This window comes from Oncorhynchus gorbuscha, linkage group LG18 (genome assembly GCF_021184085.1).
Source record: "Oncorhynchus gorbuscha isolate QuinsamMale2020 ecotype Even-year linkage group LG18, OgorEven_v1.0, whole genome shotgun sequence".
In the NCBI taxonomy this organism is placed as follows: domain Eukaryota; kingdom Metazoa; phylum Chordata; class Actinopteri; order Salmoniformes; family Salmonidae; genus Oncorhynchus; species Oncorhynchus gorbuscha.
Genome location: NC_060190.1, coordinates 62097353 through 62238706, shown reverse-complemented (window position 1 = coordinate 62238706; position 141354 = coordinate 62097353). Strand labels below are relative to the sequence as shown.

Genomic DNA, 141354 nt, shown 5'->3' with positions numbered 1-141354 from the left:
AAAGCTCTAATGTGTGCCATGTCAGCCACTGTGACTTTGTTGTAGTCTCAGGTCCAAAACACATTTCACATTAAGTAGCCTACACTTCAATGAAAGCTAAATTGTGCATACTCACCTGCTTGATGTATGCCTGACATAGATATATGATATATGATAACCAGCTGTCACAGTGATAACAAGCCAACTGATGGGGAAGATCACAATAATTATGAATGACACACAATCACATAGCTTAGTCTTAGTGAAATACTAATAGTTACAATCATGTTATACGTTAGTATACTTAAAGATAATTTAAATTACACATCTGTGTGTGTGTGTGTTTAAAACATGAGAAAAGTTCTCCTCAGGAGTCCTATTTAGGCCTACCATTTGAACAAGGCATTATGGGAACCACGTAGGCAAATACTCTTGCATCTTAATTTTTCAATTAGCATGCCTCTTGTGCTCTAAACCAATGCAAACACAGCAGGGCATAATTTTAAATGCAACTTTAATGGTGAGTCTAATTAGTGTAAATTGGTATGGCTTGTAAACTCTGAGAAATGTTAATGCAGCTCGATTTCAATCTATCCTTGCATGGATGGTGTATCAATACACCCAGTCACCACAAAGATACAGCCTTCCTTCCAGACTCGGTTGCCAGAGAGAAAGGAAACCGCTCAAGAATTTCACCATGAGCCCAATGGTGACTTTAAAATAGTTACTACATCTTGGCTCCCGAGTGGCAAAGCGGTCTAAGGCACTGCATTTCAGTGCTATAGCGTCACTACAGACCCTGGTTCGATTCCAGGCTGTATCACAACCGGCCATGATTGGGAGTCCCATGGGGCGGCATACAATTGGCCCAGTGTTGTCCGGTTTAGGGTTTGGCCAGGGTAGGCCGTAAATAAGAATTTGTTCTTAACTGACTTACCTAGTTAAATAAAGGTTAAATACATGTTTTTTGATAATAATAATGGCTGTGGTAGGAGAAAACTCAGGATGGATTAACAACATTGTAATTACTCTACGATACAAACCTAAATGACAAAATAAAAAATATTCCAAAATGTGCGTCCTATTTGCAAAAAGGCACTAAAATAAAATTGCAAAAACTACAAAGTGTTACAGTATGTTTGGGGCAAATCCAACACATCAGAGAGTACCACTCTTCATATTTTTAAGAATGGTCGTGGCTGCATCATGTTATGGGTATGTTTGTCATCGGCAAGGTTTTTTTTAGGATAAAAAGAAATGGAATAGAGCTAAGTACAGGAACAATCCTAGAGGGAAACCTGGTTCAGTCTTCTTTCCAACAGACACTGGGAAACAAATTCACCTTCAGCAGGACAATAACCTTAAACACAAGACCAAATATACACTAGAGTTGCTTACCAAGACATGGAATATTCCTGAGTGGCATAGTTACAGTTTTGACTTAAATCTTCTTGAAAATGGCTGTCTAGCAAGAACCATCAACCAACTTGACAGAGCTTGAAGAATTTAAAAAATAATAACGGGCAAATATTGCACAATCAAGGTGTACAAAGCACTTAGAGACTTACCCAGAAAGACTCATAGCTTTAATCGCTGCCAAATGTAATTCTAACATGTACTGGCTCAGGGGGTTGAAAACAAGATAAAGCACATTAATGTTTAATTTTTCATTATTTGTATTTTTTTATGGTTGAATTTTTCTTCCACTTTGACATTACAGAGTATCTTCTGTAGATCGTTGACAAAAAATCCCACTTTGTCACAACAAGATGTGGAAAAAGTAAAGGGGTGTGAACACTTTCTGAAGGTATTGTATCTTCATTTACTCCCGCGTACACAAACTTGCAGGTGCAGCGAAATGCTTGTGCTTCTAGCTCCAGCAGTGCAGTAATACCTAACATTACAAAACAATACACACACACATGTATGTATGTGTGTCTTTCAGAGGGGTTGGGTTAAAAGGGGAAGTCAAATTTCGCAATTGACCAATAACGTAATCTTGCAAGATAGTTCTCGCTTTTTTTTTCTGCATCCATCTGTATATTCAAGTCAACTGCCAACCACTGATTGCCTTGCTGTAAATCAGTGTGGTTCAATTCCGGTAGGAATTAGGAACTTACTATTGAGAGTAAGAATAGTAGAATTACACAAGGCACAATTTTTAAGTCCTGTTGTGCATCAGCAGTTATTCTCTTGCTATGTCAGTCACTGACAGTCACTCAATTAACCATACATTTTTAGATTGGTAGTTAGTGTAGCCAGCTATCTAAACTTGTAGTAATCATGGCCGAATACCGACCAGGCAGGCAGGGTCTAAACTTGTAGTAATCATGGCCGAATACCGACCAGGCAGGCAGGGTCTAAACTTGTAGTAATCATGGCCGAATACCGACCAGGCAGGCAGGGTCTAAACTTGTAGTAATCATGGCCGAATACCGACCAGGCAGGCAGGGTCTAAACTTGTAGTAATCATGGCCGAATACCGACCAGGCAGGCAGGGTCTAAACTTGTAGTAATCATGGCCGAATACCGATCGGGCAGGCAGGGTCTAAACTTGTAGTAATCATGGCCGAATACCGATCGGGCAGGCAGGGTCTAAACTTGTAGTAATCATGGCCGAATACCGATCGGGCAGGCAGGGTCTAAACTTGTAGTAATCATGGCCGAATACCGATCGGGCACGCAGGGCACATGCCCAGGGGCCCCGACCTCCAGGGGGCCCCATTGATTGTGTTAGTCTTTCTCACTCAGATATCATATAAACATTGCACAAGTCATTGCAAAATGTTCAGAATTGCAGGAAATTAGCTCTTAGAACTACAAAAAACTCTCCACCCCATAGCAAAATGTGTAGAATTGCAGAAAACTCCAATGCAACCTTTTTTATCTCATTCTCAACTAATTTCTAGGTAACAATTAAGTACCTTACTGTGATAGTTTTTATTTTGCTAGGACTGTCTGGGAGTGGTCTGAGTGGGAGGAGGAACACTGAAAATTAGCTGCTATTGGCAGAAAGCCATGAGACTGAAAAATAGGCTGACATTTCTGGCAAGCTTTTCAAACAGCTCTTACACTAAAAGGGCATTATCATCATGTTCACAATTTCACAGTAGTATTCCAACCTAAGAGTATGGATATATATATATATACTGATCAAAAATATAAGCGCAACATGTAAAGTGTTGGACCCATGTTTCATGAGCTGAAATAAAAGATCCCAGAAATGTTTAATACACACAAAGCTTATTACTCTCAGATTTTAGGCACAAATTTGATTACATCCCTGTAAGTGAGCATTTATCCTTTGTAAAGATAGTCCATCCACCTGACAAGTGTGACATATCAAGAAGCTGATTGAAAAGCATGATCATTACACAGGTACACCTTGTGCTGGGGACAATAAAAGGCCACAATTACAAAAGTAATGTGCAGTTTTGTCACACAACAATGTGACAAATGTCTCATGCCAAAGATGAAACATGTCTTGAGGCAGCTTGCAATTGTCATGATGACTGCAGGAATGTCCACCAGAGCTGTTGCCAGAGAAATTAATGCTCATTTCTCAAAAAAAGTTGTTTTAGAGAATTTGGCAATACATTCCACAGGCATCACAACCGCAGAACACGTTTAACCACGCCAGCCCAGGACCTCCACATCTGGCTTCTTAACCTGCGGGACCATCTGAGACCAGCCACCCGGAGAGCTGATGAAACTGTGTGTTTGCACAATCAAAGAATGTCTGCACAGTCAGAAACCATCTCAGGAAATTCGTCTGCGTGTTCACCATCCTCACCAGGGTCTTGACCTGACTGCAGTTCGGTGTCGTAACTGACTTCAGGGGGGAAATGCTCACCTTCGATGGCCACTGGCAAGCTGGAAAAGTGTGCTCTTCACGGATGAATCCCAGTTTCAACTGTACCGGGCAGAAGTCAGATGTGTGGGCAAGTTGTGTGGGCAAGTGGTTTTCTGATGTCAACCTTGTGAACACAGTGCCCCATGGCGGCGGTGTGGTTATGGTATGGGCAGGCATAAGCTACAGACAACAAACATACAGTTGAAGTCGGAAGTTTACATACACCTTAGCCAAATACATTTAAACTCAATTTATCACAATTCCTGACATTTAGTCCTAGTAAAAATGTCCCCTGTCTTAGGTCAGTTAGGATCACCAATTTATTTTATAAATGTGAAATGTCAGAATAATAGTAGAGAGAAGGATTTATTTAAGCTATTATATATTTTATTACATTCCCAGTGGGTCAGAAGTTTACATGCACTCAATTACTATTTGGTAGCATTGCCTTTAAATTGCGCAACTTGGGTCAAATGTTTCAGGTAGCCTTCCACAAACTTCCCACAATAAATGAATGAATTTTGTCCCGTTCCTACTGACAGAGCTGGTGGAACGGAGTCAGGTTTGTAGGATCCTTGCTCACACATGCTTTTTCAAGTCTGCCCACAAATGTTCTATATGATTGAGGTCAGGGCTTTGTTATGGCCACTCCAATACCTTGACTTTGTTGTCCTTAAGACATTTTGCCACAACTTTGGAAGTATGCTTGGGGTCATTGTCCATTTGGAAGACCCATTTGTGACCAAACTTTAACTTCCTTACAGATGTTTTGAGATTTTGCTTCAATATATCCACATCATTTTCCTGCCTCATGATGCCAGCAATTTTGTGAAGTGCACCAGTCTCTCCTGGAGCAAAGCACGCCCACAACATGATGCTGCCACCCCTGTGCTTCACGATTGGGATGGTGTTCTTCGGCCTGCAAGCCTCCCCCTTTTCCTCCAAACATAACGATGGTCATTATGGCCAAACAGTTCTATTTTTGCTTCATCAGACCAGAGGACATTTCTCCAAAAAGTACGATATTTGTCCCCATGTGCAGTTGCAAACCATAGGTTTTGGTGCAGTGGCTTCTTCTTTGCTCAGCAGCATTTCAGGTAATGTTGATATAGGACTCATTTTACTGTGGATATAGATACCTTTGTACCTGTTTCCTCCAGCATCTTCACAAGGTCCTCTGCTGTTGTTCTGGGATTGATTTGCACTTTTCGCACCAAAGTACGTTCATCTCTAGGAGATAGAAGGCGTCTCCTTCCTGAGCATTATGACAGCTGCATGGTCCCATGGTGTTTACACTTACGTAATATTGTTTGTACAGATAAACGTGGGTCCTTCAGGCATTTGGAAATTGCTCCCAAGGATGAACCAGACTTGTGGAGGTCTACAAAAATAAATTGAGGTCTTGGCTGATATCTTTTGATTTTGTCAAGCAAAGATGCACTGAGTTTGAAGGTAGGCCTTGAAAAACATCCACAGGTACACCCAATTGACTGAAATTCTGTCAATCAGAAGCTTCTAAAGCCATGACATAATTTTCTGGAATTTTCCAAGCTGTTTAAAGGGACAGTCAACTTAGTGTATGTAAACTTCTGACCCACTGGAATTGTAATACAGTGAATGATAAGTGAAATAACCTGTCTGTAAACAATTGTTGGAAAATTGCTTGCGTCATGCACAAAGTAGATGTCCTACCCGACTTGCCAAAACTATAGTTTGTTAACAAGAAATTTGTGGAGTGGTTGAAAAAAAGAGTTTTAATGGCACCAACCTAAGTGTATGTAAACTTCCGACTTCAACTGTAATTGCATTTTATTGATGGGAATTTGAACACAGAGATACCGTGATGCCATTCATACACTGCCATCACCTCATGATTCAGCATGATAATGCATGGCCCCATGTCACAAGGATCTGAACACAATCTCTGGAAGCTGAAAATGTCCCACTTCTTCCATGCATACTCACTTGACATGTCAACCATTGAGCATGTTTGGGACGGTCTTTATCAACATATATATCCAATAACTCTGCACCGCCATTGAAGAGGAGTGGGACAACATTCCACAGGCCACAATCAACAGCCTAATCAATTCTATGTGAAGGAGATTTGTCACGCTGCATGAGGCAAATAGTGGTCACACCAGATACTGACTGGTTTTCTTATCCACACCCCTAACTTTTTCTTAAGTATCTGTGACAAACAGTCATGTGAAATCCATATTTTTTTATTTTTTATTTAACCTTTATTTAACTAGGCATGTCAGTGAAGAACAAATTCTTATTTACAATGACGGCCTACACCGGTGAAACCCAGACAACGCTGGACCAATTGTGTGTTGCCCTATGGGACTCCCAATCACTTGTGATGCAGCCTGGATTCGAACCAGGGTGTCTGTAGTGACGCCTCTAGGACAGAGATGCAGTGCCTTAGACCACTGCACCACTCAGGAGCTAAGGGCCTAATGAATTTATTTCAATTGACTAATTTCCTTATGTGAACTGTAACTCAGTAAAACGTTGAAATTGTTGCACGTTATGTTTATATTTTTGTTCAGTGTAGAAAACACAGGCAAATGATGTTTTGACTGCACTGGGCCTTTAAAATGGACATATTGTCTCTATGCCCATGGTAAAATGTGTAGAATTGCAGGAAATTAACTTTGAAATACATTATTTTCTCTCCGTCATCAAGAGGAGGACCACAGGAGGACCACAAACATCTTTTGCGCAAGGTGTTTTTGGACCCCCCCCCCTCCCCAACCCAAATCTCGCTAAGGGCCTTCAAAAGGCTAGAGCTGGCCCTAGAAGTAGAGGATGAAAAACAGAAGTGTTTTGGCCATTCAGGACCGGAAATGAACAGCCCTGCTGTAAATGAAACACCAAACTTCGTCTGAAATAAGACTGTTGTCCATCTTGCCATCTCCTGCAGCCGTGAGACACGTTCATTTCTCACACACTGGTAGGCTACTCACAGTCTGGTTTCAGAAAGTATTTCTTCAGTTAGCTGTATACGCAGAGAGGTTGCTATAAGCCTTTTGCAAACGTCATCATAATGATAGGGTGGGTCTGGGTCATGCCAAATGGAACTTGCGCGAGAGATTGCAGGAGTGCATGATGTGTGTATGACGATCCCTGCGAATTCGGTCCACAAGGAGCCTGACCATCTGCTGACAGTTTCCACAGGTACGGTACACTGCAATTATTTTCATTCACACAACGAATTGGTTTGATGCAGAAAACTATTGATTGACATTTGATGCTTGCTTGCCTTCATATTCTACCTGTTATCTCGAGGATGAGCAGATGGTTTGTGATCCTAGAGACAGACAGTGCTGGAACAGTTTCATTAACTTGTAGATATGTTTGCAATATGCCTTTGAACTCTTGACTGTTTCACTGCATGAATGTTTATCCAAAACTGTAATTTGAAGTTTTTGACCGATGTTCAATCAATTCTGTGTTATTAATACAGCCTATATGTGATTTATGCAGCAATGGATCTGATGGCAGATCAGAAAACCAGAACAGAGGAAGAACGTGGAAAAGAAATGGAAAGGAAAGGGGGAAATAAATGCTCTTTGGTAAGAGATGGTAAGTTTTTTAAAACTAATTAACTTTACCGTATTGAAGCAAATATCTAAAAGCAATGTTCTCAATGTCAAATATCTGACATTGTTTATTATTTACATATATAACTATTATGGTAGGCTTGATACAATACAGCCAAGTGAACACACTAATCAACCTAGTCTCAGAGCATTTTGTATTATTCTGTATGTAAATCTGAAACACTCATTTAGCATGATATGTTACGTTTCATATGGTATGTATGAATTTGTGGATATCCATCTGGTTAGCAGATGTGAATGTGAGTGTAGCGAAATGCTTGTGCTTCTAGTTCCGACAATGCAGTAATAACCAACAAGTAATCTAGCTGACAATTCCAAAACTACTACCTTATAGACACAAGTGTAAGGGGATAAAGAATATGTACATAAAGATATATGAATGAGTGATGGTACAGAGCGGCATAGGCAAGATACAGTAGATGGTATTGAGTACAGTATATACATATGAGATGAGTATGTAAACAAAGTGGCATAGTTAAAGTGGCTTGTGATACATGTATTACATAAAGATGCAGTAGATGATATAGAGTACAGTATATACGTATACATATGAGATGAATAATGTAGGGTATGTAAACATTATATTAGGTAGCATTGTTTAAAGTGGCTAGTGATATATTTTACATCATTTCCCATCAATTCCCATTATTAAAGTGGCTGGAGTTGAGTCAGTGTGTTGGCAGCAGCCACTCAATGTTAGTGGTGGCTGTTTAACAGTCTGATGGCCTTGAGATAGAAGCTGTTTTTCAGTCTCTCGGTCCCAGCTTTGATGCACCTGTACTGACCTCGCCTTCTGGATGATAGCGGGGTGAACAGGCAGTGGCTCGGGTGGTTGTTGTCCTTGATGATCTTTATGGCCTTCCTGTGACATCGGGTGGTGTAGGTGTCCTGGAGGGCAGGTAGTTTGCCCCCGGTGATGCGTTGTGCAGACCTCACTACCCTCTGGAGAGCCTTACGGTTGTGGGCGGAGCAGTTGCCGTACCAGGCGGTGATACAGCCCGCCAGGATGCTCTCGATTGTGCATCTGTAGAAGTTTGTGAGTGCTTTTGGTGACAAGCCGAATTTCTTCAGCCTCCTGAGGTTGAAGAGGCGCTGCTGCGCCTTCTTCACGATGCTGTCTGTGTGGGTGGACCAATTCAGTTTGTCTGTGATGTGTACGCCGAGGAACTTAAAACTTACTACCCTCTCCACTACTGTCCCATCGATGTGGATAGGGGGGTGTTCCCTCTGCTGTTTCCTGAAGTCCACAATCATCTCCTTAGTTTTGTTGACGTTGAGTGTGAGGTTATTTTCCTGACACCACACTCCGAGGGCCTTCACCTCCTCCCTGTAGGCCGTCTCGTCATTGTTGGTAATCAAGCCTACCACTGTTGTGTCGTCCGCAAGGTTAGCGCTAAGATAAGGAGTTAGGTTAAAGGGTTAAGGTTAGGTTAGGTTTAGTTAGGTTTCGTTGAAGGGTTAGCTAAAAGGGTTAAAGCTAGCTAACATGCTAAGTAAACGCAGCAAAAAAGAAACGTCCTCTCACTGTCAACTGTGTTTATTTTCAGCAAACTTAACATGCGTGAATGAACATAAGAGAAACCAAGTCAACCTGAGACCGGTGTGAAAGAAAGTACTGTCTTCAATGTAAAACTATATTTATGTCTCAATTCAACAATTGAGACATAAACTGAACAAGTTCCGTAGACATGTGATTAACAGAAATGGAATAATGTGTCCCTGAACAAAGGGGGTGGGGAGGTCAAAATCAAAAGTAAGAGTCAGTATCTGGTGTGGCCACCAGCTGCATTAAGTAGTGCAGTACATCTCCTCCTCATGGACTGCACCAGATTTGAAGATTCTTGCTGTGAGATATTACCCCACTCTTCCACCAAGGCACATGCAAGTTCCCGGACATTTCTGGGGGAATGGCCCTAGACCTCACCCTCCGATCCAACAGGTCCCAGACATGCTCATTGGGATTGAGATCCGGGCTCACTTCTCTGTTATTGCACTATGTTCAGCTGTGCGCCTGGTGATTGAACGGGCTACCAGGTGCAGATTTTTTAAATGTTTTTTAATGCCTTCATGGGTCCATTAACCCCCCCACCCCCACCCCCCTCCCCAGTAGCGCTGTCTTAGGCGTCTCACAGTACGGACAATTTATTGCCCTTGCCACATCTGCAGTCTTCATGCCTCCTTGCATTATGCCTAAGGCACGTTCACGCAGATGAGCAGGGACACTGGACATCATTCTTTTGGTGTTTTTCAGAGTCAGTAGAAAGGCCTCTTTGGTGTCCTAAGTTTTCATAACTGTGACCTTAATTGCCTACCGTCTGTAAGTTGTTAGTGTCTTAGTGACCATTCCACAGGTGCATGTTCATGAATTGTTTATGGTTCATTGAAAAAGCATGGGAAACAGTGTTAAACCCTTTACATTGAAGATCTGTGAAGTTATTTGGATTTTTACGAATTATCTTTGAAAGACAGGGTCCTGAAAAAGGGAGTTTAGTTGGAAAGTAGCTAAAAAGTAGTTGAAAAGTTGCTAATTAGCTAAAATGCTAAAGTTGTCCATGATGAGATTCAAACTCGCAACTTTGATGAAATTCGACCAACCCCCCCAAAAAATAACTTTAATTTTTGTCTTATGTAATCATCTGTCTTATCTAACCGAACCAAATGTAAGATATCATACTCATTAGAAATTCCCGGATTTACCTTTATTATGTTCCGTCTAGTCTACGAGACCAGGCTGCACTACTACATACACTATATATACAAATGTATGTGGACACCCCTTCAAATTAGTGGATTTGGCTATTTCAGCCAAACCCGTTGCTGACAGGTGTATAAAATCGAGCACACAGTCATGCAATCTCCATAGACAAACATTGGCAGTAGAATGGCCTTACTGAAGAGCTCAGTGACTTTCAATGTGGCACCATCATAGGATGCCACCTTTCTAACAAGTCCGTTTGTAAAATTTCTGCCCTGCTAGAGCCCGAAGTGGTAGGCCACACAAGTTCACAGAATGGGACCGCAGCGTGTTGACGCGCGTAGTGCATGAAAATAATTTGTCCTCGGTTGCAACACTCACTCCCGAGTTCCAAACTGCCTCTGGAAGCAACGTCAACACAATAGATGTTTGTCGGGAACTTCATGAAATGGGTTTCCATGGCCGAGCAGTCTCAAACAAGCCTAAGATCACCATGCGCAATGCCAAGCGTCGGCTGGAGTGGTGCAAAGCTCGACGCCATTGGACTATGGAGCATGGAAATGAATTCTTTGGAGTGATGAATCACACGTCACTATCTGGCAGTACAACAGACTAATCTGGGTTTGGGGGATGCCAGGAGAACGCTACCTGCCCCCATGCATAATGCCAACAGTTTGTTGGAGGAGGAATAATGGACTGGGGCTGTTTTTCATGGTTCGGGCTAGGCCCCTTAGTTCCAGTGAAGGGAAATCTTAACACTACAGCATACAATAACATTGTAGATGATTCTGTGCTTCCAACTTTGTGGCAACAGTTTGGGGAAGGCAGTGTCCTGTTTCAGCATGATAATGCCCACGAGCACAAAACGAGGTCCATAAAGAAATGGTTTGTCGAGATCGGTGTGGAAGAACTTGACTGACCTGCAAAGAGCCCTGACCTCAAACCTATCGACCATCTTTGGGATGAATTGGAATGCTGACTGAGAGCCTAATATCCCAACCTCAGCAGCCGACCTCACTAATGCTCTTGTGGCTGAATGGAAGCAAATCTCCGCAGCAATGTTCCAACATCTAGTGGAAAGCCTTCCCAGAAGAGTGGAGGCTGTTAAGAGGTGTCCACATACTTTGGTCATGTAGTGCAGCTAGTTCCATCCCAACTTTCCATGAAAAAAGCTTCTGAAAGAGGCATTGTAGAAAGTGTAGCATGGAGGCAACAGTTAAAAAATGTATCTCATGCCTGCAGGCCTTATTTCTCTATTAGCTAATGGGCACAGACCAGCTGCAGTAGTTACCTCATTTATTAGCTTACCCAGGGGCATCTCAATGATTTTCAGCTCTGGTACACGGCAGACTTCATTGATTCTGTAACTCCATGTATTTTCCTACTATATCTCCTTTTGACTACTGAGTATAGAAAAAATAACGTGTATTCATGTTTGGAAAATGTGTCCAATATGTTAATAAATCATAGGACATTAAATGTTAAATAAAAGGGAGACAAAAGTTATGGTAAAGAATCAATTTAGAATAGGTGGTAGAAAAATAAACAGGGAAGAGCAGCCAAAGCAATACTTCATTAATAAGCATTGAAATCGGTCTGTGAAAAGCAGATTGATCAACTATTCTGTTCCCTGTAAAACTGGAGATACAACTGATGAGATCATCAGAATCAAAGTGAAATATACCAAAACTGGGATATACAGTACATCACTGCGGCTTAGCTTTCAGAATAAATAAGTTGTGCACATTGAACAAGTTACAAAATAAACACTTCCTACCACTTCTCAGTGATTAGCATTGCTGGAAAATATAGACATACAGCAAAGTTCTAAGTAATGTTAGCACTAATAGTGTTCAACCCCATAATGGGAAAGGGAGATACCTAGTCAGTTGTACAACTGAATGCCTTCAAGTGAAATGTGTCTCCGCATTTAACCCAACCCCTCTGAATCAGAGGTCGGGGGCTGCCATAATCGACATCCACGTCGAACGGCACCTGGGGAACAATGAGTTAACTGCCTTGCTCAGGGGCAGAACGGCAGATTTTTGCCTTGTCAGCTTGGAGATTCATGAAGGTGATCCTAGTTTGCACACTACAAGGTACTGAAATTATACTGAATTACCTAGACCACCACACATCTCTATCACAAGATAGAGTGGAACCAAACTGTAGAGTGGTACCTGCTAAAGCCCCTAACAGCTGGACGTGCATGTCTGGTTTCATCACTGTGTAGATTGATGCTGTGGAAACTATGCTGCAATAGAGGATAGTTTCAAACCAAGCCTAGATGTTATTCTGTGCTGGGGACAGTTGTCAAGTTCAAGGGAGCTTATTCAATCTAAACTCTTTATAAGAGTTTTCAATCAATCATTTCCCCCACTGGATTAGCTACATTGTTTTTCAGTTTATCCTGCTTCCCTGTTAAGTATTTTGTGAATGACAGTTTATTTGAATGGAAACGGACAGGGGCGCAACTTTCACTGAGGACGGGAGGGACATGTCCCCCCCACATTCTGAAATTGAAAAATAACATTATATTATGTCCCTCCCACAGAGTTGTGTGTGTGCGTGCGCATGGGTGGAATTAATACTCAATTGTGTGGATACTCAGAATATATTATTTCCTGTTTGATAGGGGAGGTTCTTAGCGAGGCCCCAGTCAGTGTCCGGAAGCTGAGCGTCATTCCAGAGAACGAGCCAGATCCAGGGAAGGCTGACACAGACCAGGCCTCCCATGATCCTCAGCTGCCCATGGAAAAGGAGAGCTACACTTCTCTTTTCACTGTGAACAAGTACAGCAGGAACTCCTCCTCATCAGACTCTCTCTCCACCTCCTCTCATCAGACTGACACGGGAGGTAAGTCACACAAGTTGCATTCACACCAGCCTCATGATTGAACAATTCAAATGTTATAATACACACCACAGTCCAAGTGACAAAGACAAAGTTCCCATAACACTGGTCTCTGTTTCATGGCAATTGTCTTCTAGAAACAGGTAGTCAGGACATTATCAGTAGGATGTGCAGCAGCTCAAGACAAAGCTGTATACTTAATTCACATCCTGTATGGTCAAGCCACAGACTACTGGTTGATGTCTGTAGCCCACTACTTAGTAAGAATGTAAAATGCGACCTATTACTAGCTTAATATTTTACTCTGCTGTAAGCATGTTTAAATGCATTTTTATTATACATTATTAAAATGTGTGAATAATTCAGATACAGAAGTGACAGTAGAAGAAAATCCTATAATGTAAAGATGTGTCACTTAATGAAGCAACACAATTTATTGCATATGTACTTGAATTATTTAAAACATTGAAAAAAATGTTTGCGATGCACTGATTAGATACATATTTATTAAGCAATTGATTCAAAATGATGTTTCACTACATGGTTGAAGAGATGTTGGTGTATGGGATAGAAAGTTCGCCTTTTTTTTGTTTGTTTATAGAATGTATTTGGACACTTATCCAAATAGCCTGGCATATGTTGCATAGCTAGTTATACTGCACTTGTGTGTTGCAAAGCTGTTTATATTATAGCATTATCTCCTAATTCTAACTGATAAACAGTCATAAAGACCAATTCCCAATGCATTTCTCAACAACAACCCACATTATTGCTGTCACTTCATGGTCATCATTTTAGCCCAGTGACCTCATGTTAAATGGCACCCAGGGGGTAGCATTTTTGCCAAGGGTGCTGGGAAGACCCACAGCACGTTGTTTCAGAGCAGCCACGGTGCAACTTTAGAATGTTCCTAGTGGAAGACCCATAGAGGCTGATGGTAATTGATTACGTCTCCAAACAGCTTCCTCAGTTGTCTCCCTGTAAGGGAGTGAGAGGTGATTTGCTAAATTATGCATGTGTAAAGGAAAGCCCAGGGAGAGCGTGGAAGCTTTTAAAATGTTCAAAACAATAAGTGAGGACTGACAGCATGCAGGTCTTTTAGGAGCACAGTCGATCTATGTCCTGAAGACAAATCCCAAGGTATAGGGGCTGGCTGTTGGAAGCATTTATTACAGCACAGACTTTTAAATGGGTCACAGTTATGGATTGTCTAGGCTGCACTTTTTTTTTTAGGAGATAACATTTTCCTGTCACATTTTTGGGAATATAATGTCCTTAAATAGACATATTAATACATTCATAGTATGTCCTAATTTCAGTTATTAATTATATAAAAATGAACAACTTATAAAGTTAAAGGGCTCAGCATTATCTATGTATAGTTTAATGTTGTACTAGAATCTGATCGCTCTTAATGTTCTTCCATGTTTTTCCCTCTTCCTCTCAGCTGACTGTGCAGGGATTGTCCTCAACTGCCTCTTCTGTAGGTTCTACGATCTGTTCCTCATGTTGCCAAACTCCTGTGATGAAGTCACCTATTGCTGCTGCCCTTCCTACAGACAGTACTCCTCCTCAGTGGAGGCCATACCTAGCAATGACTGCAACTGTAACTTTGACTTTGACTGTGGCCTGTTTGACACCTGTCAAGAGACAGGGGAGTTTCTGGAGCTGGCTATGGAGCTTTCTGAGATCTGTTATCGCTAGCTATCCTTAACGTTATGGGCTGAAGAAGAAGGAGGTTAAGCTAGGGCGAACCTGCAGTCATGGCACAGCATATGTTCAACAAATACGCCTAAGAATATGCTGCTAACATGGGGACCTGGACTGATGTTGAACTGGGAATTTACAATGCTTTTAACAGTCAGCCACACCTTGCAGTTAAGAGAGAATGGCTGCTCTTCAACCTCTATTGAACAAAATAAATAATAATTTTCATCATGGACTTGCATTCACTGAAGGATGGTAGACGGGTCAAACCATGACCTTTACTAGTTACCTTGTATCAGCACGACATTGACCTAGCTTGTTGCATGTGTAGTATTGTATGTGTTAGCATATCTAAGCCTGTGGTCCTAACTGCAGAGAACAGTGGACAATGCTTGCTCTGAGGGTTGTGGTTTCCACCCCTGAAGTGTTGTACACCAACAGACACCTCAGCTTCTGCATGTCAGTTCCTTTCTCTTTTTTTCTGAAATGCAACAAAAATCTTAAAGCCTTTCGTGTTCACAGGTCTATTTCAATGTAGTGTCATTGTTACCACAGAAACAGTTGGAGATGGCATGTCTAGGACATGTCTAGGACACTCGTCCGTGTAGTTCCCATCAAACTCTGTTCGTGAAGATGGTCCTCTCAAGTGGCGGCTGACTGTGTGGATCACTTCAATCTGAAATGGGTCCTTGTCATATAATAGTACATGGACACTGGAGTATTGGTGGGTATCTCACTCTCTCCAGGTAAAGTACACAGCAAGAGCAGCATGAAGTAATGCATCATCTGTTTCTCTGGGAGGTCAAGCAGACAGGGCCCATCTACTCTTCATCACCATGGACACAGAGGGTTATTATGTTTCTCTGGGAGGTCAGGCAGACAGGTCCCATCTACTCTTCATCACCATGGACACAGAGGGTTATTATTTTCTCTGGGAGGTCAGGCAGATAGGTCCAGTCTACTCTTCATCACCATGGACACAGAGGTTATTATTTTCATGGACACAGAGGGTTATTATTTTCTCTGGGAGGTCAGGCAGATAGGTCCCGTCTACTCTTCACCACCATGCACACCGAGGGTTATTATGTTTCTCTGGGAGGTCAGGCAGATAGGTCCCGTCTACTCTTCACCACCATGCACACCGAGGGTTATTATGTTTCTCTGGGAGGTCAGGCAGATAGGTCCCGTCTACTCTTCACCACCATGCACACCGAGGGTTATTATTTTCTCTGGGAGGTCAGGCAGATAGGTCCCGTCTAGCACACCGAGGGTTATTATTTTCTCTGGGAGGTCAGGCAGATAGGTCCCGTCTACTCTTCACCACCATGCACACCGAGGGTTATTATGTTTCTCTGGGAGGTCAGGCAGATAGGTCCCGTATGTTTCTCTGGGAGGTCAGGCAGATAGGTCCATCTTCACCACCATGCACACCGAGGGTTATTATTTTCTCTGGGAGGTCAGGCAGATAGGTCCCGTCTACTCTTCACCACCATGCACACCGAGGGTTATTATGTTTCTCTGGGAGGTCAGGCAGATAGGTCCCGTCTACTCTTCACCACCATGCACACCGAGGGTTATTATGTTTCTCTGGGAGGTCAGGCAGATAGGTCCCGTCTACTCTTCACCACCATGCACACCGAGGGTTATTATGTTTCTCTGGGAGGTCAGGCAGATAGGTCCCGTCTACTCTTCACCACCATGCACACCGAGGGTTATTATTTTCTCTGGGAGGTCAGGCAGATAGGTCCCGTCTACTCTTCACCACCATGCACACCGAGGGTTATTATGTTTCTCTGGGAGGTCAGGCAGATAGGTCCCGTCTACTCTTCACCACCATGCACACCGAGGGTTATTATGTTTCTCTGGGAGGTCAGGCAGATAGGTCCCGTCTACTCTTCACCACCATGCACACCGAGGGTTATTATTTTCTCTGGGAGGTCAGGCAGATAGGTCCCGTCTACTCTTCACCACCATGCACACCGAGGGTTATTATGTTTCTCTTCACCACCATGGACACCATGAGGGTTATTATGTTTCTCTGGGAGGTCAGGCAGATAGGTCCCGTCTACTCTTCACCACCATGCACACCGAGGGTTATTATTTTCTCTGGGAGGTCAGGCAGATAAGTCCCGTCTACTCTTCACCACCATGCACACCGAGGGTTATTATGTTTCTCTACTCGCTAAACATTTATTTTCTGTTATCAGATGTGAGGACCAACAGTGTAATCCTGCTGTACAAACGAGAAGAAAGTCACAGCCCAGTTGTCTGAGACACTGAGCTCATGTAATACTGTTGTATTGTTTGCTGAGAGTTACGAAGTCATACTGGTTTATATGAAAATGCATATGGAGAGTATTTGTGAAAAAACACGAAAGCTTTTGATTTTGAACCTTAGGCTAAACTATTGTATGAAAACTGGATCTTGACGTTTTAAAAGAACTTAACCACGGTATGCTAAAATTAAATTGGTGACACTCCTGCCTAGACCACAGTACAGTAGAACAAATAGTAACACTGTATGCAGACACCTAATGACCATGTATAGTAAGCATTTTGTGCAGAATGAGAACGCTGCTTGTGACCAATTTGCTTATTAACTGCAGCGGCACAATTGCAAAGCTGACTACTCCAACTAATACTGCACCATAAAATCTATTGAAGGTCCTTTGTGGGTTTTTTAAACATGAAGTGTGTCTGCATAAACAGATGCTTGGCTTAAACTGAAAACATCTGCCCGTCTTAAACTCACTGGAACTCTTTCAAATGACCTGATAGCTTGGGGAGCAGCATGGGTTTTAGGATCTGTAATACATTTTAATCACATCCAAATGGCCTGTCTTTTAGAGCCCCGATTCACAGGATGTCCCAGCTAGATGTCCCAGCTCAGTCCAGGAGGAGGTCAAGTGGCTGTCATTGCTTTGTACTGTACCACATGCATGCGGTTAAATGGCTGCTCACAGAATAGTGTTAACCCATTATATTGCACGTCTCACCACTGTTCACAGCTGAACTCACATCACGTGTGCAAAGAGTCTAATCTTTTAACATCGGCTTTGTTATTGTGGTTGTATAATGTATAATGTGCTGGGATAATTTTCCATTATTGTGTTTGGTGATGCAAGACTTGCATTAAACAAAGTTTATCTTATTATCTGCTGTGTTAGCTGGCATGTTGACATGCATCTCTGCTCTCTAATCGGATGTGAGTTTTTCTTTGGAGTTTGAGGCCCCAATCGCTTTATTCTTGTGATGCAGGCTCTTCCTCCAGAGCACACAGCCCTAATACAGCCTCCCCTCAGACCCTCTCACACAGCCCTAATACAACCTCCCCTCAGACACTCTCACACAGCCCTAATACAACCTACTCTGAGACCCTCTCACACAGCCCTAATACAACCTTCCCTCAGACACTCTCACACAGCCCTAATACAACCCCCCCTCAGACCCTCTCACACAGCCCTAATACAACCTATTCGGAGACCCTCTCACACAGCCCTAATACAAACTCCCCTCAGACCCTCTCACACAGCCCTAATACTACCTCCCCTCAGACCCTCTCATACAGCCCTAATACAACCTATTCTGAGACCCTCTCACACAGCCCTAATACAAACTCCCCTCAGACACTCTCACACAGCCCTAATAACCCCCCCCCCTCAGACCCTCTCACACAGCCCTAATACAAACTCCCCTCAGACCCTCTCACACAGCCCTAATACAACCTCCCCTCAGACCCTCTCACACAGCCCTAATACAACCTCCCCTCAGACCCTCTCACACAGCCCTAATACAACCTCCCCTCAGACCCTCTCACATAGCCCTAATACAGCCTCCCCTCAGACCCTCTCACACAGCCCTAATACAAACTCCCCTCAGACCCTCTCACACAGCCCTAATACAACCCCCCTCAGACCCTCTCACATAGCCCTAATACAACCTCCCCTCAGACCCTCTCACACAGCCCTAATACAACCTCCCCTCAGACACTCTCACACAGCCCTAATACAACCTCCCCTCAGACACTCTCACACAGCCCTAATACAACCTCCCCTCAGACACTCTCACACAGCCCTAATAACCCCCCCCCCTCAGACCCTCTCACACAGCCCTAATACAACCTATTCCGAGACCCTCTCACACAGCCCTAATACAACCTCCCCTCAGACACTCTCACACAGCCCTAATACAACCTCCCCTCAGACACTCTCACACAGCCCTAATACAACCTCCCCTCAGACCCTCTCACACAGCCCTAATACAACCTCCCCTCAGACACTCTCACACAGCCCTAATACAACCTCCCCTCAGACACTCTCACACAGCCCTAATACAACCTCCCCTCAGACACTCTCACACAGCCCTAATACAACCCCCCTCAGACCCTCTCACACAGCCCTAATACAACCCCCCTCAGACCCTCTCACACAGCCCTAATACAACCTACTCTGAGACCCTCTCACACAGCACTAATACAACCTCCCCTCAGACCCTCTCACACAGCCCTAATACAACCTCCCCTCAGACACTCTCACACAGCCCTAATACAACCTCCCCTCAGACCCTCTCACACAGCCCTAATACAACCTCCCCCCCTCAGACCCTCTCACACAGCCCTAATACAACCTCCCCTCAGACCCTCTCACACAGCCCTAATACAACCTCCCCTCAGACCCTCTCACACAGCCCTAATACAACCTCCCCTCAGACACTCTCACACAGCCCTAATACAACCTCCCCTCAGACCCTCTCACACAGCCCTAATACAACCTCCCCTCAGACCCTCTCACACAGCCCTAATACAACCTCCCCTCAGACACTCTCACACAGCCCTAATACAACCTCCCCTCAGACCCTCTCACACAGCCCTAATACAACCTATTCTGAGACCCTCTCACACAGCCCTAATACAACCTCCCCTCAGACACTCTCACACAGCCCTAATACAACCTCCCCTCAGACACTCTCACACAGCCCTAATGCAACTCAGAGTGGCCTCCTGAGGAACAGCAACATTAAATATTAACATAATGTGTTTAGTCGTTTTTTTATTTCAAACTGCGGGTTTGTCAGCATCTTGTGTACTCTTTCTCAAGATTCAGTCCGTGTGGAGATGTCTTCCCTGGAGATGTGTTCCTTTCAAAGGCTTTATGTAGCACTGTGCCATTGGAATCATTTAGGTATGTTTTTCTTATGTTCTTTCTGTGTTAATATTGACAACATTTTCACTGTGATTTTAAAAAACAAATGGAGCATTAAGTGCATTTAGGTACTGCTTACTGTACCTTGAAGTGCAAAATGTATCCATCGGAGAAGTGAAGATTGGTTGGGTGTGTTGGTTGGGTATACGTCATTGCTGACACAAATGTTGATGCATGTGTTTCTCATTAGGCCCTGTATTTCCTCTGTCAAAATCTTTCCTTTTTATCTCAAATTACACCCATATTAAAGAATGCACAATCCTTATTTTCGATAACTGCTGTGCTTCAGAGAACGGTCATTGTAGATGATTACAGGAACATGTAAAAGCATTTTGTGGATTGTACTTTTGCTATTGTCTCAGTTTAGTTTACATGTCTGATTTCACTATTACTCCTTTAAATGAACTTGACCTTACTCTTTGAGGAATGGCATGTGTGTGCTATGTGCATCCTACCCAATTAGGCCAGAGGCACTGGAGCAGTAGAAACTAACACTCCCACAGCATCCTCCAGGAATTGAGCCTGACACTACTGCCTTTCTTGAATCTATATTTGGGCCATGTGTGTGGATCTGTGTCACTCAAGAGCACAGGCCCAATCTACAGTAGAGAAAGTAGAGTGAGCTCTGGGCCTGTGGGCTGCGTGTGCCAAGGCACAAAAGGAGCTCCCTCCCAGCAGGCACAGCCGTACCAACCAGGCCCTGGGCAGACTTTTATGATACCTTTCAATCAGCAGCTGATTCCCATCTGAAATGACAGGTGATTTGACTCAGCCTCCAATTAATGGCCTCATTTTAACAATTAAGAGCAGGAGGAGGAAGGGAAAATCTCATGTACTGACTACTGAATGAAGGCTGGAGGCGTAGTGATGATCGCCTGATAGCAGTGTTTTTCTACTATCTCATCATCACAGTCCCCCTCACCGAACGTAACTGATGCCCATGGTATCTTCCCAGGTTGGGGGGCCCTAACACTCCACTAGGTGTTGTCCCATACTGTAGTTGGGTCCCAGACCTCTGTAAGGGGTGGGTAAGGGAAATGGAGGAGGGGTAGGGAGGGAAGTTGAATTTAGTTTGCGGTCGGCTACATGGCAGGGGATGATGGACGACATCAAACTCGCCTTGGCCCCCATCCCCTCCCCTCCTGTCTTCACAGCGTAGAGGATATTAAAGAGCTGTGTAGCAGAAGAGGAGGGGGGAGGAGAGGGTGATTTAGAGTGTGGCGCAGGGGGATGGGGACCTGGCGCATTGGAGTTAATTACTGAATAATGAGGAACAATTTATTGTGTTCTTGTTAGAGACATCAAAACGCTGGATGCTGCCTACAGAAAAAAGAGCCTCTCTCTTTATACGTCCCACTAAATGCAGTATTTAACTTGGAGTCGTTAAAGAGGCACTGCCTTGCCTCGTTCCAGTCAGCAGTGGAGAGCAGCTTCCCAGGGCTTATGAAGGAACAGCTAACACTGTCCTAACGCCAGGTACCTCCTAAGTGCCTCTCCTCTGGAGAATGTGTTCAAAGAAATAATGAGAATTGCATTAGCTGCAGATCGATCTCTCCCGTATCTTCCATTATTCTGCTGATGAGCATGGCATAACTACTCCTATTCACCTTTCAACCCCTGCAAATATACACAGACCTACTGTAAAAGGGCTTGTGTTTCCCCTCAGGGAATGCGCTTGTTGTCATGTTCATGACTGTTACGGAATCCAGATGCATTTGGTTTTAAGTTTAAATGTCATGGAGCAGTTTAGACATACTGTCATCCAGTTCGGAAAGAACAAATGTATCATAAAAAACAGCCGAGTATAGCTGCTACTGTACATTGAAATCACATCTTCCACCATATCTTGAGTACAGTGTATCATACTCATTAGAAGACAAGCTAGCTGTTAAATGGTTATCCAATTTGCACAGAGCATAATACATGCACCTTGATGATGTATTCTATAGAGCAGTGGTTCCTAACTCCGGTTCTCCAGTACCCCCAAGAGTACACATTTTGGTTGAAGCCCCAGACAAACACACTAAATTCAACTTGTCACGGGGTTGATGATTAGTTGACAAGTAGAATCAGCTGTGCTTGTCCGTGGTGTCAGATGTGGTGTTAGATGTGGTGTGTGAAGCAGACACACTCTTTGATGTGTTAAATATGAGATCTGACCACAGAACAAAGCAGCTGTCAGACACAGACTGTTGTCAGAGGCAGTCCACGCCAATTATTATTGAGTATCTGTCATGCATGATTCAGAGGCTCCAAAGATACTGAGGAATGCCTAAGGCAGGATTTCCCAAACTCGGTCCTAGCCCCCCCCCCACACAGCACACATTTTGGTTTTTGCCCTAGCACTCAACAGTTGATTCAAATAATCAAAGCTTGATGATGAGTTGATTATTTTAATCAGTTGTGTAGAACTAGGGCAAAAAACTAAATGTGCACCCAGGGGTAACCCCGGGACCGAGTATAGGAAATCCTAGTCTAAAGAGATTATGATACTACTGACATTCAAAAACTCTTTACAAATAAACATAAGACTGGTCAAATTGTAGTGGAGGCAATTGTTTCGTGTGATCATATGTGAACATATTACATGCAAGATACACCTACAATCAAATAAATGGTTATTCATTTAACACTCAGATCTTTGAGTTCCTGTGTTACACCATAATATAACCACTAATTTAGTCAATTGTTTTCCATCACAGCACACAATCATTATATCATATTCTCATACAACTTTGATAGTTACATGTTCAATGTCTCAAATGCAGTGAGAGAGAGAGAGAGAGAGAGAGAGAGAGAGAGAGAGAGAGAGAGAGAGAGAGAGAGAGAGAGAGAGAGAGAGAGAGAGAGAGAGAGAGAGAGAGAGAGAGAGAGAGAGAGAGAGAGAGAGAGAGAGAGAGAGAGAGAGAGAGAGAGAGAGAGAGAGAGAGAGAGAGAGAGAGAGAGAGAGGTTACTGAATGTGATGTAACCATGTTGTGTAGCCAGAATAAACATGAGGCCTACGGAACGATCCCGCCACACAGATGAGTGCTCCTCGAATGTTAATGAGGTCTCCTTTAGACATGCATAAGTTAAATGTCTGCAATCATGCAAGGATTTGAGGTGCCCCTACTTATGGCATTTGAAATGTAGCCGGCTTTATTTACGACGTGTCTCCCTTCACAGGCATCGCCACCTGAGCAGCCCAACGCTTTCAGAAGATACACTTTTCTTTTAATGACCTGCAAATGAATCACTATGGCAGAACCATAAAGAAGCGGAATCCCTTTTGAAAATGAACAAAACAAAATATGAATAATAATCTGCCAATAGATCATAGAAACCAACCAAAGCAGTGCCAAAGCAGAGGTATAGGAAGCAAGTATGTATGTATGTAAAAAGGCCTTTCAGATATGTTGCGAATTATAATCACTACTCCAGTGTCATCCACCGAGGGGTCCAATTTCCTCCTCGTAGGGTGTTCCTCTGGTTCCAGAGAAGCAACACACCTGTAAACACCACAGCAGCTAACATTATTGTGACTTCATGATGTCATAATGACGGCATAATTCATCTCTTCAGGCCCCAGTGGTGTGGTCCCTGTGGACAAAAGGTCTCGATCTCAACCAGGGATAAACACACGGTACAAAAGGCAGAGGTAGGAACTCATTCATCAAAAATAACAAATCTAACTAAAAGCTTTCAGTTTGATACTGTAGTGTCAGCCAAGGAAGTCACCGAATCAACTGCAGCAAAATAAAATTAACCTCATTTTATTCTAATAAAGCATTTCGAGGACGTATTGCTCATTAATGTAATAATCAACCAACCAGGGTGCTTAAAAGATGCAGTCGTGTGTATCCAAATACCCCAGCAAGCTGAATGCCTTATGATGGAGAGGTGCTAAGTGATTGCTTTTCTATTGAATCACCAGGCCTTTAAAAAAAAGATGTCTTAGGGTCTTGAGAACACCCTTGGGTGCACAGGCAGCAATAATGAGAAGTGCATAAGTTTGAATCCTCCACTCAAGCCAGATTCAGGGCTTTTTGTGGGGAAGATAAATGTATCTTAAGATTCTCCATCCCTCATTTCTTTCTATTTATTAGGATAATGAATTTCTGAGTGCTGTGCCAGTTCCACTGAGCCTGCTCCTCGGCCTAATTCTCTGTAACATTTCCACATAGCCGCTGGGGAACATTATATGAAGGCAGGGCTTACAATACCATCAATATGCCGAAGACGACAATCGGACGTTTCATAGATATTAATGGAAGTGCAAATTAAATCTAAGTTGGAGTGGAGCTATCGGGGTTATGATCAATGCCTTTTGCGCAGTCAGATTTAATAGAGGGTTTGTAATTTGAGTATCCAAACAGAATGTGTATCTTAAATGGGGAAGATGAAAGTAATCCCACGTGGGGAGGAAATAACACGTTAGCAGCATTATAATTAGAGAACTCGCAGTACAATGTTTCCCTCACACTGTATTGATGTTGAATAAAAACCTTTCTACATCTGTAATGCAGACACGGGACATGGATGTTGGAAGGGGTTTTTAGACACCTGTTATTAAGATGTCGTAAAAGATATTTGTCTAAAGCAAAAGTGTCAATAGTGTATTGTATTAGATGCATAACATATTCTGCCCAAATCATTTAGCTAATCCAGTGGGTAGCTGAATCAAAACAGAACAGCTTTGGAAATGGACACACTCATTTTACTGTTATGTTGATGGAACAAGAGCTATTGTTAGGGACCAATATACTGTAACCACCTTAGCTATGGTCATAGCAATAATGACAGAAAACAATAAAGGCACAGTAGTTGAATTATTAAAAATGTGAATAATTTTAGGAAGTAAATTTCAAACGGACTTGACAGCAATTTGCTGGGTCAGCAAAGCATTGGCTCAGTTGATGCACCATTGGTAATGAAAATCATGAATTCAAAAAGAGATAAGCAAATCACAAGAGAAACGAGCAGAAAGGTACCTCCCCAGAAAACTGTATTTTAATAAAGCATGTGTATGCATCTAGTTTGCTACCTCTGTCTGGTCAAATATAATACAAAATTATAACACAGGTTGACAAAATGTTCACCTTTTTATTATTTCTTGGAAACCCATCTCACAATACACAGCACAGCAGCCACCTAAAATGAAATTGTGGAAGTCACCAGGTGAGCATGATACCAGCCAACAGCACAACTAGACTCCAATGAATAACACATGAGCTGACCATCAAGGCCACACAGAGCTCTACATACCAACTATACAGCTTGTGACACACACACACACACACACACACACACACACACACACACACACACACACACACACACACACACACACACACACACACACACACACACACACACACACACTAAAGCAAGAGACGAGCAGGTGAGCTGATGCAACCCTCACCATCAGAGAAAACACAACTGTGGTGGTATAATGAAAATGAAATGTACTTGAAGGAGCTTTAAAAAAATGAATTAAACAGTCTTGACGGCCATTTCCATCCCCTGGGCTTATGCAACTAGGTTGTATCAATAATTGCTCATTTAAACATGCATATAATTAAAACCACTATTATTCCCAAGTTTGAATCAAGGTCCCTAAAATGTCAAGCAGTCTGCCGTTTGGAAAGGTTACTTGGCGTCTGTGTGTCTTTCCCTTCATGTGTTGCCACTGTTTTATCTTACTGGCGTGGGGTTGATCAATTTTGAAGGACAGTGGTTAACTCATGTTAAAGGCCCAGTGCAGTTAAAAACACCATTTTCTGGTATTTTATATTTCCACACTATGAGGTTGGAATAATACTGTGAAAATGATGGTTATGCTGTTTTAGTGTAAAAGCTGTTTGAAAAGACCGCCTGAAAGGTCAAGTTGCTTTACAAGACGTGAATAGGCCAATAACAAAGAGTTTCAAACCTCTCTGCCAATAACAGCTCGTTTTTAGGTTAGATATCCCTCTCATTAGGTTTCTCCAATAAGGCCCCTCACTTAGGCCACTCCCAGACAGTCCAAGCTAAATTCTTGCCAGAGAAATAGCTTTCTGCCAAGACACTTTATTTGTTTCCAATAAAAGTGGTCAAAAATAAACAGTAATTGGACCTTTTACCTACTAGAGTTCTGACGCTGTTAAAATTGACAGAGGCTTTTATTGTGTAAATTGTCTTTCAACACTATCAAGGTACTTGGTCCCCCATTTTCTACTCACTACCCTTCCTAATTTTGATAAACGTATGGTATGACCACAATAAAGGATGAATGAGGTGATTTAATTGTATTTACATCAGTGAAATAGTCTTTATTGACCTGTTTAAAGTAAAAAGGAAAATTATTTTAAATAATCGATTTTGTCCACACTTCATTGACACAATGGGTCATGTAGACCTACTGTTGTAAGAACCTTAGTTCCATTAATAAAGGCTATACATTTCATTTTCAAATATCTCACTCACTACACTAGGGCTGATGCATGATAAAATACATCAATAAAAGGCTATTGATGTTGTCAAATGTTAATATGCCATCTATAAACCCTGACGTACTCTCTCACCCAGATACAGGCTGTGCTCCGCTCTGTGTCGTCTCCTCCTGTTGTCGCATCGACCCAGGGCTACTCACGATTTCCTTCTGCTGTAAAATGTTGCATTCCAGGACAAACATGGACATTAATCAAAGTTGATTTGAAGTTTCGAGGGCACAAGTGCTTTTGTGCTGAAGAACTCTTTAGCACAACACCGGCATTTTCGCGGGCCTCGCTACTGAGCGTAATTGCAGCACAAGGAGGTCATAAATAATGTATTCAAGATCACTTACACCTCATGAAGCAAGCCATAGGTTTGGAGAGATCACATTTTCAGCTCAAAATACAGAATTTGGATCGTGGCTGCGCTTTCCAGGGAAAACAAGATCTTCAAAAAGGGCTTTGAAACCGTTTAGAGCAATAGAAAACATAATAACATCAAAACAGTTGAGACTGAATTATGCTGTGAATAAACTCCTGACTAAAGTGTGGTGTTGTAGGCAGCAGTACAGAGGATGGAGTTTAACATCTTGCTGTGAATGCTACAATAGTTATGCCTTAAAAACTATAGGCTACACTTTAATGAATTGACAAAATGATACACCTACTGTATGCATGACCCCAGTCGACCTGTGTTTAGGTACAACTAATGGAAAACCACAACTTAAGTTGTTAACTGACATATAAATGTTTGTCTTTAGTTAAGATTAAGACAGTAGATTACAATCAGAACAGTTATTCCCAACATAAACTGTGTAGATACCTGCATAACAATTACTATGAACCTCGACAATTACTCACCTCATCTCTTGGCAAGCAGTAGCAACAGATGAATATACAGTAATGACATGTTTCATACATTGGAAATGTAACTATTTGTTTCATTTTAATTGAAAGTACTGTACATTGCATTTTCTCAACATTTCACCACAGATTCATTCCCATGTCCAGCTGTTTGCACACTAGAATTGCGGATGTCATTTCAATCATAATTTCCTCACATAAACATATAGCAGACCCTTTGTTGCTACCCTCGGATAATGGCAAATAATGTTCTTGATAACCCCACATTCAAACAGTGATTATCCTGTATACTGAAAGGTAGAAAACAGCACATATCTGTAGCTCCCCATCTCTAGACTGCCCCTTGGTGGCCATCTGACAAAATGCCTAACTAATATTCTACTCTCGTTATATTAAGATGTTTATTAGGTCATTCTGGATAAATTCTTACATTCACTGTTTACAGAAATCACAGTTCTGATATTGTCCTGTGAGGAAGTTGTGTCTATCTAACATGCAGGTTTAATATGTCTTCTACATTAAATCCAACTGAAATGCAGAGATCGTCAGATCTTTCCATATCTAAACGGGATCCTCTCACTCACTAGCCCGGTTAATAAGGGACCCCATTATGTAAATCTGAGTATGGCCACTGATAGTGAGAAGTTTCTCACACAAACAAGCACCGTCTCATTGCATGGATGGTGCTAATTGGACACTCCTTTGGTATAATTGCAGTGACTAAGGCCGTGCCCTCAGCTAACCTCCTTTAAGCATTGTTTTGCAGTACAAAAACAGTACAGGGAGCAATTAAGATGTGGATTGTAAGCACCACTTGGGGGACCAATCAGCAAAACCATGAGAGAAGAGCTGAAGGAGGGGGGTACACTATGGTACCCGGAGAAACACAACCATCCCAGGACTGTCAAACAGGGAGTTATTACACATTTATATGCATAGAATGTCTAGTTAGCTTTGAAACCATATGTGTTCAGTATGTAGTCCCCATAAGGAAAGGATTAGTTACAATATTAAGTTTGATATTGTTTATTTTATAAACAGACTGTATTTCGTACAGTATCTTGTCATACACATCTCAGTACTTTCTACTATGCCCAACCCATCTTTCACAATCTAATATCCAGTACGTACTGCACTTGCACAGTAGAAAGCAGCATGCATTCAGTGTATTAAAATCTTGAACTATGAACCCGTTTCAAGTACTCTTCACTTACGAAACAAATACCTCTGATGGGGCAAATGGTGTCAAAACCTGTTTATAAGAGTCACTCACAGATTCCAGCGTGAAAAATGTTTCTGTATAAAAACACAGATGTCCAAAGGATAGCACCATGTAGAAGGCATAAAGAGGATTTGCGACAAAGTGTGCATTTCTGTCAAGAAAATGATAGGGATATGAAAGCACAACTGTGTGGAAATGTCCCTTTTATGTGAAGACTACTATATGAAACTGTAAAATAATCTCCAATCTGACATAATGGTAAACCAGGGAGGTAATCACTCTGACCTAATCTCTGTTACTCTAGTCTTCCCTGTGGAGATCAGTCACAGTGGTCGCCACAGGAGGCTGATGAGGGGAGGACGGCTCATAATAATGGCTGGAATGGAGTGAAATCAAACACATGGAAGCCAAGTGTTCCATATCATTCCATTCCAGCCATTACTATGAGTCAGTCTCCCTAATTAATGTGCCACCAGCCACCTGCGGTGGGTGTCTATTCCCAAGAGTGAACCAAGAGTGGGAAAAATTAAGCTTCTCCCTCTCTCTACCACAGACTTTGCCCACCCTCTATGACTAAGTTATGCCCTGTCATGTAGTCGGAGGCGTCAGATGCCAAGTAGACCACTGCAGCTTGCAGGTCTGTCACTAGAGCCAGTCGTCCAGCAGGGATATCTGACAGCCAGCGCTGCACCAGAAGCCTCAAACTCTCCGAGTGGATGAGAGGGGTGTCAACAATCCCCCTGAAAAGAAAAAGGGAGACAGAGATGGAGGGAAAGAGAATTCGGAGACATCAGACTTCAAAGCCAGGAGTGACAGCAGTGTGGCGTTTCAGAGCCACGACTTTAGTAACCAAAATAAAATAATAAATAAACCCAATTACCCTTCAGAAAAAGGGTACATCTCTGATGATATTTACAGTGGGACGCGTGGTGTTAAAGGGTACATCTCTGATGATATTTACAGTGTGACGCGTGGTGTTAAAGGGTACATCTCTGATGATATTTACAGTGGGACACGTGGGGTTAAAGGGTACATCTCTGATGATATTTACAGTGGGACACGTGGGGTTAAAGGGTACATCTCTGATGATATTTACAGTGGGACACGTGGGGTTAAAGGGTACATCTCTGATGATATTTACAGTGTGACGCGTGGTGTTAAAAAAGGGTACATCTCTGATGATATTTACAGTGGGACATGTGGTGTTAAAAAAGGGTACATCTCTGATGATATTTACAGTGTGACGCGTGGTGTTAAAGGGTACATCTCTGATGATATTTACAGTGGGACATGTGGTGTTAAAGGGTACATCTCTGATGATATTTACAGTGGGACATGTGGTGTTAAAAAAGGGTACATCTCTGATGATATTTACAGTGTGACGCGTGGTGTTAAAGGGTACATCTCTGATGATATTTACAGTGGGACGCGTAGTGTTAAAAAAGGGTACATCTCTGATGATATTTACAGTGGGACACGTGGGGTTAAAGGGTACATCTCTGATGATATTTACAGTGGGACGCGTAGTGTTAAAGGGTACATCTCTGATGATATTTACAGTGGGACGCGTAGTGTTAAAAAAGGGTACATCTCTGATGATATTTACAGTGGGACGCGTGGTGTTAAAGGGTACATCTCTGATGATATTTACAGTGTGACGCGTGGTGTTAAAGGGTACATCTCTGATGATATTTACAGTGGGACATGTGGTGTTAAAAAAGGGTACATCTCTGATGATATTTACAGTGTGACGCGTGGTGTTAAAGGGTACATCTCTGATGATATTTACAGTGGGACGCGTAGTGTTAAAAAAGGGTACATCTCTGATGATATTTACAGTGGGACACGTGGGGTTAAAGGGTACATCTCTGATGATATTTACAGTGGGACGCGTAGTGTTAAAGGGTACATCTCTGATGATATTTACAGTGGGACGCGTAGTGTTAAAAAAGGGTACATCTCTGATGATATTTACAGTGGGACACGTGGGGTTAAAGGGTACATCTCTGATGATATTTACAGTGGGACGCGTAGTGGGACGCGTGGTGTTAAAAAAGGGTACATCTCTGATGATATTTACAGTGGGACGCGTAGTGTTAAAGGGTACATCTCTGATGATATTTACAGTGGGACGCGTAGTGTTAAAGGGTACATCTCTGATGATATTTACAGTGGGACGCGTAGTGTTAAAAAAGGGTTAATCTCTGATGATATTTACAGTGGGACGCGTAGTGTTAAAGGGTACATCTCTGATGATATTTACAGTGGGACGCGTAGTGTTAAAAAAGGGTACATCTCTGATGATATTTACAGTGGGACGCGTGGTGTTAAAAAAGGGTACATCTCTGATGATATTTACAGTGGGACGCGTAGTGTTAAAGGGTACATCTCTGATGATATTTACAGTGGGACGCGTGGTGTTAAAAAAGGGTTCATCTCTGATGATATTTACAGTGGGACGCGTGGTGTTAAAAAAGGGTACATCTCTGATGATATTTACAGTGGGACGCGTAGTGTTAAAGGGTACATCTCTGATGATATTTACAGTGGGACGCATAGTGTTAAAGGGTACATCTCTGATGATATTTACAGTGGGACGCGTAGTGTTAAAAAAGGGTACATCTCTGATGATATTTACAGTGGGACACGTGGGGTTAAAGGGTACATCTCTGATGATATTTACAGTGGGACGCGTAGTGGGACGCGTGGTGTTAAAAAAGGGTACATCTCTGATGATATTTACAGTGGGACGCGTAGTGTTAAAGGGTACATCTCTGATGATATTTACAGTGGGACGCGTAGTGTTAAAGGGTACATCTCTGATGATATTTACAGTGGGACGCGTAGTGTTAAAAAAGGGTACATCTCTGATGATATTTACAGTGGGATGCGTGGTGTTGAAAAAGGGTACATCTCTAATGATATTTACAGTGGGAGGCGTGGTGTTAAAAAAGGGTACATCTCTGATGATATTTACAGTGGGATGCGTGGTGTTAAAAAAGGGTACATCTCTGATGATATTTACAGTGGGATGCGTGGTGTTAAAAAAGGGTACATCTCTGATGATATTTACAGTGGGACGCGTAGTGTTAAAGGGTACATCTCTGATGATATTTACAGTGGGACGCGTGGTGTTAAAAAAGGGTACATCTCTGATGATATTTACAGTGGGACGCGTAGTGTTAAAAAAGGGTACATCTCTGATGATATTTACAGTGGGACGCGTGGTGTTAAAAAAGGGTACATCTCTGAAAATATTTACAGTGGGACGCGTAGTGTTAAAGGGTACATCTCTGATGATATTTACAGTGGGACGCGTGGTGTTAAAAAAGGGTACATCACTGATGATATTTACAGTGGGACGTGTAGTGTTAAAAAAGGGTTCATCTCTGATGATATTTACAGTGGGACGCGTGGTGTTAAAAAAGGGTACATCTCTGATGATATTTACAGTGGGACGCGTAGTGTTAAAAAAGGGTACATCTCTGATGATATTTACAGTGGGACGCGTGGTGTTAAAGGGTACATCTCTGATGATATTTACAGTGGGACGCGTGGTGTTAAAAAAGGGTACATCTCTGATGATATTTACAGTGGGACGCATGGTGTTAAATGACTGGCACGTCGCAGGAAGCACCACCGGGTACGACAGGACCCTAGGTATAATTTGCCTTCAGGAGCCTGTACATTATCACTTTCTCTGCGTCTCCTTGCCTGATATGTGCTTTAGCTGGTTTGATTCTCAGGCATTGTGCTTGAGTGGCATTTAAAAGAAACAGGTATGTTGGTACTATAGTGATTAGTACTATAGTACTATAGTGATTAGTACTATAGTACTATAATGATTAGTACTATAGTGATTGGTACTATAGTGATTGGTACTATAGTGATTAGTACTATAGTACTATAGTGATTAGTACTATAGTACTATAGTGATTAGTACTATAGTACTATAGTGATTAGTACTATAGTACTATAGTGATTAGTACTATAGTACTATAGTGATTAGTACTATAGTACTATAGTGATTAGTACTATAGTACTATAGTGATTAGTACTATAGTGATTAGTACTATAGTACTATAGTGATTAGTACTATAGTGATTAGTACTATAGTACTATAGTGATTAGTACTATAGTGATTAGTACTATAGTACTATAGTGATTTCCTCCTCTGAGACTTAGGTACTTTCATGTTTAGACAATGCTTGTGTCAGCATTAATCTATCATGAGCAATGATTTTCTCTCCACCTATTGAAATATATCATTTGGATAAACGTGTCAACACAGCTGTGTCTAATGTGAGACGACTTCAGGCTTTTCACACAATCATTATGAAAGTAACTAAAAGCTTCACGGTCAACTCATCTTTAGCCCGTCCCCGACATGTTAGGCATGCAGTATTCCTGGCTGTGCCTTGATACAAATTCCAACATTTGGATAAATTAGCGGCTCCAAGAAGCATGTGACACCTTGGTTAACATATTCCACCTCAATTATATTTCTCTTCAGCGCCCTGTTATCTGGAACCTTTCCTGGCAATCAGAGGTGCTGTTTTCCCTCAACCAATTTTCTAGATAATGCAGCTTATCACCGGCGCGGCTAAAGTTGCCAATGAAATCAGGCTGCAGTCAACCTCGCACTCGCTAATTGTGTCCCTTTTTTATGCATATTTACTGACTGTCACTTCTATGAAATCAGCGCCCCATTGAGACAGCCAGTTAGAAGGGGGAAAGAATTGCTTCTTTGCAAATTCAAATGAGCAAACAAGCTGTCGATAAATAAAGCAGAGTGGGCCCTTTGTTCTGGGTGTGGTGACGGGCCCCGTATGCCGAGCCACCGGACGGATTCGCTGGGGCTAAGGGATGCTCGACTTAACACACACACACACACAGCGCAGCGAAGAGTGTTCCTCTGTTCTCTTCTTCACCGCCGCACAGCTTCACAGACAACTAGATACAAACAATGTGCTATTGTTGTGGAGACACTTGGAGTGAGGATGCTCATTTGATTTCCTAATTGAATATAACAATTAGAGCAAGTGTTTGTTTGATTCCTCCCTAAAGACGCCATCTAATTAAGCCTGAGCACATTGTTTGAGGGCTTAAATGGAACTTTTACAATGGAGGAAAACACTCAATCGCTTCTCATCATTACTGTTCTTGGCAGCTCAACAAATAGCAATACATACTGAACAAAAATGTAAAGTTTCATGTTTCATGAGGTGAAATAAAAGATCCCAGAAATGTTCCATATGCACAGAAAGCTTTTCTCTTTTGGTTACATCCCTATTAGTGAGCATTTCTTCTTTGCCAAGATAATCCATCCACCTGACAGGTGTGGCATATCAAGAAGCTGATTAAACAGCATGATCATTACACAGGTGCACCTGGTACTGGGGAAAAAAGGCAACTCTAAAATGTGCAGTTTGGTCACACAACACAATGCCACAGATATATCAAGTTTTGAGGGAATGTGCAATTGGCATGCTGACTGCAGGAATGTCCACCAGAGACTTTGCTAGAAAAGTTCATGTTCATTTATCTACCATATGCTGCCTCCAAAGTCGTTTTAGAGAATTTGGCAGTATGTCCAACCGGCTTCACAACCGCAGACCATGTGTAACCACGCCAGCCAAGACCGGCTTATTCACCTGTCTGGGACCAGCTACCCCGACAGCTGATGAAACTGAGGTGTATTTCTGTCTGTAATAAAGCCCTTTTGTAGGGAAAAACTCATTCTGATTGGCCAGGCCTTGCTCCCCAGTGGGTGGGCCTTGCTCCCCATGTTTGCACCCCTGTCCAGTCATGTGAAATCCATAGATTAGGGCCTAATGATTTTCTTATATGAACTCTAACTCAGTAAAATCATTTAAATTGTTTAATGTTGCATTTATATTTTTGTTCAGAATAGATGGGCTTGAAGTCCATGGACAGTTTGTATGTGTACATTCTTAAATCAAAGTTAGGATTGAAATTTTAAAAAGTATTTGTGATGTGTGAACTGTTGTGGCATGGCGATACAGATAACATCTGACATTGACACTATAGGCCTATTCTGAAGCTAGGCCATTTAATAAAACTAACATTTGGGACACAAACTTACGGTGAGATGCAGTTAACTCGGACCCCTCTGTCAATCCACTCTGTGCCAAGTGTCTGTGTCAGTTTGACCACTCCTGCCTTTGAGGTGTTGTAGGCAAGCTGCTTCTGTGGATGGGGCACTGCAGAGGGGACAAATCAAGTCAAGTAGTATTGGTCCAACTACACACTGCATAGGTTTATGTATATATTTGATCTGTATTTTTGTCCATCACTTGTTTTAAACTAAACTTGAACTAATTAAAACACATACAGTTAATTCCTGAGAGTTTTTATACACCTTGACTTATTCCACATTTCATTGTGTTACAGGCTGAATAAAAAATGGATTAAATAATAAAAATTACCCTCACCCATCGACACACAATGTCCAATAATGAAAAAGTAAAAACATGTTTTTAGAAATGTTAGCAAATGTATTGAAAATGAAATACAAAAATATCTCATTTACATAAGTATTCACACCCTTTTGCTATGACACTCCACATTTTGCTCAGGTGCATCCAATTTCCTTTGATCATCTTTGAGATGTCACTACAACTTGATTGGAGTCCACCGGTGGCCAATTAAATTGTTTGGACATGATTTAGAAAGGAACACACCTATATAAGGTCCCACAGTTGGCAGTGTACAATATATATATATATACAAAAGTATGTGACCATACCTTCAAATGAGTGGATTCGGCTATTTCAGCCACACCCATTGCTGACAGGTGTATAAAATCAAGCACACATCCATGCAATCTCCATAGACAAACATTGGTAGTAGATAAGCCTTACTGAAGAGCTCAATGACTTTCAACGTGGCACCATCATAGGATGCCACCTTTCCAACAAGTCAGCTCGTTAAATTTCTTCCTTACTAGAGCTGCCCTGGCTGGTCAACTGTAAGTGCTGTTTTTGCTAAGTGTAAACGACGGAGCAACAATAGCTCAGCCGTGAAGTGGTCGGCCATAGAAGCTCAAGGAACGGGACCACCGAGTGCTTAAGCATGTAAAAATGGTCTCACTACCATGCTCCAAACTGCCCCTGAAAGCAACATCAGCACCAGCACTGTTTGCCGGGAGCTTCATGAAATGGGTTTCCATGGCCGAGCAGCCGCACAGAAGCCTAAGATCACCATGAGAAATGCCAAGCGTCGGCTAGAGTGGTGTAAAGCTCACCGCCATTGGACTTTGGAGCAGTGGAAACGCATTCCCAGGAGTGATTAATCACGCTTCACCATCTGGCAGTCCGACGGACAAATCTTTGTCAGAGCAGAAACTATACCATGAATTGTGTTGAGGCATATATCTGGGGAAGAGTATATAACAAATACTAGTGTTGAAAGTTTCCAAAAGCACAGTGGTCTCCATCATTGGGAAATAAAAAAAATATGGAACTACGCATACTCTGCCTAGAGCTGGCCGTCCTGAGCAACTGGGCAAGAAGGACCTTGGGAGGTATTCAAGAACCCAATGACCACTCTGACAGAACTACAGAGTTTGTTGGCTGAGATGGGAGAGCCTGTCAGAAGGACAACTTCTGAGAAAAATATACGACAGCAGCGCCTGGAGTTTGCAAAAATGCATGTGAAAGACAGAGCACAAGGCAAAAGATTCTGTGGCCTGATGAGACAAAAATGTAACTCTTTGGCCTGAATTCAAAGCACTGGAGAAAACCAGGCACAACAGACAAATCCTTGATAAGAAGCTGCTTCAGAGTGAAACGACCTTAGACTCGGGAGAAGATTTACGTTCCAATAGGACAATGACCCAAAGCATACAGCAAAAGCAATGCTGGAATAGCTTCAGAACAAGAAAGTGAAAGTCCTTGAACGGCCCAGCCAATGCCCAGACTTGAATCCTAAGACTTGAAGATTGCTGTTCACCGCCTCTCCCCATCTAACTTAACAGAGCTTGTGAAAATCTGCAAGAAAGAACGGGAGAAAATCCCCAAACCAGATGTGTAGAGTTTATACAGACATACCTGAGACGACTCAACGTGTTATCACCATCAAAGTTGCTTCTACAAAGTATTGACTCAGGGGTGTGAATAATTATGTAAATGTTTTCATTTTCAATTAAATTTGCTAACATTTCTAAAAACATGTTTTCACTTTGTCATTATAGGTTATTGTGTGTAGATGGGTGGGGAAAAATCAATTTCATCCATTTTGAATTCAGGCTGTAACACAACAAAATGTGGAATAACCATATAAACTGCACTCAAAGTCCACATTTACATTTAAGTCATTTAGCAGACGCTCTTATCCAGAGCGACTTAAAAGACAAACCTTACCCCTCTAATAACCATGAAACACACACTACAATGTAGACTTTCTCTGAGAGTAATTATTTTTCTTAACCTTTATTTAACTAGGCAAGTCCGTTAAGAACAAATTCTTATTTACAATGACGGCCTACCCCGGACGACGCTGGGCCAATTGTGCACCTCCCTATGCTACTACCAATCACGGCTGGATGTGATACAGCCTGGATACGAACCAGAGATTGTAGTGACGCCTCTTGCACTAAGATGCAGTACATTAGACCGCTGCGCCACTCGAGTACCCCTGCATAGGATTTATTTCTTCATTTCAATCATAACTCAGCACCCTGGTTTCTATTGCATGCTACATGAAAACACCTCCATTAGGTACTTGGGACCCTGTGGATAAAGCCATGTCAAAATAATTGCTTGTAATGTCCAGTTACGCACCATCTTCAGCAACAAAGGCAACACACCATTAGTTTGCCTTGACCATCACAGATGCTGCACACTGCATGGGATGCTTGGACAGCGGCTAATTTCCCTCTGGTTGATTAATCATCACAGGGAAGCCTCCAAGTTACATACAACTTTAGTAGTTAACCTCGTCGCCCCTTGATCTCACTGCCAAATTGCTTCGGTCGGAACAGAGATGATAAATATGACACAGCTGCAGAGAGGCAGGGGCTGGTCCTGGGGAGACAGAGTGGACAGGAGATTCACGGTCCCTCGTTTGTTTAGAAAGGAACAGAGCTGATGTGAGGAGAGAAGAGGGTGGAGGATGCTTCCATGATGGAGTGAGGAGGAGGTGCAGGCCCTTGGGTAGGACCCCGGCCTTGGAGGAGAGGAGGAGCACGTGAGGAGGAGCAAAGCCCAGGGCTTACACCCAGACTGAAGGTGAAAGCCGATTTATCAGGACAGGAAACACAGCTAAAAAAGCCTAACAGTGCTAATCCTCACTGAAGACCTGATGATACAGCTTCAAAATACTGTTCAAAACAGGCCTTCATCCTTCAAATAAACCTGCATTGATGTTTTCCGTCTTTAAGAGCAGTAATCCTTAGAGAGGGAGAAAGAGAGCACTGTCTAAAATCCTCTAACATCCCCCCTGCTACATATTGCCCATTCTAAGTGGGGGGAAACGAGCCCTTTTCATCACAGGCCTACACATACTCAAGTCCTCAGGACAGATAGGAAGTAAAGATGGTACACAGGCTGAATGAGCGTGCCGCTGACATGATTCTCTCTATCCTCCTTAGTCAGGTCAAATACTTTACATCTACTCTCCAATACAGCTTTGTTAGCATGCCAAAAATGCTCTTCCTTTGTGTGGCCTAACATCATTCTCTTCAAATGTACAGGGGAGGGGAAAAACACATTTTATTCAGCAGATGGACAAAAAGCTGTCATTGTTCAATTAAAATACACATTCACGGCTGCTTGTTGGTACCCTACTTGGCTAAAACAGGTCCCCTCTGATTATTCATTATGACAATACTGTAACAGATGTCCAGACCAATAAAGTCAATTCCTGCAGGACTGTGCGGAACTGAGTAATTGATCACTTTTTTTTGTAGCCATCCTCTATTTACCAGCATGGCCCTGTTTTACAGATTGCCCCTGCAGTTGGTACTCAGGCCCATATGTCACAGCAGTTTATTGGCGATGACTATACTGCTGATGAAGTGTTACTGTTTCTCTGGAGGAACCTGTAGGATTTACACTGGGCTGGGAATAACTCCCATTTCACAATGCACTTAGTCAAATGTAAAAGCATCTGCTGCTTAAACACAGCCCTTTACAGAGGCAGGCAGGGTTGTTGCACAGGAAATCTTTTACATGCTGGACCTCAGGTTTCCTTACTAACACATCCTCCCTAGAGCTCAGGAGATGGATGTTTATTATGATGCAAAAGTGCCTTGATGAGCAGCAATCACAACTAACTGTGTTTGCAGCGGGAGAATAATGTGGGTGGATAAATCACAATAGCATTGTCCTGAATAAACAGTTATATGGTGAAGATTAGCAGTATTAGCAATTATACTTTAAAAAATAAAAATAGATTGCATTTGTGAAATGGGTCACCATGTTTCCTCCTCTGTCACTTTAAGTTCACTAAAGTACACTGAAATGGCAAGACTGTAGAATACCAAGCCCATTGAAGTCGTTTCGCAACGCTACAGAAACAAACCGTATCCAATTATGTTCAGGTGCACAAAATCACTGTGATGAGTATTACATTACTGTACTTCTCAGTGTACTATAGGAGACATATCAATGCAGCAACAAAGCTCAGGTCATTATTCTTCATTTGACTCACCATTCCTCATTGACTCACCATTCCTCATTGACTCACCATACATGGAGATGAAAGGAAGACATTCTCCCTCTAAAACTTTGATGAAATCTAAAGGGAACATACAGGATAGAATATTCACTCACCTATTAGACTGGCCATGGACGCTGTGTTAATAATATTCCCATATCCTTGCTTCAGCATCACACGACCTACAGCCTGAGGCAAGAATTCAGGGAGAATGGACACATATTAGAAACATTCATCACACTTTTAGTATTGACACCCTGTGTGTACACTTTTCATTATTATTCATACTTACTCATAGACCCTAACTCAAACTCTCATATATTCCATGTGTAATTTACACGTCATTCCCCCCCAAAACAATTAGACGTGTAAACTCAAATGCAAACAACTGTACATGTTTCCCATTTTCCAGACACTTCTGCCACTGGTATGACCCTCTGAGTAATGAAATAGATCACACAGGCCTACAGTAGCATACTAGCCTAGGCTGCCAATAGTGGGCTCTAGATCTGCACTATCGTCTTGGATTGATGTGCCCAACCGTTAATACACTTGTGTCCCCCGTGGACCGGCTCGTACATAAAGCATCCTGCAGTCAGGCTGCAAAGGCATTATTTTCCTCTTTAACAAGCTTTAATGACGGGCAGTTGGGGGAGAATTTGAAAAATATGTTTTAATTTTTAAAAATCCAACACCATTTCACACTGCATTCAGCCGGTCCACTGGGGACACAAGTGTATTACCAGCTGGGCACATCAATCCTAGATGATAGTGCAGATCAGGCATCCCCTATAAGTGGCCTAGGCTTACAACAGAATACAGTAGAGGAATCACACACCTGACAACACATGAAGGTCCCCCTCAAGTTGACATCAAAGGTTTGGTCCCACTCTTCCAGACTGGTGTCTTCACTGGCTGAGTTCATGTTGATCCCTGCGTTGTTGCATGCTATTTGGATCACTCCCCATTTGGACACAATGCTGTCAATCATCCTCTCAACATCTAACGATTTGCTGACGTCAGCAGTAATCGCAATGCAATTTATCCCTGGATTAAAAAGCAGTGGCAATTTAAAATGCAATAATAGGCAAGGTCGAAATTATTGATATTATTACTATTTTGTGTCTTCATATGCAAAATATGGTGCCATGTGGTGCAGATTAAAGTTTTGTCTGAAAATATAATATAATCAGATTACAATATACAACAGGGATAATGAACTAGATTCAGCCGATGGTTTCTTGACCGGAAGGTCAGGGGGTCGGAACATAATTACAAATCATTTGTAGACTACAAAGTGACCGCAAGAAGCCAAATATACAGATATAATATTTCACTAAAACAATAATTCAAACCTGGCTTACAATCACATACACTGAGTGCACAAAACATTAGCAACACCTGCTCTTTCCATGATAGACTGACCAGGTGAAAGAAATGATCCCTTATTGATGTCATGTGTTAAATCCACTTCAATCAGTGTAGAGGAGGGAAGGAGACAGGTTAAAGAAGTATTTTTAAACCTTGCTACAATTGAGAAATGGATTGTGTGCGTGTGCCATTCAGAGGGTGAATGGGAAAGACAAAGATTTAAGTGCCTTTGAATGGTGTATGGTAGTAGGTGCCAGGCGCACCGGTTTGTGTTAAGAACTGCAACGCTGCTGGGTTTCAGCCAACTTGACACAACAGTGGGAGTCAGTATGGGTCAGCAACCCCGTGGAACGCTTTCGACACCTTGTAGAGTCCATGCCCTGATGAATTGAGGCTGTTCTGAGGGCAAAAGCGAGGGGTGCAAATTCAATATTAGGAAGGTGTTCCTAATGTTTTGTACACTCAGTGTAGCGTATATCTCTCTATTATGCGTGGGGGTATTTTTACATAATGTCCAACAATAATAAAATAAAACAATTCAAATCTTGGGCCGCTTGTAGGGGAACAATGATGTACAGTATTTCCTTGACTTTTCCCTGACAGTAGAGCACCATCTGCTGGTAATACATGGAAGGTTAATATGAAAATCCAACATTGTGACAATCATAGTGGTGTGTGCTAATGCCAAAGCCTTACCTTTCAGTGTGAGCTCCTCTGCCACGCCCTCTGCCTTCCCTTGGTCCAGGTCTACCACAGCCACTTTGGCACCAGCCTCTCCTAGGGCATGTGCGAACGCCCTGCCTATACCTTGGCCTGCCCCCGTCACATAGGCCACCCTGCCGTCCAGACGCATCCGGTCCAGGATCGACCTCCCGTTCAAGCCCCGGAATACCTCATCGTCTGTTACCTTGCTCTGAGACAGGTCACACACAAGTGAGTTATAAGTGTGGAGGGAAAAGTCTGTATGAGCTTTTAAGTACTGTAAAGTCACCATTTGACTCATGGTAGTAACTACAGCTGTCAACAATGATAGTCATTTTCTTTTCTGTTTAGCATGGGCACTAAGTGTGGTTCTGACTGAGGATGTGTCACATGTTACCTGTGTGCCTTCACATGCTGTTGCCATGGGTACTCTGCGGATGATACTGATGCCATCTCTGAGGGGGACAATGACCTTACAAAAAGAAAAACCTTCTTTACTAACACAGGAGTAAACACCCAGTAATAATTAGACAGATTACAAGCCATGTCTCTCCACTCACCTGCTCCACACGAAGATCACTCTTCACAAACTGGTTAAAATCTCGAAGCGCCAGCCCGTTGACATCAGCGGTGTCCTTTAGGTAGACCTTAGCCTTGAACAGAGAGTTATCCACACATATCACACCACTCAGCCGTAGGAGGTTGTGGTCCAGGATGAACTTGTAGTAGTTGATGTAGTTGTTCTTGTCTGCGTCGATAAAGACCATGTCAAACTGCTCGCCTGCTGCAGCCAGATCCTTTAAAAGAGACAATATTATCAGAGAACCGGACCATTCACTGTCAATGAGCTAGATACACTGTATCAGTGTATAGCCTTTTACTTAGGTATAATGGTTGTTATATATATATATATAATTGGCTATTTATTGTACTCATATTTATTACACTTACAAATAGTTTTGTTACTTTAAGTGATTTGGTTTGCATTGTATATGCATGTAACTATATAACGTGGTTATTATGCAAGTAGACTAACATGTGTAATCACTGCAGCCTAAACTTAATCAATGTAGTTACACAACACGTAGTTAGTCACCTTCAAGCTATCCATGGCAGAACCAATCTTCACTGTTATCTTCTTGCCATGTGGAGACCTGTCAAATATGGGCTTAGCAAATTCTTTAAGATATTGCTCAATCTCACAGGCAACCAGTGACCCATCCTCGGGCAGTCCTTCAGCCATTGAGAGAGCACCATACCCTGTGAACATGCCTATCTCTAGGATCCTCTTGGCTTTACTCATGTGAACCAGCATTTTCAGAGTCTGGCCTGCCAATGAAACATCAAGACAAATATTTAGCACTACTTAAATATGTATCTCTAACCAAGCATCTACACAACTGTACCCAATAGAGATGTCTCACCTTCCACATGCCCAGTGATGCACTCTTTTGGAAGCCGAAACTGAGTCTTGCCGTCCTCGAATACTTTATCCCAGTCGTGTTCCATCGTTTTCCTACACATCCGCATGGGATTAAGTAAGAATGTGCATCAGAAAGCATCCATGTGAACTGTGTCTGTGGGACGGACAAGAGAATTACTCACTGATACAGCTCAGCGAGAGGTGCACTTTCCTGGCTGCTCATTTTCTCCAGGTAGCCGTCCAGACCACACGCTATGTCCAGGGCCTTCTGTAGGTTGACCCTCAGTTCCTCTGGAATGTTGGCATTGCTATCTGCTATCTCCTTGGCTTTGTTTAAGAAATCCACCATGAACTCCATCGGGGTGTCAGAGACTGCAGAGAACACAAGACCAAAACTGTACACAAGCCTATACAGTATAGGCCTAATGAGTACAGTAGGCTATTATACTAATGAACAATTCGAGACAGTGATACAGATAATGAGTGACATTATAATAATATGGAATTCCAATGGTATAAAGTACTTAAGTAAAAAATACATTAAAGTACTGCTTAAATAATTTTGGGGGGGTATCTGTACTTTAATATATATTTGAGAACTTTTACTCCATTACATTCATAAGAAAATTATGTACTTTTTACTCCATACATTTTCTCTGACACCCAAAAGTAATTGTTAAATATGGAATGTTACATATGATACGCACTTATCAAGAGAACATCCCTGGTCCTCCCTACTGCCTCTGATCTGGCGGACTCACTAAACACAAAAGTTTTGTCTGTAAATGATGTTGGAGTGTTGGGAGCGTGCCCATGGCTATCCGTGAATAAAAAAATATATTTGTGCCGTCTGGTTTGCTTCATGTAAAGAATGTAAAAGTATTTATACTTTTACTTTTGATACTTAAGAATATTTTAGCAATTACATTTACTTTTTATACTTAAGTATATTTAAAACCAAATACTTTTATACTTTTACTCAAGTAGTATTTTGCTGTGTGACTTTTTACTCAAGTGACAGTTGGGTACTTTTCCCACTGGACAATTCAGACTACTCTGTCATTACATAACTATACCACTAGATGGACATACAGCTCTAGGAAGTACGGATGAGCCCAATAAATAACTGCAACAGACGGGGTTATAAGTGTATGTTCCTAGAGATGCGGTAAAGATGTCAATGGAACTCGACCAAAACCATGGATATGCCATCGAAACGCGTGGGTGAAAGATGCCTTATGGTACCTCATACATTTAGGCTATTGTTTATGTGTATTTCACAATATGTTAATGTAAAAAATCGGAGTAAACTGCTTGTATAGATGTGAACCCCAATACATGTTAATGCCATCGTCACCAATCAACTACAATACAGTTCAAAACTAGACTTACCACCACCGATTTCTGTATGCTAGCGATACTACAAACGGGAGTTAGGAAACTAGCATTAATCATTCACTTATTCTAAACCTGAAAAGGGACCAATTCTAAATGTTATGCAGCGAAAACAACCACATACGTTCAAATCGGATGTTAGTAACTACATTGTGGGAATGTTACAATACATCAATCTTGACGAATCTCCACTTTGTTATATCAGATTTGTTCAATATGCGCCAATCCGGGGTCCCCACGGCTGCGTCCATGCATTGACCTCTTAACCACATCTAGCTAGTCCTATATGTAGGTTATTTAATTTAATTACAATTAATATAAATAAGGTTTAGTTTTATAATGCACAAATAGTGGATTATTACGAATATACTATTTAAGTGTCCTATGATCTTTCCAGTTGATGTTCCCCGCGACATTCTCCTGCAACTAACAAGCCCAACCACATTCATTCTTTCGAGCTTCTGCAATCATAGCTAGTTCTGTGAAAAAGACCCGACATACCTTTGGCGGCCTGCATGGTGACTTTCCACGGCGTTCGTAATACAAAATACACAACAAGTTGTCAAATCACAAAGGGCGACTGGCAAAGCAGCTGTCTGTCTATCTATATAGCTTAACCCCGTTTCAGTTGTGTAAATGTATCTTTACTGATGGCTTACGAAACTCCCCAAAATAAACTCCTAGTTTCCCACACAGTAGTTCCGCCCACGTGTCCGTTGACCTGTAAGATCTGTCTATCGATGTCAAACTTTTTGTGTAAACCTTTCGCGACAACGTTTTTTCGGGTCGTTTTACTGTCTTCACATCACGTGGGCGCAAACCGTATAACACAGCTATGTCTAATGGAGCTGACCTTCAGCCAAGTCAAGCGCCACGATATCTGTCCAGCTCAGGCATCCAGACGTTAAAAAGGCCACTTGTGTAATGAAAGAAAAATACAAATGGTTTCCATCATGTCTACACTTTTGTCACGAGGTGCTGAAGTGTTAAAATGAGCCATGTAAAATGTGAAATCATTCAACTGTTAAAATAAAATAGAATGGATTCTTAGCTCAATACAAAGACATGAATGATCACTTTACTTCAAGAATGTGCATATTTTGCATATCATTATCATACATTTACTCTACAAAAAGTTGATCTTAAACTTTCATCTTGGCTCATCCTAGACTGACATCTGCTTTTTTTGTCAGCTGTATGTTTTATTACTCTTTATTTTCAGGTGTAGGATCTTAATTTGATTACCCTGTTGCTGGACAACTTTACTCCAATGATTGGTGCATTTGAGGTTTAAAAATACTTCTGAAGTTTGTAATTTCCACTTTGAAATGTCAAACCTGGTTTATTTTTTATTATCAAAATGGCAATTAATTATAATCCACATTTCCTGTAGGCTTATATTCCTGCTGTAGCAAACTGGCTCAAATTGTTTTTTTGTACATTTATTTAACTAGGGCAGTCAGTTAAGAACAAATTCCTATTTACAATGACAGCCTAAGAGCAGTGGGTTAACTGCCTTGTGCAGAACAACAGATTTTTACCTTTACCAGCTCAGGGATTTGAACTAGCAACCTTTCAGTTACCAGCCCAACATTCTAACCACTAGGCTACCTGCTGCCCCAAATTAAGATGCTACATGTATATTTACTCTTCAAACAGAACACCAGGAACTCACCAGATGTGCTCAGATGAAAAATGGTCAATTGAATGTTGACCTCTGACAACATCCATCCAGTGCCACAAACAACTACTTTGTCTTGTAACTGTTGCATACCTGTGTCCAGTATGTTAAGTAGCCTAGGAGGCTACGCAATTGAACATACCACAATTCAACTAAACAAAAATGTTTTTTTTTCTTACAGTCAATTTGGTACACACAAAAAAAGGGGTAGGCTAATGCTGATATATATAATATCCATAGCCTTTTTCGCATGTTCATCAGTGACTGATAGCACATTTTCTGCACAAGAAGCAAGTCTGATGCAGGCTCCCCCAGTAGGCTAAATACACACCCTTATCAACCCTTATCAATTATCCCAGAATTGTACATGTAACTTTGCAATACATGTGTATCTTTTACAAATGTATTTATCTTGCTCTTATTTCTTGAGTGAAATAAAACAAATACTTGACATATAAACATACAGTATGTGCGTACATTAACAAATGGTCTATGTTTATTGATGTGGAGTCAGAGGTTTTTTATTAAGTAGCCTAAATATGTTTTACATTAAAAAAATGTAGGCTAATAAATTATATAGCCTATTGTGGGGGTGGGGGAATCCCTCTTTACATAATTCTATAGTTTCATTACATCACTCTCAAAAATTGTGTAAGGATCATGCTGGGGCACGTGCTACACAATGGTTTTGGCTACACTTTCATAAGCACACTGGAAATACTTGCTCCTCCCCTGGCAGAAGTGAAGTGATCTGCTGTCGAGGATATATGTATATATACAGAGTAATGAGAGGTGAACATTATGCTCCATTAGGTTACTTGTCTCTGCATCGGTCACTCATTAGCTTCCAATACACAAATATATCAAGATGTCACTTGATGCAAACACTGGGAAGACACATGTGGAAGAGCCACTGGAATGCAACAATATTGCAGTAATAAAGAAGAACGAGTTTCACTTAGTTCAAGTCAAGGGCACATGGAAACGCAAATCGGGAAATAAATTGAATAAAAATATAAAGGGTCGAGTATCAGCTGCTAAAATGTGAGTAAAACTTGTGTTAAAATATAATTAAGGGATGCAATTGATTCTAAATAAATTAAAACGTTATGCAAAATATAAGGTTTGTGCACATTATCGTCATATATCTAAATTAGTTTTCTTGATGTTAACATGCTTTATTTTATTAGACCCTCTAGCTAGACTTTAAGTAATAAAATAAGTAGCCTCCCACTGGGCAAAAACTTGTTTTCACATCATTTCAACAAAAATATTCAATGTGATGACGTGTAATCAACGTGGAAAACTGATTGGATTTGCAAAAAGTCATTAATAATGGAATTTCGTAATTTTTTCAACCAACTTTGAACCTAAATCCAATGGCATGGTGAAATTATTTTGCTTTTCACATTAGTTGACAACTGAACCATATGTAAATCAAAACTAGATGTGTTGAACTGACATTTGTGCCGTGGGCTTGCACAAGACTTGACTTGTGTGATTGGGAATGGCTCATAGGACCAGGAGCCTATCCCATGTTTCTGTAATGTGAGGCATTTTGATGTACAAGCACACCAACTGGACAGGACACTAGTGTCGTGTCTTTGGCTATGCCGGATTAAGTGATATGACATGTTATTCTATAAAATAATTTCTCCGTAATTAATATTACCTAATTGAGCTAATCATGTAAATGTAATCAACTAGAGAGTCGGCACCACACAATAATATTTATAGAGCTGTTATCTTCCGAATAAACTCTTAAAGACCTAGTAATATTTTACATCAATAGCAGTCAATATTAACCGTCATCTTAATTCAGTCTCATCTGAAAGTTGTACATTCTTGGTTATCTGCACGAACCCTGGCTCTCAAGTTGAACCAGCAATACAAAATTGGGTTTAATTATTTATTTACTATTCAAATCAAATGTATTTATAAAGCCATTCGTACATCAGCTGATATCTCAAAGTGCTGTACAGAAACCCAGCCTAAAACCCCAAACAGCAAGCAATGCATGTGCTTAAGCACGTTGCCTAGGAAAAACTCCCTAGAAAGGCCAAAACCTAGGAAGAAACCTAGAGAGGAACCAGGCTATGAGGGGTGGCCAGTCCTCTTCTGGCTGTGCCGGGTGGAGATTATAACAGAACATGGCCAAGATGTTCAAATGTTCATAAATTACCAGCATGGTCAAATAATAGGTCTGGGACAGGTAGCACATCCAGTGAACAGGTCAGGATTCCATAGCCGCAGGCAGAACAGTTGAAACTGGAGCAGCAGCACGGCCAGGTGGACTGGGGACAGCAAGGAGTCATCATGCCAGGTAGTCCTGAGGCATGGTCCAAGGGCTCAGGTCCTCCGAGAGAGAGAAAGAAAGAGAGAATTAGAGAGAGTATACTTAAATTCACACAGGACACATTTACTAAATACCTAACTAATCACACAGAATTACACATACACATCATTAAATCAAAATTATAAATTACGTCATAAAGGAAAACATCCCTAGCGGGCAGAACAGATGTGACAGCTTGTTACACAAAAGAAAAGGGGCGGGTTTGAGTGAAAGAGCGGGAAGACTGAGTTTCAGGAACAAAGGGCGAAGCTGTGCTATCGTAAATACAGTATCTTATGCATTCTAAATTACCGCCCATTTGGAAAAGGAAAATGCAATAAATATTTACTCTGAGCTGCGCTTCGGTAGGTTGGTGGTAGATGGAAGGCCGTGTTGCCCAACCGAGTCCTTCGTCCTTTGAAGAATGTTCAGCTGGTAAATTGAATACGTTGTAGTAACATCATTGTGTGGTAGACGGGATACTCTGTCTGTTCCTTCCTTACCCTCGTTTGCAGCGGCTGTGGCTAACTCAACGGCTAGGAGGTATCACTTCTGTAGTGAATAAGAGTTCAAAGTTCATACCATTCGCAACAAAAACTCACGCTGATGTTGGCTTTATTCTGTAGTTATTATCTGAACCATTCTGACATCGGACCGTTGTCCTCACATCCTCGGAACAGGAGGTTATATTGTCGTCAAGGGCTTATAATTTTGAATAATTTCATATTCAAACATTTAAATTGAACAACAATTCCATGTGAAAGTGTAGACTTACTGTAGAGTTTATGTCATCTTATCATTGATGAGAATGTCTCAGATGACAACCGAACTGACATCATATTCATTAAGTACCACCGCATATGTTCAATTGGTCGGATTACCAGAATATAGTGCATTTCCCCCCCAACTTCTGATGTTCCCAGAATCTCTATGTTAACCAAAGAGTTTTGCAAATGTAACATCAGTAGGGTAGAGAGAGGAAAAAGGGGGGAGAGGAATTTATGACTGTCATAAACCTACCCCCAGGCCAACATCATGACACTAGTCTATCGCAGGGCCTTACCCCCCCCCCCCCCCCAATGTATCTCCTTAATACTGAGTGCCAAGCAGAGACTCATCTGGTCCCATTTTTACAGTCTTTGTCATAAGCCTGAGATCCAGGGCCGGTGCCAGAACAAATCAGTTGGATGGGCCTGTTTTTTCATGGGACTTCCGGTATTTTGAATTTTGTTAATGGCTGTTATAATGAAGACCGAAGGCAGCTAGTGAGTTTCAAGTTTGTGGAAGCTTACAATTTACCCTACAATTTTACTTATCTGCGTGCCAGTTATGATTATTTTTATATGCGCATTTTCGTAACGTTTTAGTTTCTCAAAATTATTGTCACGTGGTTAATCATACAAATATGAATTAAAATGGTTAAAATCAAAACGTTAAAATTAAACTAATGCAAGAGCACCAGCCTTTGCCATATGGACACATTGATAGTCTACACCATGATCCATTGGTGGCTAAAGAAATGAGTGCATGGAACTCAGAGATAGCCTATAAGCCAATGCAGCACTAGGCCTATAACTTACATCTTCATCTAAGTAAAATACATAGGCCTAAAGACAACAAATAAAAACATTAGAACCTATCCTGATAAAATGCACGTTCTTTCAATTTGCATGCCTATGTCTCTCCCTTTCTGTCTGTCTTGACTTGAGCTATAACTAGTGAAGTGCAACATTGTATCAACTCAGCAGGTTGGCTTGCTCTCCCTCAAAGTTATCAGGACAGAGAAACCACACTCATGCTCATTGCTCACATGGAGCACTCTGACAAAACTCCTAAATTATGTTTATGAAATAAACCAAAACTTGTTTCCTACAAGTGTAGCAGGTTGTGAACTCTGCAAACAACATTTGCACTCTGAGAATGAGAACAGTAAATGAATGTAACCAAATGACGGGATTAACGGTACATTTACTAAGCATGTCTTCGCCACACACCCCTCCCCTTTATCTTGTCTCAACATTTTAAATTATACTCAAGACACATCATCTTCACATTTTACATGCTTTTCACTGACATAAGCGACTCAATAATCAGCTAGGCTTTTTGCAACGTACTCTGCCCAAATGGCTGGCTTTCCTAATAGGCATAGGCCTATGCACTTGTGATTTGAAATAATCCACAGCAATTTTTTTAAAGAAGCTAATGATCCTCTATGGCTAAGTCATTCTCTCTAGTAAAGTATTTTGACTGGAATAATTATATCATTTTGGCAAAACATCAATTTACTTTAGGGAAATCCAGCATCCGAACAGTGCACTGTTCACCCACCAACTTTCCCTTCTAATTCACAAGTGGCTGAAACCAGAGATCTGTGTATAATGACGAGATGCTCATGTCTCCACCCTAACAATACAAATCGTTGTCCCAAAGGTGGGAATGCAGGCAACAAGCTTAGGTCTGCATATTTGCCCATAGAAATGCATTGGGTTTATTTAGTCCCTTTATTTAGCCCTCTCACTTGGCCTCTTCCTCTCTGCTGAAACTAGGGAGCACAACAGCGCCGCGGTGTCTTAGTATCTGATGCTGTCTGGACAGAAAACGTATAACATGCCATACTCCTTTTGTCCAGACAGCATCAGACACATGGTGACACAAAAGGAGACAGAAGGGCGCTGTTTCGCTCACTCGGATGCTTTATCTGAGATTGTTGAGTCTTTCTGTCATCTCGTGTCTCGGTCAAATATGATCAATATTTCAATATTTTATTTGGACGGGCAAGGATGGTACGGTAGACTTTCCACAGAAAGTGAAATTGTGTGAATTTACATTTATCCCCAGGCTTTGTTCTCTAAACATTTACTGTACATATTGTACTGTACATAAAATAATCTGACAAATATATCACGTTTTCCAGCTATGAGAGCACCATGGAGCAAGGCACCTCCTGGACAGTGGTAAGCCCCATCATCTTCACCTACAAGGTGACTGAGTCCCTGGGCCTGCTGGACCCCAGCAACGACACCCTGCTCCTGGGGCACATTAGGGACCCCCAGCAGCTGGAGGCCCTGAGGAACAGCATCAGCACCAAGCCCCTCAGGCGCTTCGTGGTCATGGACCAGACCGTCTACAACCTCTACGGCTGCCAGCTCACAGACTACTTTGAGGCCCATAATGTTCTCTACAGAATCCTGCCCCTGCCCACCACCGAGGAGAACAAGTCCATGGAGCTGGTGATGAGGATCCTGGAGGAGGTCCATAAATTCTCCCTGGACAGACGCACAGAGCCCATCATCGCCATCGGAGGAGGAGTCTGTCTGGACATAGTGGGCTTGGCGGCATCCCTGTACAGGAGACGCACCCCCTACATCCGTGTCCCTACCACCCTGCTCTCTTATGTCGACGCCAGCGTGGGGGCAAAGACTGGGGTGAACTTTGCCAACTGTAAAAATAAGCTGGGTGGCTACATACCCCCGGTGGCTGCTTTCCTAGACCGCTCCTTCATTCAAACTGTTTCTCGAAGACACATCTCCAATGGGCTGGCCGAAATGTTAAAGGTACAGTGGCAATGCCTGACAGCAACAGATATGAATTAGATATTGGACTGTACATGAACTTAAGATACAATGCTGTACTATTTGACTGCATACTATACTGTAGAAAACAATATACAGTACATCATCAGTCTTAGAGAATATGTTGATGCTCATTTAGCTCTGTAGATCTGGTTTTATGTACTGGTATTTAATGTAAATGTAATGTAGATGTGTGCTCTACAGATGGCCTTGATGAAACACAGAGGTCTCTTTGAGCTTCTGGAGACCAACGGCCGGTTCCTGTTGGACTCCAAGTTCCAGTCTGACAGCGGTCTTCAGGGGGACATCAAAGATGCTGCCTCCGTGTCCACACGCATGGCCATAGAAGCCATGCTAGAGGAGCTGGCCCCCAACCTGTGGGAGGACGATTTAGACAGACTAGTAGACTTTGGTCACCTTATCAGCCCAGAGCTGGAAATGGTACAGTACAACCAATTTTTACCACTTCACCTTAAATAACCACAAAGCCAAATAGTTCCATGAGCTACTGTATGTAACCGGGTTTGAACCAATATGTCATCATGCCATGTTTGTCACCTCCTGTTCCATTTTTAGTGTAACTATGTGCCAGATGAGCATGGTGTCAGGTTTACTCACACCTGTTTGTGTTAGTTAGCGGCAATAAACAGTGTGGCTATGAGTAATACTGCACTCTAGAGAGTTGTGCATGGATACAGTACTGAACGTTGAACTTCTTATTACAGAAGGTGCTCCCTTCCTTGCTGCACGGAGAGGCGGTGAACATCGATATGTCCTACATGGTTTATGTGGCCCGTGAGAGAGGCCTCATGACAGAGGAGGAGAAGCTGCGGATTATAGGCTGCATGGGGGGGCTGGAGCTGCCTGTGTGGCACCAGGACGTCACCATGGCACTAGTGCAGCACTCGCTTTGTGAGAGGCTGAAACACTCTGGTGGGCTGGTCAGGATGCCTCTACCCATTGGCCTAGGGCATGCAGGTAAAGAGACAGACATGTATTTTTCAGTTAGAGTTCAGCACATTAACAAAGATTAAAAATGCATATATTTTCAAAGCTGGTGTTAACAATCTCCTTTTTCTCTCCATCTATAGAGATCTATAATGACACAGGTGATGACACCCTGTACAGAGCGTTTGAGAAGTGGTGTGATGAGCTGCGACCAAGCGACCTGAACTAGTCCAAATATTTTGCATTACTGTAGATGATTTACTTTGAATGATTTAAATGATTAAAACAAGGATGTGGCATTTCTGCTTGACATGTTGACACAGATATCTAGAATGCTCAACAGTTGTTGTAGCTGATATTTGTTGGTGCTGTTGATTGTTCAGGTTGACTTGATTTGATAGAAAATTGCAAGCGATGTCTGGTCCTATTGAACAATACAGGCCCCTCACAGTTTTACTACTAAATGACAAAAAGGGAAATTCAAAACTTTATGTATGATGACGTTGTATTGCTATTGATGTTTTTGATGTCTCAAGTGTTCTCATTAAATCGTTTAAGAAATGAATACTTCTTGTGTTTTAAATACACAATTACAAACACTTTATTTAGGAGCAATGCACTTTTATATTGTACAAAATACAGTTGAAGTCTGAAGTTTACATAGACTTAGATTGGAATCATTAAAACTCGTTTTTCAACCCTCCACAAATTTCTTGTTAACAAACTATAGTTTTGGAAAGTCAGGATATCTACTTTGTGCATGACACAAGTATTCTTTCCAATAATTGTTTACAGACAGATTATTTCACGTATAATTCACTGTATCACAAATCCAGTGGGTCAGAAGTTTACATACAGTAAGTTAACTGTGTCTTTAAACAGCTTGAAAAATCCCGAAAATTATGTCATGGCTTTTGAAGCTTCTGATAGGCTAATTGACATCATTTGAGTCAATTGAAGGTGTACATGTGGATGTATTTCAAGGCCTACCTTCAAAATCAGTGCCTCTTTGCTTGACATGGGAAAATCAAAAGAAATCAGCCAAGACCTGTTGCACTTCACAAAATAGATGGCATCATGAGGCTGAGAAATGTTGTGGATATATTGAAGCATCATCATAAGACATCAGTCACGAAGTTAAAGCTTGGTCGCAAATGGGTCTTTCAAATGGACAATGACCACAAACATACTTCCAAAGTTGTGGCAAAATGGCTTGAGGACAACAAAGTCAAGGTATTGGAGTGACAATTACTAAAGCCCTGACCTCAATCCCATAGAACATTTCTGGGCAGAACTGAAAAAGCGTGTGCGAGCAAGGAGGTCTACAAACCTGACTCAGTTACACTAGCTCTGTCAGGTGGAATGGGCCAAAAATCACCCAACTTATTGTGGGAAGCTTGTGGAAGGCTACATGAAACATTTGACTCAAGTTAAACAATTTAAAGGCAATGCTACCAAATGCTAATAATATGAGGTTCAGTGAATGGATTTTAGGGTGTTTTCACATATAGTCCTCATTAAAAGAACCAATCTCAGTCCTCTTTAAGGATAGGGCTGTCTACTGCCCCCGCTGGAGTAATTGCGTGCCCATAGTAAACATAATTATTTTTTGCAAATAAAAAATATTATTGAATAGAAAACACTCTAAAGCTTTTAAAACCGTTTAAATTGTGTCTCTATGTAAAGCAGAACTCTCAAAATATGCATTCTCCCAAACTATCTCTTCTCATCTGAAAAGTTGGGCCACATTTGACATCATCGCAAACACCCTCCCCAAACAGTTACAGCTCCAGGAACAGTCTCCACGTGTTCAGCGTGATCTCAGCTTTCAATGGGGCTTGTCATTGTGAGAATCGCCCGCTCACGAGAGTTTGAGCACACGGTAAGCTCCCAGTCAATCAAAAACAGCTGTCACTTTTCTGTGCGCAGTGGTCAAGTCCTCTCTTTCTTCTATGATCGATTGAACGGTGCCTGTGTTTCTGTTTGTTCTCAAAATTGCTGTACACCTTTATAACATGTTAAAGCTTGATTATGAAGTTAGTTTGACAAGTTAACTAGACATATAATATATAATTTCAACGTTTTGGTGCGCAACCACTTCAATTTTGCGTAAATTTCGACCGAAATGTGGGTATTTTGAGAACCGAAAGATGCAGACTTGAAAACTAAATGCTGGTTTGGTAAGTATAATCCCTTCCAGGTCTTTTGATGGAAGAACAGCAAAGGTAAGGGAATATTTATGTGTTAATTTTGGGTTTCTGTCGACTCCAAGATAGAGGAGTCATTATGCTACTGTGGGAGCGCCGACTCCCTATTATAGTCTAGTGAATGCAAAATGTAACGTTAAAATTAAATGTAACACAGCAATTGCATTTAGAAGAAGTGTATCTTGCTATACATATGTAAAACATGCATATTTAGTCAAAGTTTATGATGTGTATTCCTTGTTAGCTGACGTTATCTGCCGGGGCTATTTCATTTCTCAGGACATTTTAGTAGCATTTTTTGAACGATGCGTAATTGTAAACAGAGATTTATGGATATATATAGCATATTATTGAAAAAAAAATGAATGTACTGTGTAACATGTTATATTACTGTCATCTGATGAAGATTTCAAAAGGTTAGTGAAATGATTTTTTTTTTAATCCTTCGTTTGTTGATTGCATATTTTTTCCTACTTGGCTATGCTAATGAGCTATGTCTGCGGTGGTGGTTTGACATAAATATGTGCTATGTTTTCACCGTAAAACATTTTAGAAATCTGACTTGCTGGCTAGATAAACAACTTGTTTATCTTTCATTTGAGCTATTTTACTTGTTAATGTGTGGAGGTTAAATATTTTTAGGAATATTTCTTGCGTTCCCTGCGCCACATTCCAGCTGGGGGGGGTGGGGGCGCGTTCCCAAATGGGAACGGGTGTCTCTAACAGGTTTTAAAAGAACCGATCCCAATCCTCTTTAGAGGGAATTTTGGGGTAAAATTAGCAAAAGTGCTCAGTCCTCTTTGCATTCACATTGCTATATTTAAAAAGCAACCAAGATCTTTTCCCAATATTTACTCAGTGCGCTCTGGGTTTTTACAAAGTGCAGGACAAGCCATTTTATCAGAACGTGTTATCTGACAGCTAGATATACCTACTTACATTTTGTAAGCTAATAGATTGCATTTAGTTAAAAGATGAGACATAATAATTGTAAATATTATTGGTAACAGAATAAATAGCAGAAGAATAACTGCATATTAAATAATGTTGTAATTGACAATTGTACACCCAATGTAGGCTACTGCTAGAACAGATTTTGTACCCTATGTTGGCGTCCTCTCACACTATTCAAACACCACAATCGAATAAACAGTTTAAACATGAAACATTTTTAGCCTATAGATCACATGTTGCAAACAAATAATCTGAACTAAAAACATATTTTGGAATTTCTGTGCATCATTGTCAATCGCTAATCAATAGGGCTATCCAAAAACAGCACGTTTTTCCCTGCAGATTATCATATCCTCTCTTTTGTGGCACCAATGTGAGAGGGTTTATGGTACAGGAAATGGTGTTGCAGTAGTCTAGTGTGTGGTGCGGGAGTAATGACAAGCGCACCTGGGGAGCTTTGTGTTCACATTGCCCTTAAAAAGAGAACTGGACCACGGAATTCAAGTGAACCGAACTCAGGCCACCTCTCGAAATGCTCTTTTGAGGGTGCTGAGTTCCTTGGGAGTGTTCACACTGCACAACAATTTAAGTGAACCACACTGTGTTCACAAAAATTGTCTGAAAGGGACTACGTTGGTGTGAAAACAAACACCCTGAAACAACCAGTAATCTTTCTGAAATTAAAGGCACCTAAATCTATGCTAGGTAAAGATCCGCCTGGTCACTTCACTGGTCACTTTAACAACACCCACCCGTAGCACACGTTCCAGCAGGTATATCTCACTGATCATCCCCAAAGCCGACACCTTATTTGGCCACCTATCCTTCCAGTTCTCTGCTGCCAGTGACTGGAACAAATTGCAAAAATCGCTGAAGTTGGAGACTTTTATTTCCCTCACCAACCTTAAACATCAGCTATCTGAGCAGCTAACCAATCGCTGCAGCTGTACATAGTCCATCTGTAAATTGCCCACCCAATCTACCTACCTCATCCCCATACTGTTTTTATTTGATTTACTTTTCTGCTCTTTTGCACACCAGTATATCTACTAGCACATCATTACATGGTAATTTATCACTCCAATGTTAATCTGCTAAATTGTAATTATTTGATCCTATGGCCTATTTATTGCCTACCTCCCCAAGCCTTTTGCACACACTGTATATAGACTTTAAAAAAAAATTCTACTGTTTTATTGGTTTGTTTATTGTTTACTCCATGTGTAACCCTGTGTTGTTGTCTGTGTCACACTGCTTTGCTTTATCTTGGCCAGGTCGCAGTTGCAAATGAGAACATGTTCTCAACTAGCCTACCTGGTTAAATAAAAAATAAAAAATAATTGTTCACAGAGCTCCACCGATACAAATCCGTATGGGGTAGGCGTGTCAAACATATGGTCTGTGGGGAAATGGGGATGCTCTAACGAAATAACCCAATATTTAGTTTTAAAAAAATGTAATCACGCATGACGCATTCTCAGTATGAGGAAATATAATGTTTTATAGTATGTGAATTTTTGAAAATCGAGCATGCTTTCAATGCCTTGATGTTATACTAATTTTGGCATTTAATCTCGTAGAATTTGCATTGGAGGAGGGGGGCTGCGAGTTTTGATACCTAGATCTCATCTAGAAAACAACAAAACAACGTGTAATATTGCGAATAGTGAAGCTTCTACGGTGGTTTTCAAATGTAAGTAGTTTTTGTTCCTTTTAAAATGTTCACGACTATTTCATCGTGCATCTTTGAAAACACATTTTCAGCCTGCTGCCTTCTGTGCCTTTAGCTAGCTACATGCTTTAGTAGGACTAGAAGTTATAACTGTTTGAACAGCAACGTTAGCTACAGGGTTACTTTCTGTTGAGCGACAACTTCATATTTAACATTAGACTAGTTAGCTAGTCTAATGCTAGTCTAAGGCAGGCAATACGCTCGACCTCATCTTTACTAGATGCTGTTCTTCCACTAACCTCATTGCAACTCCCCTCCAAGTCTCCGACCACTACCTTGTATCCTTTTCCCTCTCGCTCTCATCCAACACTTCCCACACTGCCCCTACTCGGATGGTATCGCGCCGTCCCAACCTTCGCTCTCTCTCTCCCGCTACTCTCTCCTCTTCCATCCTATCATCTCTTCCCTCTGCTCAAACCTTCTCCAACCTATCTCCTGATTCTGCCTCCTCAACCCTCCTCTCCTCCCTTTCTGCATCCTTTGACTCTCTATGTCCCCTATCTTCCAGGCCGGCTCGGTCCTCCCCTCCCGCTCCGTGGCTTGACGACTCATTGCGAGCTCACAGAACAGGGCTCCGGGCAGCCGAGCGGAAATGGAGGAAAACTCGCCTCCCTGCGGACCTGGCATCCTTTCGCTCCCTCCTCTCTACATTTTCCTCCTCTGTCTCTGCTGCTAAAGCCACTTTCTACCACTCTAAATTCCAAGCATCTGCCTCTAACCCTAGGAAGCTCTTTGCCACCTTCTCCTCCCTCCTGAATCCTCCCCCCCCCTCCCTCTCTGCAGATGACTTCGTCAACCATTTTGAAAAGAAGGTCGACGACATCCGATCCTCGTTTGCTAAGTCAAACGACACCGCTGGTTCTGCTCACACTGCCCTACCCTGTGCTCTGACCTCTTTCTCCCCTCTCTCTCCAGATGAAATCTCGCGTCTTGTGACGTCCGGCCGCCCAACAACCTGCCCGCTCGACCCTATCCCCTCCTCTCTTCTCCAGACCATTTCCGCAGACCTTCTCCCTTACCTCACCTCGCTCATCAACTTATCCCTGACCGCTGGCTACGTCCCTTCCGTCTTCAAGAGAGCGAGAGTTGCACCCCTTCTGAAAAAACCTACACTCGATCCCTCCGATGTTAACTACAGACCAGTATCCCTTCTTTCTTTTCTCTCCAAAACTCTTGAACGTGCCGTCCTTGGTCAGCTCTCCCGCTATCTCTCTCAGAATGACCTTCTTGATCCAAATCAGTCAGGTTTCAAGACTAGTCATTCAACTGAGACTGCTCTTCTCTGTATCACGGAGGCGCTCCGCACCGCTAAAGCTAACTCTCTCTCCTCTGCTCTCATCCTTCTAGACCTATCGGCTGCCTTCGATACTGTGAACCATCAGATCCTCCTCTCCACCCTCTCCGAGTTGGGCATCTCCGGCGCGGCCCACGCTTGGATTGCGTCCTACCTGACAGGTCGCTCCTACCAGGTGGCGTGGCGAGAATCTGTCTCCTCACCACGCGCTCTCACCACTGGTGTCCCCCAGGGCTCTGTTCTAGGCCCTCTCCTATTCTCGCTATACACCAAGTCACTTGGCTCTGTCATAACCTCACATGGTCTCTCCTATCATTGCTATGCTGACGACACACAATTAATCTTCTCCTTTCCCCCTTCTGATGACCAGGTGGCGAATCGCATCTCTGCATGTCTGGCAGACATATCAGTGTGGATGACGGATCACCACCTCAAGCTGAACTTCGGCAAGACGGAGCTGCTCTTCCTCCCGGGGAAGGACTGCCCGTTCCATGATCTCGCCATCACGGTTGACAACTCCATTGTGTCCTCCTCCCAGAGCGCTAAGAACCTTGGCGTGGTCCTGGACAACACCCTGTCGTTCTCAACTAACATCAAGGCGGTGGCCCGTTCCTGTAGGTTCATGCTCTACAACATCCGCAGAGTACGACCCTGCCTCACACAGGAAGCGGCGCAGGTCCTAATTCAGGCACTTGTCATCTCCCGTCTGGATTACTGCAACTCGCTGTTGGCTGGGCTCCCTGCCTGTGCCATTAAACCCCTACAACTCATCCAGAACGCCGCAGCCCGTCTAGTGTTCAACCTTCCCAAGTTCTCTCACGTCACCCCGCTCCTCCGCTCTCTCCACTGGCTTCCAGTTGAAGCTCGCATCCGCTACAAGACCATGGTGCTTGCCTACGGAGCTGTGAGGGGAACGGCACCTCAGTACCTCCAGGCTCTGATCAGGCCCTACACCCAAATAAGGGCACTGCGTTCATCCACCTCTGGCCTGCTCGCCTCCCTACCACTGAGGAAGTACAGTTCCCGCTCAGCCCAGTCAAAACTGTTCGCTGCTCTGGCTCCCCAATGGTGGAACAAACTCCCTCACGACGCCAGGACAGCGGAGTCAATCACCACCTTCCGGAGACACCTGAAACCCCACCTCTTTAAGGAATACTTAGGATAGGATAAAGTAATCCTTCTCACCCCCCCCCCTTAAAATATTTAGATGCACTATTGTAAAGTGGCTGTTCCACTGGATGTCATAAGGTGAATGCACCAATTTGTAAGTTGCTCTGGATAAGAGCGTCTGCTAAATGACTTAAATGTAATGTAAATGTTAGCTAGCAAGCTAGTTTCATTGCACATAGCCTGTTATGGTGAAAGTAATGGTACGCTGCATTTGTAACTGTTTCACATTGGCATACCAATTTCATAAGGTATGTGGCAGTCTAGGTACAGAGAGTTCACACAACTCTACTTTGCTCACGTTTTGGTTAATGTTGTACTTCTTATGTATCATGATCTCCGTGAATGAGTTTGAGCTGGAGGGGCAGCTGTCACCTGCAATATCATAACATTTATTGATGTGCTGCTAATAAAGGTCCCCTTTTCTCTGAGAGCAACAACACTTTCCCATCGATATCCTATCCTTCACCGGACCATTAGTTAGCGGGGTGCGCGATAATAGCGTTTCAGTCGGTGACGTCACTCGCTCTGAGACCTTGAAGTAGTTGTTCCCCTTGCTCTGCAAGGGCCGCCGCTTTTGTGGAGAGATGGGTAACGATGCTTCATGGGAGGCAGTTGTAGATGTGTGCAGAGGGTCCCTGGTTTGAGCCTAGGTTGGGGCGAGGAGCGGGATGGAAGCTGTACTGTTACATATGTGTGAATATATGTTAGAAAGGGGCAGCTATTCCCGAGAAAAGTACTGCAATTGTCATAATACCTCTTACAGGGCTTTACATGTATCTACCTCAAGTTACTCCACCTCAAGAATTGCATTTGGCAGAAGGCTCGGCATACTGGCTCTCGGTCAGGCAAATGAGAAATAAGTGCTCTCAGGCTATCCGGAAGGCCAAAGTTAGTTACTTTAAGGAGTAGTTCCCTCTCTGTGGGTCTAACCCCAAGAAGTTCTGGAAAACGGTTAAAGACCTGGAGAATAAACTCCTCCTCACAGCTGCCCATGATCCTTATTGTTGATTATGTGGTTGTTACTGACAAGGAGCACATGGCTGAGCTCTTTAATCACCACTTCATTAAGTCAGGATTGCTATTTGACTCAGCCATAAAGGGGACCTTTATCTAATGCGACTAGCCCCGATGCTCCTCCGCTTTATTCCCCTAACCCGCTACAAAGTTTCCCCTGCAGGCGGTCACTGAGTCCGAGGTGCTAAAGGAGCTCCTTAAACTTGACCCCCAAAAAACACCTCGGTAAGATGGTTTAGACCCTTTCTTCTATAAGGTTGCTGTCCCTATCATTGCCAAGTGATGACCTTTTTAACCTGTCTCTCCTCTCTGGGGAGGTTCCCATTGCTTGGAAGGCAGCCATGGTGTGTCCTTTATTTAAAGGGGGAGATAAAGCTGATCCTAACTGTTATAGGCCAATTTATATTTTGCCCTGTTTATCAAAAGTGTTGGAAAAACATGTCAATAAACAACTGACTGCCTTTCTTGATGTCTATAGTATTCTCTCTGGTATGTAATCTGGTTTCCGCGCAGGTTATGATGTGTCACTGCAACCTTAAAGGTCCTAAATGATGTCACCATTGCTCTTGATTCTAAGAAATGTGCTGCTGTTTTTATTGACTTGTCTCAGCCACTGCCTGTCACCAATGGAGTACCCCAAGTTTCGATCATAGGCCCCACGCTCTTCTCAATTTACATCAACAACCTAGCTCAGGCAGTAGGGAGCTCTCATCCATTTATATGCAGTCTTATATTCAGCTGGTCCCTCCCCGGATTTTGTAGTAAACGCTCTACAACAAAGCTTTCTTAGTGTCCAACAAGCTTTTTCTGTCCTTGTTCTGAACACCTCTTAAACAAAGGTCATGTGGTTTGGTAAGAAGAATGCCGCTCTCCCCACAAGTGTGATTACTACCTCTTGAGGGTTTAGAGCTTAAGGTAGTCACCTCATACAAGTACTTGAGAGTATGACAAGACAGTACACTGTCCTTCTCTCAGCACATACTGTATAAAATCTGCAGGCTATTATTGTAATCACTCTTCTTTCACCCCAGCTGCCAAACTAATCCTGATTCAAATGACCATCCTACCCATGCTAGATTATAGAGACGTAGTTTATAGATCGGCAGATAAGGGTGCTCTCGAGCGGCTAGATGCTCTTTACCATTCGGCCATCAGATTTGCCACCAATGATCCTTAAAGGACACATCACTGCACTCTATACTCATCTGTAAACTAGTCATCTCTGTATACCCATCGCAATACCCACTGGTTGATGCTTATTTATAAGACCCTCTTAGGCCTCACTCCCCCCTATCTGAGATACCTACTGCAGCCCTCATCCTCCACATACAACAACCATTCTGCCAGTCACATTCTGTTAAAGGTCCCCAAAGCACACACATCCCTGGGTCGCTCCTCTTTTCAGTTGGCTGCAGCTAGCGACTGGAACGAGCTGCAACAAACACTCAAACTGGACCTTTTTATCTCCATCACTTCATTCAAAGTCTCAATCATGGAAACTCTTACTGACAGCTGTGGCTTCTTCACATGATGTATTGTTGTCTCTACCTTCTTGCCATTTGTGCTGTTCTATGTGCCCAACAATGTTTGAACCATGTTTTGTGCTTCTACCATGTTGTGCTGCTGCCATGTTGTGTTGCTACCATGTTAACATGTTGTGTTGCTACTAGAGGTCAACCGATTATGATTTTTCAACGCTGATACCGATACTGATTATTGGAGGACCAAAAAAGCCGATACTGATGAATTAATAATGACAATTACAACAATACTGAATGAACACTTATTTTAACTTAATATAATACATCAATAAAATCAATTTAGCCTCAAATAAATAATGAAACATGTTCAATTTGGTTTAAATAAAGTGTTGGAGAAGAAAGTAAATGTGCAATATGTGCCATGTAAGAAAGCTAACGTTTAAGTTCCTTGCTCAGAACATGAGAACATATGAAAGCTGGTGGTTCCTTTTAACGTGAGTCTTCAATATTACATTTACATTTACATTTAAGTCATTTAGCAGACGCTCTTATCCAGAGCGACTTACAAATTGGATATTCCCAGGTAAGAAGTTTAGGTTGTAGTTATTATAGGAATTATAGGACTATTTCTCTCTATACGATTTGTATTTCATATACCTTTGACTATTGGATGTTCTTATAGGATCTTTAGTATTGCCAGTGTAACAGTATAGCTTCCGTCATAAACAGCGCAATGCTTGAAGCATTTCGAAGAGCTGTTGGCAAAACGCACAAGTGCTGTTTGAATGAATGCTTACGAGCCTGCTGATGCCTACCATCACTCAGTCAGACTGCTCTATCAAATCATAGACTTAATTATAACATAATAACACACAGAAATACGAGCCGTCGGTCATTAATATGGTCGAATCTGGAAACTATCATGTCGAAAACAAAACATTTATTCTTTCAGTGAAATACGGAACCCTTCCGTATTTTATTTAACGGGTGGCATCCGTAAGTCTAAATATTCCTGTTACATTGCACAACCTTCAATGTTATGTCATAATTACGTAGAATTCTGGCAAATTAGTTCGCAACGAGTCAGGCGGCCCAAACTGTTGCATTTACCCTGACTCTCCGTGCAATGAACGCAAGAGAAGTGACACAATTTCACCTGGTTAATATTGCCTGCAAACCTGGATTTATTTTAGCTAAATATGCAGGTTTAATAATATATACTTCTGTGTAATGATGTTAAGAAATTAATTGATGTTTATGGTTAGATACAGTTGTGCAACAATTGTGCTTTTTTCGCAAATGCGCTTTTGTTATGAAGAAACAGTCTTCACAGTTCGCAACGAGCCAGGCGGCCCAAACTGCTGCATATACCCTGACTTTGTTGCAAGAGAAAGGACACATTTTCCCTAGGCAAAATAAATTAATGTTAGCAGGCAATATTAACTAAATATGCAGGTTTAAAAATATATACTTGTGTATTGATTTTAAGAAAGGCATTGATGTTTATGGTTAGGTACACGTTGGAGCAACGACAGTCCTTTTTCGCGTATGTGCACCGCATCGATTATATGCAATGGAGGACACGCTAGATAAACTAGTAATATCATCAACCATGTGTAGTTAATTAGTGATTATGATTGATTGAGTGATTGTTTTTAAAGACAAGTTTAATGCTAGCTAGCAAAATACCTTGGCTTCTTACTGCATTCGTGTAACAGGCAGGCTCCTCATGGAGTGCAATGTAAAGCAGGTGGTTAGAGCGTTGGACTAGTTAACCGTAAGGTTGCAAGATTGAATCCCCGAGCTGATAAGGTAAAAATCTGTTGTTCTGCCCCTGATCAAGGCAGTTAACCCACCGTTCCTAGGCCGTCATTGAAAATAAGAATGTGTTCTTAACTGACTTGCCTAGTTAAATAAGGACAAATCAGTTTCCAAAAATACAGATTTCCGATTGTTATGAAAACTTGAAATCGGCCCTAATTAATCTGCCATTCCGATTAATCGGTCAACCTCTAGTTGCTACCATGCTGTGTTGTTATGCGTTGCTGCCATGCTATGTTGTTGTCCTAGGTCTCTCTTTATGTAGTGTTGTGGTGTCTTGTCGTGATGTGTGTTTTGTCCTATATTTTTATTTTATTTGTTATTTTTAATCCCCGTCCCCGTAGGAGGCCTTTTGGTAGGCCGTCATTGTAAATAAGAATTTGTTCTTACGTGATTTGCCAAGATAAATAAAGGAGAGAAAAAAAGTAATATGTTTGACGCTGAACGCTATCCTTTTCCATATTTTCCAGGAGTTGAACGCTCCCCCCACCAGAGTCAGCAAGGAGGGAGGAGAGGCCTCAGCCTGGAAGTGGTATACTGTGATGGATGAGGCAATGCAGGGCTTTCCACTCCATCACCCCACCGATCATCATCTCCTCATCCCCCCAAGGTGCAGAGTGGGCTTGTCTCCTTCCCAGAAGGGTCCAGATGTGGAGGCGCAAGAAGGAGGTGACTGCCATGGAGGCCTTCTGGCCATTTTAGAGGGCATGATTAGGAACTGGTTTTATTCCTCTTTTCAGTCTACTGCATCTCCCATTCCTCTCAAGCTTCAGGTGACTCTTCAATTGATACATGCGTAGGCTTAGGGTATACTCAAGTTTACTCCAAAATACGTTGTTCCAAATGCTAGATACTTAGCTAATGTTTTCCCAAAACAAGAGCACGAAATATCACTGAGTAAGGCTACAGACTATCCTTTTCGGTTCATACTGTATGTGAAGCTCGCCAATGTGCAATCATTGGACAATATTTTTAGACGAGGTACCATCACGAATATCCTAACTTTAATATCCAATGTTTCACGGAATCGTGGCTGAATGACAACATGGATATTCAGCTAGCGGGATATACGCTGCACCGGCAAAATAGAACAGCACACTCCGGTAAAATGCATATTGGTCTGTGCATATTTGTAAACAACAGCTGGTGCACGAAACCTAAGGAAGCCTCTAGATTTTGCTTGTCTGAAATAGAGTATATTGTGATAAATTTCAGGCCACACTACTTGCCTAGAGAGTTTTCAGCTATACTTTTCGTGGCTGTTTATTTACCACCACAGACAGATGCTGGCACTAAGGCCGCACTCAGTCAGCTGTATAAGGAAATGAGCAAACAGGAAACCACTCACCCAGAGGCGGCGCTTCTAGTGGCCGGAGACTTTAGTGCAGGGAAACTTAAATCAGTTCTACTAAATTTCTATCAACATGTTAAATGTGCAACCAGAGGGAGAAAAAAAATTCTAGATCACCTGTACTCCACACAGAGATGCATACAAAGCTCTCCCTCGCCCTCCATTTGGTAAATCCGACCACAACTCTATCCTCCTGATTCCTGCTTGCAAGCAACAATTAAAGCAGGAAGCACCAGTGACTCGGTCTATAAAAAAGTGGTCAGATGAAGCAGATGCTAAACTACAGGACTGTTTTGCTATCACAGACTGGAACATGTTCCGGGATTCTTCCGATGGCATTGAGGAGTACACCACATCAACCACTGGCTTTATCAATAAGTGCACCGAGGACGTCGTCCCCACAGTGACTGTACGTACATACCCCAATCAGAAGCCATGGATTACAGGCAACATTCGCACTGAGCTAAAGGGTAGAGCTGCCGCTTTCAAGGTGCGGGACTCTAACCCAGAAGCTTAGAAGAAATCCTGCTATGCCCTGCGATGAACCATCAAACAGGCAAAGCGTCAATACAGGGCTAAGATTGAATCATACTACACCGGCTCCAACGCTTTTCTTATGTGGCAGGGCTTGCAGACTATTACAGACTACAAAGGGAAGCACAGCCACGAGCTGCCTAGTGGCACGAGCCTACCAGACAAGCTAAATCACTTCTATGCTCACTTCGAGGCAAGCAACACTGAGGTATGCATGAGAGCATCAGCTGTTCCGGACGACTGTGTGATCATGCTCGCCGTAGCCAAAGAGAGTAAGACCTTTAAACAGGTCAACATACACAAGGATGCGGGGCCAGACGGGTTACCAGGACGTAGCCCAAGAACACAAAGGCAACCTGCCTAAATGACTACAGACCCGTAGCACTCACGTCTGTAGCCATGAAGTGTATTGAAAGGTTGGTAATGGCTCACATCAACACCATTATCCCAGAAGCCCTAGACCCACTCCAATTTGCACACCACCCAAACAGATTCACAGATGATGCTTCTGTAGCTCAGTTGGTAGAGCATGGCGCTTGTAACGCGAGGGTAGTGGGTTCGATCCCCGGGACCACCCATACGTAGAATGTATGCACACATGACTGTAAGTCGCTTTGGATAAAAGCGTCTGCTAAATGGCATATATTATTATATTATTATTATTATGCAATCTCTATTGCAATCCACACTTCCCACCTGAACAAAAGGAACACTTACGTGAGAATGCTATTCATTGACTACAGCTCAGCGTTCAACACCATAGTACCCTCAAAGCTCATCACTAAGCTAAGGATCCTGTGACTAAACACCTCCCTCTGCAACTGGATCCTGGACTTCCTGACGGGCCGCCACCAGGTGGTGAGGGTAGGTAGCAACACATCTGCCACGCTGATCCTCAACAGTGGAGCTCCACAGGGGTGCGTGCTCAGTCCCCTCCTGTACTCCCTGTTCACCCATGACTGCATGGCCAGGCACGACTCCAACACCATCATTAAGTTTGCAGACAACACAACAGTGGTACGCCTGATCACTGACAACGACGAGACAGCCTATAGGTAGGAGGTCAGAGACCTGGCCGGGTGGTGCCAAAATAACAACCTATCCCTCAACGTAACCAAGACTAAGGAGATGAAATCCAGATAGCAGATGTTCTAAAAGAGCTGCAAAACCTGGACCCGTACAAATCAGCTGGGCTTGACAATCTGGACCCTCTATTTCTGAAACTATCCGCCGCCATTGTCGCAACCCCTATTACCAGCCTGTTTAACCTCTCCTTCATATCGTCTGAGATCCCCAAGGACTGGAAAGCTGCTGCAGTCATCCCCCTCTTCAAAGGGGGAGACACCCTGGACCCAAACTGTTACAGACCTATATCCATCCTGCCCTGCCTATCTAAGGTCTTCGAAAGCCAAGTCAACAAACAGGTCACTGATCATCTCGAATCCCACCGTACCTTCTCCGCTGTGAAATCTGGTTTCCGAGCCGGTCACGGGTGCACCTCAGCCACGCTCAAGGTACTAAACGATCTCATAACCACCATCGATAATAGACAGTACTGTGCAGCAGTCTTCATCGACCTTGCCAAGGCTTTCGACTCGGTCAATCACCATATTCTTATTGGCAGACTCAGTAGCCTCGGTTTTTCGGATGACTGCCTTGCCTGGTTCAACAATTACTTTGCAGACAGAGTTCAGTGTGTCAAATCGGAGGGCATGCTGTCCGGTCCTCTGGAATTCTCTATGGGGGTGCCACAGGGTTCAATCCTCGGGCCGACTCTTTTTTTCTGTATATATCAATGATGTTGCTCTTGCTGCGGGCGATTCCCTGATCCACCACTACGCAGACGACACCATTCTATATACTTCTGGCCCGTCCTTGGACACTGTGCTATCTAACCTCCAAACGAGCTTCAATGCCATACAACACTCCTTCCGTGGCCTCCAACTGCTCTTAAACGCTAGTAAAACCAAATGCATGCTTTTCAACCGTTCGCTGCCTGCACCCGCACACCTGACCAGCATCACCACCCTGGATGGTTCCAACCTTGAATATGTGGACATCTATAAGTACCTAGGTGTCTGGCTAGACTGTAAACTCTCCTTACAGACTCATATCAAACATCTCCAATCGAAAATCAAATCAAGAGTCGGCTTTCTATTCCGCAACAAAGCCTCCTTCACTTACGCCGCCAAACTTACCCTAGTAAAACTGACTATCCTACCGATCCTCGACTTCGGCGATGTCATCTACAAAATTGCCTCAAACACTCTACTCAGCAAACTGGATGCAGTTTATCACAGTGCCATCCGTTTTGTCACTAAAGCACCTTATACCACCCACCACTGCGACTTGTACGCTCTAGTCGGCTGGCCCTCGCTATATATTCGTTGCCAGACCCACTGGCTCCAGGTCATCTACAAGTCCATGCTAGGTAAAGCTCCACCTTATCTCAGTACACTGGTCACGATGGCAACACCCATCCGTAGCACGCGCTCCAGCAGGTGTATCTCACTGATCATCCCTAAAGCCAACACCTCATTTGGCCACCTTTCGTTCCAGTTCTCTGCTGCCTGTGACTGGAACGAATTGCAAAAATCGCTGAAGTTGGAGACTTTTTATCTCCCTCACCAACTTTCTATCTGAGCAGCTAACCGATCGCTGCAGCTGTACATAGTCTATCGGCAAATATCCCACCCATTTTTACCTACCTCATCCCAATAATGTTTTTATTTATTTACTTTTCTGCTCTTTTGCACACCAATATCTCTACCTGTACATGACCATCTGATCATTTATCACTCCAGTGTTAATCTGCAAAATTGTAATTATTCGCCTACCTCATGCCTTTTGCACACAATGCATATAGACTCCCCTTTTTTTTCCTACTGTGTTATTTACTTGTTAATTGTTTACTCCATGTGTAACTCTGTGTTGTCTGCTCACACTGCTATGCTTTATCTTGGCCAGGTCGCAGTTGCAAATGAGAACTTGTTCTCAACAAGCCTACCTGTTTAAATAAAGGTGAAATAAAAAAATGATTGTGGACTACAGGAAAAGGAGGACCGAGCATGACCCCATTCTCATCGACAGGGCTGTAGTGGAGCAGGTTGAGAGCTTCAAGTTCCTTGGTGTCCACATCAACAACAAACTAGAATGGTCCAAACACACCAAGACAGTCGTGAAGAGGGCACGACAAAGCAAATTCCCCCTCAGGAAACTAAAAAGATTTGGCATAGGTCCTGAGATCCTCAAAAGGTTCTACAGCTGCAACATTGAGAACATGCACTGGTTGCATCACTGCCTGGTACGGAACTTGCTCTGCCTCTGACCGCAAGGCACTACAGAGGGTATTACGTACGGCCCAGTACTTCACTTGGGCTAAGCTGCCTGCCATCCAGGACCTCTACACCAGGCGGTGTTAGAGGAAGGCCCTAAAAATGGTCAAAGATGGGTCTGGAGTGCCAAGTCTAGGACAAAAAGGCTTCTCAAAAGTTTTTACCCCCAAGCCATAAGACTCCTGAACAGGTAATCAAATGGCTACCCGGACTATTTGAATTGTGTTGTGGGGGTGCTTTGCTGCAGGAGGGACTGGTGCACTTCACAAAATAGATGGCATCATGTGGAAGGAAAATTATGTGGATATATTGAAGCAACATCTCAATCTGTCAGGACGCTAAAACTTGGTCGCAAATGGGTCTTCCAAATGGACAATGACCCCAAGCATACTTCCAAAGTTTTGGAAAAATGGCTTAAGGACAACAAAGTCATGGTATTGGAGTGGCCATCACAAAGCCCTGACCTCAATCCTATAGAACATTTGTTGGCAGAACTGAAAAAGTGTGTGCAAGCAAGGAGGCCTACAAACCTGACTCAGTTACACCAGCTCTGCCAGGAGGAATGGGCCAAAATTCACCCATTTTTTGTGTGGAAGGCTACCCGAAACGTTTGACCCAAGTTGAACAATTTAAAGGCTATGCTACCAAATACTACTGGGAATGTGATGAAAGAAACAAAAGCTGAAATAAATCATTCTGTCTACTATTATTCTTACATTTCACATTCTTAAAATAAAGTGTGATCCTAACCGGCTTAAGACAGGGAATTTTTACTAGGATTAAATGTCAGGAGATATGAAAAACTGAGTTTAAATGAACTTGGCTTAGGTGTATGTAAACTTCCGACTTCAACTATAGTACATAGTACAATTAGCACACATTATGCAGTTAAATTAATTGTTCAAAACAACTGGTCATCAGAACTCGGAAATCTCAGGCTTCTGACTACAAGACAACTGGGAACTCGCAAAAAAAACGAGCTCCGACCGGGAAAAATCTTTGTTGAGGGCATCTTTCTAGAGCTCCTACTTTCCGACATGAAGGTCACTGATGACATGATTTGACCTTGTTTTTTCCCGAGTTCCCAGTTGTCTTGAAAGTATGTAAGTAGTAGGCAAGCCAGATTTCGGACGCAAAAGGTATTTATTTATTATAATTTTTTAATTGGGGGGGGACTATCTTAATAGACATAGGAATGACTAAAACTAAATTAAATATGACGTGTTGGGTTACATTACCAACAGTATTTACTAAAGGGCTATCTCTTACAGTGAATCACGGAACAACACCTCTGACCTAAATAGCTTATAACATCTCCCTCCTGAGCACATCTGGTGTTTGGGTTCAAGTTAAAGATAAGATGTACCCTTGGCATTAGGATATCAGGTCCTGGTTAAATAATGTAAACAAAGCCAGTATATTAAGGACTTCGGTCATGCTCTGCATGATATGATACTCTGCTCAGCTCACTGACTAACTGAGGTTGTGAGAGTCTCTCAGGTTGTTTAAAGAACATTGGTGCAGTGACATTACGTTATCAGGGCCTGTCTCAGTAGAGCAAAGTATTATTGATGTATGGAATGTTGGGTTTAAGTGTATAAAGTGTGTACCGGTGGACGCTGCTGAGTATGAATCTGGTGTGGGGGAATGAAGATGGAAATGTTAGACAAGTTGCTAAATTGGAAACCATCAAGTTGAAACTTTAGAGGGAGGAAACTACACGATTCAAGGTTGCTGAGATCACGTCTATTAATTCTGATCACAGTGGCTGAGTTGAAAGCCACAGCAGAATCCAAGGACCTTAGTTAAAACTCCCATCTGATCATGGTTAATTTGATATAAGTAGGAGCCTAACAACTCCTGATCCTGGTTAATTTTATACGAGTAGGAGCCTAACAACTTAATCTGATCCTGGTTCATTTCTATATGAGTTGGAGCCGAACAACTCCATCTGATTCACAGCAACCTTGTTCATGAGCAGGTCCAAAGCCTGGCACAATACCTCAGCTAACCCTTCATGGGTGGTACTGTAAGGCGTTACACAAAATCTCAGCTAACCTGTTAACGGCGATACAGGTTAGCTGAGGTGCTATATGCACGTGCTATGTTCACATCAGGGGAGTTTAGCAAAACAAGGTTGCTATATTCCAGTCAGCGGAGTTTAGCAAAAAGTGTTAGCCTATGTTATGTATAAAAACATACAAAAATGTATTATGTCATGTTTTGTGTGGATCCCAGGAAGAGTAGTTGCCGCTTTAGCAGTAGCTAATAGGGATCCTAATAAAATATTAAATACACAGAGGACCATGTAGTGGTCTTATGGAAAGTTATATTAGGAATTGATATTAGTCATTATAAAGTTTATATTAGGGATAGTAATGTCAGCAGTCTGACATTCAAAAACAATGGTCGCAGGTGCTCATTCTGAGCTAAATATGTGTCATTGGTTTGACCTGGACAAAATATTATCTTCATGTGCATTACAACTTTCTATGGGGTAAGAGCAACGATCTAAATTATATGGTTGAGATAGCCAAGGAAATAAAATGAATTCACTTTCAATTTAATACTTAATTAAAGGCCTACTTCAAAACACTAAATCACAAAATATGTATATTTACAGTGTTTTGTACAAATATCTTCACTTTAGATATCACCACGTCGGAAACAAAGTTCATCAACCGGTTGTATTCATTGAAATTGTATTCATTGTTCCTGAAAGTTGTTTCTAGTCGCAAATAATATTGTAGGTTTCAAACCATTGCTTCTAAATTTAAGGGTAAAAATGTGTCTTATCTCATCTTAAAATCTTGGTGAAATGTTATTATCAGTTAATTTAAGTATTCAACTAAATATATATTTCTCTATGATGTCTCACAAAACAAATGTTTTAAACTAATTCAACAAATGGTCATGATATGAAAAAAAGATAGAAATATTACACATAAAATACATTATTGCCATGTTATTGTGCACTTCCTGTCAAATAATTCACATGAAAAGTGAACGCTACAGTACAGTGAAATCTCAGCAGTCACCTTAGGCAGGGTAGCCTAATTTGAACAACGAGATTTGATTCCAGAAAGAGACACAATATTGTAAAACAAACAAAAACAAAAGACAAAACTTCTGAACACAATGGGAGGGAAAATCCCACTGTCTTTATCTCAAGGAATAGGCCATAGCAGCACCTAGCGTTGGCTCCAGTAATAACAATGCTACTTTATAAAATGTCAGTGTGATTTGAGCTTGTGGGCAGTGCTAACAACCATGATCATTCTCCTCCATGCTTGAGCTGCTGCTACGCCTGCTGCTGCTGTTGGAGGTGTCTGGGGAAGCTGAGGACAGAAGGGGGTCATTGGATGATATGGGCGACAGGGTGTTGTCCATTAGAATGTCCTTCAGTTTAGTGGATGCTTTGCTGGAGCCATATGCCCCTGGGTCACCTGCATCCACAGGGCTGTCGTTAAAGTGGATGGTACCGTTGTTGAGGTCCAGTGTGGTGGGAGGGGACATGTCGGGACCTGGCTGCTGGTACAGGTCTGAGGGACAGTCTCCTAAGATGGGCTCCTGCTTGATGGCTCGGGCTATCAGCTCAGAGGAGCAGAGGGAAGACGACGGCAGAATTGCAAGACCATGAGCCCGCGCCTGCATCTCCAACTCCTACACAGAAACACACACAGAAAACACATTAACCCACAAAGAGTATTAAAGTACACATTCCAAAGAGTATTAAAGTACAGAAGTACAAAGGTTTTCCCTCAAGGCGCCCCTGTACCATGCCCACTGGCTCCCTCTGGAATGGCGTACCTGTATGCGCAGCATCAGATGGCGGTTGGCATGCTCCAGCCTTCTCTGTCTAAGCTCCACCTCCTTGGCTCTCTGCTGCTCCCTCTGCAGCTTCCTGATGTAGTCCACTGAGGCCTTCAGAATGGTGCCCTTATTCCAGCGCATGTCCCTAGGGACCGCGGGAGACAACAGTCAGTGCATACATGTAGTGTACATGTAGCAATTAAGCAGATCCTTAAACTACATTAACCTTTATGCCATCCGGAAGCAGCCAGAGATTTTTGGTAGATAAAAAAGATGAATATCCAAAAGTGGTATAAACTGTGCTACTTACGGATCATTAGACTTAGGAATCAGGGTTCCAAGCTCTTTGATTCGATCGTTGATGTTGAACCTTCTCCTTCGTTCAACTACAGGGCGAAGAGACAAAAATGAGGAATCAGTTAAAGTATCGTGAGGATCTGCAAATCAACTCTTGAAAAAGATCAATGTATCCCAAATAACTGACTACTCCTCTTTGCCATAGAAACTCACTTAAGTTGTGGTTGTCCTTTTTTTGTCTCTCCTTGGCCATCGCTCGAACCTCAGCTTTTGGGCGGAAGGGAAACACTTTTGAGTGACAAAAGAAGGTGTCCTATTCCATATATACTCAAGATGATTACAACCCATTTCTGGCTAAATACCATTCATGTTAGCTATCTTTGCTACAATTTTACTGAGACAGTATATAGATCCATATTGTGTTATATTTTTCAATATGCACAAAATACTTCACAGAGGCCTTTAATGCTGCATTTCATATAACATACACAAATTATCCAATCTGAGGTAGATTATTATGAATTCCCATTGGCATTTTAGTTCAGGTACATTAGTGAGCTGCCATGAAAATAGTTTCATAAATGTATTAAAATAATTCAAATGACAATGGCTTAAAAATCTGAAAATCTAGTCACAACGTACCAACTGGAAAGCCCTCGGGCCTTTGGTAGTTGTCAAACTGGCCATAGGATCCAGTATTGTCCAGTACGTGCATCATGCCAGGAGCTGGAGTATTGACAAATTATTTGATCAATTTAATGTATAGCTAACAGTATATTTATGCATTTTACAAATTGTACACAATATTTGTGCATCTTTGCTTCTTTAACTGTCACTACAATGGTTTCACAAATTGAATATAAACATCTTTAAATATTTTTTAATTTGAAAGGGTTGAAATTATTAATATGGAGCTGCTTTGCTGAGGGTGTTAAAATGTGTTATACCCGGTAGACAAAAAACATTAACCTGAGAATTCCCTTTTGATGTTGGATAAGCTACCAGGGCAGGAGTTACTGATGGCAAGTCCATTTGGGGGAAGCCCTTGATTCCCATACATGTCCAGAAGGTTACCAGATACAGGGAGCTGAGGAAATGAACAGAACATTCAATGATTGCAATGCAACAAGTAAGAAAGATATTTATATTCTATAGCATAAAAAGCCTATTCAGTAAATGTGTTGTAGGGCCTGTAGCTATTCCACTCATCACTTGAAAAGTTGTTTAAATTGTAAAGGATGTCAACTTACTGTATTAGTAACCTGGAGTCCTGGGTCCATAAGTCCAAAAATATCCTCATTATAACTTGTTTCCAAGCTAATAATGTCATCGATGACATCATCCATCTGTAATAATGATGGAAAACACATTTGAAACCAACCTATATAGTAGTACCAGATTTGTATTAAAATAATGTTCTGATAAACAACATTGAAAGATGTACCAGAAATCTACATGTATTTTGTAATCAGTTTGCCATTTTCATGAAGTTAGTTATAAATCCACTGTGAAATCCAAATGAGAAACCAGGGTGAATGGTACATTGGATCTCTGTGGCATCTCTGTTATGCCTACCTCCTTCTCGCAGTTGGAGCTGAGGGTCAGCAGGGCCATGGGGCTGTTGGGGGCACTGCTGCCTGGGCCGGGGGGCATCCCGTGCTCCGGGGGCTGGCTGGGGCACTGCAGGCTTCCGGCCTGGCTGCCAGGCTTACCCCCAAGGGTTGTGGACAGGTACTGCCTCACCTGCTTCCTCTGGGCCTGCTGGATGTGGTACTTGGTGGGGTTCTCCAGATGTGTCTGTACCTTGGTGGGGGAAAAGGAGAGACATGGAAGGCGATTAACATTTTTCAGAAGTCAGTTTTATTCAATGTCAGTATTGAGGTAGTCATCTTATCCTATGGAAATGCATAGTTATCCACTGAAATGTGGCTTTGTAAAATGTTGTCTCACAATACAGATCTTTGACATTGTGTGGGTTGGTTTTCAGACTAGAATGCATGCCCGAAGATCAACACACATGGATGTGACACAATCAGAAACAATGGACGGAATCATTTCAATCAGCGCCTCCAGTTATATGCCTCTTTATTTATATTACTCAATGACAGTCAATTATACAACACACTTAGGACATTGTCATTGATTAGTGAACATTTCTGTTATATTATTCGAATTCTCAGAACAAACATAGTATTGTAATATACTATAAATATAGTAATACTGCATCCTGATAGAAAACCAAACCAAAAAAACAGTTCAGTAGCACATCTCACCTGGTAATGGCTGTATTCAAGCATCTCCAACATATTGTAATTTGTATGATAGTATGTATCAGATATTCCCTTGTTCTGGTCAGTCAACTGTGAGGACACAGGGCTAACATGAAAATAAGAGGACAGACTTGGTCAGTTGAACTTATTAAAGGAAAACCCCTCATGAGTTATGTAAGTTAGGAGACAGGGGGAGGATACCAGGGCTCATCCTCCCTGTGTTGTGTTGTTCTAGTTAAACTGAGAATTTATGTCTTCACAGGGTTCATTTGACGTCAACATCTCTGTCTCACAAAGGACCCTTTCTGCTGGTGGGTTACTAGTCTCCAAACTGAAACTCGCTCACGGCTAACTAACGTTTCATCTTTAGTTCCGCTCATCTAGTATAAAACACAATTTGTTCTGAGAACACAGAATACAATTGACACCACTGTTCCATTACAAACAGCATATGAAAAGATAAATCCCAAAATGTAGCAGCATTTTTAAACAGATTGTCCATCCCCCTACCAACTTTTGGTGTTAAGTATTTAAGCATTAGTCTGAGTGGTTCGCAAATGGTGTGCCAGGATCCACTAGTCAACTAAGTCATAGCCAGTTCCTACTTAGTCTGCCACTTAAGAGGCCACTAGGGTTAAAAATACAAAAAATGTGCCACAGGCATGGCACAATAATGGAATCACTGCTGGCTTGAAACCTCTGGAATATGACATTACCAGAAACAAATATAACTGTGTAATTAAGAACATTAACATTAACATTAATCTATGCCAAAGTTCAATAGTTGATCCAGATCACTAGGCCTGTATGCTAATAAAGTTCAACACTGCTTAGTGACATTTGTTATATCTGGTTTTCAGAAGACACATGGCCATTCATGGTTCCAAAACCATGTCAAATATAAATAAATAAAGACAATATAAGTAGTTGTATCTAACACAAGGAGCAACTGTACTGTATATAAATGAATCAGTTAAGATTCATATAAACAGCATATTCTCACTCTCACACCCTTCTATAGAAAGAGCATTGGTTTTGACTGGTTTTGGCCTGTCTCTGCATGTGTATAGAAGCTATGAGCAAAGTGTGAGTCTATATGCCCACTGGGATTTCCACTATGCAAAAAACAAATCAAATATTAGCTAATTTATAGAACTATTCATTTTTAATATAGAGGAATATGCAACCAAAAATTGTAGAATAAAAATAAATCAAAACAATGAATCTACAAATTATTCCAAAAATCCTCATTAGAAACACCCTTTCCTCCAAAATATATTATCATAAATGTTGAGCTCACATCTGACCATTCTATTCTAACAAAGCTGGCCCATTATTCTGGGACAGTAATTTAGAGTTATACAGCAGGCGTCATGCCTGGAGCCAACACGTGTGATGTTGCACACATCTCTCTCTCTCTCGCTCTCTCTCTCCACATTACTATTAGTAATTAGATGTAGTTCTTCTCTAGCTACCTGTCAACAGTATATTATGTTGCCACTCCTTGCACCCTTAAGCACATACAGTGGATGCCTATACATACATGCTTTCACACGGGTCATAGTAATCAAGTTGTCATACATTAAAGTATTGTTTTGCTTGAATGTACTGCTTTAAAATATCACACAGAATGTAGAAACATGTGTGTGCAGACTGTGCACATATCAGTGTCTATTGCCTTAGTTAAATAAAGGCTAACACCACACCCTCACCACTGACCAATCAGATCTACCTGACAAAGACTGTGTATACTGAGAATGAAGAAGGAACCCTTATCAAAACATAAATAAAACTTAGAAAGACTCCACAAGGCACATGCTTGACCAGTAGCACTATACAGTAATTAATCTGTCTTTATCGTCCTTTATACATTGTAGGCTTTGGATTTATCCGAAAAACCACAATAATACGTTTGTTCCAGGTTTATTTAACCATTGTACAAGTTTGTTAAAGGCCCAGTGCAGTCCAAAGTGTGATTTTCTTGTGTTTTATACAGTGGAGCAAAAAAGTATTTAGTCAGCAACCAATTGTGCAAGTTCTCCCACTTAAAAAGATGAGAGAGGCTTGTAATTTTCATCATAGGTACACTTCAACTATAACATACAAAATGAGAGAAAAGAAATTCAGAAAATCACATTGTAGGATTTTTATGAATTTTTAATGAACTTATTTGCAAATTATGGTGGAAAATAAGTATTTGGTCAATAACAAAAGTTTATCTCAATAATTTGTTATATACCATTTGTTGGCAATGACAGAGGTCAAACGTTTTCTGTAAGTTTTCACAAGGTTTTCACACACTGTTGCTGGTATTTTGGCCCATTCCTCCATGCAGATCTCCTCTAGAGCAGTGATGTTTTGGGGCTGTTGCTGGGCAACACAGACTTTCAACTCCCTCCAAAGATTTTCTATGGGGTTGAGATCTGGAGACTGGTTAGGCCACTCCAGGACGTTGAAATGCTTCTTACGAAGCCACTCCTTCGTTGCCCGGGCGGTGTGATGGGATCATTGTCATGCTGAAAGACCCAGCCACGTTTCATCTTCAATGCCCTTGCTGATGGAAGGAGGTTTTCACTCAAAATCTCACGATACATGGCCCCATTCATTCTTTCCTTTACACGGATCAGTCGTCCTGGTCCCTTTGCAGAAAAACAGCCCCAGAGCATGATGTTTCCACCCCCATGCTTCACAGTAGGTATGGTGTTCTTCAGATGCAACTCAGCATTCTTTGTCCTCCAAACACCACGAGTTGAGTTTTTACCAAAAAGTTATATTTTGGTTTCATCTGACCATATGACATTCTCCCAATCTTCTTCTGGATCATCTAAATGCTCTCCAGAAAACTTCAGACGGGCCTGGACATGTACTGGCTTAAGCAGGGGGACACGTCTGGCCCTGAAGGATTTGAGTCCCTGGCAGCGTAGTGTGTTACTGATGGTAGGCTTTGTTACTTTGGTCCGAGCTCTCTGCAGGTCATTCACTAGGTCCCCCCGTGTGGTTCTGGGATTTTTGCTCACCGTTCTTGTGATCATTTTGACCCCACGGGTCTTGCGTGGAACCCCAGATCGAGGGAGATTATCAGTGGTCTTGTATGTCTCCCATTTCCTAATAATTGCTCCCACAGTTGATGTCTTCAAACCAAGCTGCTAACCTGTTGCAGATTCAGTCTTCCCAGCCTGGTGCAGGTCTACAATTGTGTTTCTGGTGTCCTTTGACAGCTCTTTGGTCATGGCCATAGTGGAGTTTGGAGTGTGACTGTTTGAGGTTGTGGACAGGTGTCTTTTATACTGATAACAAGTTCAAACAGGTGTCATTAATACAGGTAACGAGTGGAAGACAGAGGAGCCTCTTAAAGAAGAATTTACAAGTCTGTGAGAGCCAGAAATATTGCTTGTTTGTCGGTGACCAAATACTTATTTTCCACCATAATTTGCAAAGTATTTAATTAAAAATCCTACAATGTGATTTTCTGGATTTTCTTTCCTCATTGTGTCTGTCATAGTTGAAGTGTACCTATCATGAAAATTACAGGCCTCTCTCATCTTTTTAAGTTGGAGAACTTGCACAATTGGTGGCTGACTAAATACTTTTTTGCCCCACTGTATATATTTCCACAGGTTGTAATAATATTGTGAATTTGTAAAAATGATAATAATACCCTTTTAGTGTAATAGCTGTTTAAAAAGAGCACCTGAAATTTCTGCCTGTTTTGGTAGGATGGAGTTTTGGCCTGCCTGGTGTTATCATCAGGTGCAAAATTATCTAATAGGACATAAGAATAGAATAAGAGTTCCAATAGAATATCATAGAATAGAATAAGAAAGAGAGTCCCAATAGAATAAGAAAGAGAGTTCCAATAGAATAGAATAGAATAAGAAAGAGTTCCAATAGAATAGAATAAGAAAGAGAGTTCCAATAGAATATAATAAAACAGATATTCCAAAAGCATAGAATATAATATAATAAGAAAGAGAGTTCCAATAGAATAGAATAGAATAAGAAAGAGTTCCAATAGAATAGAATAGAATAAGAAAGAGTTCCAATAGAATAGAATAAGAAAGAGTTCCAATAGAATATAATAAAACAGATATTCCAATAGCATAGAATAGAATAGAATAGAATAAGAGTTTCAATAGAATATAATAAAAAAGATCATTCCAATAGCATAGAATAGAATAGAATAAGAAAGAGAGTTCCAATAGAATAGAATAGAATAAGAAAGAGTTCCAATATAATATAATAAAAAAGATAATTCCAATAGCATAGAATATAATATAATAAAAAAGATCATTCCAATAGCATAGAATAGAATAGAATAAGAGAGTTCCAATAGAATATAATAAAAAAGATAATTCCAATAGCATAGAATAGAATAGAATAAAAAAGATAATTCCAATAGCATAGAATAGAATATAATAAGAAAGAGAGTTCCAATAGAATATAATAAAAAAGATAATTCCAATAGCATAGAATAGAATAGAATAAAAAAGATCATTCCAATAGCATAGAATAGAATAGAATAAGAAAGAGAGTTCCAATAGAATATAATAAAAAAGATAATTCCAATAGCATAGAATAGAATAGAATAAAAAAGATAATTCCAATAGCATAGAATAGAATATAATAAGAAAGAGAGTTCCAATAGAATATAATAAAAAAGATAATTCCAATAGCATAGAATAGAATAGAATAAGAAAGAGTTCCAAACCTCTCTGCCAATAACAGCTGGTTTTCAGTATTCCCCTCCCCACTCCAATCACTCCTAGACAGTCATAGCAAATGTGTTGCTTGAGAAATTGCTCTTTGCTAAGAAGCTATTTTGTTTATTTTGAACATTTTAACTGAAAACAATCACAGTAAGGTGCTTAGTTGTCACCCAGAAATGATTTGACATTGAGATAAAAACAGCTGCATTGTATCTTTAAGTTCTGCATGCCCTTCGAGCCATGCACACCATAGTATGCTGCACTAGTCGAGACGTAATTCTTGGAAATAACCCTTGAAAAGAAAAATGGAGCTCAATATCTTTAACATAGAATGTCCTTTCTAATTTAGGAACTTCTGTTTACTAAGCTGTTCAGCGCTGTACACCATTATGTCAAAGAGACAAACATTGTTCTGAATGGGTCAAAGTGTAAACCAAAAAAATAAAATGTGTCTTTCTCTGTCTGAAAAAAAGATATGAGGATAGAAGCCTAGTCATTACAACACACTAAACTGCTGGTCTGAACATGCATATTTCCCCATCGATGTCTCCCAACCACATACTCATTTAATTGACTAGAGAAGTATACAAAATGTCTGTGCTAATAGTGCCAACTCTGTGAACCCTTCCACGGATGGGAGGTGAACAAGTTGGTGAAGGAACTGCGCAGCCGTGAGTCCAAATTTATGAGGATCCTCACACGAGATAAAGCGATGTCAATAGCCGCTCTAACTAACGTAAAGGTCTACCATTCCATCCTAAACAGTATCATGCCTTTGTTGGGATTACTGGAAACCGTGACTTGGAGTGGAGGAACGGCCTTCCAGATAGAGATAGAGAGGTGAAGCACATGCAGGGGAAGTGCCCTACGGCCTGGCAGAACCTTCACCGATAATAACCCAGAGAAAGATCTCTTTGTGCTAACATAGTAGAGGACGTCTTTGTTCCGCCCTCATTTTGTGGCCTTTTCCTTCAGCCAAACCTTTGGGTTAAGACACATACGTGAAGAAGAGCAGTATTCCTCATCTCCCCACAGCGACTTTACCCCTCTTTTATTTATAGCCTCTTCGCGAGACGGAGGTTTATCACCTACTTGCAGAGAGCACATGGGCTTACATGGATGGCTATAGCCACTGGCTGCTATGATCACTTGGCTCCTGTATAACTACTTGTACACACTGCTGAGGAAAAGCTCTTGACTATTTATCAAACTGCATTGAACAAATGTTATTCTCCAACTAAAGTAACTTAAAGTATAGTTTACTATACATTACCACCTCACATTCTTCTAATCAGAGAGACAATGTAACTATTATGTTTATTTCAGAAATCTGTGTAGGGTATCATAACCCTACTATTGACCTGCAGACCCTTTCTTGCTCTATGTTAAAACTGTCTGTTGTCTGGATGATAGCCCCTTTGCCTAAAATGGGATACTCTGAGGTCTTATCCTAACTTGAGACATAAGTGTTCACATGCATCAGTCTGCCACTAATCTTGTATTCCCATGAAAATTTGACATTAGGGTGCCCTGGTGCCATGCAGTCTAGAGCATAAAACTGGACCAGAAACCAGTCAATTGACACAAGAGAGGTTCATGCCCCATGATATATTCCTAAATGACCCTTCAGGCTTCATATCACCAGTCCTGGCAAAACCTTATGGTGGGGTGGTGAGTCGGGAAGCAGGTTAAATGTTTTAATAAAACAACAAAACCAAGAACACGACACTAACATAAGGCATAACGCTGATACACAAGAACAACACCAACTGGTGAGTGAACCTGGGAGAGTGACATACACTGCTCAAAGAAATAAAGGGAACACTTAAACAACACAATGTAACTCCAAGTCGATCACACTTCTGTGAAATAAAACTGTCCACTTAGGAAGTAACACTGATTGACAATACATTTCACATGCTGTTGTGCAAATGGAATAGACAACAGGTGGAAATTATAGGCAATTAGCAAGACACCCCCAATAAAGGAGTGGTTCTGCAGGTGGTGACCACATACCACTTCTCAGTTCCTATGCTTCCTGACTGATGTTTTGGTCACTTTTGAATGCTGGCGGTGCTTTCACTCTAGTGGTAGCATGAGACGGAGTCTACAACCCACACAAGTGGCTCAGGTAGTTCAGCTCATCCAGGATGGCACATCAATGCGAGCTGTGGCAAGAAGGTTTGCTGTGTCTGTCAGCGTAGTGTCCAGAGCATGGAGGCGCTACCAGGAGACAGCCCAGTACATCAGGAGACGCGGAGGAGGCCGTAGGAGGGCAACAACCCAGCAGCAGGACCGCTACCTCCGCTTTTGTGCAAGGAGGATCAGGAGGAGCACTGCCAGAGCCCTGCAAATTGACCTCCAGCAGGCCACAAATGTGCATGTGTCTGCTCAAACGGTCAGAGACAGACTCCATGAGGGTGGTATGAGGTCCCGCCGTCCACAGGTGGGGGTTGTGCTTACAGCCCAACACCGTGCAGGACGTTTGGCATTTGCCAGAGAACACCAAGATTGGCGAATTCGCCACTGGCGCCCTGTGCTCTTCACAGGTGAAAGCAGGTTCACACTGAGCACATGTGACAGACGTGACAGAGTCTGGAGACGCCGTGGAGAACGGTCTGCTGCCTGCAACATCCTCCAGCATGACCGGTTTGGCGGTGGGTCAGCCATGGTGTGGGGTGGCATTTCTTTGAGGGGCCGCACAGCCCTCCATGTGCTCGCCAGAGGTAGCCTGACTGCCATTAGGTACCGAGATGAGATCCTCAGACCCCTTGTGAGACCATATGCTGGTGCGGTTGGCCCTGGGTTCCTTCTAATGCAAGACAATGTGGAGACCACACACACTACTGAGCCTCATTTTGACTTGTTTTAAGGACATTACATCAAAGTTGGATCAGCCTGTAGTGTGGTTTTCCATTTTAATTTTGAGTGTGACTCCAAATCCAGACCTCCATGTGTTGATAAAAGTGGGAGAACTTGCACAATTAGTGGCTGACTAAATACATTTTTGCCCCACTGTACAGGTGACTATTAAATCATTTTTAGGACCAATCTGAATTTTAAACCGCCTGCAACTGCCAGCTTGTTTGGTCAGTTGAGGGATGGGGCAGGGGAAACCCAAGCTTATCTCACATTCATAGAAACATCTAAGTACTAAGCTCATAAGTCATGTGCTGTATAAATTACATTCCTAAAAAAATCAATGGGTATTTATCTTCAACAGCAGAAAGCCTTATAGATTGTGCCTTTAAATCATTTCACAGATGGGATGTATACACTCTTATTCACCCCTTCTTCCCTTGGACTTTGATTTCTTAGATGCAGGGTTAAGATATGTGTCAAGGAGGTAGAGATTTGGTGAACAGAGTGGCAGAGAGATACAGTGTGGAAGCTGTTGAGACCAGACAAAACACTGAATGCATATCTGTGAAAGACAGCTCTTCGTTGAAAACAAGAGAGACTTTGTGAGTGTTTAATTGACCGCTATGTGTTGGGTTCCATCAAAGCCCCAAGGCACTGGGTCTTGCTCTCTAGCCTTCCAGCCCATAGTTACAAGCCACTGACATTGCAGGCGTGGGAGCTGCTGTGATGACATGGGCTGCTCAGCTAAGAGGATGGCAAACGGACAAAGAGGCGTCTTCTACTTAGACCAGGGGTTGTGCTGTGTGCTATTGGGCCTGTGGCAAGAGAAGTTAACAAGAATGTAACCCTTCTCTGCCCAGAATGGCAAACATTGTCCAATTTATGAGGGATTAAGAAAATGCACTTGCCTAAATTATGAACAAAAGAGCTTATGTGTGCAGCCGCGTAAACTCACATAGCTGGTTTATCATAGCCTGGTATGGGACTATGAGATCTCAGATAAACTTGATATGACAATGTAAGTCCATTAAACAAGGGAGGTCTGATACTGTACATCCTGCCGTAGGGTCAAGAGGCGCAGAATCTATAAATGTGTCATGAGTTCAGCAATGTACTGTAAAGCACTAACACTAAAAATACTAATGAATGCAGAAGGCAGAACATTTGCTCAGTGTGTCTAAGATATATACAGTGGGGCAATAAAGTATTTAGTCAGCCACCAATTGTGCAAGTTCTCCCACTTAAAAAGATGAGAGAGGCCTGTAATTCTCATCATAGGTACACTTCAACTATGACAGAAAAATGAGGGAAAAAATCCAGAATATCACATTGTAGGATTTTTAATGAATGTATTTGCAAATTATGGTGGAAAATAAGTATTTGGTTAATAACAAAGTTTATCTCAATACTTTGTCGGAAACTTGAGAGAATTTTGTGCAACTTCCGGCGCGTTTACAGTGAACATTGGAGCTGTACCCTTACAGTTTTAGACAGTAGCCAATATTTGAGTATAATGTTGGCCTACCAACAAAACCAATGGAGAAAATCCCATAACATTTTCAACTGGAAATAGCTTTTAATTTTTACGATATAGCCTACAGTAGCCTATATGTGGTGATCATTGCAGGTCTACATTGCATGATACTTTTTAAAAACGTTTTTACATTATGAAGGGCTTGACATTAATTCATAATTTTTTACTTGGTCTGTAATATCAGGGGCCAACTAGGGGACTGTCAATTGCATTGTGTTGTATGATGAAAGAAATCACTTTAAAAAAAAAAAAGTATTATTATTACCATACAGAACATCTGCCTATTAGCTTATTTGCAAATTCAAGTCTGTCTCAAAATATAAAACTGCCTCTTTAATTAAGACATAAGCTTTTTACCTGACTGGCTTTTCAAAGACAGCATGAAATGTAGCCTTCAGGTTTTGTGCTCTTGTAGGAAGCAGTAACTCTCCATTGCTGACCTATACTTATCTATAACTGGACTAATAACTCATTAACTAGCAAAGAATAGAAACAAACGTGCACTGTGATCTGAAAAGCGCGGTCACTTGCTGGTGATTGAAAGACTGCTAGTGTGCTACCCCCGCCAATAGAATTCTACTCCATTGCGCTCTTCAAAGTTACGGTTGAAGTCGAAAGTTTACAAACACTTATGTTGGAGCCATTGAAACTCGTTTAACAACCACTCCACAAATGTATTTTTCACAAACTATAGTTTTGGCAAGTCGGTTAGGACATCCACTTAATCTACAAATTTTCCCAACAATTGTTTTCAGACAGATTACGAACCCACTTTCACTTGTGGTCCTTCTGTAGCTCAGTTGGTAGAGCATGGCGCTTGTAACGCCAGGGTAGTGGGTTCGATCCCCGGGACCACCCATACGTAGAATGTATGCACACATGACTGTAAGTCGCTTTGGATAAAAGCGTCTGCTAAATGGCATATATTATTATTATTATTACTTATAATTCACTGTATCACAATTCCAGTGGGTCAGAGAATTACATACACTAAGTTGACTGTGCCTTTAAACAGCTTGAAAAATTCCAGAAAATGATGTCATGGCTTTAGAAGCTTCTGATAGGCTAATTGACATTATTTGAGTTAATTGGCAGTGTACCTGTGGATCGATTTCAAGGCCTACCTTCAAACTCAGTGCCTCTTTGCTTGACATCATGGGCAAATCAAAAGAAATCAGCCAAGACCTCAGAAAAACAATTGTAGGCCTCTACAAGTCTGGTTCATCCTTGGGAGCAATTTCCAAATGCCTGAAGTTACCACGTTCATCTGTACAAACAATAGTACGCAAGTATAAACACCATGGGACCATGCAGCCATCATATCGCTCAGGAAGGAGACGCGTTCTGTCTCCGAGAGATGAACGTACTTTGGTGCGAAAAGTGCAAATCAATCCCAGAACAACAGTAAAGGACCTTGTGAAGATGCTGGAGAAAACAGGTACAAAAGTATCTATATCCACAGTAACACAAGTTCTATATCGACATAACCTGAAAGGCCACTCAGCAAGGAAGAAGCCACCATAAAAAAATCCAGACTACGGTTTGCAACTGCACATGGGGACAAAGATCATACTTTTTGGAGAAATGTCCTCTGGTCTGATGAAACAAAAATCGAACTTTTTGGCCATAATGACCATCGTTATGTTTATAGGAAAAAGGGGAGGCTTGCAAGCCGAAGAACACCATCCCAACAGTGAAGCATGGGGGTGGCTGCATCATGTATTGGGGTGCTTTGCTGCAGGAGGGACTGGTGCACTTCATAAAATAGATGGCTTTATGAGGAAGGAAAATTACGTGGATATATAGAAGCAACATCTCAAGACATCAGTCAGGAAGTTAAAACTTGGTCGCAAATGGTTCTTCCAAATGGACAATGACCCCAAGCATACTTCCAGATTTGTGGCAAAATGGCCACAAACAAGGTCAAGGCATTGGAGGGGTCATCACAAAGCCCTGACCTCAATCCTATAGAAAATCTGTGGGCAGAACTGAAAAAGTGTGTGCGAGCAAGGAGGCCTACAAACCTGACTCAGTTACACCAGCTCTGTCAGGAGGAATGGGCCAAAATTCACCCAACTTTTTGTGGGAAGCTTGTGGAAGGCTACCCAAAATGTTTGACCCAAGTTAAACAATTAAAAGGCAATGCTACCAAATACTAATTGAGTGAATGTAAACTTCTGGGAATGTGATGAAATAAATAATAGCTGAAATAAATCATTCTCTCCACCATTATTCTGACATTTCATATTCTTAAAATAAAGTGGTGATCCTAACTGACCTAAGACAGGGAATTTTAAATGTCAGGAATTGTGAAAAACCGAGTTTAAACGTAGTTGGCTAAGGTGTATGTAAACTTCCGACTTCAACTGTATACCCTCATATGTAATGCCCTTAAAATGATATGAAAACAGAGGTTCAGATGTCGGATTTGAACTTGATCACTCTTTTGTGGCAGAGAATTTTCCTGCTGCATCAGGAAATTCAATGAGCCTTGTGAGTCCCTGAAAATGAGCAGTTCTCTTTCTCTCCATGTGAGAGCAGTTGAGTCATTGGGATCAGTGCTTGCAATCAAAATAATGTTCTCTCTTGCTCAAACGCTAAACGTAGCTCCTACTGATACATTCAAATGTACAAAAATACATCTGAAATGCAGCCATACTCTCAACAACCATCATTTTATGAAGCTTAATAACACAAGATATATTTTGGTCTCCATTAGGCTATGACATACAAGTGTCAAGTGTTTGCTATGGTCAATATTCTGTTCAATTGTGACCTGGAGTGGTCTAGTGATTAGGGCCACTGCCTACATCCTGCACATACAGGCCTGGTGTGGGTTAGATTCCAGCCAACATCCTTCTGGCATGAATACCTCAATCCCCTTGATTTATTTACACATTGCCATGGTAAACAAGGAAATACTTTATTTATATTGTATGGAATGCTTGGCAAGTAGATAAATCACCCATAGTTAAAAAAGGACTCAGTTGTTCCGATTACAATACCAAAGGGTGAACATATGTTGAAAGAATGGTTGAAAGCAGGACTAATGTTAAGGTAACACTGACATCATCTGGAGCAGTAATGAGGTGACCAATAATGGTTGCAATAGGCCATTTTTTAATTGATTATATTCCAATAGGCTACATTCTGTAGGCTACCCGTTAGCCTATCCACATAGTGCAAGGTGTGAAAACCTATAATTGGCTAGCCTACTGTTTGTGTTTCCCTGGCTGAGTTGATGAACTGATTTGGGCCATCAGTCGATTGACAGATGTAGGCCTACTGTAGAACAATAAACTTTCCTCCAGTGTGGATGCTCGTACCCTTTTTTTAGTTAGCTATGTTGACAAATTATACATAACCTAAGGTCTTTCCTCAGCTATTCCATCACCATTTCAACTTAAACATTTAAACATCAAATCTACAATACGGTGATACAGTCTAATACGGTGAAAACAAACTTAAAGATACCAAAAGGGCACTGCAGTTAAGAAAAATAAGTATTAATAAAGTATTTACTAAAATAAACTGAAGTAAAAAAATAAATAAATAAAATAAAAAATAAGAAAAATAGAACAATAACAAATAATTAAGGAGTAACAATAAAATAACAGTAGCTAGGCTTTTGATTAGCTGTTCTTATGGCTTGGGGGTAGAAGCTGTTAAGAAGCCTTTTGGACCTAGACTTGGCGCTCCGGGACAGCTTGCCGTACAGTAGTAGAAAGAACGGTCTATGACTAGGGTGGCTGGAGTCTGGCAATTTTTAGGACCTTCCTCTGACACCGCCTGGTATAGAGGTCCTGGATGGCAGGAATCTTGGCCCCAGTGATGTACTGGAGGGTAGTGCGTTTTTGGTTAAGCATTTCACTCTAAGGTATACTCTTGTTGTATTTGGCTTTGTGACAAATACAATTTGATTTAATTTGAATTAAATGGTTACAGTTCATGATTCTTATTGATATGGATTATTATTTTGTCTTTCTCCAAACTGAAGGTCATTAGGCCAATATTAGGCTTTCACTAGACATTTTAAATATCTTTACGCCTAGAAGGACCCAATGATCACTCTGCTACACAGCTGATGCCTGCTGGACTGTTCATTAACATGGTACTTCATTTTGTTTATCTGTCTGCCCCAGCCTCGAACTCAGGCCCTGTGTGTAGCTATCTGACCCTCTCTGTCCATTCATCGCCATTTACCAGTTGTTGTTGTCCTAGCTGTTTACCAGTTGTTGTCTCACCCGTTGTTGTCTTAGCTCTCCCAATCAACACCTGTGATTGCCTTACGCCTTTCTACTTTCTCTAATATACTGTGGTTTAGGGCAGCTTTCGTTGTTTTATTTTACTGTGGAGCCCCTAGTCCTGCTCAACATGCCTCAGATAGCTCCCTTGTCCCAACCCCACACATGGGGAGACCGTACCTAGCTTAAGTGGCGCCTCCTGAGATGCAACCTCTCTCATCATCACTCAATGCCCAGGTTTACCCCCACTGTACTCGCACCCTACCATACCCTTGTCTGTACACAATGCCCTGAATCTATTCTACCACGTCCATAAATCTGCTCCTTTTATTCTCTGTTCCCAAAGCACTAGACGACCAGTTCCTATAGCATTTAGCCGTACCCTCATCCTACTCCTCTGTTCCTCTGGTGATGTAGAGGTTAACCCAGGCCTTGTATGTTCCCAGGCGCTCTCATTTGTTGACTTCTGCAACCGTAAAAGCCTTGGGTTCATGCATGTTAACATCAGAAGCCTCCTCCCTAAGTTTGCTTTATTCACAGCTTTAACACACTCCGCCAACCCTGATGTCCTAGCCGTGTCTGAATCCTGGCTTAAGACAGAACTGCTAAAGGGGGCGGAATTGCAATCTACTGTAGAAGTATCATGCAGAGTTCTGTCCTACTATCCAGGTCTATGCCCAAACAATTCGAGCTTCTACTTTAATATATAATAATAATAATAATATAATAATATAATATATGTCATTTAGCAGACGCTTTTATCCAAAGCGACTTACAGTCATGTGTGCATACATTCTACGTATGGGTGGTCCCGGGGATCGAACCCACTACCCTGGCGTTACAAGCGCCATGCTCTACCAACTGAGCTACAGAAGGACCGCTTCTCCTTCACCCAAATCCAGACGGCTGATATTCAGATCCATCTCTCCAGACAAAAATCCCTCACTGTTGACGCTTGATATAGACCCCCCTCAGCTCCCAGCTGTGCCCTGGACACCATATGTGATTGCCCCACATCTATCGTCAGAGTTCGTACTGCTAGGTGACCTAAATTGGGATATGCTTAACACCCCGGCAGTCCTACAATCTACGCAAGATGCCCTCAATCTCACACAAACTATCAAGTAACCTACCAGGTACAACCCCAAATCCGTAAACATGTTGTTGCTGTTTTCAACCAGGATTTCAGCGATCACCGCCTCATTGCCTGCGTCCGTTATGGGTCCGAGGTCAAACGACCACCCCTCATCACTGTCAAATGCTCCCTAAAACACTTCTGCGAGCAGGCCTTTCTAATCGACCTGGCCCAGGTATACTGGAAGGATTTTGGACTCATCCCGTCAGTAGAGGATGCCTGGTTGTTCTTTAAAAGTGCTTTCCTCACCATCTTAAATAAGCATGGCCCTTTCAAAAAAATGTAGAACTAAGAACAGATATAGCCCTTGGTTCACTCCAGACTTGACTGCCCTTGACCAGCACAAAAACACCCTGTGGCGTACTGCACTAGCTTCGAATAGTCCCCGCGATATGCAACTTTTCAGGGAAGTCAGGAACCAATACACACAGTCAGTTAGGAAAGCAAAGGCTAGCTTTTTCAAACAGAAATGTGCATCCTGCAGCACTAATTCCCAAAAGTTTTGGGACACTGTATTCTCTTATGGAGGATAAGAGTACCTCCTCCCAGCTGCCCACTGCACTGAGACTAGGAAACACTGTCACCACTGATAAATCCATGATAATCGAGAATTTCAATAAGCATTTCTCTATGGCTGGCCCAAGGCCCCCCCCCCCCCGCTTCTCCTTCACCCAAATCCAGACGGCTGATATTCAGAAAAAGCTGCAAAATCTGGATCCCTACAAATCAGCTGGGCTTGACAATCTGGAATCTTCTCTTCCTAAAATTATCCGCTGCCATTGTTGCAACCCATATTACTAATCTGTTCAACCTCTCTCTTTCGTATCATCTGAGATTCCTAAAGATTGGAAAGTGGCTGCGGTCATCCCCCTCTTCAGACACTCTAGACCCAACCCAACTGTTACAGACCTATATCCATCCTGCCCTGCTGACATCTTCATCGACCTGGTCAAGGCTTTCAACTTTGTCAATCACCGTATTCTTATCGGCAGACTCAACAGCCTTGTTTTCTCTAATGACTGCCGCGCCGGGTTCACTAACTACTTCTCAGATAGAGTTCAGTGTGTCAAATCGGAGGGCCTGTTGTCTGGACCTCTGGCAGTCTCTATGGGGGTGCTACAGGGTTCAATTCTCGGGCCGACTCTTTTCTCTGTATCTATCAATGATGTCGCTCTTGCTGCGGGTGATTCTTTGATCCACCTCTAAGTAGATGACACCATTCTGTATACATCTGGCCCTTCTTTGGACACCGTGTTAAGAAACCTCCAAACAAGCTTCAACACCATACAACACTCATTCCGTGGCCTCCAACTGCTCTTAAACGCTAGTAAAACGAGATGCATGCTCTGCATCTCTGCCCACACCCGCCCGCCTGACATCACTACTCTGGACGGTTCTGACTTAGAATATGTGGACAACTATAAATACCTAGGTGTCTGGCTAGACAGTAAACTCTCCTTCCAGACTCACATTATGCATCTCCAATCCAAAATTAAATCTATAATCGGCTTCCTATTTTACAACAAAGCCTCCTTCACTCATGCTACCAAACATACCCTCGTAAAACTGACTATCCTACTGATATCATTTATAAAATAGCCTCCAACACTCTACTCAGCAAATTGGATGCAGTCTATCACAGTTCCATCCGTTTTGTCACCAAAGCCCCATATACTACCCACCACTGTGACCTGTATGCTCTTGTTGGCTGGTCCTTGCTACATATTCGTCACCAAACCCACTGGCTTCAGGTCATCTATAAGTCTTTGCTAGGTAAAGCTCTGCCTTATCTCAGCTCACAGGTCATCATAGCAACACCCACCCGTAGCACGCGCTCCAGCAGGTATATTTCAATGGACATCCCCAAAGCCAACACCTCCTTTGGCTGCCTTTCCTTCCAGTTGTCTGCTGCCAATGATTGGAACGAATTGCAAAAATCAATGAAGTTGGAGACTTATATCTGCCTCACTAACTTTAAGCGTCAGCTGTCAGAGCAGCTTACCGATCGCTGCAGCTGTATACAGCCCATCTGTAAATAGCCCATCCAACCAACTACCTACCTCATCCCCATATTTGTTTTTGTTTTTCTGCTCTTTTGCACACCAGTATTTCTACTTGCACATCCACATCTACACATATATCACTCCAGTGTAAATTGCTAAATTGTAATTACTTCGCCACTATTGGCCTATTTATTGCCTTTCTTCCTTACTTCATTTGCACATGCTGTATACAGATGTTTCTATTGTGTTATTGACTGTATGTTTGTTTATCCAATGTGTAACTCTGTGTTGTTGTTTTTGTCGCACTACTTTGCTTTATCTTGGCCAGGTCGCAGTTGCAATTGAGAACTTGTTCTCAACTGGCCTACCTGGTTAAATAAAAGTGAAATAAAAATAAAGAGCCTCCATGCCTCATCATAACGATCAATTTTGAATGAGGAAAAAAACAATATTACAGGGTTAGTTTGATAAAACTAATCCCTTCCGAATAGTCCACTGGAAAAAGGAATATGCTGGGATAATAATTACATAACCGACGTTATATAGTAATACTAGTCCCATGCCAAAATGTTTGCTAGCCTAACTTCCTTGCATGGGAAAATAACAGCTAAGTTAGATAGCTAGCTAGTTAACGTGTACCTACTACATCTAAGCTACATATTGCACTTCAATCGTCTCATGCCAGGCTATCATAATCATTGGCCTGTACAGAGAATTAAGTAAAAACACTAAGTCCAAATAACCATCTCCATTCATGGTTTAGGAAAAGAAAGATTTAGCTAGCTAGCTACAGCAGGAATCAACACATCAAATGCTACCAGAAACATATGCTTTTGATGTGATTTGATTGGTGTGATGCTAAATCCAAACAGGCCTCCCTTGGGGGACGTTTTGCTTCACCAAGATCACCCACAGTTTAGCTCAATGCAACGCTGAATGGTTAAATTGTTTATCGATGTTTTATCAATGGAAGCCAAATGCTCGCTGGCATCCATCCATCAAATGCTACAGCGGTAACATGTCATACTCTTTTTGTCCAGACAGCATCAGATACATGGGCTACACATACTGAGACTTTTGGGCGCTGTTTCACTTGCTCTGATGATTTCTCCTGTGGGATAGATACACCCAATTGCTAATCGAAGGAAAATTATGAAAACACAGAGAGACGAAAGAGAGAAATGGTTTTATAATTTTAAAAAGTGCATTGGTCAAATTATTGGGAAGCCTGGCTTCCTTTGGCCTCCATGAATAAATGGCACTGACTATTTTCCTCCTGGAACAAAAGGGATCAAATTAAGATCCGACATACTGTATGTAGGATATTAATTTGACCAGTATTGTTTTAGCAAAATAATCCTGCAGCAACAGGATTTAAATGTTTAGTCCATAATGTTGCTTGGTCGTGGTAAAGCTATTAGCTGGACAAAAGTATGCTAAAATACTGTTAATATAACCGTGTGCTAGTGCAGGTTTTCAGCTAATTTATGTAAATCTCGAAGCCCATCTGCATTGTGCAGGAAAATTCTCAGCAACAAACGAGTGATCAAATTAAGATCCAAAATCTGTAGGAAGAAAGTCCTCAGAAATCCAGAGTTATGTTGGTCTTCTTACTGAACTATGTTGAAACAAAGACCTTTTTCACATTGCTGGATTTTGACAAAGCATTATAAACCTCAGAGCTGGGCTCACCAAAATGAGGAGCACAATGATAACGCATTATGCAGCTCCACACTAGGCCCCGAGCTGAACATTTCCAAAGTTCAACTCGACTACCAACTATCAGAGGGAGGGAAAAGACAGCAAGTCTACTCTGCACGTGGAGCTAAATCTGATGGTATTTAAAAGTCAACTGTATGGAAAGCATCTCCACTTAGTGCAGTCTGGCCAACTTTATCTGATATCTAATCAATACAGTTTATGAATTTAGATTATTTATGAATTTAGATTATTTAGTCCCCTTCCAGTTCAGCCCTCTACGACTCCTACTGTGCCCACCCAGGTGAAGCTTTGTTGAGCTCAATGGTTACAAAATACCTTATTGATGTCAAGCTGTGATAATCATCCTAAAAGCCCCTAATCCTAATTCTGCACTACCCGCCACTACCCACCACTAACCACCACAGCACTACCATAGCCTCCACAGGTCAGAACCAAACAGAAAATATGTCTGTCAAGTGATAAGCCCTAATAAAAAACCCATTGTTATTGTACACATTGTTATTGTTATTGTACAAAAGTGTACATATTCAGCCCACATGAACAATGTGATCTTTCCTCAGTCTGTATAACTGCAGCACAGGTTTGATTGAACATTCTGTAGAAGATCCCTTGGAACTGTCACGTTCTGTTCATCGTTCGTATGTGTTTTCCTTGTTTTAGTGTTGGTCAGGACGTGAGCTGGGTGGGCATTCTATGTTGTGTGTCTGGTTTGTCTATTTCTATGTTTGGCCTGATATGGTTCTCAATCAGAGGCAGGTGTTAGTCATTGTCTCTGATTGGGAACCATATTTAGGTAGCCTGTTTTGTGTTGGGTTTTGTCGGTGATTGTTCCTGTCTCTGTGTTTGCACCAGATAGGACTGGTTTAGGTTTGCACTTTTCTTGTTTATATAGTCTGTTCATGTATAGTCGTCTTTATTAAAAACATGAATAACCACCACGCTGCATTTTGGTCCGCCTCTCTTTCACCAGAAGAAAACCCTTACAGGAACACAGATAATGTCTACAAGAACAATTGTTGCTTTTAGTTTTTTTCTCATTTGTCTGTTCATGTTTGTCTGTTCTAGTTTCAAGTGATTCTCCTAATTTAACTACTAACTTACAGTACTTACACTTGCTTTTGTGTATGAAAGAAATCGGAATGTTCCCTTTTGCCCGATAACTGATTTGAAAAAAGACAAGAGTAGATGTTTTTTCTGAATGGGCTTACATTAATTTAGTGGACGCCATACATCTGGGTTCCCCAATAGGATAACATATATATATATATACACTATATATACAAAAGAATGTGGACACCCCTTATTTCAGCCACACCCGTTGTTGACAGGCGTATGAAATCAAGCACACAGCTATGCAATCTCTATAGACAAACATTGGCAGTAGAACAGCCTTACGGAAGAGCTCAGTGACATTCAACATGCCAACCTTATAGGATGCCACCTTTCCAACAAGTCAATTTGTCAAATGTCTTCCCTGCTAGAGCTTCCCCGTCAACTGTAAGTGCTGTTATTGTGAAGTGGAAATGTCTAGGAGCAACAACGGCTCAGCCGCGAAGGAGTAGGCCACACAAGCTCACAGAACAGAACCGCTGAGTGCTGAAACGCGTAGCGCGTAAAAATCATTTTTCCTCAGTTACAACACTCACTACCGAGTTCAAAACTTCCTCTGGAAGCAATGTCAGCACAATAACTATTTCTCGAGAGCTTGAGGAAATGGTTTCCATGGCCGAGCAGCCACACACAAGCCTAAGATCAATATGCTCAATGCCAAGAGTTGGTTGGTGGTGTAAAGCTCGCCACCATTGGACTCTGGCGCAGTGGAAAAGCGTTCTCTGGAGTGATGAATCATGCTTTACCCTCTGGCAGTCCGATGGAGTAATCTGGGTTTGGCGGATGCCAGGAGAACGCTACCTGGCGAATACAACTGTAAAGTTTGGTGGAAGAGGGATAATGGTCTGGGGATGTTTTTCTTGTTTTTCATAATTCGGGCTAGGCCCTTTAGTTCCAGGAAAGGAAAATCTTAACACTACAGCATACAATGACAATCTAGATGATTATGTGCTTCCAATTTTGTGGCAACAGTCTGGGGAAGGCCCTTTCCTGTTTCAGCATGACAATGTTGCCGTGCACAAAGCAAGGTCCATACAGAAATGGCTTGTCGAGATAGGTGTGGAAGAACATGACTGGCCTGCACAGAGCGCTTACCTCTACTCCATCGAACACCTTTGGGATGAATTAGAATGCAGACTGCGAGCTAGGCCTAATAGCCCAACGTCATTGCCTGACCTCACTAATGCTCTTGTGGCTGAATGGAAGCAAGTCCATGCAGCAATGTTCAAACAACTAGAGGAAAGCTTTCACAGATGTTATAGCAGCGGACCAACACCATATTAATGCCCGTTATTATGAAATGAGATGTTCGACGAGCAGGTGTCCATATACGTTTGGTCATGTAGTGTATATACAATGCATTCTAAAAGTATTCAGACCCCTTGACTTTTTACACATTTTTTTACGTTACAGCCTTATTCTAAAATGTATTGAATTGTTTTTCCCCCTAATCAATCTACACGCAATACCCCATAATGACAAAGCAAAAACAGTTTTTATGAAAATGTTGCACAATTATTAAAAATAAACAACTGAAATATCACATTAACTTAAGTATTCAGACGCTTTACTCAGTACTTTGTTGAAGCACCTTTGGCAGCAATTACAGCCTTGAGTCTTCTTGGATATGACGCTACAAGCTTGGCAGACCTGTATTTGGGGAGTTTCTCCCATTCTTCTCTGCATATCCTCTCAAGTTCTGTCAGGTTGGATGGGGAGCGTCGCTGCACAGCTACTTTCAGGTCTCTCCAGAGATGTTAGATCGGGTTCAAGTCTGTCATCTGTCTGGGCCACTCAAGGACATTCAGAGGCTTGTCCGAAGCCACTCATGTGTTATCTTGGGTGTGTTCTTAGGGTCATTGTCCTCTTGTAAGGTGAACCTTCGCCCCAGCCTGAGAGCTCTGGAGCAGGTTTTCATCAAGGATCTCTCTCTGCTTTGCTCCATTCATGTTTCCTTCAATCCTGACGAGTCTCCCAGTAACTGGCGCTGAAAAATATCCCCACACCATGATGCTGCCACCACTATGCTTCACCGTACTGATGGTGCCAGGTTTCCTCCAGACGTGACGCTTGGCATTCTGGCCAAAGAGAATCTTGTTTATCATGTTCTGAGAGTCCTTTAGGGGCCTTTTGGCAAACTCCAAGTGGGCTGTCATGTGCCTTTTACTGAGGAGTGTCTTCCGTTTGGCCTCTCTACTATAAAGGCCTGATTGGTGGAGTGCTGCAGAGATGGTCGTCCTTCTGGAAGGTTCTCCCATCTCCACAGAGGAACTCTGGAGTTCTGTCAGAGTGACCATTGGGTTATTGGTCACTTCCCTGACCAAGGCCCTTCTCCCCCAATTGCTCAGTTTGGCCGGGCAGCCAGCTCTAAGAAGAGTCTTGGTGGTTCCAAATGTCTTCCATTTAAGAATGATGGAGGCCAATGTCTTCTTGGGGACCTTCAATGCTGCAGAAATATTTTGGTACCCTTCCCTAGATTGGTGCCTCGACATAATCATGTATCGGAGTTCTATGGACAATTCCTTTGACCTCATGGCTTGGTTTTTGCGCTGACATGCACTTTCAACTGTGGGACCTTATATAGATAGGTGTGTGCCTTTCTAAATCATGCCCAATCAATTGAATTTGCCACAGGTGGAATCCAATCAAGTCGTAGAAACATCTCAAGGATGTTCAATGGAAACAGGATGCACCTGAGCTCAATTTTGAGTCTCATAGCAAAGGGTATGAATACTTATGTAAATAAGGCATTTCTGTTTTTATTTGAAATAAATTTGCACACATTTCTAAAATCCTCTTTTTGCTTTGTCATTATGAGGTATTGTGTGTAGATTGATGAGGAAAAACATGTATTCCATTTTGGAATAAGGCTGTAACGTAACAAAACGTGGAAAAAGGGAAGGGGTCTGAATACTTTCCGAATGCACTCTATATACAGTACCGGTCCAACGTTTGAACACACCTTCACATTCAAGGGTTTTTATTTATTTTTACTATTTTCTACATTGTAAAATAACATTATAAAATAACACATATGGAATCACGTAGTAACCAAAAAAAGTGTTAAACAAATCTAAATATATTTTATATTTGAGATTCTTCAAAGTAGCCACCCTTTGCCTTGATAACAGCTTCGCACCCGCTTGGCCTTCTCTCAACCAGCTTTATGAGGTCGTCATCTGGAATGCATTTCAATTAACAGGTGTGACTTCTTAAAAGTTCATTTGTGGAATTTCTTTACTTTTAATGCGTTTGAGTCATTCAGTTGTGTTGTGACCAGGTAGGGGTGGTATACAGAAGATATCAATATTTGGTAAAATACCAAGTCAATTTTATGGCAAGAACAGTTCAAATAACCAAAGAGAAACAACAGTCCATTGTTACTTTAAAACATGAAGGTCAGTCAATCCGGAACATTCAAAGAACTTTGCAAGTTTCTTCAAGTGCAGTCGCGAAAACCATCAAGTGCTTTGATGAAACTGGCTCTAATGAGGACCGCCACAAAAAAAAGGAAGACCCAGATTTACCTCTGCTGCTGAGGATACGTTCATTAGAATTACCAGCCTCAGATTGCAGCCCAAATAAATGCTTCACAAAGTTCAAGTAACAGACACATCTTAACATCAACTGTTCAGAGAATACTGTGTGAATCAGGCCTTCATGGTCGAATTGCTGAAAAGAAACCATTACTAAAGGACACCAATAATAAGAAGAGACTTGCTTGGCCCAAGAAACATGAGCAAAGGACCTTAGACCTGTGGAAATATGTCATTTGGTCCAACTGCCGTGTCTTTGTGAGACGCAGAGTAGGTGAACGGATGATCTCTGCATGGAGGAGGAGGTGTGATGGTGTGGGTGTGCTTTGCTGGTGACACTGTCTGTCAGCAAATCTGGTTTGCGCTTAGTGGGACTATCATTTGTTTTTCAACAGGACGATGACCCAACATACCGCCAGGCTGTGTAAGAGCTATTTGACCAAGAAGGAGAGTGATGGAGTGCTGCATCAGATGAGCTGGCCTCCATAATCACCAGACCTCAACCCAATTTTGGATGAGTTGGCCACAGAGTGAATGAAAAGCAGCCAACAAGTCCTCAGCATATATGGGAACTCTTTCAAGACTGTTGGAAAAACATTCCAGGTGAAGCTGGTTGAGAGAATGCCAAGAGTGTGCAAAGCTGTCATCAAGGCAAAGGGTGGCTACTTTGTAAAATCTCAAATCTATTTGATTTGTTTAACACTTTTTTGGTTGCTACAGGATTCCATGTGTTATTTCATAGTTTTCATGTCTTCAATATTATTCCTCAATGTAGAACATAGTGCAAATAAAGGAAAACCCTTGAATGAGTTGGTGTGCAAACTTTTGACTGGTACTGTGTATATATACACTGCTCAAAAAAATAAAGGGAACACTAAAATAACACATCCTAGATCTGTATGAATGAAATATTCTTATTAAATACTTTTTTCTTTACATAGTTGAATGTGCTGAGAACAAAATCACACAAAAATTATCAATGGAAATCAAATTTATCAACCCATGGAGGTCTGGATTTGGAGTCACACTCAAAATTAAAGTGGAAAACCACACTACAGGCTGATCCAACTTTGATTTAATGTCCTTAAAACAAGTCAAAATGAGGCTCAGTAGTGTGTGTGGTCTCCACATGCCAGTATGACCTCCCTACAACGCCTGGGCATGCTCCTGATGAGGTGGTGCATGGTCTCCTGAGGGATCTCCTCCCAGACCTGGACTAAAGCATCCGTCAACTCCTGGACAGTCTGTGGTGCAACGTGGCGTTGGTGGACAGAGCGAGACATGATGTTCCAGATGTGCTCAATTGGATTCAGCTCTGGGGAACGGGCGGGCCAGTCCATAGCATCAATGCCTTCCTCTTGCAGGAACTGCTGACACACTCTAGCCACATGAGGTCTAGCATTGTCTTGCATTAGGAGGAACCCAGGGCCAACCGCACCAGCATATTGTCTCACAAGGGGTCTGAGGATCTCATCTCGGTACCTAATGGTAGTCAGGCTACCTCTGGCGAGCATATGGAGGGCTGTGCTGCCCCCCAAAGAAATGCCACCCCACACCATGACTGACCCACCACCAAACCGGTAATGCTGGAGGATGTTGCAGGCAGCAGAACGTTCTCCACGGCGTCTCCAGACTCTGTCACGTCTGTCACGTGTGCTCAGTGTGAACCTGCTTTCATCTGTGAAGAGCACAGGATGCCAGTGGCGAATTTGCCAATCTTGGTGTTCTCTGGCAAATGCCAAACGTCCTGCACGGTGTTGGACTGTAAGCACAACCCCCACCTGTGGACGTCGGGCCCTCATACCACCCTCATGGAGTCTGTTTCTGACCGTTTGAACAGACACATGCACATTTGTGGTCTGCTGGAGGTCATTTTGCCGGGCTCTGGCAGTGCTCCTCCTTGCACAAAGGTCGGAGGTAGCGGTCCTACTGCTGGGTTGTTGCCCTCCTACGGCCTCCTCCACGTCTCCTGATGTACTGGCCTGTCTCCTTGTAGCGCCTCCATGCTCTGGACACTACGCTGACAGACACAGCAAACCTTCTTGCCACAGCTCGCATTGATGTGCCATCCTGGATGAGCTGCACTACCTGAGCCACTTGTGTGGGTTGTAGACTCCGTCTCATGCTACCACTAGAGTGAAAGCACCGGCAGCATTCAAAAGTGACCAAAACATCAGCCAGGAAGCATAGGAACTGAGAAGTGGTCTGTGGTCCCCACCTGCAGAACCACTCCTTTATTGGGGGTGTCTTGCTAATTGCCTATACTTTCCACCTGTTGTCTATTCCATTTGCACAACAGCATGTGAAATGTATTGTCAATCAGTGTTGCTTCCTGAGTGGATAGTTTGATTTCACAGAAGTGTGATCGACTTGGAGTTACATTGTGTTGTTTAAGTGTTCCCTTTATTTTTTTGAGCAGTGTATATATGTATGTATATATGTGTATATGATGTATATATCTGTTTGGGTATCTTGTGGTCAATTTTTAGTTTACAAATGATTTCTCATTGTGTTCCGGCCCCCCGACCACCCGGGGGGCCGGAACACACTAAAAGAAATCGGCCCGTGGCTGAATGTAATTGTTCACACCAAATAACAACTAAAGTGTTTTCTTGAGTACCCAACACCAGATAAGTTTGAAAATCACATTAACCACTGAATCAACAAGCAAATGTACTGTATGCAGTACCGAGGTTAAGCTAGACTTTATGTCATGTTTTGTCATTAATTATCATGTCTTGTCCCTGTGCTTCCCCTTCTATTCGTTTCCCTCTGCTGGTCTTATTAGGTTCTTTCCCTCTTTTTATCCCTCTCTCTCCCCCTCCCTCTCTCACTCTCTCGCTCTCTCTTCTCTCTATCGTTCCGTTCCTGCTCCCAGCTGTTCCTATTCCCCTAATCATCATTTAGTCTTCCCACACCTGTTCCCGATCCTTTTCCCTGATTAGAGTCCCTATTTCTCTCCTTGTTTTCCGTACCTGCCCTGTCGGATCCTCATCTATAATTCACCGTGCTGTGTCTATGTTTTGCCCTGTCGTGTCGTGTTTCCCTCAGATGCTGCGTGGTGAGCAGGTGTCTGAGTCTGCTAGGTTCAAGTGCCTTCCCGAGGCAACCTGCAGTTCTCGATCAAGTCTCCTGTCTGTTCTCGTCTTTACGAGTAGTATTATGCTTTTTGTTTTGTAAAGTTTCTTACTGGATTAAAAACTCTGTTTTCGCCAAGTCGCTTTTGGGTCCTCATTCACCTGCATAACACTTTATTGTAAGTCTGTACACAAATGGCTATATGTACCTATGAAATATTGTATTTATAGTGGCTAGTGAGCAGTTGTGTTTTTAAGACTCCTGTAATATTCACTTGGAATCCAATAAGTAGGATTGTAGTCTTCTTGGTCTGTGTTTAGACAGGCTGCCCAATTCTAATATTTTTGTGAAGAAAAACAATATCTGATGTGAAAAGATCAGATGTTATCGGTCAAAAGACCAATTAATGGAAAAAATATCAGAATTGGGCTGCCTGCTTAAACGCAGCCTTGGGGAGAGGACTTATGAACCACCAGGTTTTCATGACATTAACAATTTTATTAAGGGTCACTTATATAGTAACTAGGAAATTGTATTTTTGGTATGTGCTACCTGAAATTTCAAACATTAACTGTGATAATGTGTCTGACAATTTTGAGCTCATTGGATACTAACCTATGATCATTATTTCAATGCAGTAGTTTTTTCTTCTTAAACAAGCTCAAGAATGAAAGTATTGGGCCTAATTACGAGCATTCTTTGCTGACTTAGTGTTCTGTGTGTGGTAAAACTCTGTGCCTGCCATTGTCTTGATCCCTGAACTGAGTTCTTACTAGTTTCTTGCGGGGTCAGAGGTAACTTTGCTAATTAAGGGTCTCCTCGGTCTTTAGACAAACTCATCTGAGCTTAATGTTTTCACTTTCATGGCCCAGCGGCTCTGCCTGGTACCTCTCTAAGCTAATTTTGCCTGCCTGCATAGTTTTGGTGGGACCCTGTTAATCTAAGCACAGCCAGGTCAAGTTCAAACTGCCACAATGCATTTACCAAGGTCTTTAGATTCTGGTTGGTAATTTTTACAATGAAAGAAAACCCTACACATCTAATAACCTCTTTAATGTTAATTATTTCTCCAGTTAGTAACCCCAAAGCTTTCCTGGAAACAGTTTGATGCTCCAGTAAAGCCTCACAGCTCAGTTTTAATGTTATTGAATGTAAAATGTATAATATTTTCAGAATATATTACAACCATCTTAAAACCAAAGAAACTTGAAAAAACAACATTTATCAAAACAAAACATGAACCAACGTGTTTTGCAAGGTTGTAGTAGGGTGGGGCCACAACCACTGTGTGACTCAAATAGAAATAAGACGTTTGATAAGTCTGCAGCAGAATGGAGATACAAGGCTATCAAATGTGGACAAATTCTGTTGGTCACTACTCAGACTACACTGATAATCAGAATGTAAGTAGAATATACAAATGTTTAAAAAATACTTCCAGATCAAAGATTTGCACATAATTTCTCCTAAAAACGATTGTGTGCCACGTGTGCAGTTAAGAGCGGATACTTTGCTCACATACAGTATATCTCTCATTGTTTACCAATAGCATCAAGATCATAACACCTATAGATGTGGGATCTTAATTTGATCACTCTTTTGTTGCTGAGAAATGCAGATGAGCTTTGTGATTTACTGAAAACACACACCAACACACAGCTATATTAACAGTATTGCACTTTTCATATAGCCTACTTTTGTCCAGCTAATAGCCTAACCACCGCTCAAGCAACATTATGGAGTAAATATTAAAATCCTGTTGCTGCAGGATTATTTAGCTGTGACAATATAGGTCAAATTAAGATCCTACATCTGTATAACATTGCTAGATTCTTTACTCAAATATCGTATTAGTCACAACTGCAGCACATGCATATCTCTGAATATTCATCTCTGGTGGAGCATTTAGTAGAAGAGGAAACGCTGCCAAACAATCAGTCAACCAGCATAAGCAAAAATAAACATACAGTTTATAACTAGTTAGACTAATGGCAGACAAATGCATGCTATTAGTCTCCAATACTGAGCCAATCTTATTCTGCTAGGATGTTATGATTTTACACATTTGAAACGCAGAGAGTTGCTGCTTGACCCCCTTTCCTGTTTATAACAATCACATACTGTACATTCTCCATGCAGTAGGTTCGTTTGATCAGGAGAATTTGGCATCAAATAACAATGGGTTGTAAATCTACACGGATCATCTTTGTAAAACCATTTATCACGACGATTAGTGAAAGTCAAATAAAACAACGAATACATGCAATGTAGAGAATATCAAATCTTACCCGTTGTTGATTCCTAAGAGTTGGCTTGGGAAAACATTGGTTTCTACATCAGTAACATCCTCTGTCTCATTACAGAAACATAATATCAGTTTTTAGAATCCACTCGGACCAGAAATCAAAGCAATGAAAATACGTCAATGTAGTGGAGCAAATAGGATTAAACATGTTGAATGTCTGGAAACAGAGGAATTCTTTCAGGAGATAATCCCCGCTATGGATTTAACACAGTTCAGTCTTAAAGAGCTGTAATTTTTAGTTTTAAAGTGGCACCGTCACCAGAATTTCTGTAGCATAACCTAGTTAAATTAACAATCTAAACAAAATGCTATAAACTGTAATCTGTTTGTAATCACGTTTAATCAAGGATCTAAATGAAATTCAGAAAAACTGGGCACTGAAAGACAATTCCACTGCAGCACTAACAATAGGAACCCATGTACCTAGGAATCTATCAGTAAAAGTTTCAGATGAGAACCCCTACCTTCTGGCAGCTCCTCTAGTGAGGGGTGAATCAGAGTGTCCAAAATTACCTGCCTGGCACTGTAGACGGCTTACCTTGAGGACTTCCATGGGTACATGGGTCACAGTGGGCAGGTTGGAGGGCAGCGTGACATTGATGGGAGGGGTCTGGGGGCAGCTGGGGTGCAGGAGATGGTGTGAGGGGTGCCTGGTGCTCCTCTCTCTCTGTTCTCTCTGTTCCCGCTGGTCCTGCTCCTGGAGCTGGTCCCGCATCAGCAGCTGGTGGAGCAGGACACGTGACGTCACTGTGGGGAGCACTGTGGGGCTCTGGGGGGGCTTGGGGAACCCATGTTGGTCCAGAGGATCACTGCAGGCCACGGCCCAACCAGAGCAGGGCAGTGGTGGGGAGAAAGTCACAGTCAATCAGGACACACACAGTGATAGGCTGATTGCATTATTCTGAGCCATCCAGGTTTAAACAAACATCATATTAGAATACAATTCAATGATAGAGGGAGGTAGAGAGAGGCATTATGAGTATGTGTTGGGAGCATGAGAAAGAGGATATATGAAAGAGGTAAATAGTATGAAGGTAGCAAGCAGGTGCAGTTACCGATGTAGGACCTTAATTTGACCTTTATTGTCGCAGCAAAATAATCCTGCAGCAACAGGATTTGAATGTTGAGTCCACAATGTTGCTTGATCAGTGGTTAGGCTATTAATGAACTGAGGCTTCATGCAAAGTAGAATATTAATATTTCTGTGTGTTAGTTGTGTTCTAAGATGGGGTAGCAGTCGGACGTGTGTTTTGTCTTGTCCCGGCCTGTCCTGTGTAAATATCGTTTTCCTCTGTTTTTTCGTATATATTTCAATCTCACTTTCCATCTAGGGACTGAATATACTCTCCTGCAACCCACCTCACCAAAATGTGGTACGGATCTGCTATTTTTAAACACTGCTCAAAAAATAACTAAAGAGAACACTAAAATAACACATCCTAGATCTGGATGAATGAAATATTCTTATTAAATACTTTTTTCTTTACATAGTTGAATGTGCTGACAACAAAACCACACAAAAATTATCAATGGAAATCTAATTTATCAATCAACCCATGGAGGTCTGGATTTGGAGTCACACTCAAAATTAAAGTGGAAAATCACACTACAGGCTGATCCAACTTTGATGTAATGTCCTTAAAACAAGTCAAAATGAGGCTCCGTAGTGTGTGTGGCCTCCATGTGCCTGTATGACCTCCCTACAATGCCTGTGCATGCTCCTAATGAGGTGGCGGATGGTCTCCTGAGCGATCTCCTCCCAGACGTGGACTAAAGCATCCGCCAACTCTGTGGTGCAACGTGGCATTGGTGGATGGAGCGAGACATGATGACCTAGATGTGCTCAATTGGATTCAGGTCTGGGGAATGGGCGGGCCAGTCCATAGCATCAATGCCTTCCTCTTGCAGGAACTGCTGACACACTCCAGCCACATGAGGTCTAGCATTGTCTTGCATTAGGAGGAACCCAGGGCCAACCGCACCAGCATATGGTCTCACAAGGGGTCTGAGGATCTCATCTCGGTACCTAATGGCAGTCAGGATACCTCTGGCGAGCACATGGAGGGCTTTACGTCCCCCCAAAAGAAATGCCACCCCACACCATGACTGACCCACTGCCAAACAGGTCATGCTGGAGGATGTTGCAGGCAGCAGAACGTTCTCCACGGCGTCTCCAGACTGTCACGTCTGTCACATGTGCTCAGTGTGAACCTGCTTTCATCTGTGAAGAGCACAGGGCGCCAGTGGCAAATTTGCCAATCTTGGTGTTTTCTGGCAAATGCCAAACGTAAGCACGTCGGGCCCTCATATCACCCTCATGGAGTCTGTTTCTGACCGTTTGAGCAGACACATGCACATTTGTGGCCTGCTGGAGGTCATTTTGCAGGGCTCTGGCAGTGCTCCGCCTGCTCCCCCTTGCACAAAGGCGGAGGTAGCGGTCCTGCTGCTGGGTTGTTGCCCTCTCACGGCCTCCTCCACGTCTCCTGATGTACTGGCCTGTCTCCTGTTAGCGCCTCCATGTTCTGGACACTACGCTGACAGACACAGCAAACCTTCTTGCCACAGCTCGCATTGATGTGCCATCCTGGATGAGCTGCAATACCTGAGCCACTTGTGTGGGTTGTAGACTCCGTCTCATGCTACCACTAGAGTGAAAACGCCGCCAGCATTCAAAAGTGACCAAAACAGCCAGGAAGCATAGGAACTGAGAAGTGGTCTGGTCACCACCTGCAGAACCACTCCTTTATTGGGGGTATCTTGCTAATTGCCTATAATTTCCACCTGTTGTCTATTCCATTTGCATAACAGCATTTGAAATGTATTGTCAATCAGTGTTGCCGACAATGCAGTGATAACCAACAAGTAATCTAACTAACAATTCCAAAACTACTGTCTTATACACAGTGTAAGGGGATAAGGAACATGTACATAAGGATATATGAATGAGTGATGGTACAGAGCAGCATACAGTAGATGGTATCGAGTACAGTATATACATATGAGATGAGTATGTAGACAAAGTAAACAAAGTGGCATAGTTAAAGTGGCTAGTGATACATGTGTTACATAAGGATGCAGTCGATGTTGTAGAGTACAGTATATACATATGTATATGAGATGAATAATGTAGGGTAAGTAACATTATATAAGGTAGCATTGTTTAAAGTGGCTAGTGATATATTTACATCATTTCCCATCAATTCCCATTATTAAATGGCTGGAGTTGGGTCAGTGTCAATGACAGTGTGTTGGCAGCAGCCACTCAATGTTAGTGGTGGCTATTTAACAGTCTGATGGCCTTGAGATAGAAGCTGTTTTTCAGTCTCTCGGTCCCAGCTTTGATGCACCTGTACTGACCTCGCCTTCTGGATGATAGCGGGGTGAACAGGCAGTGGTTCGGGTGGTTGATGTCCTTGATGATCTTTATGGCCTTCCTGTAACAACGGGTGGTGTAGGTGTCCTGGAGGGCAGGTAGTTTGCCCCCGGTGATGCGTTGTGCAGTCCTCACTACCCTCTGGAGAGCCTTACGGTTGAGGGCGGAGCAGTTGCCGTACCAGGCGGTGATACAGCCCGCCAGGATGCTCTCGATTGTGCATCTGTAGAAGTTTGTGAGTGCTTTTGGTGACAAGCCGAATTTCTTCAGCCTCCTGAGGTTGAATAGGCGCTGCTGCGCCTTCTTCACGACGCTGTCAGTGTGAGTGGACCAATTCAGTTTGTCTGTGATGTGTATGCCGAGGAACTTAAAACTAGCTACCCTCTCCACTACTGTTCCATCGATGTGGATAGGGGGTGTTCCCTCTGCTGTTTCCTGAAGTCCACAATCATCTCCTTAGTTTTGTTGACGTTGAGTGTGAGGTTATTTTCCTGACACCACACTCCAAGGGCCCTCACCTCCTCCCTGTAGGCCGTCTCGTCGTTGTTGGTAATCAAGCCTACCACTGTTGTGTCGTCCGCAAACTTGATGATTGAGTTGGAGGCGTGCGTGGCCACGCAGTCGTGGGTGAACAGGGAGTACAGGAGAGGGCTCAGAACGCACCCTTGTGGGGCCCCCGTGTTGAGGATCAGCGGGGAGGAGATGTTGTTGCCTACCCTCACCACCTGGGGGCGGCCCGTCAGGAAGTCCAGTACCCAGTTGCACAGGGCGGGGTCGAGACCCAGGGTCTCGAGCTTGATGACGAGCTTGGAGGGTACTATGGTGTTGAATGCCGAGCTGTAGTCGATGAACAGCATTCTCACATAGGTATTCCTCTTGTCCAGGTGGGTTAGGCAGTGTGCAGTGTGGTTGAGATTGCATCGTCTGTGGACCTATTTGGGCGGTAAGCAAATTGGAGTGGGTCTAGGGTGTCAGGTAGGGTGGAGGTGATATGGTCCTTGACTAGTCTCTCAAAGCACTTCATGATGACGGAAGTGAGTGCTACGGGGCGGTAGTCGTTTAGCTCAGTTACCTTAGCTTTCTTGGGAACAGGAACAATGGTGGCCCTCTTGAAGCATGTGGGAACAGCAGACTGGTATAGGGATTGATTGAATATGTCCGTAAACACACCGGCCAGCTGGTCTGCGCATGCTCGGAGGGCGCGGCTGGGGATGCCGTCTGGGCCTGCAGCCTTGCGAGGGTTAACACGTTTAAATGTCTTACTCACCTCGGCTGCAGTGAAGGAGAGACTGCATGTTTCCGTTGCAGGCCGTGTCAGTGGCACTGTATTGTCCTCAAAGCGGGCAAAAAGTTATTTAGTCTGCCTGGGAGCAAGACATCCTGGTCCGTGACTGGGCTGGATTTCATCTTGTAGTCCGTGATTGACTGTAGACCCTGCCACATGCCTCTTGTGTCTGAGCCATTGAATTGAGATTCCACTTTGTCTCTGTACTGACGCTTAGCTTGTTTGATAGCCTTACGGAGGGAATAGCTGCACTGTTTGTATTCAGTCATGTTGCCAGACACCTTGCCCTGATTAAAAGCAGTGGTTCGCGCTTCAGTTTCACGCGAATGCTGCCATCAATCCACGGTTTCTGGTTAGGGAATGTTTTTATCGTTGCTATGGGAACGACATCTTCGACGCACGTTCTAATGAACTCGCACACCGAATCAGCGTATTCGTCAATATTCCCATCTGACGCAATACGAAACATGTCCCAGTCCACGTGATGGAAGCAGTCTTGAGTGTAGAGTCAGCTTGGTCTGACCAGCGTTGGACAGACCTCAGCGTGGGAGCCTCTTGTTTTAATTTCTGCCTGTAGGCAGGGATCAGCAAAATGGAGTCGTGGTCAGCTTTTCCGAAAGGGGGCGGGGCAGGGCCTTATATGCGTCGCGGAAGTTAGAGTAACAGTGATCCAAGGTTTTACCACCCCTGGTTGCGCAATCGATATGCTGATAAAATTTAGGAGTCTTGTTTTCAGATTGGCTTTGTTAAAATCCCCAGCTACAATGAATGCAGCCTCCGGATAAATGTTTTCCAGTTTGCAAAGAGTTAAATAAAGTTCGTTCAGAGCCATCGATGTGTCTGCTTGGGGGATATATACGGCTGTGATTATAATCGAAGAGAATTCTCTTGGAAGATAATGCGGTCTACATTTGATTGTGAGGAATTCTAAATCAGGTGAACAGAAGGATTTGAGTTCCTGTATGTTTCCTTCATCACACCATGTCCCGTTAGTCATGAGGCATACGCCCTCCACTCTTCTTACCAGAGAGATGTTTGTTTCTGTCGGCGCGATGCGTGGAGAAACCCGTTGGCTGTACCGCCCTGGATAGCGTTTTCCTAGTAAGCCATGTCTCCGTAAAGCAGAGAACGTTGCAGTCTCTGATATCCCTCTGGAATGCCATTGCTCGGATTTCATCAACCTTGTTGTCGAGAGACTGGACATTGGCAAGAAGAATACTGGGAAGTGGTGCGCGATGTGCCCTTTTTCGGAGTCTGACCAGAACACCGCCGCGTTTCCCTCTTTTTCGGAGTCGTTTCCTTGGGGTCGCTGCATGCGATCCATTCCGTTGTCTTGTTTGTAAGGCAGAACACAGGATCCGCGTCGCGGAAAACATATTCTTGGTCGTACTGATGGTGAGTTGACGCTGATCTTATATTCAGTAGTTCTTCTCGACTGTATGTAATGAAACCTAAGATGACCTGGGGTACTAATGTAAGAAATAACACGTAAAAAAACAAAAAACTGCATAGTTTCCTAGGAACGCGAAGCGAGGCGGCCATCTCAGTCGGCGCCGGAAGTTTAAAAAAAAAAAAAAAAAAAAAAAAGTGTTAAGTGTTCCCTTTAATTTTTTGAGCAGTGTACTTTAGAACTGGAACCCCCATCAGAAGCTAGCCAGCTAACTAGCTACTAGCTAGTTGTCAGTTAGCCACTGCTAGCGGTCTTCACCGTTAACTCGGACACCAGCCAGCCTCAGCTCTGTCAAAACCTGCCAGTCTGCACAGCGCGCGATATCAACCCAGAGCATATCGGACTGCTTTTTCTCTACCACATCTCCGGATTCCTACCGCAAGCTCTGAACATTTACACCGGATCATTGCAGCTAGCTTGCTACAATCAGAGTGGCTACTCCTCGCTAACATCTCTGTCCCAAAGCAAGAACCAGTAAGCCTTGAACTAGCCTCGAGTCAAGCTAGGCCCATCTCCCGGCTAGCCGAAGAGGTCCACCAGCTAATTCTTGGGCTACCTCTTTTGCCAATTGGCCTGGACCCTTTACTGCCAACACGGAGCCCTGCCAATCCATCATGACTGGTCTGCCGGCATAATCGTCCGAGGTGGTTGTCAACAGGCTCTTCCGTTGCAACGTCGCCAAAAGCCCATCTATCCCCAGCCCGCTAGCTGTATGACACCCAGTGTTTCCAGCTCGCCTAGCATAGTAGCGACTACTGAATCGGCTCCCTGACTCACCTATTGCTACTCATTGGACTCTATTATCACTCGGCAACACATGCATCTCCCTAATGTCAATATGCCTTGTCTATTGCTGTTTTGGTTAGTGATCATTGTCTTATTTCACTGTTGAGCCCCCAGGCCTACCCAATATGCCTTAGATAGCCCTTTTGTCCCACCCCCCACACATGCGGTGACCTCATATGGTGCCTCTAGAGACAAACCTCTCACATCGTCACTCAATGTCTAGGTTTAAATCCACTGTACTCACATCCTACCATACCTTTGTCAGTATATTATGCCTTGAATCTATTCTTCCAAGCCCACAAATCTGCTCCTTTCACTCTCTGTTCCGAACACACTAGACGACCAGTTCTTATAGCCTTTAGCCATACCCTTGTCCTACTCCTCCTCTGTTCCTCTGGTGATGTAGAGGTTAATCCAGGCCCTGCAGCCCCCAATATCACTCCAATTCCCCAGGCGCTCTCATTTGTTGACTTCTGTAACCGTAAAAGCCTTGGTTTCATGCATGTTAACATCAGAAGCCTCCTCCCCAAGTTTGTTTTATTCACTGCTTTAGCACACTCTGCCAACCCGGATGTCCTAGCCGTGTCTGAATACTGGCTTAGGAAGGCCACCAAAAATACTGACATTTCCACCCCCAACTACAACATTTTCCGACATGATAGAACTGCCAAAGGATGTGGAGTTGCAATCTACTGCAGAGATAGCCTCCATAGTTCTGTCATACTATCCAGGCCTGTGCCCAAACAATTCGAGCTTCTACTTCTAAAAATCCACCTTTCCAGAAATAAGTCTCTCACTGTTGCCGCTTGTTATAGACCCCCCTCAGCCCCTAGCTGTGCCCTAGACACCATATGTGAATTGATTGCCCCCTGTCTATCTTCAGAGTTTGTACTGTTAGGTGACCTAAACTGGGATATACTTAAGACCCAGGCTGTCCTACAATCTAATCTAGATGCCCTCAATCTCACACAAATTATCAAGTAACCTACCAGTTACAACACCAAATCCGTAAACATGGGCAGCCTCATAGATATCATCCTGACCAACTTGCCCTCTAAATACACCTCTAATGTCTTCAACCAGGATTTCAACGATCACTGTCTCATTGCCTGCGTCCGTAAACGCTCCCTAAAACACTTGAGCGAGCAGGCCTTTCTAATCGACCTGGCCCGGGTATCATGGAAGGATATTGACCTCATTCCTTCAGTAGAGGATGCCTGGTTGTTCTTTAAAAGTGCTTTCCTCACCATCTATAAGCATGCCCTTGAAGAAAATGTAGAACTAAGAACAGATTTAGCCCTTGGTTCACCCCAGACTTGACTGCCCTTGACCAGCACAAAAACATCCTGTGCCATTCTGCATTAGCATCGAATAGCCCCCGCGATATGCAACTGTTCAGGGACGTCAGGAACCAATATACACAGCCAGTTAGAAAAGCTAAGGCTAGCTTTCTCAAACAGAAATGTGCATCCTGTAGCACTAATTCCAAAACGTTTTGGGACACTGTAAAGTCCATGGAGAATAAGAGCACCTCCTCCCAGCTGCCCACTGCACTGAGGCAAGGAAACGTTGTCACCACCGATAAATCTATGATAATCGATCATTTCAATAAGCATTTTTCTATGGCTGGCCATGCTTTCCACCTGGCTACCCCTACCCCGGCCAACAGCTCTGCACCCCATGCACCAACTACATCTCAGATAGAGATCAGTGTGTCAAATCCGAGGGCCTGTTTTCCGGACCCTTGGCAGTTTCTATGGGGGTTAAATTCTCAGGCTGACTCTTTTCTCTTGCTGCTGGTGATTCTCTGATCCACCTCTATGCAGACGACACCATTCTGTATACATCTGGCCCTTCTTTGGACACTGTGTTAGCAAACCTCCAAATGAATTTCAGTGCCATACAACACTCCTTCCATGGCCTCTAACTGCTTTAAAATGCAAGTAAAATTAAATGCATGCTCTTCAACTGATTGCTGCCCGCACCCGCCCGCCCGACCAACATCACTATTCTGGACGGTTCTGACTTAGAATATGTGGACAACTACAAATACCTAGGTGTCTGGTTAGACTGTAAGCTCTCCTTCCAAACTAACATTAAGCATCTTCAATCCAAAATTAGAATCGGCTTCCTATTTCGCAACACCTTCACTCATGCTTCCAAACATACCATCGGAAAACTGACTATCCTACCGATCCTTGACTTTGATATCATTTACAAAATAGCCTCCAACACTCTACTCAGCAAATTGGATGCAGTCTATCACAGTTCCATCCGTTTTGTCACCAAAGCCCCATATACTACCCACCACTGTGACCTGTACGCTCTCGTTGGCTGGTCCTTGCTACATATTCGTCTCCAAACCCACTGGCTTCAGGTCATCTATACGTCTTTGCTAGGTAAAGCTCTGCCTTATCTCAGCTCACTGGTCACCATAGCAACACCCACCTGTAGCACGCGCTCCCGCAGGTATATTTCAATGGACATCCCCAAAGCCAACACCGTCTTTGGCTGCTTTTCCTTCCAATTGTCTGCTGCCAATGACTGGAACAAATTGCAAAAATCATTGAAGCTGGAGAGTTATATCCCCCTCTCTATCTTTAAGCATCAGCTGTCAGAGCAATTCACAGATCACTGTGCATGTACACAGCCAATCTGTAAATAGCACACCCAACTACCTCATCCCCATATTGTTATTTATCTTCTTGCTCTTTTGCACCCGAGTATCTCTACTTGCACATCATCATCTGCAAATCTATCACTCCAGTGTTAATTGCTAAATTGTAATTATTGTGCCTCTATGGCCTATTTATTGCCTTACCTCCCTAATATTCTCCATTTGCACACACTGTACATACATTTCTCTATTGTGTTATTGAATAGACGTTTGTTTATGTGTAACTCTGTGTTGTTGTTTTTGTCGCACGGCTTTGCTTTATCATGGCCAGGTCGCAGTTGTAAATGAGAACTTGTTCTCAACTGGCCTACCTGGTTAAATAAAGGTGAAATAAATATATATTTCTTTATGTTAGTGCAGGTTCTCAGTGAATTTATGTAAATCACGAAGCTCATCTGCATTTCTGCTCATCTTGCAGGAAAACTCTTATCAACCAAAGAGTGATCCTATACATGTAGTTCCTAGATGTAACTGCACCTGCTTGCTACCTTGATAATATGTACCTCTTTCACACATCCTCCTTCTCATGCTTCCAACACATGCTCATATAATCTCAGAGACCTGGCAAGTGGCAACAGCAGACTGGCTTGGAACAAGACTCCACATCTAGTTTCATAAAACAATGCACTCTTACTCACGGGCATAAATACAAATGTTTTAACCAATCAGCATTTTAAGATTAGACTCACCCATTGCATAAATGAGCAATAAATCATTCCTCTCCATCTATCACTATAATCTCCATCCACTCTCATCTCCCTTATGAAATACATGTACAATATTGTTTCTCAAGACGGACTCTGCCCATCCCAAACCTAAATGGATGTGGCAGTGCATGCGCTGTCAGGACGAGGCATTCCCTAGGTAAATGATCCTTTTGATAAAACCACTGCAAAGCCTCTCAGCCCGTGCATCTGTGTGATAATCGCACTAATTAGCAAGTCATGTCAAATCTAGCCACGGTCTGCAACTATCACTTAGCATTACCATGCACATACTACAGCACAGTGGAGGCTTCATCATCTTATAGCCCCAACATAAATGTCTAGACAACAGTTATAGATCACAATACTACTTTTGCATTATTATACAGATAATTTGATTTCAAGTATCGATTTGTAAAAAAAAAGATATATATATGCTAGGCAGTGTTAACTAGCGCTAAACAGCTGTTCCTGCGCCAAAACGCAGGTATTTTCCATCCTATAGCTTGTTCTCCATCTTCTTTTTAAATCGTGAGCCAACATGTTTTCAGCACTTTTATTTCCATGACTGATCAAAACAAATGTTCTCATGTGCTCTCTTGTCTCGCTGCAGCAGACATATAGTGAGTAATATCATCATAATAGCAATAAAATCGTAGGATCGAAACGCAAGAATCGCGAGAATTGTAATACATATTGTGTCGCCGTGATAATATTGCATCGTGAGGTCCCTGGCAATTAATACATATCATATCGGCATCTAAGTATTGTGATAATATCGCATTGTGAGGTCCCTGGCAATTAATACATTTCGTATCGGCACCTAAGTATCGCGATAATATCGCATCGTGAGGTCCCGGGCAATGGCTCTCCTCTATGGACATACAGTTAAAGTAACTATACATACGTTGATAAAGGCCTTTCTAAAGACATGAAGTTTGTGTAGTTTGTGGCCACTTAAGGTACAGAGAGACATCAGGGAGAGGGTACAGAAATTTACCAAACCAAATATCAAATCATCATTGTGCCTTACAGGGACAACAGCATTCCTTCCGAACAAAACATTTATTTTTACATTTACATTTAAGTCATTTAGCAGACGCTCTTATCCAGAGCGACTTACAAATTGGTGCATTCACCTTATGACATCCAGTAGAACAGTCACTTTACAATAGTGCATCTAAATCTTAAAGGGGGGGGGGTGAGAAGGATTACTTATCCTATCCTAGGTATTCCTTAAAGAGGTGGGGTTTCAGGTGTCTCCGGAAGGTGGTGATTGACTCCGCTGTCCTGGCGTCGTGAGGGAGTTTGTTCCACCATTGGGGGGCCAGAGCAGCGAACAGTTTTGACTGGGCTGAGCGGGAACTGTACTTCCTCAGTGGTAGGGATGCGAGCAGGCCAGAGGTGGATGAACGCAGTGCCCTTGTTTGGGTGTAGGGCCTGATCAGAGCCTGGAGGTACTGAGGTGCCGTTCCCCTCAAAGTCATTTTTCATGCCCATGTCATTGTTCATTTTCTCCCTAACATTGCTCAAATCAATTGTGATCAAATGTACAGATTCAATAGCAATCCATGAATGTGACCATCAATGGATACGACCTTTTTATTTACCAGATTGACCCTATTTGATGATCATTTAAATGAAAAGTATGCTATTTAAAATCAATAGACATCCTCTTCTCAAATAACTGATCAAACAATTACTCATCTTTTTTTTACTGTAAAAACAAACAAACAGACTAAACAAAACATCCTCAACCAATCCACAGGCTTGTGGGGGATAGAGGGAGAGAGTCTTACCTGCTGAAAGAGAGAGAAATCCATGAAGGACAAGGAATGCCAGTGGTAATGTACAGGCCATTGTGTTGTTACTACATGTACTGTGAGAAAAATGTACAGGTTTCAGTTTAGGTTGTCAGACTCTTTCCTTTGTCTCAATGTGTGCGTCTCAGAAGACGAAATGAACCAACCAGCAGGCCCTGTATGTATCTACTCCCTCAGCAGTGCAGAGATGCCATATCTTAAAATAAGCTTCAAACAAACTCTTCATCTTCTCATCAGTATCAACACAGGCATTTTCTCACGTACATCCTAAACGTAACAAAATGTTCTTCTAAAATTCCTGCCAAAATAGACATCTAGGCTACATTCATTGTGTGGCATTAAATGCCACAAAACTCCATTTATCATACTAGCATATATAGGGTAATCTTCAGGCTGTGATTGACTGACCTCATCATTGACCATAGCCACAAAACATTAACCCCTAAGAGTCTAAGCCTCTAGATGCTGTTATCTAGTAAGCTAACATATGGAATTGTTATAAGATGGACCATTTAGCTATTTGATTTAGAGTTTTAGGAACTCTGTAGGTATCCATTAATAAATAAAATAAATGTTTTTGATGAAACATTGAATTTGGCTTTACTGCTATTATCCCATAGAAACGCAATGAATAACATTCATACATTGCTTTTTTTTTCAAATCCCAAAACGTATCAAAAGGAAGTATGGTTTGAGGTGTCTGAGAGATGTAGGAAAGCTAAATAAAAAAGGTTACATATGTAACCCTGGTCCCCCAAAATCATATTCAGTCATTTCTTACCTCACAGTTACAGTGACTTTCTCACGAGTCCTGTGGAGCGTGTGGGCATCGTAGAGAGTGTTCTTAAAAGTCTCAGCTTTCCATAGAGCAAACGAAGTCTTTTGAAGTCTTTTGAAACTGCTTAATAGTTTTTGTTGTTGTTGCTAAAATAGCAAGGCCACCATGTAGTATTAGCTTGTACTGATCAGTCAATTCATTTATAATTATAGAATAGGTTGTAATAGCAGTGTGTCCCACACATTAAATAATAATTATTATTATAGATGCTAAGCTAATAAAAAGGTCTGGTGACAGAATGATCCAGACCGCTGAGATAAAGTAAGCACATCAGAATGCAAGGATGTCTCAATGTTTAATCTACTTCCTAATCTTAATACATTTAAATAGCACAACATGCTATTGAGACACTGTGAAATGTATAGATATGCAACAATGCAGTTATTGTTCCATATATCACTAGAGTAGCTTTTGCCAATTCACTAACATACATTTTCTGGTCTGGTTAGCAGTTACAAAGTATCAAATTGCAGCCAGGGACAATCCTTCAAAAGGCTGGTTGAAGAGAACAAAATATGCTCGGGCAATATCATACACCTGGAATATATATATATATATATATATTATTTAAAGAATCATAATATTGGTAAAAGCACATAGCAAGAAGAATTTGGGAGCACATGCACCGAACTCACTGGGGATACCAATTCAGTATTCAAATATAAAATTGACAAAGTTGTTTCTTCCCATAAAATATCATAAAATATCAAAGAAAAACAAGCATGCATGACAACTAGGGGAGGACTGACCTCAATGTCCCATGCCGCTAGATAAAACACAATGTTCTCCAGCCATTTCCTCCATAGTAATCAATAGTAAACCAGAGTAAACAATTACCCTGTGTGCGCGTGGCTTGGCCACAAATCATCAAGTGTTGCCAATTGGGTAGATATGGCAATGGTGAAAGGTTTAGCACCAAGCATGCATGCATCAATAAGTGGTTCCAACCAATAAAACTAGATAACCCCAGAAGTTATGTTGAATCGAAACTGGAAGAAGTAAACTCTCAAAGCAATTACAAAGCAAGGTATAATAATGTGTCAGATAGCCTAAATATTGTTAAGTATGAGCAGATTACACTCTGTAGATTAGGTATCATAATGTATTTCATGAAAGACAGTTGATAATGTCCTACCTTTTTATTATCATGATTGGCAGTGGCTCTTTTAAGACTAACATCAATATGTCTGTGGTTTAAAACCTAGGGTCCTTTTAAAGGACAAGAGGATGGCAGTACTTCCGGTTATGACACAATAATGTCTCACTTTCAGATCCCCACTCTGCTTTCTGAAGTATCGTTGAATGTCTAGAGGTAATACGCCTTACATGCAATTAGCTGTGATACTTTCATTGATAATGTTGATTATTTACACTAAACATGATAAATAAATCCAGATACACTCCCTCCAACCATATTTCACGTTGGGAAAAATTTGGGTAACACTATATTTATTGCAATAACATATATGTCTGTAAAAACATGTAAACGCAAACGGTTTGTATCCTGCAGCGCAAATGTGTTGATTTGCTTCTTTTGAAATATGGCTGTTCATCATTCTGACCTAGTAAATGATCAGTTTGTCTCAGATACACACCACATGCACACAATAAAACACACAGCCGTACACAAAACACTCGTAAAAAAATACATGTTGAGACACTAAACTCATAAAAATACATGTTGAGACACTAAACTCATAAAAATACATGGTGTTTCTAAATAATTGCTGCAAAACAATCCTAAAGATATCTTTGGAAGACCTTGTGATTTTCACTAAAATATCTGAGTCTCCATCTCAAAGTACACATTTTCCAAGACACTTATTTCAATATATTTAGTACAGCCTGTGGTCACAGAATAACAGGAAGGATGGGCTGTGATTCAACTGTTTCCATGTAGTAACGGTATAAAAATAAAGTGTTCTCTGTTCCAGACTCTAGTAAAATGTTTCACCTTCCTATTGTTGCATGAGTGGAAATCCTCTACTAGTAAAGTCCTCTACTATAGTTCAATAACTTTGAGATAAAAATGAATCACTCTGTAGGATCCTGTTCCACAACTTATTATTATCAGTGCATTGCCATCCATTTCATAATTCACATGCCATTTCACAATATCACAGATGACAACATGTTAACCTGCCAATTAAGTAAGCTAATGACATGTAGGGTCTTAAGTTATGGAGAGGTACACAGAAGTGCTATTGCATGTATCCAAATGCAGTGGGTGAATACTGAATAGGCCCGAGCCTATATAGTATCTCTCTTGCAACAACATTTGTTTCAATGATATTATTCTAAAGGAAATTCCAGCAAAATAAGGTAATCATTAGCAGTTAAATAAAGCAAGGAGTGGAAGGTAATGCCATAACACAAACCAAACCAAGATTGTTGCGCAACACATACACAAGACACTTCATAAGTAACACCAGTCTTCACATTGGCATATCAACTTGATTCATAGCAAATGCACAGTATCTCTGAATGAAGTAACTAATTAGATATTTTAGTAAACTGGAATATCTGTCCACTACTTTATGAGGCATGAAAATCCACGTCTGATTTCACATGTGGGAAATCACATGATTTCAGATGCAACATCATATGTGAAATTATGTGAAAACGTGTTTTCAGAACACTTCACATGTGATCACGTGTTATCACATGAATATTTTCATGTTATCACATGTTATCAAATTAACGCCAGACAAGATCACGTGATTACATGAAAATGTGTTTTTGGAACACTTTAGTAATGGGAGTTAAAGCACCATCTTGTGTTCACTTCACAAGTACACAGATAATATACTGTAATACATTTACTTTAATGTATAAAATGCTGTAATATTACAAAAACTCAGTAGAGTATCAGATAGCATACTGGTTCAGTACAGTTTACCTTAGAGGGGAATATGATTGAGTAGAAATTATAATCAACCAAATTGAATCCATACAAAATCATCAAGACATTCTGTGCTGTATACAGTACATGTACAGAAGATCTCACTCACATTTCTGCATTCATGTAACCAAATTGAATAGCCTTAAATAGCAAACATGTCCATTTTGAAAGTAGTTACATGACTGATCTCATTGAACATTTTCAGTTTCATTGACTGCCTCAGGTGAGTATACAGACACTTCCCGTTCAGTGAATCCATGTCACATGTTTGTACAGCTCACAGACATGTCACCTCAATCCCTTGGGGCAAATTCCTGCTCTCTCAATCTGCATCTTTCCTATAAGGGACCACACCTTCATACACCACCCAGACAGGGAGGCCTGTCAGAGCAAGCTTGACAACACAAAGCAGTATGTTAGCATCACTGTGGGATCAGTTGAATAACGATTACATTAAGGTGCCGGACGGGACAACCCATTCACAACAGGGATAACTGTCTCTGCAAAAAGGACATCTGCTCTGATAAAAAGGTGATTCTATGCCAGGATAGTCTGAAAATATTTGTGCATGTCAAACATCCTTCCTCTTAGAACAATCTGAGATACCACATGACAATACCAGTCTTTTCACATCTGTGGCCATGTGAGATTTGCTTATGGGTGCCAATTTTACTTTCTGTACACTTCTGGTCAATCTTAAGACAAAGGTACAAACCTGATAAGCACACAACGGCCATATTCATTATTTTATCATGATAAAGATTCATGTATATCAATAAGGTTTCAGCAATTCTGCTGGACAGAATTATACACTTGCTACACTTCAGTGATGTACATTTACCACAGAGAAGGGAGAGGGAGTTAGAAATGTGAAACATGCTCAGCTCCAGTGCTTGAAGCATTGAATTGGATGAACACTGGAGAGCAGTGTTCAGACAAGGTCTTCATTCCAGGGGTAATGCAGTTCAGTAAATGAGTCACATGTTGTCTCCGCATTGGTGCTACCTACAGTCCAAACAGAGAATGGCCCATGATGTACATGTTACACCCACTGGGCAAAAACTGGTTGAATCAACTTTGTTTCCACGTCATTTCAACACAAAAATCTGATGACATTGAATAAACATGGAAAACGCATTGTTTTTTTTCCACAGACAACTATTATGAACCTAAATCCAATGACATAGTGACATTTTTTTGTTGATTTCATGTTGAATTCACGTTAGTTGACATCTCAACCAAATGTACGTGAACTGGGCACAGACATGAACTGACATCTGTGCCCAGTGGGACATAATAGACTTACTCTGATGATCCATCATCATTTTAGCTAATTAGACACATTTATATATTTGAAAACATCAACAAACCATGTGCACTTTAATGAGCCTGTCTGTCAGATTTACTGCACTACACGCTTAATCTGCACTGAAAACCCAGAGTGGGAAATATGCATACAGGGATACATATCTGGTTTGCTTTAGTCTTAAACCTGGTTCCCAAATGCAATGGATTATTGGGTTATGATGTTTTATTTAAGTAACATGGTATCTGCACAAGATGTTGCTAAAATGTCAGGAAAGTTGCTTGAAAGGTTTAGAAATAAAATCTCACATTTCTGGTGAAACATTTTGGCTCAATGTGCAGATCTGTCTATCAGCAATTATAAAGAACATTCATAAATGAATCATCATCATACTCATCCAGCTCCAGGGCAGACAGTAGGTTGTAAACATCTGGACTGACCTGTTTTTCAAGGGCTTGCTTTTCAACTCGTTAAACGTTTTGGATTCGTTCTGAAAATCTTCGTCGAACTCAATATCTGGAACAATTCCTGAGTCTGACGGCATTCTTTCCCTGTGAAACTTTCGCACGTATCGACAATGGCTAAAATACAAATATCCTAAACAAATTTGATAAACTGTCATTTGAAAACATATGTTATTTTCCGCAGTTATGTACTCTGAACACTCTAGATGGCGCCAAATAAAATAAACAACTGATTGTTTTATGTGACGTTCCTCTGTGGTGATGATTAGGCATATACAGAGAAAGCAAAAGCCAGCTAAAATAATGCAATTTATACATGTTACAAACTAAAGATATTCTACAATATTGTTGTTTTTAATACCTAGAATACTATACCAAAATGTTTCTGGCATAAATTAAGATATTAGGCTACTGTGCCAATTAGTGTACATACAGACTGTGCATTAAATCCACTAGATGGTAGTGTAAATCAAGAGGAAGTCCAGGATTATCCACTCAAGTCTGTTATCGCTGTACAAATATTGAACAAACTGATGTCGTCAAAACCAGGATAAAAAACGTAGGTTGAAAATATTATAAAAAATCTATTAATGTTTTAGAATAGTCGTTAATGTTAAAATTGTATTTGAAAGTGTTTTCTAGAGTAAGAATTTTTGCACCTTTTTCAAATTAACACAAAAGCGAACTCTTCCTATGTCACATGGTCTGGTCTTAAATATATATTTTTTCTAATATTACATTTTGTTACACTTTCGTTAAGATCAACATTATGAAATATATGCAGGAAATGAACAGTGCTGTTATTTTTGTATTTCATTTTTATTTAACCTTTATTTAACTAGGCAAGTCAGTTAATTAATAATACATTTTACAATAATATCCTACTAATATGCTAATATGCTAATATGGCTTTAGCTAAGAAAATGTGGAACAAGAGTTACAAGAGTTACACGGAAGAAAAACTGGAAATTCACAAACAAAAATCCCTCAAGCTTCCTCCACAGTATCCCCCAGTCACATGACACCTCATCTTTAAATGAGGGATGGGGGATAGGGGATGGGCGAACAAAACTGAAGGAGAGACTAATGGTGGATTATTTCACTGTGACCTGGAAAATACTAAAATTGTCCTTTCATTCCAAAGAAATTAACAAGCAGAATGAGGGCTGGTGGCTGTATTAATACAATACCATTATACAGTCGACCTGTTTCGGCTGCTCTGCTGTATGAGATGGGATGTCTATAGCCCATATAGACACTAGCCCATATGGTTCCACACCCGCAATTCTTCTTGTGTCCTTTGTTTTATATTAAGGATGTAAACAAGTTCAAAACACAGAAAACAATGTGATTTGCAAAGTTAATGAGAGGTGATGTCTGAGCATCAAATATCATATTACCAGTTAACCAAGGTCAAGTCTAATGGCAGTGGCTGTCAGAGTTAATCTGGCCTGAGGCCTGTAATAGGAGACAGATACTTGGAGATGCATGGTGATGGGATGCACACTGACACACTGACAATGGCCCTACGAAGGAGATTGGCATAGTGTGAATCAGCTCCGGGTCTCTCCTGCCCCCATCATGTCCCAGGAGGTTATCCCTCCTCTCCATGTTAACATCTGCTCCATGAGGGTCACTGATGGAACATAATCCCCTCTATTTAATATTCATGGTGTTAATCTCCCCTAAAACAATGATCCTTCCACTTTAGCGGTTGATATCTCTGCTAGTTATTTTGAGAATAATAACTATCAAAATATGACTTACTGTACAAGTTATTTATCTATATTCAGTTTTCTATTTGTTTTGTTTTTCATCTCAAGGGACCTGTACATTTTTAGCTTATAAATAAATACTTGTATGGTGAGGCTTTTGGTTGTTCATACCTGCACAAATAGGTATTTTTCTTATTTATGTACAATATGAATTTAATAGAGGTTTTACTCTGTAGCCTATACCTTCTTTCTCATCAATGACAAGACTGATTTTCTTTTTCTTGGCTCCATCCTTATAAAAAGAAAATTGTTTTGCAATCTATATTTATTTTTTTGTGTATCATGAATAGGACAGATATAGGAAGTGTCAAAGTGACAAGGCCTTCTGTGGTAATCGCCATGGGACCTGAGGCCAGGCTGAGATTTGGGGGTAGAGATGCTTAGTGCACACATGGCACTGGGTTAAGCCTAATCACTCGCAAGCAGAAATCCCCCAAAATGGGGGATGGGGTGAGGCAGTCCCCTGTGTGACTAATTTAGGCTTTGAACTAAACATTTTGTCTCCGTACACACCAGTAGGTTGCCTAGACACAAATGATCATCTTTTGTTTTAAATGGGTATGCAAGGGTGAGATTGAGAACAGGGCACCACCCACCTTTAGTTTGTCTGTTAACGCTTTGACCTGGTTGAGCTACCTTACAGTAAACCTAGTCATTTTTTCAATTCCTCCCATTTCCTAGTCCTGCAGTTTCTGGGGATTTCAGAGTTTTTCCATTGTTCAGTTTCCAGTGACTCCACAGTGATCTGGCACTCCCTTCCTTTCCCGTACAACTTGTTCCACAATTCTGTCAGTTGAAATATATGCATTTTGCACATTCACATAAATTCTACTGACCAAGTACTACTCAATCAATTTCTATTTTTAGTAATGGGCCTGTTCATCATTTTAACAATGTTATAATTTTCATGATAACTCTAGTAGCTTCATTTTTTGACTAATAGATTAATCATCATTAAATGGAACTTTCCGCAGACTTAGTCTAAAAAACGTATTACCCCATTGGTTAGACTATCACTGTGCTCAAGAGAGAACAGCAGCATTGTCAGGCCCTGACTTTAGTTATCTTTGTTTTCTTTATTATGTTGGTTTAGGTCAGGGTGTGACAAGGGTGGTATGTGTGGTTTTTGTCTTGTCTAGGGTTTTTTGTATTCTATCGGGTTTTGGTATGTCTAGGTATATGTAGGTCTATGGTGGCCTGAATTGGTTACCAATCAGAGACAGATTTTTTTCCTTTTTTTTTCCTACTGTGTTATTGACTTGTTAATTGTTTACTCCATGTGTAACTCTGTGTTGTCTGTTCACACTGCTATGCTTTATCTTGGCCAGGTCGCAGTTGTAAATGAGAACTTGTTCTCAACTAGCCTACCTGGTTAAATAAAGGTGAAATAAAAAAATAAATGGTTGTCTCTGATTTGGGGATCCTATTTAGGTTGCCATTTTCCATTTTGAGTTTGTCGGTTATTGTCTATGTGTAGTTGCATGGCAGCACTAGTTGTTTATAGCGTCACGTTTATTTAAGTGTTCTTTGTTAAATAAAAGAAGAATGTATTCCAATCACGCTGCGCCTTGGTCTCATCGTTATGACGAACGTGACAAGCATCCACAGAGCCATCCATGTTTGAAATCAGAGGTCTGGACAGGATTGATAGTAGTTATTACATTTCCCTGAAAGCAAAATACAAATTTCTGTGATCAATGTAATTGAATGAAGTGCACCTGCAAATATATTGGCATACAAATATTAGTGTTGGATAGGTTTTGTCCTTCACAAGAAAATACACATTCAGCTCTTTAGCATCAATACCTTGAGAGGTTGGCTCCCCAATGTTGTTTTCATCAAGTGGGCTTGCTATTTCTCCGACAACTGAAGGATGAATGCAATGTTTGTTCCAACGTTAACTAATTTGAATGTCCAGCATGAATACATTTTACAGTTCCGTAAATATTTAAACCCCTCTAGCTATCCTACATTCAATTAAAACATTATTCAATCTTGAAATTAATAATGTGGTAATTGAGCATGTTGAGGGTACCTAAACTACTTGGATGGGGGCTCCCAAGTGACGTAGTGGTCTAAGGCACAGACCCTGGTTCAATTCCAGGCTGTATCACAACTGGCTGTGTTTGTGAGTCCCATGGGGCAGCACACAATTGGCCCAGTGTCGTCCAGGTTAGGGTTTGGCCTGGGTAGGCTGTCATCATAAATAAGAATTTGTTCTTAACTGACATGCCTAGTTAAAGGTTAAATAAATACAATAAAAAAATATTAAACTTTTGTAAACTATTATGGTCAAGACATATTAATACAACAGTAGCTAGGATGTGCAGAAGTCTGTCCATAATAAAGCGCTGCTCTTCGTTCTTAACAGCACTATCAAAAAGACAGGTCCTACACGCCATAGTTTTGTCACACCTGGACTACTGTTAAGTCATGTGGTTAGGTGACACAAAGACGAACAGGAAAATTGCAATTGGCTCAGAACAGGGCAGCACGGCTGGCCCTTAGATTTACACAGAGAGCTAACATTAATCTCTCCTGGCTCAAAGCGGAGGACTGATTGACTTCATCACTACTTCTATTTGTGAGAGGTCTTGACATGTTGAATGCGCGAGCTGTCTGTTTGAACTACTGGCACATATCTCGGACACCCATGCATACCCCACAAGACATGCCACCAGAGGTCTCTTCACAGTCCCCAGAACAGACTATGGGTGGCGCACAGTACTACATAGAGCCATGACTATGGAACTCTATTCCACATCAAGTAACTCATGCAAGCAGTACAATTAGAAGTAAAAAATATACAGAAAAAATACACCTTATGGAACAGCGGGGACTGTGAAGCAACAGAAACATAGGCACAGACACATGCATACAAACCCAAAATAACATACTCACTATGCACACATGGATTTTGTGTTGTAGATATGTGGTAGTAGAGTAGTGGCATGAGGGTACACACTTAATATGTTGTGTAATCTGTTGTAAATGTATTGTAATGTTTAAACATTTTTATAACTGCCTTCATTTTGCTGGGCAATAGGAAGAGTAGTTGCTGCCAATAATAAATATAAAATACAAATGTAGATCTACGTTTGCAGAGCAGAGACTGACAGAGCTTTGTTTATATGGACTATAGTTCAGCAGGTCCCGCATCGCTTGTACGTGGACCGTGCATTTGTTCAGGTCATGCAAGCACTGGCACAGAATAAATAGTGGGAAATTCGTCTTCTCTGAATTGGCTGAAGGATACAGGGGAGGAGGCAGAGAGTGAATGGATGGGACTGTGGACGATAAGGATATGCGGACCTAGTAGACAGCTTCGCTTTCTGGCCCCAATGGATCACTAACGAAAGAGCAGCGGTTAATTTTACGTTCTTTATTCGTTTTGGTGGGCTACAGCCGGAGAGAACGCCGGTGGAATAATTTGTTTTTATCGCTGCCGGTAAAAACATTCTGTTCATACAAAAAGTTCAATTCGACCATAACGGCGACAATAAACAAAAGGTAAGGAACTATCCAGTTTCTTTTCAAACGAATCAATCATGCTTTTGATGGTAACTGAAGCTATTTTTATCAAAAGCAATACTGATTGGGCTGGCAACCATCTGTAATTGTGCCATGCCCATATCATATGATGTATGGTATAAGTTATATTTTCATCTGCATTGTAATCTACACTATTGTTTTCTTCAACAATAAGTAAACCTATGTAAAACAAGCTCGTAATTGTTCTGATATCTCACTCTGTTCTCATCCTTTATTTTGTTGCATTGTGCATTACTTGGCACATGTTATGCACTTAAAACTATTTTAAACACTCTAGTAGCCAACAGCATGAATATGCCTATCTATTGTACCTAGACACTTATACAGTAAACAGTATTCCCTAGTTCATAGGTTGTATTTCGTTTTTGCCATTTCATCATTGGAAGTAATGTTAATTTATTTGTTTATCTCAAGAAAGAGATAAGATGCAATTCTTTCCATCACCTTCATTTACTTACTCCCACAGCTGCTCTCAGGTGATGACGACTGAGGTATCAAACCAAAACAAGTGTACACTTGTTTTCTAATAGACATGCTGCTGCTAACATGCACACAGGGTGTTGATTATGTCAATACCTCGTCCAGAGGGACAATAAAGACATAACAGACAACACACAAACACACATGCGCACGCACGCACGCACGCACGCACGCACGCACGCACGCACGCACGCACGCACGCACACACACACACACACACACACACACACACACACACACACACACACACACACACACACACACACACACACACACACACACACAGGCTGAGAGACAAACAAACAGGTTTTAAAGTCACAGACTCACAACTTCTGCCTGAGTTTCCTGTTTCCTGGGAAAGACAAACAATGGGAGAAAGAATGTGATATCCTGTATGGGGTTTGTGTCACTCTGGACTCAAGTACCAAAATAGGCCCATAAGAAGAATTAGACTGTAATGAATTGTAGGCTACAGATAGGCTACTCAAAGCATTAACTTTATAGGACAGAAAAGCCACAACTAACTGTGAACAAGATAGAGTGGTAGCCTACAAAGTTTGATTAATAGACCTCAGTTTACCTCAGCAGCTCAGTTGACTCAGTTACCTCAGGTAGTTTAAATAGCTGTACATGCAGAGGACAGGCAGTGCTAATGTGCCTGTCCTGTCCCTGTCACTACACTGCATGGGTCTAGTTTGTAAAGGGGACAATATTAAATTAGAGGCTCATGAAATAAGTGTCACACACAGATATACACAGACACACACGCGCGCACACACTACATTAGAGTACAAAAGCAGGAAAGCATTTTGTTTACTTCAGTCTGGGATGTTCAGTTGGTTTTAATGGGGTCAGTGCTTCCAATTCAATAAAGCTATTAACTGTCACCTAAGATTCCATTGCTGGTGCTCCAACCTGGTCTCAGAGCATTTTGTATTATTCTGTACTTAAAATCTAAAACACTCCCTTTATTATTTTATGTTACATTTCGTATGTTATGTATTAATTTGTAGATGTCCATCGCCCAATTCGTATTATATGTTACACATTTGCAAAACGTACTATGTGTTATGTATTTGCACAATGTACTATATGTTACGAATTTGCAAAACATATGATATTTTACAAATTATAGCTAGGTGGCTAACGTTAGCTAGGCTAGGGGTTAGAGTTAGGAGTTAGGATTAAGGTTAAGTATAGGAGTTAGGTTAAAGGGTTAAAGTTAGGGGAAGGGTTAGCTAAAAGGGTTACGGTTGGGGTTAGGGTTAGGATAAAGGTTAGCTAACATGCTAAGTAGTTTGAAAGTAGCTCAAAAGTAGTATATAGTTGAACAGTTGCTAATTAGCTAAAATTGCAATGATGAGATTCGAACTCGCAACCTTTGGGTTGATAGGAATTTGCGTTATACACCCACCTATCCACCCCGTCCAACCACCTACTGTCACGCCTTGGTCATTGTATCTTGTGTTTTTGTTATATGTTTGGGTAGGCCAGGGTGTGACATGGGTTTATATGTTGTATTTCGTATTAGGGTTTGTATTAATTGGGAGTGGGTATTATTAGGGGTGTGTCTAGTTAGGCTTGGCTGCCTGAGGCGATTCCTAATTGGAGTCAGCTGATTCTAGTTGTCTCGGATTGGGAACCGTATTTAGGTAGCCTGAGTGCGCATTGTATTTTGTGGGTGATTGTACCTGTCTTAGTGTTAGTCACCAGATAGGCTGTATTAGTTTCATTCGTTTGTTGTTTTCTTCTTCCGTTATTTCATGTACCGTATTAGCTTCATTAAAAGTCATGAGTAACCTACACGCTGCATTTCGGTCTGACTTTCTACAAACAACAGACGAACAACATTACAGAATCACCCACCACGATTCACAGACCGAGCAGCGTGTGAACTGGCAGGAGCTAAAGGAGGACGATATGGACGGCAGAAGCAGGGATTATACGACGTGGGAAGAAATCGACAGGTGGGCAGCCGACCCAGAGCGAGTGCAAGAGCCCGCCTGGGATTCCCTACAGCAATGCGAAGAGGGCTATACACGTATGGAATCGAGAAGGAAAGCATTGCTATACAGAGCGAAAACTGAAGGTAACAGGGGAAAGCGCAGAGAGAGAGTGGCTGAGTCAGGAAACAGACCTGAGCCTACTCTCCCTGTTAATCGTGAAGAGCAGTTGCAATGGGAGAGAATGAATTATTTGGAGAATGGACATGGGAAGACGTATTGGATGGTAAAGGTTGTTACACTTGGGAGGAGATATTGGCCGGAAGAGATCGCCTCCCATGGGAACAGGTGGAGGCACTAAGGAGAGCAGAGGCAGCGGGAGATAGGAGCCGACGATACGAGGGAACACGGTTGGCAAGGAAACCGGAAAAACAGCCCAAAAAAAATATTGGGGGGGAGCTAGAAGGGAGAATAGTTATGCCAGGTAGGAGACCTGCGCATACTCCCTGTGCTCACCGTTGGGCTAGAGAGACCGGGCAGGCACCGTGTTATGCTATGGAGCGCACGGTGTTTTCAGTGCGGGAGCATAGCCCGGTGAGGCACATACCAGCTCTTCCTATTGGCTGGGTTAGAGTGGGCATCGAGCCAGGGAAGCTTGGGCAGGCTCGGTGCTCTAGAGCTCCTGTGCGCCTGCACGGTCCGGTCTATCCAGAGCCACCTCTACACACCAGTCCTCCGGTAGCAGCTCCCCGCACCAGGCTTCCTGTGCGTGTCCTCGCGCCAGTACCACCAGTTCCAGCACCACGCACCAGGCCTCCAGTGCGCCTCGCCTGTTTAGCGCAGCCAGAGCTTTTCTCCTCTCCTGCGCTGCCGGAGTCTCCTGTCTGTCCAGCGCCACCAGTGCTCCCAGTCGGCCCAGCGCGTCCAGTGCGCATCGCCTGTTCAGCACAGCCAGTGCTTTTCTCCCCTCCTGTGCTATCGGAGTCTCCAGCCTGTTTAGCGCAGCCAGAGCCTTTCTCCTCTCCGGCGCTGCCGGAGTCTCCTGTCTCTCCAGCGCCACCAGTGCTACCAGTCGGCCCAGCGCGTCCAGTGTGCCTCGCCTGTTCAGCACAGCCAGAGCTTTTCTCCTCTCCTGCACTGTTGGAGTCTCCCGCCTGTTCAGCTCAGCCAGAGCCTTTCTCCTCTCCTGTGCTGCCGGAGTCTCCTGTCGGCCCAGCGTCACCAGTCTGCCAGGATCCACCAGAAGTGCCAGTCTGCCAGGATCCGCCAGAAGTGCCAGTCTGCCAAGATCTTCTAGATCGGCCACACAACCTTAATCATCCAGGTCCACCAGCCAGCCAGGATTTACCGGAGCCTACTACCTGCCTGAGCTTCCTCTCAGTACTGAGCTTCCTCTCAGTACTAGGCTCCCTCTCTGTACTGGGCTCCCTTTCAGTACCGAGCTTCCTCTCAGTACCGAGCTTCCCCTCAGTACCGAGCTTCCCCTCAGTACCGGGCTTCCCCTCAGTACCGGGCTTTCCCTCAGTACCGGGCTTCCCCTCAGTACCGGGCTTCCCCTCAGTACCGGGCTGCTTCGGTCCCGGGCTGCCCCTCTGTCCCGGGCTGCCCCTCTGTCCCGGGCTGCCCCGCTGTCCAGAGTTGCCCCTCTATCCCGAGTTGCCCCTCTATCCCGAGTTGCCCCTCTATCCCAAGTTGCCCCTCTGTCCCGAGCTGCCCCTCTGTCCCGAGCTGCCCCTCTGTCCCGAGCTGCCCCTCTGTCCCGAGCTGCCCCTCGATCCCGAGCTGCCCCTCTGTCCCGATCTGCCCCTCAGTTATGTGGGGATCAGGGTGAGGACTATTAGGCCATGGTCGGCGGAGAAGGTGGATTATCCTAGGACGCGTAGGGGAGGAACTAGGACATTTATGGAGTGGGGTCCACGTCCCGAGCCAGAACCGCCACCATGGACAGACGCCCACCCGGACCCTCCCTATGCTCTTGAGGTGCGTCCCGGAGTCCGCACCTTAGGGGGGGTTCTGTCACGCCTTGGTCATTGTATATTGTGTTTTTGTTATATGTTTGGGTAGGCCAGGGTGTGACATGGGTTTATATGTTGTATTTCGTATTAGGGTTTGTATTAATTGGGAGTGTGTATTATTAGGGGTGTGTCTAGTTAGGCTTGGCTGCCTGAGGCGATTCCTAATTGGAGTCAGCTGATTCTAGTTGTCTCGGATTGGGAACCGTATTTAGGTAGCCTGAGTGCGCGTTGTATTTCGTGGGTGATTGTACCTGTCTTAGTGTTAGTCACCAGATAGGCTGTATTAGTTTCATTCGTTTGTTGTTTTCTTCTTCCGTTATTTCATGTACCGTATTAGCTTCATTAAAAGTCATGAGTAACCTACACGCTGCATTTCGGTCTGACTTTCTACAAACAACAGACGAACAACATTACACCTACTTTAGTTTTGCTTTAAGTAACCATCTGTCTTCTGTAACCATACCAAACACAACATATCATACTAGTGGTTAGAGTGTTGGGCCAGTAACCCAAAGCTTGCTGGATCGAATCCCCGAGCTGACAAGGTAAAAATATGTCATCTGCCCCCAGCAAGGCAGTTAACCCACTGTTCCCCGGGCGCTGAAGACGTGTTTGTTGATTAAGGGGTTGGGTTAAATGGGTTAAATGTGGAAGACATGCATGCATTCATTCAGGTGTACAACTGACAAGGTATCACCCTTTCCCTAATTTGAGTGTCTGCATTTACTTTTACTATGTTACGTCTAGTCTATGAGACCAGGCTGGGTGCTCAGCCAGCACAGATAAGAGTTATTTGCTAATCAGAATACATTAATTCACGGAGCCATTCAAACAAACCAGCCTTTCAGAGAGTAAACAGTAGAAACCTTTTCTGTCTATACGTAACTTAGCCTACAAAGGTGACACATGCAGAAACCTGGGTCTGAGAAAAGGGTTATTATAATTTCCCACCTTTAGACCCAGCCTTTCTTTTGTCTTGAGATTTGGTTATCAGCATTTTCTGTTTTTCACACACATATCATTTGAATGTTTTTCATGCACATAGAGCAGGAGGATTGGTAGTTATTAGATTCTGTAGTCATACAGGTGTCATCTGACAGAGTGAGCAGGTCCTGTTGAACAGGTTTTCCACCCAGGTCATTCCTCTAGTCTACAGGATATACTCTAAACCCCTTACTGCGTACAGATTTTCACAAAAAGACAAAATAGGAAAGAAAAGGAATGATGCAATAAATTGATGGCATCTCTCTCCTTTGCAAAATGATGTACTTTGTTAGAGTTTGAAATAGTTTGTCTGTACTTCAGTATGCTTACTTTTATGAATAGGCCTAATAGTGTGGCTACTCAACTTGATTATGGTGGGTTCTAATGTAAGTTTATGCCCCAAAGCAGTGCTAATCAATTCCACGGTAACAAAGTAATGCGGAGACTCCAATTTTTCACTTTAAAATGCATGCCAAACAGAAACCAATGATTGCAAAGTAAAAAAACAACAACATGCAACTCTATGCACAAGGATGCCTTTTAACAATTTCCACACGGTACTCTACCCTGAACCTTAGTCACTGTTGCCCTATGTACAGTACATAGTCATTGAACACTGGCCACTTTAATCATGTTTATATACTGTTTTACCCACTTCATATGTACAGTGTCTTCAGAAAGTACTCATGCCTCTTGACTTATTCCACATTTTGTTATGTTACTGCCTGAATTCAAAATGGCTTGAATAAAAACATTATCACCCATCTACACACAATACTCCCTAATGACAATGTAAAAATGTTTTTTTGAAATTCTTGCAGATTTATTGAAAATTGCACCTGGGTTGTGCAATATTTGCCCATTATTCTTTTCAAAATTCTTCAACTGTCAAATGGATTGTTGTTCGTTGCCAGACAACCATTTTCAGGTCGTGCCATATATTTTCAAGTTGATTTAAGTCAAGACTTTAACGCTCAGGAACGTTCACTGTCTTCTTGGTAAGCAGTGTAGATTTGTGCTTGTGTTTTATATTTTTGTCCTGTTGAAAGGTGAGTTCATCTCCCAGTGTCTGTTGGAAAACAGACTGAACCCATTTTTTTGCTTGTACTTGGCTACATTCTGTTTCTTTTTTTATAGTGAAAAATACCCTAGTCCTTAAAAATTACATGCATACCCATAACATTCTTGAACATATGGTGAGTGGTACTCAGTAATGTGTTGTATTGGATTTGCCCCAAATGTACACCCTATTCAGGACAAAAAGTTAATTGTTTTGCCAAATGTTTTGCTGTGTTACTTGTATTATTTGTCTTGTTGCAAACAAGATGCATGTTTTGTAATATTTGTATTCTGGGCAGGTTTCCTTCTTTTCACTCTGGCAATTAGGTTAGTATTGTGGAGTAACTACAATGTTATAGATCCATCCTCAGTTCTCTGCTGTCACAGCCATTGAACTCTGTAACTGTTTTAAAGTCACCATTAGCCTCATGATGAAATCCCTGAGTGGTTTCCTTCTTCTCCAACAACTGAGTTAGGAGGGACGCCTGTATCATTGTTGTGATTGGGTGTATTGATACAACATCCTAAGTGTAATTAATGACTTCACCATGCTTAAAGGGATATTCAATGTCTGACTTGTTTTAGCAGTAGGTGCCCTTCTTGGCGAGGCATACTAAAAACTCCCAGATATGCATCTGTTGGTCACAGATACCTTAAAATGAAAGTTATGGATATGGATCAGAAAACCAGTCAGTATCTAGTGTGACCATCACTTTCCTCATTTAGTGCGACATCTCTCATTCACATAGAGTTGATCAGGCTGTTGATTGTGGCCTGTGGAATTTTGTTATGGTATCTCTGTGCATTCAAATTGCCATTGATAAAATGCAATTGTGTTCATTTTCCGTAGTTTACACCTGCCGTTGCCATAACCCCACCACCACCATGGGGCACTCTGTTCACAATGTTGACATCAGTAAACCGCTTGCCCCCATTAAACCATACACATTGTCTGCCATCTGCCTGGTACAGATGTAACCGGGATTCATCTGTGAAGAGTATACTTCTCAAGCATGCCACTGGCCATCGAAGGTGAGCATTTGTCTACTGAAGATGTTTATGACGCCGAACTGCAGGTCAAGACCCTGATGAGGACAACGAGCACTCAGATGAGCTTCCCTGAGATGGTTTTTGACAGCAGAAATTCTTTGGTTGTGAAAATCATCAGCTGTCCGGGTGGCTGGTCTCAGACGATCCCGCAGGTGAAGAAACGGGATGTGGAGGTCTTGGGCTAACATGGTTACACATAGTCTGCGGTTGTGAGACCGGTTGGACGTACTGTCAAATTCTCTAAAATGACATTGGAAGCAGCTTAGAGACATGAACATTAAATTATCTGGAAACAGCTCATGTGGACATTCCTGTGCTCAGCATGCCAATTGCACGCTCCCTCAAAACTTGAGACATTATGTTGTGTGATAAAACTGCACATTTTAGATTGGCCTTTTATTGTCCCCAGCACAAGGTGCACATGTGTAATGATCATGCTGTTTAATCATCTTCTGGAAATGCCATAATGATGGATTGTCTTCGCAAAGGAGAAATGCTCACTAACAGTGAAAGAATTGAGAGAAATAAGCTTTTTGTGCATATGGAACATTTCTGGGAGCTTTTATTTCAGCTCATGAAACATGGGACCAACACTTTACATGTTGCAGGGGGGTGCAACTCAATATTAGGAAGATGTTCTCTATTGTTTATACACTCAGTGTACATATAGTGGCAAGAAAAAGTATGTGAACCCTTTGGAATTACCTGGATTTCTGCATAAATTGGTCATCAAATTTGATCTGATCTTCATCTCAGTCACAACAATAGATAAACATAGTGTGCTAATAACACACAGATTCTAGTATTTTTCTTGTCTACATTGAATACATCATTGAAACATTCACAGTGTAGGTTGTAAAAAGTATGTGAACCCCTAGGCTAATGACTTCTCCAAATGCTAATTGGAGTCAGGAGTCAGCTTACCTGGAGTCCAATCAATGAGAAGAGATTGGAGATTGGAGATATTGGTTAGAGCTGCCTTGCCCTATAGAAAACACTAACAAAATTTGAGTTTGCTTTTCACAAACAAAAGAGATCTCAGAAGACCTAAGATGAATAAATGTTGACTTGCAAAAAGCTGGAAAGGGTTACAAAAGTATCTCTAAAAGCCTTGATGTTCATCAAATTGTAAGACAAATTGTCTATAAATTGAGAAAGTTCAGCACTGTTGCTACTCTCCCTAGGAGTGGCCGTCCTGCAAAGATGAATGCAAGAGTACAGCACAGAATGCTCAATGAGGTAATGAAGAATCCTAGAGTGTCAGCTAAAGTCTTACAGAAATCATCTGAAACATGCTAACATCTCTGTTGATGAGTCTACGATACAAAAGACACTAAACAAGAATGGTGTTCATTGGAGGACACCACGGAAGAAGACACTGCTGTCCAAAAAAACATTGCTGCTGGTCTGAAGTTTGCAAAAGTGCGCCTGGATGTTCCACAGCGCTACAGGCAAAATATTCTGTCGACAAATGAAACTACAGTTGAGTTGTTTGGAAGGAACACACAACACTGTGTGGAGAAGAAAAGGCACAGCACACCAACATCGAAACCTCATCCCAACTATAAAGTATGGTGGAGAACGCATCATGGTTTGGGGCTGCTTTGGGCAACGACTCAAAACACAGAAGGAAATCAACAGAATGGCTTCAACAGAAGAAAATATGCCTTCTGGAGTGGCCCAGTCAGAGTCCAGACCTCAACGTGATTGAGATGCTGTGGCATGACCTCAATAGAACAGTTCACACCAGACATCCCAAGAATATTGCTGAACTGAAACAGTTTTGTAAAGAGGAATGGTCCAAAGTGCCTCCTGACCGTTGTGCAGGTCTGATCCACAACTACAGAAAATGTTTGGTTGAGGTTATTGCTGCCAAAGGAGGGTCAACCAGTTATTAAATCCAAGGGTTCACATACTTTTCCCACCCTGCACTGAATGTTTACATGGTGTGTTCAATAAAGACATGAAAATGGATAATTGTTTGTGTGTTATTAGTTTAAGCAGACTGTTTGTCTATTGTTGTGACCAAGATGCAGATCAGATCAAATTATATGACCAATTTATGCAGAAATACAGGTATTTCCAAAGGGTTCGCATACTTTTTCTTGCCACTGTACAATGCAAACAGAAAAATCTCAAATGATTTGTACATATTGCCCTCTGTACTCCCAGTCTCACTGAGAAGGAAACTGTCGTGAACATGGTTCACAATGTCAGTTGTGTAAACAGGAATATTTTCCTTGTTGGCGGTTTACAAGCAGTCCCCAGGCAGAGCATCTCTGGACCTTTTCCTTGTTGGCGGTTTACAAGCAGTCCCCAGGCAGAGCATCTCTGGACCTTTTCCTTGTTGGCGGTTTACAAGCAGTCCGCAGGCAGAGCATCTCTGGACCTTTCCCTTGTTGGCGGTTTACAAGCAGTCCCCAGGCAGAGCATCTCTGGACCTTTTCCTTGTTGGCGGTTTACAAGCATTCCGCAGGCAGAGCATCTCTGGACCTTTTCCTTGTTGGCGGTTTACAAGCAGTCCGCAGGCAGAGCATCTCTGGACCTTTTCCTTGTTGGCGGTTTACAAGCAGTCCGCAGGCAGAGCATCTCTGGACCTTTTCCTTGTTGGCGGTTTACAAGCAGTCCGCAGGCAGAGCATCTCTGGACCTTTTCCTTGTTGGCGGTTTACAAGCAGTCCGCAGGCAGAGCATCTCTGGACCTTTTCCTTGTTGGCGGTTTACAAGCAGTCCTTAGGCAGAGCATCTCTGGACCTTTACCTTGTTGACCTTTACCTTGTTGGCGGGTGGTGGGACACAATGATGATAGCCCAGTTAGCCAATGTGTGGGAGCACTGGTTGGTCGGGCCAATTTAGGTAGTATGTACATGAATGTATAGTTAAAGTGACTATGCATATAAGATAAACAGAGAGTAGCAGCAGAGGGGTTGGGGGGGCACACAATGCAAATAGTCCGTGTAACCATTTGGTTACCTGTTCAGGAGTCTTATGTCATGAGGGTAAAAACTTTTGAGAAGTATTTTTGTCCTAGACTTGGCACTCCGGTACCGCTTGCCATGCGGTAGTAGAGAGAACAGTCTATGACTGGGGTGGCTGGGGTCTTTGACAATTTTTAGGGCCTTCCTCTGACACTGCCCGGTGTAGAGGTCCTGGATGGCAGGCAACTTTGCCCCAGTGATGTACTGGGCTGTACGCACTACCCTCTGAAGTGCCTTGCGGCCAGAGGCCGAGCAATTGCCGTATCAGACAGTGATGCAACCAGTCAGGATCTCAGGACCCGTGCCAAATCTTTTTAGTTTTCGGAGGGGGAATAGGCTTTGTCGTGCCCTCTTCACGACTGTCTTGGTGTGTTTTGACTAGAGGTCGACCAATTAATCGGAATGGATTAATTAGGGCCGATTTCAAGATTTCATAACAGTCGGAAATCGGTATTTTTGTGCGCCGATTAAAAAATATATATATATTTTGTTTTACAACTTTATTTCATATATTTAACTAGGCAAGTCAGTTAAGAACACATTCTTATTTTCAATGACAGCCTAGGAACGGTGGGTTAACTGCCTCGTTCAGGGGCAGAAAGACAGATTTTCACCTTGTCAGCTCAGGGGATCCAATCTTGCAACCTTACAGTTAACTATTCCAACGCAATAACAACCTGCCTCTCTCTCGTTGCACTACACAAGGAGACTGCTTGTTACGCAAATGCAGTATGCCAAGGTATGTTGCTAGCTAGCATAAAACCTATCATAATCACTAGTTAACTACACACGGTTGATGATATTACTAGATATTATCTAGCGTGTCCTGTGTTGCATATAATCTGACTGAGCATACAAGTATCTAAGTATCTGACTGAGCGGTGGTAGGCAGAAGCAGGCCGTAAACATTCATTCAAACAGCACTTTCGTGCGTTTTGCCAGCAGCTCTTCGTTGTGCGTCAAGCATTGCGCTGTTTATGACTTCAAACCTATCAACCCCGGAGATGAGGCTGGTGTGACTGAAGTGACATGACTGTAAGTCGCTTTGGATAAAAGCGTCTGCTAAATGGCATATATTATTATATTATTATATTAAATGGCTGGCTAGTTAGCGCGTGCTAATAACGTTTCAAACTTCACTCTCTCTGAGCCTTGGGGTGGTTGTTTCCCTTGCTCTGCATGGGCAACGCTGCTTCGATGTGGTGGCTGTTGTCGTTGTGTTGTTGGTTCGAGCCCAGGGAGGAGCGAGGAGAGGGACGGAGGCTATACTGTTACACTGGCAATACTAAAGTGCCTATAAGAACATCCAATAGTTAAAGGTTAATGAAATACAAATGGTATAGAGGGAAATAGTCCTATAATACCTACAAGCTAAAACTTCTTACCTGGGAATATTGAAGACTCATGGTAAAAGGAACCACCAGCTTTCATATGTTCTCGTGTTCTGAGCAAGGAACTGAAATGTTAGCTTTCTTACATAGCACTATTGCACTTTTACGTTCTTCTCCAACACTTTGTTTTTGCATTATTTAAACCAAATTGAACATGTTTTATTATCTACTTGAGGCTAAATTGATTTTATTGACTTATTATATTAAGTTAAAATAAGTGTTAATTCAGTATTGTTATAATTGTCATTATTACAAATACATATTTTTTTAATCGGCATCGGCTTTTTTGATCCTCCAATAATCGGTATCGGCGTCGAAAAATCATAATCGGTCGACCTCTAGTTTGGACCAATCTAGTTTGTTGTTGATGTGGACACCAAGGAATTTGAAGCTCTCAACCTGCTCCACTACAGCCCCCTCGATGAGAATGGGGACATGCTCGGTGCTCCTTTTCCCGTACTCCACAATCATCTCCTTAGTCTTGGTTACGTTGAGGGATAGGTTGTTATTCTGACACCACCCGGCCAGGTCTCTGACCTCCTCCCTATAGGCTGTCTCGTCGTTGTCGGTGATCAGGCCTACCACTGTTGTGTCATCAGCAAACTTAATGATGGTTTGGAGTCGTGCCTGGCCATGCAGTCGTGGGTGAACAGGGAGTACAGGAGGGGACTGAGCACGCACCCCTGTGGAGCTTCAGTGTTGAGGATCAGCGTGGCAGATGTGTTGCTACCTACCCTCACCACCTGGGGGCGGCCTGTCAGGAAGTCCAGGATCCAGTTGCAGAGGGAGGTGTTTAGTCCCAGGTTCCTTAGTTTGGTGATGAGCTTTGAGGGAACTATAGTGTTGAACGCTGAGCTGTAGTCAATGAACAGCATTCTCACATAGGTGTTCCTTTTGTCCAGGTGGGAAATGGCAATGTGAAGTGCAATAGAGATTGCATCATCTGTGGATCTGTTTGGGCAGTATGCAAATTGGAGTGGGTCTAGGGTTTCTGGGATAATGGTGTTGATGTGAGCCATTACCAGCCTTTCAAAGCACTTCATGGCTACGGATGTGAGTGCTACGGGTCTGTAGTCATTTAGGCAGGTTGCCTTTGTGTTCTTGGGCACAGGGACTATGGTGGTCTGCTTGAAACATGTTGGTATTAAAGACTCAATCAGGGACATGCTGAAAATGTCAGTGAAGACACCTGCCAGTTGGTCAGCACATGCCCGGAGCACACATCCTGGTAATCCGTCTGGCCCTGCAGCCTTGTGTATGTTGACCTGTTCTTACTCACGTCAGCTACGGAGAGCGTGATCACACAGTCATCCAGAACAGCTGATGCTCTCATGCATGTCTCAGTGTTGCTCGCCTCGAATCGAGCATAGAAAGTGATTTAGCTCGTCTGGTAGGCTCGTGTAACTGGGCAGCTCGCGGCTGTGCTTCCCTTTGTAGTCTGTAATAGTTTGCAAGCCCTGCCACATCCGACGGGCGTCGGAGCCGGTGTAGTATGATTCAATCTTAGTCCTGTATCGATGCTTTGCCTGTTTGAACGTTCGTCGCAGGGCATAGCGGGATTTCTTGTAAGCTTCCGGGTTAGAGTCCCACACCTTGAAAGCGGCAGCTCTACCCTTTAGCCCAGTGCGAATGTTACCTGTAATCCATGACTTCTGGTTGGGGTATGTACGGACAGTCACTGTGGGGATGGCGTCCTCAATGCACTTATTGATAAAGCCAGTGACTGATGTGGTGTATTCCTCAATGTCATCGGAAGAATCCCGGAACATGTTCCAGTCTGTTATAGCAAAGCAGTCCTGTAGTTTGGCATCTGTTTCATCTGACCATTTTTGTATAGACTGAGTCACTGGTGCTTCCTGCTTTAATTTTTGCTTGTAAGCAGGAATCAGGAGGATAGAGTTGTGGTCGGATTTACCAAATGTAGGGCGAGTGAGAGCTTTGTATGCATCTCTGTGTGTGGAGTACAGGTGATCTAGAAATGTTTTCCTCTGGTTGCACATTTAACATGTTGATAGAGATTTGATTTAGAACTGATTTAAGTTTCCCTGCATTAAAGTCTATTTATGGGGATGTCACGTTCTGACCTTTGTTTCATTTGTTTTGTCTTTATTTAGTATGGTAAGGGCGTGAGTTGGGGTGGGCAGTCTATGTTTGTGTTTCTATGTTTTTTCTATTTCTGTGTTTTGCCTGATATGGTTCTCAATCAGAGGCAGCTGTTTATCATTGTCCCTGATGGAGAACCATATTTAGGTAGACTGGGTTTCACTGTTGGTTTGTGGGTGTTTGTTTCCTGTGTCAGTGCTTGTGCCACACGGGACTGTTTCATTTATATCAACTTTGTTATTTTGTATTCTGTCATGTTCAGTTTATACTATTAAAACATGGACACTTACCACGCTGCATTTTGGTCCGATCCTTGCTACACCTCTTCAGACGAAGAAGAGGAAA

At 42.2% G+C, this 141354-nt stretch overlaps 3 protein-coding genes across 8 annotated transcripts; 1 reads left to right on the top strand and 2 right to left on the bottom strand.

Annotated features, from left to right (window-relative positions):
• Positions 1-28245: 28245 nt before the first annotated feature.
• On the bottom strand, positions 28246-44930 carry zgc:113054 (uncharacterized protein LOC541322 homolog). The gene is made up of 11 exons (XM_046312401.1): positions 44530-44930; positions 42816-43005; positions 42635-42726; positions 42307-42539; positions 41771-42007; positions 41608-41682; positions 41205-41421; positions 39976-40184; positions 39254-39326; positions 34564-34681; positions 28246-29197 (listed from the first exon to the last, which is right to left on the bottom strand). The coding sequence occupies exons 1-11, from the start codon at positions 44543-44545 to the stop codon at positions 29002-29004; spliced, it is 1656 nt and encodes a 551-aa protein (XP_046168357.1). The 5' UTR covers positions 44546-44930; the 3' UTR covers positions 28246-29001.
• On the top strand, positions 43755-53123 carry LOC124003813 (2-epi-5-epi-valiolone synthase-like). Of its 3 annotated transcripts, none has more exons than XM_046312405.1 (5): positions 43755-43853; positions 50959-51598; positions 51821-52057; positions 52342-52594; positions 52708-53123. In XM_046312405.1, exons 2-5 carry the CDS (start codon positions 50972-50974, stop codon positions 52791-52793), a joined length of 1203 nt encoding a protein of 400 aa, XP_046168361.1. In that variant the 5' UTR covers positions 43755-43853; positions 50959-50971; the 3' UTR covers positions 52794-53123. The 3 variants fall into 3 exon arrangements, with proteins under 3 accessions (XP_046168361.1, XP_046168359.1, XP_046168358.1); XM_046312403.1 differs by having other exon boundaries at positions 43767-43874; XM_046312402.1 differs by lacking the exon at positions 43755-43853 and adding an exon at positions 46467-46753.
• An 18881-nt stretch (positions 53124-72004) lies between these two features.
• LOC124002349 (microphthalmia-associated transcription factor-like) lies at positions 72005-121779 on the bottom strand. 4 transcript variants are annotated; one of them, XM_046309718.1, is made up of 11 exons: positions 121657-121779; positions 104611-104881; positions 104056-104079; positions 75143-75370; positions 74818-74913; positions 74537-74654; positions 74210-74293; positions 73781-73834; positions 73581-73656; positions 73268-73415; positions 72005-73120 (listed from the first exon to the last, which is right to left on the bottom strand). In XM_046309718.1, exons 1-11 carry the CDS (start codon positions 121758-121760, stop codon positions 72719-72721), a joined length of 1605 nt encoding a protein of 534 aa, XP_046165674.1. In that variant the 5' UTR covers positions 121761-121779; the 3' UTR covers positions 72005-72718. The 4 variants fall into 4 exon arrangements, with proteins under 4 accessions (XP_046165674.1, XP_046165676.1, XP_046165675.1 ...); XM_046309720.1 differs by lacking the exon at positions 121657-121779 and adding an exon at positions 114333-114707; XM_046309719.1 differs by lacking the exon at positions 104056-104079.
• Between the last annotated feature and the right edge of the window lie 19575 nt (positions 121780-141354).

Excerpts from the sequence above, each read along its gene's own strand:
- zgc:113054 (XM_046312401.1), bottom strand. Across the intron at positions 41,683-41,770 it reads GTGATCTTCGTGTGGAGCAG|GTCATTGTCCCCCTCAGAGA; the intron begins GTGAGTGGAGAG and ends TCTTTTTGTAAG. Across the intron at positions 40,185-41,204 it reads AGAGGAGCTCACACTGAAAG|GGATAAATTGCATTGCGATT; the intron begins GTAAGGCTTTGG and ends TTTTTAATCCAG.
- LOC124003813 (XM_046312402.1), top strand. The coding sequence starts at position 46,578 with ATGTCACTTGATGCAAACACTGGGAAGACACATGTGGAAGAGCCACTG. Across the intron at positions 46,754-50,958 it reads CGAGTATCAGCTGCTAAAAT|CTATGAGAGCACCATGGAGC; the intron begins GTGAGTAAAACT and ends CACGTTTTCCAG. Across the intron at positions 51,599-51,820 it reads GGCTGGCCGAAATGTTAAAG|ATGGCCTTGATGAAACACAG; the intron begins GTACAGTGGCAA and ends TGTGCTCTACAG.
- LOC124002349 (XM_046309718.1), bottom strand. The coding sequence starts at position 121,760 with ATGCCGTCAGACTCAGGAATTGTTCCAGATATTGAGTTCGACGAAGAT. Across the intron at positions 104,882-121,656 it reads AGCAAGCCCTTGAAAAACAG|TGATCCTCTGGACCAACATG; the intron begins GTCAGTCCAGAT and ends CGTGGCCTGCAG. Across the intron at positions 74,914-75,142 it reads GCTCCAACTGCGAGAAGGAG|ATGGATGATGTCATCGATGA; the intron begins GTAGGCATAACA and ends TCATTATTACAG.